Source organism: Delphinapterus leucas, chromosome 4 (assembly GCF_059928025.1).
Source record: "Delphinapterus leucas isolate spDelLeu-1000000601 "Yukka" chromosome 4, BTC_Dleu_Yukka2, whole genome shotgun sequence".
NCBI classification, from domain to species: domain Eukaryota; kingdom Metazoa; phylum Chordata; class Mammalia; order Artiodactyla; family Monodontidae; genus Delphinapterus; species Delphinapterus leucas.
Window position 1 is genome coordinate 93,780,008 of NC_143132.1, and position 109,755 is coordinate 93,889,762.

Below are 109,755 nucleotides of genomic sequence, written 5' to 3' on the forward strand. Positions count from 1 at the left end.
AAGGTTTCGTAGAAGAGGCGGGAAAGAAAACTTGCAGTGCTGTGACATTTTTCACTCGCCCCTCCCTTGGGAGGAAGAAGGATATTTCCTTCAGCTTTACCTCAGCTTGGAGAAAGGGGCTTTAAGGAGAACATTTCAAGAACTTGATATGTGTTTTCTGGAATGTGGAGGGCACAGGAGACTGGTGTCTGGCACCCCCTAAAGGATCCACCACCTGAGGGAGAAGAGCCTGGAAAGAGACCAGGCGGCAGGGGGCTCTGGCTACTCTTGTCCTACTAGTGAGGGTACAGCACAACCTGCGAAGTATTGATAAGATGCTTCCCGATGCTGACTTCCCCACTCTTCCCCAAAGCAGAGGAATCCGGGACAACTTAGTCACAGTGGTAGGAAGGGAGGGCATAGTAAGGAAAGAGAGAGAGAACATTGCAAAACCTAGAAGGAAGTAAGAAGTAAGACCTTGCCCTCCTTTATCACCACAGACTTCCAGCCCAGCCCGGAAGGAGAAGAAAAGTTCAACTTCAAATGAAGTTCAGAGTTTTCATTATTTTCATGGCCTGAACATAATAAAAACAAAACGGAGACTATTCTGGTGACCAGAAGTGAGCGGAAACATTTCATCTTTTGAGAATGCTAAGAAAACCTGAGGGAACTGTCCTAAATTTCACACAAGGAGTGGGGGAAATCAACAGGTATTAAATGATGGTAGTGTGGGAGCGGGAGAATAAAGTTGCTTATAATTGTACCCTATTGAATTCCATTTGTCGTATTTACTAAAGCTCCCATATGTGTCATACTGCTACCGTTACTGTGAAGAAGTTATGGAGAACATCACACTCTACACCAAGCATAACTTCTTAACCACAGCCCACAGGAAGTAATTTGCCCCAGCCCCGTTCCAGCAGTAGCTGTCCTCCACAGCGAAGTGTTTGTATTATGCTCACTGGAAATCAAGGAACTAGTCCTGCTGGCAGTGGAACTGGTTTTTGTTCAGCGGTTTGAGCATCCTGAATAAAACGTGTGGTGCTCTTCTAACAATACACCAGACACTCTGCAGGCACTTTGAGTGCCAACCTCAATCCTAGCTTCCACTTACCATTCCTACTCTCTTCCCCATGGTTTTCTTTTATCTTTTTGTGTAGCATGCTTTTATGCAAACCACCTCAAGTTCTTTCTGTAATCTGGTAGAGCAATAAATATACTTATCACAAATAATAAAAATAATTTGCACTAAAATTAATCTTGAACATAATTTAACTTTGTTCTGGTAATTATGAAGGTGCTTTGGCATCTTACATTGCCTGAAGGCCATCAATATGAACATCAGTTATTATTGTGCTATACATGTGATTGAGCTGTTAAGGAGTCTAATTAATGGTTGATCCAATAACAAAGTTTTCTCTGTATTACTAGCCTGGGGTAGGTGGGAGGTGAAGAATACTATTCTGAAATCATCTTTAATTCTTAGGTATTTCTAAGTAAACGTTCATCTATATCAAAGGCATTTAGTTTTAAAGAAACAATGCTGGGCTTCCCTGGTGGCGCAGTGGTTGAGAGTCCGCCTGCCGATGCAGGGGACACGGGTTCGTGCCCCGGTCCGGGAAGATCCCACATGCCGCGGAGCGGCTGGGCCCGTGAGCCATGGCTGCTGAGCCTGCGCGTCCGGAGCCTGTGCTCCACAACGGGAGAGGCCACAGCAGTGAGAGGCCCATGTACTGCAAAAAAAAAAAAAAAAAAAAGAAAGAAAGAAACAATGCTGTTTTTGTCTAACAGTCCTATTTGTACACGTGCAAGATTTTACATACAGATATAGATATATAGATATAGTCACTTTGACTATTACATTTATAATGTGGGCCAAGTAGGATTTCTAGTTAAAAATGCAGCTTAATCACAAATGATTACCCAATAAAGACTTCAACAAGAAAGAGTGAAGAAATAATGTAATAAAAGTGGACAGACAGAAGGGAAAACATCAATAGAGGAGAGGTTTGAACACATTCCTAAAAGATGGAAAGAGAATAAAAGCCTGTTGAAGGATAAAATCAATGGAGGAAGCAGAGACTTCGAATTCATAGAAGGAAGAAAAGCAGAGAAAAAAAGACTGTTGATCTTGATGCAGAACCCCAGAGAGACAACGAATTCAAGGTCAGAGGTAAGGATGAAGACCAGAAGATAGGGGGCTGAAAAGAGATTAAAATTCCTCTATAAACAACACTCTGGGAGGTGGCAGCGGGTGAGGGGAAGGAACCTTACAAGAAAGTCATGTCCCATCAGAAAGGTCGGGGAGAAAGATCAACAAGAGGGCAACAAGTCTGCAGAGTGAGAGGCAGGACCGGCGGCGTAAGACAGAAAGAGAGAAAAGGGCAAGAAGAGCCAGAGAGTAGAGGGGAACAAAAACGACGGAAAGAGAGAGAGAGAGAGGTATACAGAATGAGAGGTGGAGACACTGAGTACTGAAGGAAGTGGGGGGGATCCAGACAAGTGGTGAGTTGTTTGGATATGGATGATTAAGTTGTGATGTATTGATTTGTGGTTTTATAATCCTGTAAATTCTAAATTTGTTTCTATTAGACAGATGAGAATGAGAACTGCAAAATTGCTGTCTAGAAGGCATGTGCATTTTGTAACTATTTGTATCAGAAGACAACTTCCATTTGCAATCCCTATTGAGCCAGGGGGCAGTGTCTAGACTCAGTCAGCTGTGGGTCACCCTCTTCCCTTTTCTTGGGATAGGGTAGGGGATGGGGGGAGAAGTGGGGCAAGAAATGACTCTGTCACTATATGGTGCTTTTTTAAAGGAACATTAAAAGTGTTTTTGTTTTGTTTTGTTTTTTGTGAGGAAGGAAGGGAGGGAGGGAGAGAGGAAGGAAGGAAAGAAGGTCCTCAGAACAATGTAAACCAAAATGTGACCTGACTTTGAGCATCTGGAAGAGGGCTTGCTGATAAGAAATGGAAATCCATTTGAACTGGATACAAGGATCATTTGGCTTTGATTGGTAACAAAGTTGAAACATCGAGTTTTGAATCCTAACACATGACTTACTTGTCTCTACACTGGATGGTATTCACTTGGTCATAATAATGTGAATGCTGCTTATCAAAGTTTAACCTTTGAATTCATCTATAAACTGAACCTGGAAAACTTTAAAATGTTACATAACAGAGGAAAATGTTATCAATTTTGACAACATAAAATTTAAAACTTTTTTCAGAGCAGACAGCTTAATGCTCTCCACCCACATGGCCATCCCGCACTGGCCTCCATGAGGCCCCCTGCCCCAGGACACCCCTTGCACTGGAGCCTGGACAGTGCACGAGAGAGCACGCCCACCATCAGCACGACCTCTCCCACCCTCAGTGCCCAGGACTCGAAGGGGCTGCCTTTCGCTTCAGGGACCTACAGGCAGACAGAAGAGAGGGTGTGCTCTGAGGGAGAAGAGACAGAGAGCGAAAAGAAGGAAGAATGATACTCCCACTCTAGAAGGTGAACAGGATGTCTGTGGAGAGTGAAAAGGGAAAAAGAGCTGTTAGATGCAAGGGGGTCAGTAGACACATGATTCTAATAGTTTCCTCCAAGGGAAACTGTAGAGCATAATAATTAATAGCACAGTTAATAGAGTCATCCCAGCTTTACCACTTATTAACTGGTAACCTTTCACAAGTTATGCAAGAAACTGCTCTGTGCCTCAGTTTCTATGTCTGAAAAATGGGGATAATACTCTCTATTTCATAGGTCCAATTTAGGATAAATGACTTTATATAAAGTGTTTAGAACAGATCCTGGCATACAGTAAGCACTAAATAAATGTTTAATGTTATCTAACATCATTGGGAGTTATGAGATGCTGTCACGGTAAAATTAAAAATAAAACAAAAATAACAGCTGTTTTAAATTGGAGGTGGAAAGTATAGCTTAAGTAGACACAATACCTTTCAGCTTCTCAGAAGTTCAGCTAATAAATAATGCCTGAAGTTTACAGTTGAAGAAACAGCACCGTTTTGCATTATTTGAAGTTAGAAAGGCAACCATTAGAAACACTAAAACCAGAAATATTTATAAGCATTTTATTATTTTTCTAATCAAGTGAAGAATTATTCATTTAAAAAATAGAGTTATATTTGGCCCAAATTAATTCTACGAAAGCTGAACTACAAAAGCCAAACAAATCAAGCCGAATCTATTCTTTTGCAAATGAATTCAGCCTGGCAGATTTATTGGGAAGTGAAAAATAATCTCTCAGCCTATGATATTTTCCTGAGTCTTTGCCACACTTTCCAGGGTTATAGCAATGCCACACCTCTTGACGGCAAGACTCAGTTCTTGGGGAAGTACAGTATTAGTGCCTTTTGTCACATTTTTGAACTCTACAAAAATTATCCTGGCCCATAGCCCAATTTCATCCAGACTCATGTGACAGCTTTGCCAGATCCAGTGTGTGGGTGCAACGTATCTGCAGGGCTGAACTGCTTCCTCTAGCAAATTGTTACACTGGTTATCAGTTTTCACACTTCTTGCAGGCAGGTGAGCCACGAAGTGGTGTTTCCATGAGTAATAACAAGACTGCTCTTTGGACCATTCCAGCATATCAGAGCTGCCACCTCTCTCATCTCTTCACCTACTACTCCTTCATGCAATGCTTAAAATCTGCATTCTCGCTAAGGCACATCTAACAGACACACGTTAGATTAACACCTTCTGAGAGGAACTAAAACATCAAAGGTATTTAGACATACATGAATGTGGTTATTCTTCATTTCAGTAATGCAGTTGGTTCACTTTCCCTGATATGCAGCTTTCCCATAGATTTTGGAACAATTTTAACAGTTATTTAGCACTTATTATGTGCTAGGAATTGACAATCTAGTTTAACAGATAAATTAGAGCCCCCAAAACGTAACAGAATATAAGTTCTATGATGAAGGAAAACACAGGGTGCTGCTGGAACAGTTAGGAGGGGGACTAATCCAGCCTGGGAAGTATAGTAGAGTGACAAGTAGGGTTTCTTGAAGGAAAGAATAGTTAAGCAAGAAAGGAGAGGAAGGGCATTCTCGGGAGAAGGTACAGGATATTATAGATAAGGAGCTGGAATAAGAGTCAGACATATTCTGGGAAGGGTTTATTTGGGGAAGTGGGAGGTAAGAAGGAGCTAGGTCATAAAGAGAGGGCCTTTACGATATGCCAAGGAACATATATTTTTCTGGAATTCTCTAGGAGAGACATTGAAACATTTTAAGCAGGACAATAAAATAATCATTTTGTTTTAGGAAGGTTACTCTGCTCTAAAGGATGGATTTCAAAAGGAGGACAGGAATATTAGTTAGAAGGTAAATCAGACACTTCCTCTGGGCCACTTCAAACCCTCTCAGACCCACCACTTTTTCTGGAAGCCACTGCTGGAGTATGGAGTATGTGCTGCTTACCTCTCACTTTCTGCACCAGGGATTCCTGAGGCTTTGGGATGTCAAAATCGCTGCTGGGCATTCATGCCAAGTGCAGCCTGGAATTGCTGGGGACTTGATGACCATGAGACCACCCTATGTCCATGGCACCACCCTTGAAAACTGGAATGGAAGCTGAGAAATCAATGCTCAGCTTCCTCCTTTCACATAACAGATGGAAAATTTCTACACGACTGAGCAAGAGTGGTTTGTGGTGGTAGCCAGCTTGGTAAAGCAGACTGTGTTGGCTTTCCCTCCTTCTCTGTTTCTTCATTCCTACCCCCCAGGATGAACTACCCAAGTAAACCTGAGCACAAGCCTTGTTCTCAGATTCTGCTTTTGTGGAACCCAGGCTAAGACTAAAGACTACTACATAAATTCTGGAGAAAGTCATGTGTGCCTGAAATACAGCCTGGCAGTGGGAATGGAGACGAGGAAATGGACTCATTCATAAGACCTTAAGGATGTGGGATCAGCAGCATGGCTGTGAGGAATGAGGAGAAGAGACAAGACTAGGCCTAGGATGATTCCAGGTGTCTGATTCAGGTGGTAGGGTGGCCTTTCACAGAAAGCTGTAGAGAAAAAAGAGAAACAGTACCGGAGGGGTAAAGGAAGAAGAGACTTCAGATGTGAATATACGAAATGTGAGATGGTTTTAAATCATCCAGGGGATGATGTCTTGTGAGCAGTTTCATAAATAGATATAGATATATATATGATATAGAGATATACATAAAATAGTATAGTATGCACCATAAAATACAAAGAAATGAGGAACAAATGGGGAACATCTATACATAAGGGGTGGACGATGATTCTCTATATATTCAAGGAAATATACTGAGATCTAGTTCAATAAGTGAGAAGAAAAAAACTACCAGATGACACAGAAACCAAAGGAGGAAAAAGTTTTTAAAAGGAGGGGATGGTTTACAAGAACAGAACCAGAGGTCCAACTGATAAGAACTGAAATGTATACATTAGATTTGACAAATGGAAAGTCACAGGTGACCTTGGCAAAGTTTCAGCAGCAAAGTAAGTGCAAAAGCCAAATAGCAGTGGGTTACAGGGTGACTGGAACAGCAGTAAGAGAGTCAGAAAAAATAACAACATAGAATTAGCTCCTTCCCCCACCAGAGATATATAGAAAGATGACACATAGTTGCATAGATGGATGATCTGTTCTACCTATGTGATAGATAGATCATCTGTTCATTATTTGAAAATTTAGACAATAGAGAAGAAATAACTTTAAAAAATCACTTTGTTTCATTCATAGATACTAACTACTATTATTTTGGTATGTCTCTTTCTAGACATTTTCCTAATCATATGTAATACTTCTAGCAAAAACATGATCATATTCTATATACCATTTTATAACCTTTTTTCATATAATAGGTAATAAACATCTTTCCATGTCCATAAATCTATATCTAAAACATCATTTTTAATGACTGTGTAGTATTCCATTGCATGAATGTATCACAATTTACATAACCAATGCCCAATTAAAGGGCATAAAACATGTTGTACTGACAATCCTGTAATACAGCTATGCATGCCTATTTACTTATGATCAATTTCTGGAAGGAGTCTGACTCTATCAAAAGATGCGTTTGGTTTGTTTAAAGATTCTGATAGAACTATGCACCAAAAGTTTACATACACCACAAGTGCTCCATAAAAGCACTGTTTCCACATACCTTTGAAAATAGTGCATCATTAGTTTTTTTTTTTTAACATCTTTATTGGAGTATAATTGCTTTACAGTGTTGTCTTAGTTTCTGCTGTATAACAAAGTGAATCAGCTGTATGCAAACGTATATCCCCAAATCCCATTCCTCTAGCGTTTCTCTCCCACCCTCCTTATCCCATCCCTCTAGATGGTCGCAAAGCACCGAGTTGATCTCGCTGTGCCATGCAGCTGCTTCCCACTAGCTATCTATTTTACATTTGGTAGTGTATATATGTCCATGCCACTCTCTCACTTCGTCCCAGCTTCCCCTTCCCCTTCCCTGTGTCCTCAAGTCCATTCTCTACGTCTGCATCCTTATTCCTGTCCTGCCCCTAGGCTCTTCAGAACCATTTTTTTTTTTTTTTTTTTTAGATTTCATATATATGTGTTAGCATACTGTATTTGTTTTTCTCTTTCTGACTTACTTCACTCTGTATGACAGTCTCTAGGTCCATCCCCCTCACTACAAATATCTCAATTTCGTTTCACTTTATGGCTGAGCAATATTCTATTGTATACATGTGCCACATATTCTTTATCCATTCATCCGATGATGGACACATAGGTTGCATCCATGTCCTGGCTATTGTAAACAGAGCTGCAATGAACATTTTGGTACATGACTCTTTTTGAATTATGGTTTTCTCAGCATATATGCCCAGTAGTGGGATTGCTGGATCCTATGGTAGTTCTATTTTTAGTTTTTTAAGGACCTCCATACTGTTCTCCATAGTGGCTGTATCCATTTAAATTCCCACCAACAGTGCAAGAAGCTTCCCTTTTCTCCACACCCTCTCCAGCATTTATTGTTTGTAGATTTTTTGATGATGGCCATTCTGACTGGTGTGAGGTGATACCTCATTGTAGTTTTGATTTGCATTTCTCTAATGATTAGTGAGGTTGAGCATCCTTTCATGTGTTTGTTGGCAATCTGTAGGTTTTCTTTGGAGAAATATCTATTTAGGTCTTCTGCCCGTTTTTGGATTGGGTTGTTTGCTTTTTTGATATTGAGCTGCATGAGCTGCTTGTATATTTTGGAAATTAATCCTTAGTTGCTTCATTTGCAAATATCTTCTCCCATTCTGAGGGTTGTCCTTTCATCTTGTTTATGGTTTCCGTTGCTGTACAAAAGGATTTAAGCTTCATTAGCTCCCATTTGTTTATTTTTGTTTTTATTTCAATTTCTCTAGGAGGTGGGTCAAAAAGGATCTTGCTGTGATTTATGTCATAGAGTGTTCTGCCTATGTTTTCCTCTAATAGTTTTATAGTCTCTGGCCTTACATTTGGTCTTTAATCCATTTTGAGTTTATTTTTGTGTATGGTGTTATGGAGTGTTCTAATTTCATTCTTTTCCATGTAGCTGTACAGTTTTCCCAGCACTATTTATTGAAGAGGCTGTCTTTACTCCATTGTATATTTTTGCTTCCTTTATCAAAGATAAGGTGACCATATATGTTTGGGTTTATCTCTGGGCTTTCTATCCTGTTCCATTCATCTATATTTATGGTTTTGTGCCAGTACCATACTGTCTGGACTACTGTAGCTTTGTAGTATCGTCTGAAGTCAGGAGCCTGATTCCTCCAGCTCCGTTTATCTTTCTCAAGATTGCTTTGGCTATTCGGGGTCTTTTGTGTTTCCATACAAATTGTGAAATTTTTTGTTCTAGTTCTGGGAAAAATGCCACTGGTAGTTTGATAGGGATTGCATTGAATCTGTAGATTTCTTTGCATAGTATAGTCATTTTCACAATGTTGATTCTTCCAATCCAAGAACATGGTATATCTCTCCATCTGTTTGTATCATCTTTAATTTCTTTCATCAGTGTCTTACAGTTTTCTGCATACAGGTCTTTTGTCTCCTTAGGTAGGTTTATTCCTAGGTATTTTATTCTTTTTGTTGCAATGGTAAATGGAGTGTTTCCTTAATTTCTCTTTCAGACATTTCATCATTAGTGTATAGGAATGCAAGAAATTTCTGTGCATTAATTTTGTATCCTGCTGCTCTACCAAATTCACTGATTAGCTCTAGTAGTTTTCTGGTAGCATCTTTAGGATTCTCTATGTATAGTATCATGTCATCTGCAAACAGTGACAATTTTACTTCTTCTTTTCCAATTTGGATTCCTTTCACTTCTTTTTCTTCTCTGATTGCTGTGGCTAAAACTTCCAAAACTATGTTGAATAATAGCAGTGAGAGTGAGCAGCCTTGTCTTGTTCCTGATCTTAGAGGAAATGGTTTCAGTTTTTCACCATTGAGAATGACATTGGCTGTGGGTTTGTCATATATGGCCTTTATTATGTTGTGGTAGGTTCCCTCTACGTCTACTTTCTGGAGGGTTTTTATCATAAATGGGTGTTGAATTTTGTCAAAAGCTTTTTCTGGGGGCTTCCCTGGTGGTGCAGTGGTTGAGAGTCCACCTGCCGATGCAGGGTACACGGGTTCGTGCCCCGGTCTGGGAAGATACCACATGCCGTGGAGCGGCTGGGCCCATGAGCCATGGCCACTGAGCCTGCACGTCCGGAGCCTGTGCTCCATGACAGGAGAGGCCACAACAATGAGAGGCCCACGTACCACAAAAAAAAAAAGCTTTTTCTGCATCTATTATCATATGGTTTTTATCCTTCAATTTGTTAATATGGTGTATCACATTGATTGATTTGCATATATTGAAGGATCCTTGCATTCCTGGGATAAACACCACTTGATCATGGCATATGATCCTTTTAATGTGCTGTTGGATTCTGTTTGCTAGTACTTTGTTGAGGATTTTCGCATCTATATTCATCAGCGATATTGGCCTGTAGTTTTTTTTTGTGACATCCTTGTCTGGTTTTGGTATCAGGGTGACGGTGGCCTCGTAGAGTGAGTTTGGAGTGTTCCTCCCTCTGCTATATTTTGGAAGAGTTTGAGAAGGATAGGTGTTAGCTCTTCTCTAAATATTTGATGGAATTTGCCTGTGAAGCCATCTGGTCCTGGGCTTTTGTTTGTTGGAAGATTTTTAATCACAGTTTCAATTTCAGTGCTTGTGATTAGTCTGTTTATATTTTCTATTTCTTCCTGGTTCAGTCTCAGAAGGTTGTACTTTTTAAGAATTTGTCCATTTCTTCCAGGTTGTCCATTTTATTGGCATATAGTTGCTTGTAGTAATCTCTCATGATCCTTTGTATTTCTGCAGTGTCAGTTGTTACTTCTCCTTTCTCATTTCTAATTCTGTTGATTTGAGTCTTCTCCCTTTTTTTCTTGATGAGTCTGGCTAATGGTTTATCAATTTTGTTTATCTCCTCAAAGAACCAGCTTTTAGTTTTACTGATGTTTGCTATTGTTTCCATTTCTTTTTCATTTACTTCTGATTTGATCTTTATGATTTCTTTCCTTCTGCTCACTTTGGGTATTTTTTGTTCTTCTTTCTCTAATTGCTTTAGCTGTAAGTTTAGGTTGTTTATTTGAGATGCTTCTTGTTTCTTGAGGTAGGATTGTATTGCTATAAAGTTCCCTCTTAGAACTGCTTTTGCTGCATCCCATAGGTTTTGGGTCGCCCTGTTTTCATTGTCATTTGTTTCTAGGTATTTTTTTATTTCTTTAGTGATCTCTTGGTTATTTAGTAGCATATTGTTTAGCCTCCATGTGTTTGTATTTTTTACAGTTTTTTTTCCTGTAATTGATATCTAGTCTTAAGGTGTTTTGGTTGGAAAAGATAATTGATATGATTTCAATTTTCTTAAATTTACCAAGGCTTGATTTGTGACCCAAGGTATGATCTATCCAGGAGAATATTCCATGAGCACTTGAGAAGAAAGTGTATTCTCCTGTTTTTGGATGGAATGTCCTATAAATATCAATTAAGTCCATCTTGTTTAATGTGTCATTTAAAGCTTGTTTTCCGTGCTTCCCCAGTGGCGCAGTGGTTAAGAATCCGCCTGCCAATGTAGGGGACACGTGTTCGAGCCCTGGTCTGGGAAGATCCCACATGCCGTGAAGCAACTAAGCCCGTGCACCACAACTACTGAGCCTGTGCTCTAGAGCCCACGAGCCACAACTACTGAGCCCACGTGCCACAACTACTGAAGCCCACACACCTCGAGCCCATGCTCTGCAACAAGAGAAGCCACTGCAGTGAGAAGCCTGCGCAATGTAACGAAGAGCAGTCGCCACACGTTGCAACTAGAGAAAGCCCGTGTGCAGCAACGAAGACCCAATGCAGCCAAAAATAAATTAATTAAATAAATTAAAAAAGAAAAAAAAATTAAAAAACATAAAGCTTCTGTTTTCTTATTTATTTTCATTTTGGATGATCTGTCCATTGGTGAATGTGGGGCGTTAAAGTCCCCTACTATTATTGTGTTACTGTCAATTTCCCCTTTTATAGCTGTTAGCATTTGCCTTATGTATTGGGGTGCTCCTATGTTGGTGCACATTTACAACTGTTGTATCTTCTTCTTGGATTGATCCCTTGGATCATTATGTAGTGTCCTTCTTTGTCTCTTGTAACAGTCTTTATTTTAAAGTCTATTTTGTCTGCTATGAGAATTGCTACTCCAGCGTTTTTGTTTTTTTTTTAATAAGTTTATTTATTTTTGGCTGCATTGGGTCTACGTTGCTCTGTGCAGGCTTTCCGTAGCTGTGGTGAGCAGGGGCTACTCTTTGTTGTGGTGCGTGGGCTTCTCATTGCGGTAGCTTCTCTTGTTGCGGAGCATGGGCTCTAGGTGCATGGGCTTCAGTTGTTGTGGCTCGCAGGCTCTAGAATGCAGGCTCAGTAGTTGTGGCTTAGTTGCTCTGCGCATGTGGGATCTTCCCAGACCAGGGCTTGAACCCGTGTTCCCTGCATTGGCAGGCGGATTCTTAACCACTGTGCCACCAGGGAAGCCCCTCCAGCTTTCTTTTGATTTCCTTTTGCATGGAATATCTTTTTCCATCCCCTCAGTTTCAGTCTGTATGTGTCCCTAGGTCTGGAGTGCGCCTCTTGTAGACAGCATATGTATGGGTCTTGTTTTTGTATCCATTCAGCCAGTCTATGTCTTTTGGTTGGAGCATTTAATCTATTTACATTTAAGGTAATTATTGATATGTATGTTCCTATTACCATTTTCTTAATCGTTTTGGGTTTATTTTTGTAGGTCTTTTCCTTCTCTTGTTTTTCCTGCCTAGAGAAGTTCCTTTAGCATTTGTTGTAAAGCTGGTTTGGTGGGGATGAATTCTCAACTTTTGCTTGTCTGTAAAGGTTTTAATTTCTCCATCGAATCTGAATGAGATCCTTGCTGGGTAGAGTAATCTTGGTTGTAGGTTTTTCCCTTTCATCACTTTAAATATGTCCTGCCACTCCCTTCTGGCTTGCAGAGTTTCTGCTGAAAGATCAGCTGTTAACCTTATGGGGATTCCCTTGTATGCTATTTGTTGCTTTTCCCTTGCTGCTTTTAATATTTTTTCTTCATATTTAATATTTGATAGTTTGATTAATATGTGTCTCAGAGTGCTTCTCTTTGGGTTTATCCTGTATGGGACTCTCTGTGCTTCCTGGACTTGATTGACTATTTCCTTTCCCCTGTTAGGGAAGTTTTTGACTATAATCTCTTATTTTCTCAGACCCTTTCTTTTCCTCCTCTGTTTCTGGGACCCCTACAATTCGACTGTTGGTGCATTTAATGTTGTCCCAGACATCTCTGAGACTGTCCTCAATTCTTTTCATTGTTTTTCTTTATTGTGCTCCCTGGCAGTTATTTCCACCATTTTATCTTCCAGCTCACTCATCCATTCTTCTGCCTCAGTTGTTCCATTATTGATTCCTTCTAGAGTATTTTTAACTTCAGTAATTGTGTTGTTCATTACTGTTTGTTTCATCTTTAGTTCTTCTAGTCCTTGTTAAATGTTTCTTGTATTTTCTCCATTCTGTTTCTGAGATTTTGGATCATCTTTACTATCATTACTCTGGGTTCTTTTTCAGGTAGGTTGCCTATTGCGTCTTCATTTGTTTGATCTTGTAGGTTTTTACCTTGCTCCTTTGTCTGTAACATTTTTTTTTTTTTTTTTTTTTTGATGGGTGGTGCTGTATTCCAGTCTTACTGGTTGTTTGCCCTGAGACGTCCAGCACTGGAGTTTGCAGGCAGTTGGATAGAGCTGGGTCTTGGTGCTGAGATGAGGACCTCCGGGAGGGCTCACTCTGACTGATATTCCCTGTGGTCTGAGGTTCTCTGTTGGTCCAGCGGTTTGTATTCGGAGCTCACGCCCGGCCTCCAGCCTGGGAACTGAGATCCTGCAAGTTTTGTGGGGCAGTTTAAAAAAAAAAAAAAAAAAGGAAGAAAGAAAGAAAAAAAAGGAGAAGTACAATATCAAAGAATAAAAATCAAAGTAAAATTAGAAAGATAAAAAATAGGAAGGGAAGAGAAATGGGGACATATGTATAACTGATTCACTTTGTTATAAAGCAGAAACTAACACACCATTGTAAAGCAATTATACTCTAATAAAAATGTTAAAAAAAAAGAAAAATATATATTAGGAAAAATAAAAGTATAATTGAAACAAATGAAACAAGGCAAGTTAAAACCGCAACAGAAAAAAGAGAAAAGGGGTGGGGGGGAGCAAGCCAAAAGGAGTGATCACGAACTAAGTATAAAGAATAAAATTAGAAATATAAAAAATTTATTAAGAAAAATAAAAATATAAAAGAATCAACAACAATGAATCAACAAGGTAAAACAGAACCCCATCTAAAAGACGAAAAAAAAAAAAAAAGCCTTGGCTATGGGGGCGGAATTTAGGCCGGGGTGGAACTTAGGCAGGGGCAGGGTTTAGGGTGGGGCGGGACCTAGGTTGGGGGGCTGGTGATGCTTGAGTGTGGGGTTGGGCCTCTGCTTAGGACCTGCCCAGAGCGGAGAGGCAGCACGTGGAAGGGGGGCCTCTGGAGTGTGGGGTTCTGGAGTTTGGAGGTAGGGCCCTGAGTGAGGGTGTGTGGGTGGGGTTTAGGCCCAGAGCGTTGGAGAGGGTCTCCAAGGGTAGAGGTGGGTCCCTGGCTGGGGTGTAGGGACGGGGCTTGTGCTCTGCGTGGCAGGAGGGAGTCTCCGAGGGCAGAGGATTAGCCCAACAGCCTCCCGGGTGCCTAACTGGACAGGGAAGGCACTGGCCCTGTTCTCTTCCATTCCCTCGTGCCCCTCCCCATCTCCCCCAGGGTCTCCCCATTGCTGCTGGACCCCTAACCGTGCGTGGGTTCCACTGGGTGTAGGAACTCCTCCCCTCCCCCAGCCACCCCACAGGGGCACCGGTCCCCTTGTCCAGCCTTTACTTTTGCTCCCCCTTCCCTCCCTCCCACTCCCTCAGGATCCGCGCAGCTGGAGGGGGCCTAGGTGGGCAGAGGATCAGGCCCAGCATCTCAGCAGGTTCCTGGGGGCCCCAGTGGGCAGGGGAAACCTGGCCATGCTCCCTTTTGATCCTCTGCCCTCCCAGTGGTTCCCCAATTTCCCCCTTTAGGTGTGGGATCCCTTCCCCTCCCCAAGCCACCCCTCAGGCGCACCAGTCCCGTCCCACCTCCAGTTCTCCTCCCCCTTCTCTCCCCTCATGCCCCACGTCCTACCCGGTCGCTGAGGGTTCCTCCTGTCCCCTTAGGTGTCTGTGGTCCTCCACCAGTGCCTGGTAGGTGCCCTAGTTGTGAGGAGACGTGAATTCCACGTCCTCCTAGTACGCCATCTTGACTCCATTCCCCTCATTAGTTTTAATACAGACCTACCTTGTTATATTACACTTGGCTTTATTGCGCTTCGCAGACACTGCAGTTTTTACAAATTGAATTGTTGTGACAACCTTGCATCCAGCAAGTCTATTGTCGCCATTTTTCCAATAGCATTTGCTCAGTTTGTGTCTCTGTGTCACATTTTGCTAATTCTTGCAACATTTCAAACATTCTCATTATTATTATTATATTTGTTATGGTGATCTGTGATCAGTGATCTTCGATGTTACTACTGTAATTGTTTTGGGGGCACCACAGTCCATGTTCATAGTGAACTTAGTCTATAAATGTTGTATGAGTTCAGACTGCTGCACTGAACAGCTGTTCCCCCACCTCTCTCCCTCTCCTCAGGCCATTATTCTCTGAAACACAAGAACATTGACATTACGCCAGTTAATAACCCTACAATGGCCTCTAAGTATTCAAAAGATTTTCAATGTAGATAAAACAGCCTTATATTGGAAGATGCCATCTAGGACTTTCATAGCTAGAGAGAAGTCAATGCCTGGCTTCCAAGCATCAAAGGACAGGCTGACTCTCTTGTTAGGGGCTAATACACCTGATGACTTTAAGTTGAAGGCAGTGCTCATTTACCATTCCAAGAATCCTAGGGCCCTTAAGAATTATGCTGAATCAACTCTGCCTGTGCTCTATAAATGGAACAACAAAGCCTTGATGACAGCATATCTGTTTACAACATGGTTTACTGAGACCTGCTCCTCAGAAAAAAAAGATTTCTTTCAAAATATGACTGCTCATTGACAATGCACCTCGTCACCCAAGAGCTCTGATGGAGATGTACAATGAGATGAATGATGTTTTTATGCCTGCTAACACAACATCCATTCTGCAGCCCACGGATCAAGGAGTAATTTTGACTTTCAAGTCTTATTATTTAAGAAATACATTTTGTAAGGCTATAGTTGCCATAGATAGTGATTCCTCTGATGGATCTGGGCAGTCAGTTGAAAACCTCTGGAAAGGATTCACCATTCTACATGCCATTAAGAACATTCATGAGTCACGGGAAGAGGACAAAATAGCAAAGTTAACAGGAGTTTCGAAAAAGCTGACTCCAACCCTCATGGATGACTTTAAGGGGTTTAACACTTCAGTGGAGGAAATAACTGCAGATATAGTAGAAAAAGCAAGAGAAGTAGAATTAGAAGGGGAACCATAAGATGTGACTGAATTGCTGCAATCTCATGATAAAACTTTAACAGATGAAGAGTTGCTTCTCATGGATGAACAAAGAGAAGTGTTTTTTTGTGATGGACTCTACTCCTGGTAAAGATGCTGTGAAGATTGTTGAAATGACAACAGAGGATTTACACTAACTTAGTTGATAAAGCAGCACAGGGTTTGAGAGGACTGACTCCAATTTTGAAACTTCTGAAGTAAAATGCCATCAAACAACATTACATGCTGCAGAGAAATCGCTCCTTAAAGAAAGAGTCGATCAAAGGGGCAAACTTCATTGCTGTCTTATTTTAAGAAACTGCCAGCTACCCCAGCCCTCAGCAAACAACACCCTGGATCAGTCAGCAGCCATCAACTCGAGGCAAGACTCTCCTCCAGCACAAAGATTCGCTGAAGGCTCAGATGATGGTTAGCATTTTTTAGCAATAAAGTATTATTTAACTAAGGTATGTACGTTGTCTTTTTGTTTTAGACATAATGCTATTGCACACTTATTAAGACTACAGTATAGTGTGAACCAACTTTTACACGCACTGAGAAACCAAAAAATTTATGTGACTTGCCTTATTTCAATACTCAGTTTATTGCAGTGGTCTGGAACCAAACTTGCAATATCTCCAAGGTAGACCTGTATATGTAACTTTTCACCATATACAAACAACTTATCTTTACAAAGTAAAACATGTCTCTCTTGACGTTTTTGTCTTGTTTCTTTTCCCCACACACAGGTTATGACGATATTTTCCTATATTTTATTGCTTTTATATTTAAAAATGGAACTTATTTTCAAAACGATATAAGCTGTAAATATAACTTTGTTTTCTTCCAAACGGATAGCCATTATGCCAGTATATTTATAAATAAACCATCCTTTACATCCAAACTGAAATGACACTCTTATCATTTATTAGTTTCTCATATATATTCTGATCTTTTTTTTTTCTGGATCTTCTATAGTATTTATCTAATCTAGTTGTCTATACCATTCCAGTACTAAGTGGGTTCAATTATAGAAACTTTGGGAGGCAAGTCCTCCCTAACTTGCAAAAGAACTTTGGCTAGTCTCAGATGTCTACTCTCCCCTACAGACATTAGTATTAGAATCATTTTGTACTATTCTAAAACAAACAAACAAGCAAAAATAAACAAAAACCTATTTAAAAAAACAAGTGGGACTACATCAAATTTAAAGGCTTCTGCACAGCAGAAGAAACTAACAACAAAATGAAAAGGCAACCTACTGAATGGGAGAAAATATTCGCAATCATATATATGATAAGGGGCTAATATCCAAATATGTAAAGAACTCATTCAACTCAAGAGCCAAAAAAAAAAATCCAATTTAAAACTGGGCAGAAGATCTGAACAGACATTTTTAGACATACAGATGGCCAACAGGCAACATGAAAAGGTGCTCAATATCACTAATCATCAGGGAATTGCAAATCTAAACCACAATGAAATACCACCTCATACCTGTTAGTATGGCTATTATCAGAAAGATAAAAGAAGAGCTGGTGAGGTTGTGGAAAAGAGAATGCTTGTACACTGTTGTTGGAAATGTAAATTGGGGCTGCTGTTGTGGAAAACAGCATGAAGGTTCCTCAAAAAATTAAACATATAGAACTACATATGATCCATTCTGGGTATTTACCCAAAGACAGAGAAAACACTAACTTGAAAATATATATGACCCCCATGCTCATTGTAGCATTATTTACAAAAGCCAAGACATGGAAACAAGTGTCCAGTGATTAGATGGATTAAAAAATGTGACACAAACACACACAAACAAAATGGAATATTATTCAGCCATTTTATTAAAAAAAGGAAATCTTGCCATTCTGACAACATGGAGGGAACTACTTAAGGGCATTATGCTAACTTAAGTAAGTCACACAAAGACAAATACTTTATGATCTCACTTATATGTGGAATCTTAAAAAAAACACAAAAACCACAACACACAAACACCCCCAAAACACGAGTTCATGGACATAGAGAACAAACAGATTGGTGGTTGCCAGAGGTGGGGAGTGTGGGGTGGAGGGTGGGCGAAATGGGTCAAAAGGTACAAACTTCCAGTATTAAATAAGTCATGGGGATGTAATGTACAGCTTGGTGACTGTAATTAGTAATACTGTATTGTATATTTGAAAGTTGCTAAGGGACTAGATCTTAAAAGTTCTCATCGCAAGAAAACAAATGGGTAACAATGTGTGGTGATGAATGTTAACTAGACATATTGTAGTGATCATCTTGCAGTATATACAAATATTGAATCATATTTATAACTGAAACTAATATGTTATATGCCAATCATATCTCAATAAAAAATTTATAAACAAGATTCTAAATGGAAATGCAGTGAATTTAGATATTAATTTAGACCTATTTTAAGTACTAAGTATTCCCATCCAGGAAAAAGAAGTCTCTATGATCATTCAAGATTGCTTTATGCCCTTTATTTAATAAGGGTCTGTATTTACACAGGGTCTGTTCCTTTCTTATTAAATTTATTCCAAGGTATTTTATAAAGTCCGTCATTACTGTAAGGAGAATTTATCTGTTGCTTCAAATGCTAACTGGATATTGCCAACTTGAAGAAAAGCTTTTGATTTCTGTATTACATATCATGTAACCAGCCAAATATTAATTCTAAGATTTTTAGGGAAATCTTTGGAGTATACAGCCACATCATTAATAATTTCCCTATTCTTTTTTATGATGTATACCAATCACTTAATTTTTTTGTATTTTGAATTAGCTAAAGCTTTAAAAACCGAATAAACAATTGTGGGGGAGGGTAAATCTATCTTTTCTAATTTAATGCAATGGTATGTGTATTTCGTGTAACATGATATTTGCTGTCAGTTCTTACAAAGTATTACATTTAGATGATTTCCCTCTATTGCTATTTTATTTTGAGGATTTTTTTCCTCTTTAAAAACTTTTATTGTGAAATATATAATACAACTTAAAATTTAAAATGAATATTATAACAAAATAAACGCCCATGTATACACCATGCCGTATTAAGTTACCTGTTATCCAGAATTTTGTGCTAGTTATTATGCCCTTGCTTTTCTTTAAAATGTTACCAGCTATCTATCCCTAAATAACTGTCCTTGTTTTTGAAGTTTATATTGTTGTTGAACTTTATATAGACAGAATAATGCTGTATCTATTTTTCTGACTTGCTTTTTCACTCAGTATGTTCCTGAAATTGTTATTGGACATAGATAGAATGCATTCATGTCATCACTGTACGTCATTAAATTGTATGACTATCCTATAATTTACATATCCATTCTACTGTTGACATTGGGTTGTTTCCAGTTTGGGAATACTATAAACAATGCTGCTGTAGGCATTCTCACACCTGTACACCAGCAGACACACGTGTGCAACGGCTTCCCTAAGTAAGAATGGATATAGGTTTGGTCATGTACAACTTTACTACATAATGACAAACTGACTTCTCTACAATAAATCAATTCATCAATACGTCAATTTACCTATCCTTGCACCAAATACCATTTCGTTTATAAGTCTTGGTATCTTGTAAATCAAATGCTCTCACCTTGTGCCTCCTCACGAGTATCTTAACTTTATTGGCTATTTGCTCTACCAAGTCTATTTTAGAATAAGCCAGTTTAATAAATTAAAAATTCTTATTGAGGATGGACAATCAATTTGGGGAATTTCTATCTAAGAATATACTCTGTACTGTTAGATTAATGACTTCTAATAAAGTTTTAATTTTCTGCATAAAACTCTTGCAAATTACTTTTTTTTTTATTATAGCTTTTGATTTTTGCTGGTACATAGAAATAAAATTGATTTTTACTTGTTTCCAGAACCTTACTAAACTCTTATTAATTCTACCAATTTATCTGCATATTCTTTGTGGAGGTGGGGAGGAAGATGGGCCTATGCACACAATAACTCCCCTGTGAATAAGAATATATTTTTTCCTCTTGAATTCTTTTTATTATTTTTTTTTAATATTTATTTATTTATTTGGTTGCACCAGGTCTTAGTTGCCCTATGTGGGCTCCTTTTGTTGCAGCAGACGGGTTCCTTAGTTGTGGCTCCAGGGCTACTTAGTTGTGGCATGCGAACTCTTAGTTGCGGCATGCATGTGGGAATCTAGTTCCCTGACGAGGGATTGAACCTGGGCCCCATGCATTGGGAGCGCGGAGTCTTATCCACTGTGCCACCAGAGAAGTCCCTCCTCTTAAATTCTTAGACCTTTCTTTCTTTTTTTTTAAATTGTCAGTGCACTGGCTAGGACCTCCAATATAATGACATCCTTGTATTCTGATCTTGAAGCAAATGCTTTTAAAGTTTCATCATTAAGTAAGATGTGTGCTGTACTCTTTCTTGGTGAAAGTCCTTTACTACCTTAAGGAAGTGCTTTTTTATACATTAAATTTTTCAGGGTTTCCCTGGTGGTGCAGTGGTTGAGAGTCTGCCTGCCGATGCTGGGGACACGGGTTTGTGCCCTGGTCTGGGAAGATCCCACATGCCATGGAGAGGCTGGGCCCGTGAGCCATGGACGCTGAGTCTGCATGTCTGGAGCCTGTGCTCCGCAACGGGAGAGGCCACAACGGTGAGAGGCCCACGTACCAAAAAAAAAAAAAAAATTTTTTTCAGATGTTTTTTATTTATTACTTAGATGATCCTATGATTTTCCCCTTTATCTGTTAATGTGGTGAATTACATTTTGTATTTAAAAACTGATTTTGCATTGTTAAATCAACCTTGCATTCCAGAGATAAACTCAACTTAGTAATGATGCATAATCTTTTTTATGCAATGCTGAATTCACATTGCTAATAGAGTATTAGCAATTTTAGAATTTTTCCATTGATAGTCTTAAATGAGATTAGACTATAATTTTCCTTTCCTTTTCTCTTTGTTCTGATATCAAGGTTATGTTAAAAACTCATTAGAAAATGGAAAATGTTGGGATTTCCCTGGTGGTCCAGGTGGTTAAGAATCCACCTTACAATGCTGGGAACATGGGTTCGATCCCTGGTCAGGGAACCAAGATCCCACATGCCACACGGCAACTAAGCCTGCACTACAACTACTAAGCCCGCGTGCCACAACTAGAGAGCCCGTGTGCCGCAACTAGAGAGCCCGTGTGCCGCAACTACTGAGCCCGTGCACTCTGGTGCCCACACGCTCATCACAACTAGAGAGAAGCCTGCGCGCTGCAATGAAGAGCCTGTGTGCCAGAATGAAAAACCCTGCGTGCCGCAACTAAGACCCAACGCAGCCAAAAACAAATAGGTAAATAAATATTCAAAAATAAATGGAAAATGTTCTCTCTTCAATCTGTTTCTTGAATTTGGGGTGTACTTACCCTGAAACTATCTAGGCCAAGCATTTTCTTTGTAAGAAAGAATTTTAACTTTGGAATCTATTCTTTAATAATTATAGAACCAACCAGGATTTTTTTTTCTTACTGAGTCATTTTTTTTTGTATTTTCTTCAGAATTTATCAATTTCAACTAAGTCTGCAATTTGACTGGCAGAAAGTTGTTCATAATATAATATGCATGTGTCAGTGTATTATATCACGTCTAACATTTTATATTTGCTCTCTCAACCTTGAAAGATGTTTGTCAACATTATTGGTCTTCTTAAAAAGCTAAATAAAACAATAAATTACTATGAAGTGAACCAGTATATAACATAAAGGTTAAGAAATAGAATGCTGCCAGAGTACCTAAATTCCCATGTGCCTCTTCCTCATTTTCCCCCAGGGAGGTTATACTATGTTGGCTTTTAGAGTAACCATTTTCTTGTTTGCCTTTAAACTTTTACCAGATAACTCTACAACCTTACACAATAAAGTATCACTTTGTCAATTTTTAAACTTTATATAAATAGAATTTTAAAAATAGTTATTTTTATATCTGTTTTCTTTCACTCAATACTCTCAAGATTTATCCAGGTCATTGCATGTTTAGGAGTTCGTTCAATGCATGACTATAATACAGTATATTCATCCATTATAATGTTGATATAAATTTCTGGTTTTTCATTTTCAGGCTATTATGTATAATGTAGCTATGAACATTCTTTTGTACATGGATTCTGGTATTTGTGTGCCTATTTTTCCTGAAATAAATATCTGGGATTACAACTGTTTGGTTTTAAGGTATGCATATCTTAAACCTTACTGCTTAATGCCCAAGTGTTTTGTAAAATGATTACACAATTCACACTCCTACAAGCAGTGGAAGAGACTTCTCTGCTTCCCATTTGTGCTAAGCAAATATGGTGCATGTGCAATGGTATCTTACTTGCATTTTCTGCATTATGAATGAGGAACATCTCTTAATAAACTTATTAGCCATTTGGGTTTCTCACTTGTAAAATGCCTTTTTTTCTATAGAGATGTCTGATTTTTCAGATTTTTAAGTTATTTACATATTCTGGATATGAGTCGTTTGTCAATTGCATAAATTGCAAACATCTACTCTGTGACTTTCACTCTCTTAATGATGTCTTTTCATGACTAGAAGTTCTTAATTTTAATGTAGATTTATCAATCTTTCCCACTATAATTAGCTTAAACAAAGTAACAAGTTTAAGTAATCTTTCCCAACCCAACAGATTAAACATACTCTCCTATATTACCTAGTAAAATCTTTATAGTTTTACCTTTCATATTTAGGTCTACAATTCCCTTAAAATTCATTTTTGTATATAGCATGTGAAGAAATTAATTTCCTTCCCTTCTTTTTTTAATAGAGATACCCATTTTTCTCTGCACCATTTATTGAACAGACTGTCTTTTCCCCAATGTTTTAAAGTGCTACTTTTTTCTGTTTATGTATTTTCAATTATAATCCATTAATCTATTTGTGTTCAGTACACCAAAACTTCCAACACCTCAACGTCTTGATTGCTACGACTTTATAATAAACCTTGTTTCTAATAAAGCTTCCTCAACTGAGTGGTTATTCATAACTCTTGTATTTCCATATAAATTTTTAAAACAGTTTGTTATTTTACACACACACAAACACACACACTTTGTATTTTGACTGGCTTTGTTTGAATCTATAATTCAATTTGGGGGAAACATTTTTCAAAAGTAAAGTAACCAATCCATGACTATGGTATAATATCTCTATTAAGGTCTTTAATTAACGTAAATAAAGTCCCATGGTCTTCTCTTGTACATCTTTTATTAGATTTATTCTTAAGTACTTCAGTGGTTTTTATGCTATTGTAACAGGTATCTTTTAAGAAAAAGCATTTTCAACCTGTTTGTGGCTGGTGTTAATATAATTCATACTTGTATACTGATTTTGTATCAGAATTTAATTTAGTAACTTATCTGTAGATTCTTTAGGATCTCCTATCTACACAATCATATCATCTGTGAAATAACAGCAGTATTGGTTTTTCCTTTCTAATTTTTCTACCATTTCTTTTTCTTACAATACTGCACTGGGAGGGACTACATTAAAATGTTGATTAAAGGTGAAGTAGGCACCCCACTCCTTTCTGATCACAAAGAATATGTTGCCAAGGTTTCATCATTAAGTATGATGTTTGTTATAGTTTTTTTGGTAGATAATCTTTTGTAAGTTTAAGGATGTTCCATTCTACTCCTAATCTGCAAAAAGTCTGATCACAAGAGACAAATTTATCGGATGTTTTCCCTGCAACTACAGAGGTAATATAATTTTTCTCCCTTAACCTATTAGGAAAATATACTGATAAATTATCTAAAATTAGAATAACCTTGTGTGCCTGGGATAAACCCAACTTGGTTATGATATACTATTCTTCTTATATATTACAATATTTCATTTGTTAACATTTTGAAATATTGCATGTATTTTCACAAATAGGATTAACATTTCTTAAAATGTCCAAAGTTATCCAGAACTCATAAAATGAGATGGGACGTTTCCTTCCTCTATTCTCTTTAAGTATTTGTGTAAGATTGGTATTAATTCTTCATTAAATATTGAATAGCATTATCCAGTGAAGCCATCTGGGCCTGGTGATTTTTTTCTAGGAATAATTTAAAATGTGGATTCCATTTCTATAGTGTTTATAGGAACATTTATATGTGTTCTATTTCTTCCTGTATCAGTATTAATAAGTTACATTCCTCTAGAAATATGTCTGTGAGAATTGTGGTATTCTGTTGCAGTAACGAGTTCCAATTTGCTCACATCTTCCTGCATCCACACTCCTGGGTAATAGTACCTTCCCACATGGACTTTAAAGCTCCCTTTAAAGTTAAAATTAACTACCTGCTACGCTTTGCCAGTGAACATCCAATACATTTCCAAGTTCATGCCTTTTCTCACATCACTTCCTCTCCCTGGAAAACCCACATCTTTGGAGGCAACCATAGCTCCCTCCATCCCAATACAATGATAAAAGTTGTGTATTTTCTGCCAGAAAAAATGCATACATGCACATAAACTCAAAATTTTATATAAACTATCATAGGATTCACTACCTCCATTCTGCAAAGTAGATTCCAGATTAACGACTCCTAACTTACACATTGCCCAGTATACATAATGCTTACAAATACTAATAGAGGGAGGAATAAGCAATAAATATGCAAGCAAATACACAACAGAGCAAAGGTTGATATAAGCATTCATACTGGCTTATGAAAATTTGTCTGAAAGAACTGTTTAAAACATGAAACATAAAATATACTTGAGTTTTAAGTATTTATTTACAAAGTTCTTCCTAATACAACTGCTTTTAAAATATAGCAATAAAGGATCATTTACTATTTAAAAGTGGTACATATGTGGCATAGAAAAAAATCTATATAGTCAGTTAAACTATTATAACTGATAACTGAAAATTGTTAAGTGACAATTAAACATTTGCAGTACTCCTTAAACAGGTAGGAAATAAAAATGCATTTATTCATAGGAACTTGATTAATTTGTATTACTGACTAAAAAAAAGACTACTGTGAAAGATAACATCAGGGTTTGAAAAGTATTTTACAAAAGCAAATAAATGCATTTCAGTTTTACACTTAATTATGAGGCCATGATAAAAATTTGACCATACACATATCTATGTATTTTACAGCAGGTTAGCCAACTTTAGAATTATTTCATAAAGAATATAAACAATCTTTACCACAATTTCCCCATGGTCTTATCCTTCAAAATGAAATTCCACACACTGTCAAACTAAATCAAGATTTGCTAGTGGCTAAAATCATCATAAGTATATTGTCCCTTAAACAGCTACAAGTATACACCAGTATCATGTTTGTTCAAAATATACATTATTTTCTAATCTTTCTGCCCTTATCTCAATTTGCAAGCGTATTTTGAAACCATCTCCTTTAACTGTTATTCTTGTTAATAGTGGCAAATCTTTAAAATCCACATGCTGTATCTTTATTTATAAAATAAACTGCAAAAGGAGCAGTTAAATAACTACTTTAAACAGCACATGTGGACCAAGAACCCACTATTCAGAGATCTATGCAGGTTTTTATCTAGTAAGTACTGTGGTATCACTTAATTTCTGAACAAATTGAGATACACAGATATTTATTTCCAAAAATTCATTCATGGACACTATACAAAGAGATTCACAGCAGTATTTGGCGTCAGCCAATAAAATTTATTTACTGTATCACGTGGCAAAGTTACTAATATCATGAATAACTTAAATGATTGGTCTTCAATTGCATTCAACAAAGAGAAAAATTACATCAAAATCAATATAATTTTTTACATGAATTAACTCAAAAAATGTAAGAGGTTAATCTTACTCTTTCAAGAAGAAAATAAAATGGCATAGTTTAGTGTTACCTTCTTTCCAGCGTTCACCAAGTGCTAACGACAAGTACCATTTAAGTCAGTTTCTTATTTGAATATGAGGTTGTTTAAAAGTTTCTACAAATTAAGATTTTTTTAAGCTTCATATCAAATGAGTTGTAGATCTACTTAAAGTATGACTTCTCCTTTCAAAGAAGGAAGGAAGGCTGACAAGGGAAGGAGATGGGATGCCCTGTAAAGACAAAATATTGTGTATTTAAAATTTTTTCTTTTAAAAATTGTAATATACAGTTTAGTTATCATACATGTCATTTTTACATTTTACAAATTATCATAACAATTAAGACATCTGAAAAATCTAAACTCTTTAAATAAACTTAAAATTAGGGGGAAGGGTGGGGAGAACACATAATTAAAACTATTTTAGCATTCTGAAAACAAGAAACAAATGGATAGACTAGTTTACTACATATGAACTCAGTTGAAACAGATATATGCTTAGTGTTTCAGATTTTTTTTAAATTATAAATTAGAGTATAAGTTTTGAGGTTAAAAAGACAAACCCTAGTGGTTTCTTCTTAATCATAAAGCAGAATTAAGAGGAGTAAAATTACTTCATGGGAAATAATTTTCTAAATTAAAAGTCATAAACTCCGAAAGAGTTTTTATATTATGTATGCAACCCATATTTTTATGTCTGTATGTGTTTGTGTGTATGTATGATTTTGCTCCATGTAAAAATTGAGCAAAACAGCAGTGCTTCTGATAATAGAGATTATTAATATACTAAGCTGTCTAAACTTATTGTTTCAGAGTGTCAAAGTTAAATATCATCAGATTTTTAATAACAAAGAAACACAGACATGAATACCAAACACTCAAGAGGGGGTGTAAATCAAAACAAATTATAAAGGTACTGTTTTATTTTAGAGATATTAATGGCTAACTGTAACTAAACTTAGAGCCAGCAAGGTAGTAGCTATAAATTCTCATCAATTAGGTAGTAAATAAAATGAAGTGTTTAAAGAGCTAGGTTGGTAAAGTATTACCATTCAAGTGATAGCAAAGAAATGATTTAAGTAGATAGTATAATAGTTTACATTTTCCTCAGGTAAAACCTTTACGATTTGCCATATTAAAAGCATAAATTTTACATAAATGTCATAAATCTAAGATTAAGAATCAGATCTGTAATATAAATCCACTTCACAGGACAATTACTACTATTTTTTAAATAATCATTTTCATAAATAAGAAAATCTCTAATGGGACTGATTTTTTCTGGACTTATGAGTAAATTACCTTGCAAACATATCTTTATGTGCCAATAAGCAAAGAAACTCTATTAAGCCTATGTTGTGAATTCAAAGCAGTTATAAAGTTGTGAATTCAAAAGTCCCCACCCACCTAATAAGTAATTCAGTGGAGAAAAATACTTTCTTTTTTCACAAATGCAAACTTCAAATAGCTAATAAGCTCACATTAAACTTCACGAGGCTTGTTCCCATTACTGGTTGGCATATCTCCTAATTCTTCACAAATGTCAAAGATGACTTGGATAGAACTTTTTTTGAAATTTGAAAACTCAGTATTTCCTTCTAGCATCTCTGAAAAACTAGCTCGTGAGGCAGAATGACGTATAGATCGAAACCAGGAGTTTTGAGAGCGCCCACCAGTAGAGTTTGAGCGCTGAACATAACCATGCTTAGTAAATCCAATTATAGTGCTTGTGGAAACAGAATGGGTAATCTGTTAGAACAGAAATAGGCAATTGAGAAGAGGACATGAACGTCTTAAAGATATTTTAGGTACTTCTTATTTATGTTGTCTACATAAAATTGACAAAACCATAAATAATATATATTAATTTTCCAAAATTCTTCTATTAAATCCAATTATCTTCATTTGAAAAGCAATAATGTTTATAATAGTTACTATAAATGCAGAAAATAAACAAGGGATAGTACTTTGGACTTCAGAAAGCTTACAGTCCGATTTTAGTAAATGAATGCTAAACTTTGTCAATTTCAATATATTTTTCATTAATCAAATTTCTTTGCAAAAATTTATATCATCAACTAAGTACAACTTCTCTCTCACTGGAAGGTTAATCTTGATTAAAAGTTCTGTATAAACATACTCATATTAGCTGTAACCTTTGATGTATATTAACTAACGACTTAACTAGCTTTATAAAAAATAAGTTATTAAGCATTATGTGCCTTTTCTGTATAAACTTTAACAATTAAAGGTAACCATTTATAAAACACCAAAGCACTCCCTTTGTGTATATTAACTTATTTAATCCTTACAACTACTACTTTAGATTCATTTTACAGACAGTGAAATTGAAACAGGAAGATCTCTAATAAGCTGACAAAAGTCACACAGCTAGCAAATAGCAGAACTGGGATTTGAACATGTGAGTTCCAGAGTTCATGCTCTTAACCACTACTCAAACTGCCTTTGAGTACAAAATCACATTATACGTGAGTGTGTGTGTGTATTTACTCTCTACAATAACACCATAGGTAAGTACTATTAACCTCTTTTCTCTCATCTGCAAAAATGGGGATAAGAGAGAATAGGAAACTTGCTGAAGGACATACAGCTAAGAAGTGACAGTCACTTGCTTTTCTTAACCTTAGTAGGTAAGGTTAATAATTTTTACAAAGGACAGATACATCACTATTTAGTGACAGTAATAAATGTTAGAAATGCCCTTAATATTAATTAAATGACTAAAATTCTGACACTGTTGGGAATTTGGATTGCTCAGGAAACATTTAAAAATATATACATGAATTTAGAACCCATATCATCCTTTGATATTCACAGCTTCAGAGATTATATACTCATCACAGAAATAATGAAAGAAATAAAACTCAGTCTCTGCTATATTACTGGAGCCAATCTATAAATAGAACCATGGCTATTTACATCAGTAAAGTGATAGGCCAGATTGAAACATGTTTCTTAGAGACCTACAACTCAATCCCAGTAAAATTTCATATCAAACTACACATTAAGTAAGTCTCTAGTTCATTAAGTGAGGTTTTCTCAGTTACCTAACCCAGTAAAGAGGTCAGATGCTTAGATATATCCAAAAAATTGATGGAGATATTAATATTTCCGTCTTTAAAAAGTTAACAAATTCCACACCAACTTCATAAATTTGGGGTCATTTAGCCCATTAAATCAAAATCACTTACTGCTAACGAAGATGTGCTAGACAGACGACTCATTACATGCTTATCATTGCTAGAAGGACTTCTTCCCTCCACCGAACTTTGGGATGTCATAAGAGCCCTTCGTAAAGCTCTTTTCGGAGTTTTGGAGAAAGAGAATGCTCTTGTAACCTAGAGTTAAATTACAATTAATTAAAAAACCTAGACAAATCTAACTGATTAGAACAATTATATGTAAACAAAGCCAAATTCACACCAAAAGTTTTTCTATAAAAAGTATATAGCAAAATTAGAATCTCTTTGGACAAAGCAGTGAGAAAATGTAGTACATTGTAGATTACTCCATCTTGGTTTCATAGAGCACCTACACTAGTCCAGCAGGAGAAAGTGGGAGGGAAAATTTGGCATGAGAGAAGAAACCTGGGTGTTATCTGATTTTGCTACAATTTAGTTGTGAGATCTTTGATCCAAAGTCACTTAAACCTCAATTTCTTTAATTGAAAAAGTGTAGGAGTTTATTTGAATCATCACTGTTAACATGTTTATCTATTATACATCATACATGTTAAATGCAGAGATAAATGATGATTAAAGTATAAAGCCTCCCCTCAAAGGCAAGGAAAACACCAAGACTAATAAACCTAGCAAGTAGACTACAGTTGCAAAATTTTACCTGTAAAATTAAAAGTCTAGTTCTACTTTTAAAAAGCCCTATTACCAACATACTTGTGTAGTCCTCAACAACTTCAATGCTGTAAGGTAAGTAACAAAGCTATCTTCATCATTAGAAGTCTGAAACACACTTATGGTAAGGAATAGATCCCAGGTTTCCTGACTCTACTGTGTGCCCTTTGCTGAAAAATATCTGATTTTTAACCTGAATGCAATTCATGTTAAATGCAATTTCTAACATGAATGCACACGTATCTATACCTAAAACACCATCAGAAGTATCATAGTAACTAAAATGGGAAGGATAACAATTTGTTATAATTACTGTGCCAAAGAATTCACTGAGCTAAACTATTATCTCTGTAGGCCATTGCCTAGAACCAAAAACAGCTTTATTTTATACACTACCTGATGTCTATGGCAATACTATTTTAATATACTCTGAAAAATACATTTTGGAGATATGCTGAATAATAATTTCACTAAGACTCACCTTTTTTGAAGTCTTTTTTATTGCTCTAGATGCTCTACTCAATGTACTGTCCATATCTTTCGTATTTACTTCAAAGGATTCTGGATCAGCAGTATAAATAAGATTCTCCTGTTGAAAATTAATATTTTTATTTTAAAATAAACAAAATAAAAATACACAACTGTTCCTAAAATCAAACCTTTAAGAACTTATATGCTCACATAGGGAGCATATATAAATGAAGCTACTCAAGATTTCTGATGTGTTTGATATAATTTCTACTCTGAAATTTATTTAAGGCCTCAAAAAGTATACAACAGAAGAACAAGAACTGATTCAAAGAATCAGATTTTTATATTTTTTACAGTGTGTGTGTGTGTGTGTGTGTGTGTGTGTGTGTGTGTGAGTACAGAAATATTTTCTCTTCAACATGGCAAAAGTTCTCAAATGATAAGGCACTGACTCAGGGCTTTTAAAAAATTTACTATGCATAATATTTGAAATGTAGGAAAGAGCTCAACTGCAGTTGCCTAATATCTGAATTTACAAACATTTCTTAGTAACAAAATTTCACAACTGGGAAGAATTCTGTGGTTTAACACAGTATAAATCAGGATATAGTTAAATGTTTGCTGCCATCTTGTGGTTAATTTTACTTTATGAAATATTTTCATTAACTGTTTATATTTCAGTTCTAGAATTATTAGCCATCCTGTGGCTAGTAATTCAATAGATTTTATTTTAAGGAAATTTTTCCATTAACCGTTTACATTTCAGAATCATGGTTATAAATTTAGAAAGGACTGCATAAGCCATGTAGTCAGACATTGTGAAAAATGCAGGAGTAATCTCTATAATAGGCAATCACTATACTGCAGAAATCCATTTTATATATGGATATCTAGAACTATGAGAAAAAATTCTTCCTTATAATGAGCAGTTTTTTGGCTTTACAAAAAGCTGTCTGCATCTCTTTTCTCATCAGCACTCTGTTGTACACACTAGCACTGTATTTCCTTCTATGAACCTTTTTGTGGAACAATCCTTTATTTATAACAACATATTCTTGGCCCACAGAATTTTTTTTTTTTTTTTTTGGCGGTACGCGGGCCTCTCACTGCTGTGGCCTCTCCCGTTGCAGAGCACAGGCTCCGGATGCGCAGGCTCAGCAGCCATGGCTCATGGGCCCAGCCGCTCTGCGGCATGTGGGATCTTCCCGGACTGGGGCACGAACCCGCGTCCCCTGCATTGGCAGGCGGACGCTCAACCACTGTGCCACCAGGGAAGCCCCCCACAGAAATTTTTAAAAAACAAACAAATCAAGGGCCAGAGGAGGTGGTGGAATAGAAGGAAGTGGAACTCACCTCTTCCCACAAATATACCACAAATACATCTACATGTGGAATAATTCTTACAGTATACCTGCTGAATGCCAGCAAAAGATCTCATAAAACCAAAATGCAAGAAAGATGACCACCTAACAGGGTAGGGTGAAAGAAAGAAAACGGGAATTGGGACAGGATCTGTGCCCCTGGGAGGGTGCTGTGAAAGAGGAAAGGTTCCCTCACCATGGGAAGCCGCTTTACCAGCAGGGGAGATCAGTGGGGAGAGAAAGGGAGCTTCAGAAGCTTGGAGGAGAGTGCTGCAGCCAGTGTGCAACAAGAAGAACATAGAGAGACCTGCACAGAAGGCCCTGGCCATCTCACTGCAATCCCTAGCCTAGGACCCACATCTGCTGGTACACACAGGGGCTGAGTGCTAAAACTTGGGCTTCAGAGGACAGACCTGAGAAGACTGGCATTGGCTGCATGGAGACAGCCTGAAGAGGCTGGAGTGTGGTCCACAGGTGCAAACAGGGGCACGCACAAGAAGGAGCCCAGATCTGTCACTGATGTCCCATTGTTAACCTGCAAGCTCGAAGGGAGGGGCGGGGCCTGGAACAGCAGCCTCATTCTCGGTGTGCTCACAGAGGGTGAGGCTCTGCCTCTATGATTTGGGAGCGAGCAAGCTTGGGTGAGCTGCCCACACATGGAGGCAGGGCTGAAACCCTAGCCTATGGCCAGCGGCCGCACAACTTCAGAAGCAGGGTTGAAATCTGAGTGTTCCAGCAGCTGTGATATCTGCAGATTTGTGCATCTGAGACAGCTTTGTAAACTCAGTGCCTGCAGGACATCAGAGTAGATTATTGGCGCTCCTGTGGCTGGGGCAGGTCTGGCGGTAGCAGGCTCTGCTGGCGCTCACACACAGAGGCAGGGTCGGGGTCTGGGCTGACTCAGTAGCTCCTACGGTGGGTCCAGGTGCTTGACCCAGTCCAGGTGCACGACCATGGTATACCAGTGCTTGAACTCAGTGGTTCCATGTCAAAAGATCTATGCTAGTGGCTTTGTGAGCACAGCACCTGAGGGATACCCCAGCTTACTGTCTGAATTCCCATGGTTGAGGTGAGACTGAGGGCAGTGCCAAAGACAGTATACATTGGTGAGCCAACACGACAGGTAACAAGCAAAACCACAGAGCGACTTCCCAGTAGACAGCTTCTGCAGAGGAATAATCAGGGGTTCCTCTCCCAGCAGGGGCATTCAAGCCCAACTACCTCACACCAGTCCAGAAAGAGAGCTGGTGGCATCTACTCCAACAACTGGGGTGCAGACCCTGCCCCTGACAGAGCTGTGACAACCAAAGAGCAAAGAGGAGGCCATGCTCAACATCAGTGCAGGCTCTGATCATCACGGTACAATCATACCCCCTATCAAGGGGATAACAGCTAACACACACTAAAGAAAAATGTGGCAGACATCCATAATAAAAACAGCCCTTGCACAAAAATATTACACTCACGAGGGCTACACAGGGAAACACAAAAAACAGCCCTTCAAGATCACAGCAGATAACTATTTCTCCTTAATTCACACAGTCAGAGAAATAGAAGTAAAATGAAGCAGAGGAAACACTCGCAATTAAAAGACCAAGAGAATTCCCCTGAAAGAACAATGAAACAGACATCTGCAGTCTAGCCGATCCCGAGTCCAAAAAGGAGGTAATGAAAATACTGAAGTAATTAAGCAAGTCTATCAATAGAAATGCACATTACTGTAAAAAGGAACTAAAAACTATAGAAAGGAGGCAATTAAATTAGAAAACTCATTTGCCAAAACAAAAGCTGAACTCGAGGCAATCAACAACAAACTGGATAATGCAAAAGAACTTATAAGTGATCTGGAAGATAGAATAATGGAAATCACCCAATCAGAACAGCAGACAGAAACACAAATGAAAAAAAAAAGGAAAGCAATAAACAAGACCTATGGGATAATATAAAGTATCCAGATCTATGCATAATAGGGATCCCAGAAGGAAAACAAAGAGAAAAGGGGATCAAAAATTTATTTGGAGCTTCCCTGGTGGCGCAGTGGTTGAGAGTCTGCCTGCCGATGCAGCGGACATGGGTTCGTGCCCTGGTCTGGGAAGATCCCACATGCCACGGAGCGGCTAGGCCCATGAGCCATGGCCGCTGATCCTGCGCATCCGGAGCCTGTGCTCCGCAACGGGAGAGGCCACAACAGTGAGAGGCCCGCGTACTGCAAAAAAAAAAAATTTATTTGAAGAAATTATGGCTGATGACTTCCCAAATATAAAGAAGGAAACAGATACCCAGGTACAGGAAACACAGAGGGCCCCAAACAAGAAGAACCCAAACAGACCTACACCAAGACATATTATAATTAAAATGGCAAAAGTTAAAAGATATGAGGGTTCTAAAGGCAGCAAGAGAAAAACAAAGCGTTAATTACAAGGGAAACCACATAAGGCTATCAGCTGATTTCTCTACAGAAACACTGAAGACCAGAAGGGAGTGGCAAGATATATTCAAAGTCTTGAAAGAGAAGAAGCTGCAACCCAGGATACTCTAGCCAGCAAGATTATCACTTAGGATAGAAGGAGAGATAAAGAATTTCTCAGACAAGCAAAAACTAAAAGAATACAGCAATATTAAACCTATCCTAATAGGAGTATTGAAAGGTCTTCTTTAAATAGAAAAGAAGCAAGAATCTAGAGGGAAGAGAAATATCTCAACTGGAAAGTAAATCACTTAAATAAGCCAGTATACAGATTAAAAAAATAAATTTTTGTGAAAACAATGATAACTACAATGAACACCAAAAGAATAAACATGAAGATGTAAAAGAGGACATCAAAATCATAAAATGTGGGGGAAGAGAGTATGAAAAATATACAACAGATTCACAAAAACCAAAAAGAACAGAACAAAAGCGTAATACAAAAGAAAACCATCAAACTACAAAATGAAAAACAAAAAGGAACAAAGAAGAAATACAAAATCAACTAGAAAACAAGATTTAAAATGGCAATAAATACATATCTACCAATAATTACCTAAAATGTCAATGGACTAAATTCTCTAATAAAAAGACATAGAGTGGAAGATTGAATAAAAAAACAGGAGCTTACAATATGCTGCCTACAAGGGACCCACTTTAGGGCGAAGGACACACATAGATTGAAAGTGATGAGATGGAAAAAGATATTTCATGCAAACAGAAATGACAAGAAAGTGGGTCTAGCAATACTCCTATCAGACAAAACAGACTCTAAAACTAATGTAATAAAGATAATAAAGGACACTCTATAATGATAAAAGGGTCAATACAAGAAGAGGCTATTACACTCATTAACATAACACTTGTTAACATATGCAGTATAGGAGCACCTAAATACAAAAAGCAAATGGTAACAGACATAAAGGGAGAAATTGACAGGAATACAATAGTAAGAGACTTTTAACACCTCACTCACACCAATGGACAGATCTTCCAGGTATAAAAATCAGTAAGGCAAGAGAGATCCTAAATGATACAATAGAACAGTTAGGCTTAATTGATATTTTCGGGACATTACATCCAAAAAAACCAGAATACACATTCTTTTTAAGTGCACATGGAATAATCTCTAAGACAAACCACATACTAGGACAAAAAACAAGCCTGAACAAATTTAAGAGGATAGAAATTATTTCAAGCATCTTTTCTGACCACAAAGGCGTGAAACTAGAAATCAACCACAAAAAGAGAAATAAGAAAAAAATGATTACATGGAGACTAAAAAGCATGCTACAAAAACCAATGGGTTGATGATGCAATCAAAGAGGAAATCAGAAGATACCTTGAAACATATGACATAAAAACACAACCATACAAAATCTATGGCATGCAGCAAAAGAAGTTCTTATAAGGAAGGAAATAATAAAGATCAGAGAGAAAATAAATAAAATATAGATTAAAAAACAGAAGAAAAGAGCTGGTTCTTTGAAATGGTAAACAAAATCAACAAACCTCTCTTCAGGCTCATCAAGAACAGAGGACCCAAATAAACAAAATAAGAAATGAAAGAGGAGAAATAACAACCAGTACAACAGAAATTTAAAAAACCATAAGACAATACTATGAACAATTATATGCCAACAAATTCAACAACCTAGAAAAAATGTACAATTTTCTAGAAACATACAACCCACCAAAACTGAATGAAGAGCAAAGAAAATTTGAACAGACCATTCACTAGATGTGAAATACAATATGTAATGAAAAAACTCCCTGCAAACCGAAGTCAGGACCAGATGGCTTCACTGAGGAATTCTGCCAAGCATACAAAGAAGAACTTATAAAAACCCTCCCCAAACTCTTCCACCAAAAGATTGAAAAGGGAACACTCCCAAAGGCATTCTAGAAAGCCACCATCACCCTGATACCAAAACCAAAAACAATACCAAAAAAGAAAATTAAAGGCCAATATCTTTGATGAATAAAAATGAAAAAATTCTCAACAAAATATTAGCAAACCAAATCCAACAACACATAAAAACAAGATCATATACCACAATCAAGTTGGATTCATCCCAGGGTCACAAAGATGGTTCGACATACAAATATCAGTGTGATAACACCACATCAACAAAAGAAAAGACAAAAAACACATGATCATCTCAATAGATGCAGGAAAAGCATCTGATAAAATTCAATGTCCATTCATGATAAAAACTTTTACCAAAGTGGGTATAGAGGGAACATACTGCAACATAATAAAAGCTGTTTTGACAAACCCCCAGCCAAGATAATACTCAATGGTGAAAAGCTGAAAGCCTCCCCGCTAAAATCTGGAACAAGACAAGGGTGCCCACTCTCACCACTTCTATTCAATATAGGATTGGAAGTCTGAGCCACAGCAATGGACAAGAAAAAGGAATAAAATGTATCAAAATTGGAAAAGAGGTAAAACTGTCATTACATGCAGATGACATGACACTAAATATAAAAAACCCTATAGACTCCACACAAAAACTATTAGAACTGATAAATTCAGCAAGGTAATGATACAAGGTTAACATACAGAAATCTGTTGTATTTCTTTACGCTAACAATGAAATATCAGAAAGTTAAAAAAAGAAAAAGAAAAAAATCCCTTTTAAAACCACATCATACACACACAAAATATTTAGGAATAAACCTGACCAAGGAGGTCAAAGATTTATATGCTGAGAACGCTAGAAAATTGTTAAAGGAAACTGAAGATGATTCAAAGAAATGAAATCATGCTCTTGATTGGAAGAATTAATATTGTTAAAACGGCCATACTACCCAAAGCAATCTACAGATTTAATGCAATCCCTATCAAGTTACTCATGACATTTTTCACAGAACTAAAACAAATAGTTCTCATATTTATATGGAACCATAAAAAAAACAGAATTACCAAAGCAATCCTGAGGAAAAATAACAAGGCTGGAGGCATAACCCTCTCAGTCTTCAGAGAATACTACAAAGCTACAGTAATCAAAACAGTGTTGTACTGGCCCCCAAACAGACATATGGATCAATGGAACAGAACAGAGAGCCCAGAAATAAACCAACATACCTACAGTCAATTAATCTTTGATAAAGGAGGCAAGAATATACAATGGAGAAAAGACACTCTCTTCAGCAACTGGTGCTGGGAAAGCTGGACAGCTGTATGTAAATCAATGACGTGAGAAGACACCCTCACGCCATACATAAAAATAAACTCAAAATGGTAAAGAATTAAATATAAGACAAGACACCATAAAACTCCTAGAAGAGAACACAGGCAAAACATTCTGACATAAATTGTACCAATGTTTTCTTAGGTCAGTCTCCCAAGGCAATAGAAATAAAGGCAAAAATAAACAAATTGGACCTAATCAAACTTATAAGCTTTCACATAGGAAGGAAACCATATAAAGAAAAGACAACCTACAGAAGGGGAGAAAATATTTGCAAACGATTCAATCAACAAGGGATTAACTTCCAAAATATACAAATAGTTCATACAACTCTATAACAAGAAAACAACCCAATCAATAACTGGGCAGAAGACCTAAATAAACATTTCTCCAAAGAAGACATACAGATGGCCAAGAGGCACATGGAAAGATGCTCAACATCACTAATTATTAGAGAAATGAAAATCAAACCTACAATGAGGTACCCCTCACACCAGTCAGAATGGCCATCATTAAAAAGTCTACAAATAACAAATCCCAGAAAGGGTGTGGAGAAAAAGGGAACCCTCCTACACTGTTGGTTGGAATGTAAACTGGTGTAGCCACTATGAAAACAGTATGGAGGTTCCTTAAAAAAACTAAAAATAGAGTTATCGTATGACCTAGGAATCCCACTCCTGGGCATATATCCAGAGAAAACTATAATTCAAAGATACATGCACCCCAATGTCCACAGCAGCACAATTTACAATTGCTGAGACATGGAAGCAACCTAAATGTCCATTGACAGATGAATGGATAAAGAAGATGTGGTATATATACAAAATGGAATAGGGACTTCTTTGGTGGCGAGCTACAACTACTGAAGCCCACGTGCCTAGGGCCCATGCTCTGCAACGAGAAGCCACCACAATGAGAAGCCTGTGCACAGCAACGAAGAGTAGCCCCCACTCGCCACAGCTAGGAAAAAAGCCCGTGCGCAGCAGCAAAGACCCAATGCAGCCAAAAATAAATAATTAATTAATTTAAAAAGAAAAAAATTTTTAAAAATGGACTGACTACCCCTCAGCCATGAAAAAGAATGAAAGTATGCCATGCAGCAACATGGATGGACCTAGAAATTATCATACTAAATGAAGTAAATCACAAAGAGAAAAGACAAATACCATATGATATCACTTATATGTGGAATCTAAAATATGACATAAATGAACTTACTTACGAAAAAGAAACAGACTCACAGACATAGAAAATGTAAAAACTTATGGTTACCAAAGGGGAACGGGGGTGGGAGAGGGATAAACTAGGAGTTTGGGATTAGCAGATACAAACTACTATATATAAAATAGATAAACAACAAGGTCCTACTGTATAGCACAGGGAACTATATTCAGTATCCTATAATAAACCATAATGAAAAAGAATATGTGTGTATATGTATAACTGAATCACTTTGCTGTACACCAGAAACTAACACAATGCTGTAAATCAACTATATTTCAATTAAAAAACATAAAATTTGAAAGTCTGTTAATTTTTCTAAACAGTTAGGTAAATACTTTTAATAAAGTATTTACTTTATAAGCAATAATAATTATACCTCAATGTCTTTAAGATCAGATTTAACTATAATAAACTGAATGTTTTATTCCCACAGGAAATGTCCAAGTACTATACTGGAAAAGGTTATCTGTCTATACATTCTCCTCCATCTACGTCATTTGTGCAAAGATGAAGGGATCTATATCTATCACAAGTCTCTCCCATATATAATGAAGAAATCAAATTATTATTATTTTTTTTTTTGCGGTATGTGGGCCTCTCTGACTGTTGTGGCCTCTCCCGTTTGCGGAGCACAGGCTCCGGACGTGCAGGCTCAGCGGCCATAGCTCACAGGCCTAGCTGCTCCACGGCATGTGGGATCTTCCCGGACCGGGGCACGAACCCGTGTCCCCTGCATCGGCAGGCAGACTCCCAACCACTGTGCCACCAGGGAAGCCCCCAAATTATCTTTTAATGGACCTAGATTTCACCCAAGATCTACTACAAGCTACCTGATTTCTGGTGAGTCATTTAACTTCAAGAATTTGATTTTCTCATATATCTTCACTTTAATCTGTACAGGATAAAAATGGTTATATATTCATAATGGCATTTGATTTTAAGAGATTGGACTAAGAAAACTGCATTGGCAACTTGCCTGACAGGAAAAGCAACTTGCTACAATTCACCTATTGCTCTCAATAAGATAAAAGAACAATAGATCAAAATACTCTCTCACAGATAGCCAAGTCACAGAGCACTAATGAAAATACATTATAAGTCCCAAAAGCTTCACTACAGCAGAGCCAAAGGAGCTGTAAGGCTATGAGGCCTTATATATGAGGCCCTGTCTGTAAGCTAGGGACTCAAAGAAATGTTTCATGTGTCTATATTTTTAAAAATTTCCTCCAAAACAACTTTTAAATCAGTTTTCCTCAATAAACACAACACAAACTCTCCTTCATCCATAATTAACAAGTCATTAGAAACGTACACGTTTAGTCTGTGTATTACCATGGAGTTTAAACTTTCATTATAATAGTGGTTTAAGAACTTACAGCATCTGCTTTACAAATGGTGTTGGCTACATGTCGACATAGCATCTTTAGCCAGTTTTCTTTTGGAGGTTCCTCTGATGTCATCTGGAAACTGAGCAGCACATTTGCCTGCTCTGTAGGTGGCCTCACAAGCAAGGCAAAAGCATTATGGCAATCTAGGGTTCCAGAATAATCACAAACATTAAATGTTACTCCTTGGAAAATGACAGACTTAACACAAGTTCCCTCAGAGCAATGAGATTCCAAAAAATTATCTCTTCTCTACCTTTTCTGTCCCCTCTTTTTATTTTTTTGCGTTACACGGGCCTCTCCCTGTTGCGGCCTCTCCCATTGCGGAGCATAGGCTCTGGACGCACAGGCTCAGCGGCCATTGCTCACGGGCCTAGCCGCTCCGCAGCACGTGGGATCTTCCCAGACCGGGGCACAAACCCGTGTCCCCTGCATCGGCTGGCGGACTCTCAACCACTGTGCCACCAGGGAAGCCCTCCCCTCTGTTTTTAACTGGACAAAGAATAGCATCATATTAAGTTGAAACACTGGAAAGAATTATAACAGTATGTACCATGTGAGGAACCAACAATGATATTGTTAAGTAAACAGTATTTTCCATGACATTTCATATTTTCTTTGATGGAGTTTTAAAAAATTAGATTATATCATTTCTTAGAATTCTAGAATTTAAGTTTTAAAATAAAGTGACATTGTAAGAATAATTCAATAATTCAACCTATTTAAATCTAGTTCAAATAAATAAAATACTCAAATATTAAAATTGTTACAAAATGTTTTATGACCAAGATGCTAAAACAGAATGTATTTTAAACAATGAAGTCTTCCATAATTATAATCCAAAAATATAGAGATCATTTAAGTGAATGTTCTAGGTAACCTTTAATAAATCCAGAATTTGACAGCTGAGTAAAGATAGCAATATAAGTTGCCATTCAAGGGTTTTTTTATTGTTTCTCATAAATTAAAAGCTTTCCATCATTTGAGGATAGGATCAGTAATGGAACCAGTTTACACTGTAAAAATATATGCCTAAACAAGCAAAATATTGCCAGGCATGCACATCACTAGGTACTATTTTAAAAACTGATACTGCGCCAGTAGGTATAAACTTTTCCCAATTTCAGGCCTTCAAAGAATCCTCTCTAACACTCCCAAAGTATAGAGTAAAAGCTTTCCTTAATACACATTTGAGCCCATGTTGAGTCTACCATAGTTACTTTGGGTGTACTTGCTCATGCACATCTATTCCTGGTCATATCCTAAGTGTATCCCTAACAATACAGCCATTGGCAACAGGGAAGGTTATAAGCTGTGGGGCACAGGTAATAGACTACAATTGTCTTTGGATTCTGAAGGAATAAAAATAAGTTTTGGTGTGGGAATGGGCACTATTTTGACATGTAACCACTTAAAAGCTCTCTGTCCCTTAAGAGATGAAGATATCCTTCAGACTGAGATAGTATTTTCATTTGAAAAAAACTAAAAATCTCCCAGTTCCTAGAGATGTAGTTGAAGTATAAGAACAATCACTTTGCCAGAACTAACCAACAATATTTAAAGATAATATACCAGCTTAAAAAATATATATAAGGGAATCAAACTTTCAATGAATATAAACTATTTTTATCTAGCCAATAGTTTATCCAATGACCATACCTTCTGTCTCTCGTATGTCTAGCACCTTCTTAATCTGAGAAAGAGGCATTAGATGAATATGCTTAAGAGAAGCTGGGGGTCGGGTCTGGCCATGAGGACTCCTAAAAGTGCCAATAACCTTGTGTCGTTTTCTTGCTATCTGATTATAGAAAAAAAAAAAAGTCATCGTCAGTAACATAAAAACAAACACCAAATGCTTAAAAGTTAAATGGCACTAATCACATAAATCTATATGCAGCTTATTTAACTACCAGTCATTCCAAAATTACTATCTGATAAGAAGCATAGTTACTATGTGACAAATTCATACATGTAACTATGTAGCAGGAATGCTCATGTTTATATGAGAAGAGCTCAAAAGTCAGGAAAACAGGATATATGGAAAAGATCCCAGAGGTGTGAAAGAACTTAGAAGCACTGTGAGAAGTAACAGGATCAAAGGATGAAGGAACCTTCAATAAAAGGCCTTGAATTCGGAAAGGGGAATAGTTGCTCTGGGATTGCTGCCTTGGGTTCAAAAGATAATTGATTTCAGTGTAAGAGCAGAATACACAATTATCTCAGATGCTTTGCAAGGCACTGAGGATAAAGGAGTGAATAATACAGAAATGGTTCTGGCTCTCATGATACCTACATACTATTGAAAAACAGGAAAATTAAAGTAACTAAATAATACATTAAAAATTGATACAAATTATAAAGTCAAGGTGCTATGTTAAGATATAACTTTACCTAAACTGGAAACTCATGCAAAGGAAGACATAGGTAAAGTAATGCTGGAGAAGACAGGAGCAAAATCAGAAAGGACCCTGTGACTCATGATGTATTTGAGTTCTGTGAATTTTATAAGGTCTTTAAATTTATTGTTTTCATTTCCATGAAATCCTAGTATATTATTTTGCCTTTTTAAAAGAACATTTCTTTGGGGGTTATAATCATCAACTGAAAGACATTAACACAAAATGATTTAGATTAAGCTACCTAATGAATTGAGATTGACTGGTCATCATCATGAATATGACAAAGTAAGGCTGAAAAATGTACTGTTGATAGCTTGTGTTGGCTAATGAGACAAGATCAAAAGGCAGTCAGTATCATATTCACATTGATGCAGAAATATGATGCAGATCTATGATACATATCAAATATTAAAGGCCCATTTACATTAATATATGAAAAAAGCTGATTCTTTAAATAATTATTTCCACTGTACTATTTGAATATACTTTTAATTTAGCTAAGCAAAATAAATAATTTTAAGGTTCATTTTTAAAAAGGAAAAACAATGACAAGTGCTAATATTGATGATACAAATGCTAGTCCATCAAGGTAAAAACTCAAAATACAGATACATCACCTGTCATGTTTAAGTGAAGTCAGTTTAGATCTTATCTATTTTAAATACTTCTAACTTTTACCATTCTCTTCATTCCAAATTTGCTCAAAGTTTTGTTTTTTTTTTAAAACAAACAAGCTAAAGAATAAGAGTTTATAAATCTAAAAGTCCAAATTATAAATTTGGAGTTCAAATTTAATGTTAGAAATAGAAATGTTACAGTTAATGTGATTCTGACATGGAGACTAAGAGAGAGTAGAACAAAAAGTCACTGAATTCAGGAAGATGAAGGAAGTAAGAAACCAGGGTATCAGATAACAGACTTGGAGGCTACAAGGAATGACCAATGGCAGGAATTAAAATGGAAGGTAAGTCAATGAGCCAGTTGTAGAAGACTTTACAAAAATTGAAGGGGATGTAAAATTTAAAAATTTAAAGTAAGTCTCAACTATCTAAGGATTAAGAGGATAAAGACCAGAATGGATTAGCAAAGGAAGTACAGATAACCTAACCTATTAGATGAATGGAGCCAGCTGACCTATGAACCTCAACAGGAAAAACTTACAAAAGCTTTAATGAAAACAAACAAACAGAACTACTAAGCAGCTACATGGTGCTCAGTGAGCATGATACTGCAGGTTCAAATAAAATATGATCAAAAATTGACTCTACCTAGTCCCTGTTCTCAAAAGCAGAGCACGCTAAAGCTCTCATTACAGGGGAGACAAGTAGTTCAGAATTATCTGCCTCATGATTTTTTATAACTTTCTCAGTTCAGGGTAAGGTCAATTGTGTACAGTATTTTCACTGCCTTTACTTTTGTGTTTTGTGACAGTACTGACCAAATGAAAATACCATTTTTCACTAACCTCACAACAACAAAACTCTTTAACACAAGTAAATTTTTGGTGAGATTTTATTGCAGCTGTAACTGTACCTGGCTTGTTCTCTAAGATTCCGTTGTATTTATACTTTAAAAACTAATGTGCAGGAGACCTTCAAGATGGTGGAGGAGTAAGACACGGAGATCATCTTCCTCCCCACAAATACATCAGAAATACATCTGCATGTGGAACAACTCCTACAGAACACCTACTGAACGCTGGCAGAAGACCTCAGACCTCCCAAAAGGCAAGAAACTCCCCCACGTACCTGGGTAGGGCAAAAGAAAAAAGAATAAACAGAGACAAAAGGATAGGGATGGGACCTGCACCAGTGGGAGGGAGCTGTGAAGGAGGAAAGGTTTCCACACATTAGGAAGCCCGTTCACTGGTGGAGACAGGAGGGTGGGTGGGGGGGAAGCTTCAGCGCCATGGAGGAGAGCGCAGCAACAGGGGTGCAGAGGGCAAAGTGGAGAGATTCCCACACAGAGGATCGGTGCCGACAAGCACTCACCAGCCCAAGAGGATTGTCTACTCAGCTGCCGGGGTGGGCGGGGGCTGGGAGCTGAGGCTTGGGCTTTGGTCAGATCCCAGGGAGAGGAATGGGGTTGGCAGCGTGAACACACCCTGAAGGGGCTAGTGCACCACAGATAGTCAGGAGGGAGTCCAGGAAAAAGTATGGAGCTGCCGAAAAGGCAAGAGATCATTGTTTTGGGGTGCACGAGGAGAGGGGATTCAGAGCACCGCCTAAATGAGGTCCAGAGACGGGTGCAAGTAGCGGCTATCAGCGCGGACACCAGAGACGGGCATGAGACACCAAGGCTGCTGCTGCTGCCACCAAGAAGCCTGTGTGCAAGCACAGGTCACTACTCACACCTCCCCTCCCGGGAGCCTGTGCAGCCCGCCACTGCCAGGGTCCCGTGATCCAGGGACAACTTCTCCGGGAGAACACATGGCGCACCTCAGGCTGTTGCAACGTCATGTGGGCCTCTGCCGCCGCAGGCTCGGCCCCACATTCCGTGCCCCTCCCTCCCCCCGGCCTGAGTGAGCCAGAGCCCCCTAATCAGCTGCTCCTTTAACCCCGTCCTGTCTGGGTGGGAACAGATGCGCTCAGGCGGCCTACACGCAGAGTCAGGGCCAAATCTAAAGCTGAAGCCCAGGAGCTGTGGGAACAAAGAAGAGAAAGGGAAATCTCTCCCAGCAGCCTCAGGAGCAGCGGATGAAATCTCCACAGTCACCCTGATGTACCCTGCATCTGTGGAATACCTGAATAGACAACGAATCATCCCAAATTGAGGAGGTGGACTTTGGGAGCAACTGTAGACTTGGGGTTTGCTTTCTGCATCTCATTTGTGTCTGGTCTTATGTTTATCTTAGTTTAGTATTTAGAGTTTATTATCATTGGTAGATTTGTTTATTGCTTTGGTTGCTCTCTTCCTATATATTTTTTTAATACATGGATTTTTTCCCCCTTTTTCTCTTTTTGTGAATGTGTATGTGTGTGCTTCTTTGTGTGATTCTGTCTGTATAGTGTTGCTTTTACCATTTGTCCTAAGGTTCTGTCTGTCTGCTTTTTTTTTTTTTTAGTATAGTTTTTGGCGCTTGTTATCATTGGTGGATCTGTTTTTTGCTTTGGTCGTTCTTTCTTTTCTTTTTTTTAATTACTTCTTATTTTTTTTATTTTTAACAACGTTTTTATTTTAATAACTTTATTTTATTTTTCTTTCTCTCTTTATGTCTTTTTTTCTCCCTTTGCCTCTGAGCCATGTGGCTAACAGGGTCTTGGTGCTCCAGCCAGGTGTCAGGCCTGTGCCTCTGATGTGGGAGAGCCAAGTTCAGCATACTGGTCTACCAGAGAACTCCCGACTCCATGTAATATCAAACGGCGAAAGCTCTCCCAGAGATCTGCATCTCAACGCTAAGACCCAGCTCCACTCAACGACCAGCAAACTACAGTGCTGGATACCTTATCCCAAACAACTAACAAGACAGGAACACAACGCTACCCATGAGCAGAGAGGCTGCCTAGAAAGACAAGATCCAGCCTCATCCACCAGAACACAGACACCAGTCCCCTCCAACAGGAAGCCTACACAACCCACTGAACCAACTTTAGCCACTGGGCCAGACACCAAAATCAATGGAACTACGAACCTGCAGCCTGCGAAAAGGAAACCCCAAACACAGTAAGTTAAGAAAAATGAGAAGACAGAGAAACACACAGCAGATGAAGGAGCAAGGTAAAAACCCACCAGACCAAACAAATGAAGAGAAAATAGGCAGTGTACCTGAAAACAAATTCAGAATAATGATAATAAAGATGATCCAAAATCTTGGAAATAGAATGGAGGAAATACAAGAAGTGTTTAACACGGACCTAGAAGAACTAAAGAGCAAACAAACAATGATGAACAGCACAATAAATGAAATTAAAACTTCTCTAGAAGGAATCAATAGCAGAATAACTGAGAAAGAAGAACGGATAAGTGACCTGGAAGATACCATAGTGGAAATAACTACCGCAGAGCAGAATAAAGAAAAAAAGAATGAAAAGAACTGAGGACAGTCTCAGAGACCTCTGGGACAACATTAAACACACCAACATTTGAAATATAGGGGTCCCAGAAGATGAAGAGAAAAAGAAAGGGACTGAGAAAATATTTGAAGAGATTATAGTTGAAAACTTCCCTAATATGCGAAAGGAAATAGTCAATCAAATCCAGGAAGAAAAGAAAGTCCCATACAGGATAAATCCAAGGAGAAACACGCCAAGACACAAATTAATCAAACTACTAAAAATTAAATACAAAGAAAAAATATTAAAAGCAGCAAGGGAAAAACAACAAATAACATACAAGGGAATCCCCATAAGGTTAACAGCTGATCCTTCAGCAGAAACTCTGCAAGCCAGAAGGGAGTAGCAGGACATATTTAAAGTGATGAAAGGGAAAAACCTACCACCAAGATTACTCTACCCAGCAAGGATCTCATTCAGATTTGATGGAGAAATTAAAACCTTTACAGACAAGCAAAAGCTAAGAGAATTCGGCACCACCAAACCAGCTTTACAACAAATGCTAAAGGAACGTCTCTAGGCAGGAAAAACAAAAGAAGGAAAAGACCTACAATAACAAACCCAAAACAATTAAGAAAATGGTAATAGGAACATACATATCGATAACTACCTTAAATGTAAATGGATTAAGTGTTCCAACCAAAAAACACAGACTGGGTGAATGGATACAAAAACAAGACCCGTACATATGCTGTCTACAAGAGACCCACTCCAGACCTAGGGACACATACAGACTGAAAGTGAAGGGATGGAAAAAGATATTCCATGCAAAAGGAAATCAAAAGAAAGCTGGAGGGCTTCCCTGGTGGCGCAGTGGTTGGGAGTCTGCCTGCCGATGCAGGGGATATGGGTTCGTGCCCCAGTCTGGGAGGGTCCCGCGTGCCGCGGAGTGGCTGGGCCCGTGAGCCATGGCCGCTGCACCTGCGCGTCCGGAGCCTGTGCTCCATGACGGAAGAGGCTGCAGCAGTGAGAGGCCCGTGTGCCACACACACACACAAAAAAGAAAGCTGGAGTAGCAATTCTCGTATCAGACAAAACAGACTTTAAAACAAAGACTGTTACAAGAGACAAATATGGACACTACATAATGATCAAGGGATCAATCTAAGAAGATATAACAATTGTAAATATTTATGCATCCAACATAGGAGCACATAAGGCAAATGCTAACAGCCATAAAAGGAGAAATCGACAGTAACAAATTCATATTAGGGGACTTTAATACCCCACTTTCAACAATGGACAGATCATCCAAAATGAAAATAAATAAGGAAACACAAGCTTTAAATGACACATTAAACAAGACGGATTTAACTGATAGTTATAGGACATTCCATCCAAAAACAATAGAATACACTTTCTTCTCAAGTGCTTACAGAACATTCCCCAGGAGAGATCATATCTTGCGTCACAAATCAAGCTTTGGTAAATTTAAGAAAACTGAAATCGTATCAAGTATCTTTTCCAACCACAACGCTATCAGACTAGACATCAATTACAGGAAAAAATACAAACACATGGAGGCTAAACAGTACACTAGTTGAGAACCAAGAGATCATTGAAGAAATCAAAGAGGAAATCAAAAAATACCTAGAAACAAATGACAAGGAAAACACGATGACCCAAAACCCATGGGATGCAGCAGAAGCAGTTCTAAGAGGGAACTTTATAGCAATACAATCCTACCTCAAGAAACAAGAAACATCTCAAATAAACGACCTAACCTTACACCTAAAGCAATTAGAGAAAGAAGAACAAAAAAACCCCAAAGTTAGCAGAAGGAAAGAAGTCATAAAGATCAGATCAGAAATAAATGAAAAAGAAATGAAGGAAACAATAGCAAAGATCAATAAAACTAAAAGCTGGTTCTTTGAGAAAATAAACCATAATGATAAACCATTACTCAGGCTCATCAAGAAAAAAAGGAAGAAGACTCAAATCAATAGACTTAGAAAAGAAATAGGAAAAGTAACAACTGACAATGCAGAAAATACAAAGGATTATGAGAGACTATTGCAAGCAACTATATGCCAATAAAATGGACAACCTGGAAGAAATGGACAAATTCTTAGAAATGCACAACCTTCCAAGACTGAACCAGGAAGAAATAGAAAATATGAACAGATCAATCACAAGCACTGCATTTGAAACTATGATTAAAAATATTCCAACAAACAAAAAAATAAAATAAAATAAAAAATATTCCAACAAACAAAAGCCCAGGATCAGATGGCTTCACAGGTGAATTCTATCAAACATTTAGAGAAGAGCTAACACCTATCCTTCTCAAACTCTTCCAAAATACAGCAGAGGGAGGAACACACCCAAACTCATTCTACGAGGCCACCATCACCATGATACCAAAACTAGACAAAAATGTCACAAAGAAAGAAAACTACAGGCCAATATCACTCATGAACATAGATGCAAAATTCCTCAACAAAATACTAGCAAACAGAATCCAACAGCACATTAAAAGGATCATACACCATGATCAAGTGGGGTTTATCCCAGGAATGCAAGGATTCTTCAATACACACAAATGCCCATTGACAAATGAATGGATGAAGAAGATGTGGTACATATATACAATGGAATGTTACTCAGCCATAAAAAGGAACAAAATTGGGTCATTTGTAGAGATGTGGATGGATCTAGAGACTGTCATACAGAGTGAAGTAAGTCAGAAAGAGAAAAATATTGTATATTAATGTATATATGTGGAGCCTAGAAAAATGGTACAGATGAACCAGTTTGCAGGGCAGAAAGAGAGACACAAATGTAGAGAAGAAATGTTATGGACACCAAGGGGGAGAGTGGTGGTGTGATGAATTGGGAGATTGGGATTGACATATATACACTAATATGTATAAAATAGATAACTAATAAGAACCTGCTGTATAAAAAAATAAATTAAATTGAAAAATTTAAAAAAAAAAAAACCAAAAAACAAAGAGTCATGTGCCACAATGTTCATTTCAGCTCTATTTATAATAGCCAGGACATGGAAGCAACCTAAGTGTCTGTCCATCAACAGATGAATGGATAAAGAAGATGTGGCACATATATACAATGGAATATTACTCAGCCATAAAAAGAACAAAACTGAGTTATGTGTAGTGAGGTGGATAGACCTAGAGTCTGTCATACAGAGTGAAGTTAAGTCAGAAAGAGAAAAACGAACACCATATGGTAACACATATATATGGAATACAAAAAAAAAAAGGTTCTGAAGAACCTAGGGGCAGGACAGGAATAAAGAGGCAGACGTAGAGAATGGACTTGAGGACACGGGAAGGGGGAAGGGTAAGCTGGGACGAAGTGAGAGACTGGCATGGACATATATACACTACCAAATGTAAAACAGATAGCTAGTGGAAAGAAGCCACATAGCATAGGGAGATCAGCTTGGTGCTTTGTGACCACCTAGTGGGGTGGGATAGGGATGGTGGGAGGGAGATGCAAGCGGGAGGAGATATCAGGATATATGTATATGTATAGCTGATTCATTTTGTTATAAAGCAGAAACTAACACACCATTGTAAATCAATTATACTCCAGGGCTTCCCTGGTGGCACAGTGGTTGAGAGTCCGCCTGCCAATGCAGGGGACACGGGTTCGTACCTGGGTCTGAAAGGATCCCACATGCCGCGGAGCGGCTTGGCCCGTGAGCCATGGCCGCTGGGCCTGTGCGTCTGGAGCCTGTGGTCCGCAACGGGAGAGGCCACAACAGTGAGAGGCCCACGTACCGCAAAAAAAAAAAATTAGACTCCAATAAAGATGTTAAAAAAAAAAATACTAATGTGCATGATACAAGAGGGTAGCACTAGATAAGAAATGAAGTAGAAAGGAATAAAAGGAAGAAGTATAAATTTTAAAGAAAAAGGCAACTCATCAAAATCACTTCAATGAATGCAACAAAAAGTTACCCAATAACACAAATGTCAAATGAGTCTCCTGGTTAATGACTTTATCATTAGAAGATAGAATGTGTTCTATTTTCTGAGATGAAGGAAAATACATTCCATTATATCCCCCAATTAGACTGTTTAGTTATTAAAAATACACGAATAAAATAATGGAAGAAAGGGGTTGAAAAAGTACATAAATATAATTCAATCTGCCTGTAGGAGTAATATGGGGAAAAAATTTAACTTGGATAGATAAGAATTTTAGAATTAGAATCATTGCACCGCATCTGATAAACTGACCATTAACTCACTCTAAAACCTGTAGACTTAAGGAAGAAATCAGGGGATTATAAATTCATTGTATTAAATAATCAACGTATCTCCTTCTTCAACAAAATACTGATTTCTTTGCTGGAAAAATCTACTTAAATTTCAAAAAGAACTCATAATTATTTTGTAAATCTTGAAGAAATATACATAGATATAAGAAGTTCCTAAAATTCTTCACCTAAGCATTTATTTGCATGGAAATAAACTAAATTTTCATTGTGACTTGGATCTGAAGTCATAAAAAATCATCACATTTCTTAATATTAGGCCTTCTCCTAAAAGCATTCAATTAATAGTATTAAGTCAACAACCAGTCTCATCAAAAAAATGTGATTAAGTTCACTTTAAGCTATTTACGTTAATCACTTAATTAAATTAATTTAAAGTTATTGTAATTAAATCAAAGTTTGGTTTTAAACATTCAGTGAAGTCACACAAAACAGCAGTGTTATTATACTGTATTAAGGACAACTTTACCTCTAGGCAGTCATTGAAGAGGAAGAGGGTTACTTGTTCTCCTCTGTCACAGGGGTGCTCACCTAGAGAAATTGTTTCAACTCGCTGAACTAAGCTTCGGTGAGAAGATAAAAGATTAGCCTGAATAGATTGAAAATATTAATAAAAAAGATTACTTTATAGCAAATAATTTGTAAAAGTTATAATTTAAAAGAAAGTTGTGTTGAGATTCTGTTTATATTATAACTGCAGAATCTAAATACAGTTGAGCCTTTAACAACACAGGTTTGAACTGTGTTGGTCCACTTATACACAGTTTTTTTTCAGTAAATAAGTACTCCAGTACTACACGATCCATGATTGGTTGAATCCATGAATACAGAACCACAGAAACAAAGGGCCAACTATAAAGTTATATGCAGATTTTCTACTGCACTGGTGGGGCTGATGCCCTTAACACCCAGTTGTTCAAGGGTCAACTGTTAACAAGAAAAAGAAAATAAGTTGACAATCATCAAAAATGAATACCTACTGGACATCCATCTACTTCATAAACAACATCGAAAATTTGCTTTTGAGCTTCTGTCTTTCTCTTATCCTCATTAATATGGCTGAAAAATTAATAGTTACTTTTAGAACAAGATTATAAAAACTGTATATACATACATCTCGTGTCACAAACAAAAATCCTTCCATGTGAGTCTATCTTAATTTTGATACCTGTATCAGTTAAAATATTCCCTAAAAGTATCCCACTACATTAAAAAAAATTTCATACAACCCTTCAGAAGTATATTTTGCTTTAGTCCTTACTATATTGTGTCTTTTTTTTAAACTATACTCACTCACTTCCTAAAATAAGTTACAATGGTATAAACTTCAGGTTCTCATAATCTAAGTGTAAGTTCAGGTAAGGTTTTATGCAAATCATTCCTAAGTCATATGCTAATCATTTCACTGAAATAAAAATTAAGACTAATGGACAAGATGGAATAAGGAGGAAAAAAATATACTCTGCCTGAAACAACTAAAAAAATAAAAACAATCAAAGTATAACGAAACAGGGTTCTCAAGTCACTGGAAGTCAATTCCTGTGAGACAGGAAACAATGCAAGGCCAATTATATCCTGTATACAAAAGATACACTTTACATACAAAGACATAAATAGACTGAAAGTAAAATGATGAAAAAGAGCACAATATATTCTCCTCAAGTGTACATGGAACATTCTCCAGGTTAAGCCATAAAATAGGCCTCAAAAAGTTTGAAAGGACTGAAATAATACAAAGTATATTTTCCATAAACAATGAAGTAAAATCAGAAATTGATAACAAAAGGAAACTTTGAAAATTCACAAATATGTGGGAATTAGCCAAAACACTCCTACACAACCAATGGGTCAAGAAGTAATCACAAGGGAAATTAGAAAATACTTTCAGATAAACAAAAACAAAAACACAAAATTTATGGAATATGACTAAAACAATGCTTAAAGGGAAATTTATAGCTATAAAAGTATACCATTAGGGGCTTCCCTGGTGGCGCAGTGGTTGAGAATCTGCCTGCCAATGCAGGGGACATGGGTTTGAGCCCTGGTCCAGGAAGACCCCACATGCCACGGAGCAACTAAGCCTGTGCACCACAGCTTCTGAGCCTGCGCTCTAGAGCCCACGTGCCACAACTACTGAAGCCTGCACGTCTAGAGCCTGTGCTCCACAACAGGAGAAGCCACCACAATAAGAAGCCCGCACACCGCAATGAAGAGTAGCCCCTGCTCACCGCAACTAGAGAAAGCCTCCGCACAGCAAAGAAGACAAAATGAAGACCCAGTGCAGCCAAAAATAAATAAATAAATAAATTTAAAGAAGTGGGAAAAAAAAAGTGTACAATTAAAAAAATGATCTCAGGCTTCCCTGGTGGCGCAGTGGTTGAGAGTCCGCCTGCCGATGCAGGGGACACAGGTTCGTGCCCCGGTCCGGGAAGATCCCACATGCCGCGGAGCGGCTAGGCCTGTGAGCCATGGCCGCTGAGCCTGTGCGTCCGGAGCCTGTGCTCCGCAACAGGAGAGGCCACAACAGTGAGAGGCCCGCGTACAGCAAAAAAAAAAAAAAAAAAAAGATCTCAAATCAGTTTCCTAACCTTCTACTGTAAGACACTGGGGAGAAAAAAAAAAGAGCAAGCTAAATCTAAAGCAAGCAGGAAGAAAGGAAATCATAAAGATCAGAGTGAAAATGAATGAAATAGAGAATAGAAAAAAAATCAACAAAACTAAAAGCTTTTTTCTTTTATGAAAATTTAACACTCACTGCTTAATTCGTAGTTTGTAGAAAGGATCAAGTTAAATAACGTGTGAGTACGTTAAACCACAAAGTGTTGAAAAACACTATTATCCTGATCCCAAAATAACAAAGCAAAAGCATGAAGGCTGGCTGATTAACATATAATATATAAACATAAGCAAAAGCCAAAATATGCATAATGCTTTCAGCAGCAACAGAAGCTGGTATTCATTAATTTGAGCATTATACTACTGCTGGATCCTTTCACTAGAGATAGTAATCTTTCGCTCTAGGAGCTCCTTTGCAAGTATTTTTAACAAACGCTATTTCACATAGAAGCACCTCACGGAATCTCAGAAATCATTTAAATCTATTGAATATGCTTATTATGTAAAGCTCAAAGAAGTGAAATGCCCTCGCCCTTCATGAAGCAAAACAATTAACAGCAACAGAGTTTTCAATTTTGATCATATTAGTCAGGAAAAAATCATTTCTGATCAATGCTATGTCTTCAAGTTAAACCTACAGTAAACAGCTTAAGTTTAACAATCAAGTTCCCTAGTAAATTTCTTTAAGTTTATACTTCTAATACATCTCCAACAAACCGTATCAATTTAATTCCATAGAATTCAAAGTAAGAAACAAAAAGTCAAAGCTAATGTGAAAAAAGTATTATAAACTTCTTCTTTACATCATGGTCAAATTCCCAATTTCCATTTGGGTAGTTTATAAGAATATGAAGACAAAAACAAGCTAAGACTGGAGGTATATGAAGAAAATGTCTACTAGTGTATTTTTTACAATTTTCAAATTTCTAAACCATTGTTACTCTCTGCATAATAGTTCAATACCTTCAGAAATATGTTTTAAATTAATTATTGTATGCTTAACAATACTTCTAACATTTTAATGTGTGACTACACTACTATAAAATAATTTAGATACTATTACAGAATTATGCTACTGATATTTTTCTCACCATTTATGATTCTAGTTGTTCTACCAATTCCATTCTAAATCTAAATCTAAGGAGCAATAAAAAATTGAAATAATGTACTTACGTCATTACTTCCTTTAGTGATCCAATAGCTTTTTCTAGAGTGCTTTTGTCAGGATTTTCTTCAGCTGTATGCTTCTTAAGATCTGTAATGATAAAATGTTTTCTCTATAATTAAAAAAAATTCATTGGTTCTCCAACTATGACTTAAAAATGCTGTCCACTTTGATAGATACAGGTTGATTAATTTTTTAAAAATAATATCTTTTACTTGTTTTATGCAGGCTTCCCTGGTGGTGCAGTGGTTGAGAGTCCGCCTGCCGATGCAGGGGACACGGGTTCGTGCCCCGGTCCAGGAAGATACCACATGCTGCGGAGCGGCTGAGCCCTGTGAGCCATGGCCACTGAGCCTGCATGTCCGGAGCCTGTGCTCCGCAACGGGAGAGGCCACAACAGTGAGAGGCCCGCGTATCGCAAAAAAAAAAAAAAAAATGTTTTATGCAATGTTCCCTTTTAAGAGCTCTCTTCTTAAATGTATTAAAGTTTCCATGTTTTTTCATTGACTAAATTTCCAGAATATGTAACAGATTTTCTTACACTATTTCAATTCCCTTCTAGTAAAGCTTGAGGACTCCTAGATTCTTCAAACTCTCTCCATAGTGCTGAAGGAAAACACATGATTCTCAATTAGCTAAGAAATCATTATATATGCCATATTTCATAGCGGGGTCCATGGCTCCATCACAGAAAGCAGTTGGTGTCCTCAAGAGATGGTTTTGTTTAGTTTGTAGGTTCATGAGATGCTTACACTTTGACTCTTCTTATCCAAGTTGCTTATAATGTTCCATCTAACTGTTTGTTCCCCAATACCAGGCCCACCTAATCTTTTAAGTGGAATGATAGAAGAAAGGCTTAGAAATCAAGTTCATTTTAGTCATGACAACATTTGATGGGATTCCTATAAGTACTTAAGGAAACAATAATGAAGATAAATTAAAAAAATACCCTGCTTTGTAAAGTTAAAAGTTCATGTGTTCATATATTCTTCTTATAATCTGTAAAACAGGATAGCTTTTAAAGACTGGGGAAATCATCTCATATGTTAGTAATTCTAAACTACATTAGATAACCTCAAAGAGAATAAAAATGCTCAATTTTTGTAGTTACAACCATAACTCATAGTTTAATCAATATACTTTAAAGACAATAGATTAAACAGTCACAAACTTAGCCTCCTTATCTGCTACACACACTATTGTAGTTAAGGTTTGGGGACCAAAATGCTTTATTATACTTATTCCTATTTGTAATTTAATTTTCATACTTAAATTTAAAAAATATAAAAATTGGGCTTCCCTGGTGGCGCAGTGGTTGAGAGTCCGCCTGCCAATGCAGGGGACATGGGTTCGTGCCCCGGTCCGGGAGGATTCCACATGCCGCGGAGCAGCTGGGCCCGTGAGCCATGGCCGCTGAGCCTGTGCGTCTGGAGCCTGTGCTCCGCAACTGGAGAGGCCACAACAGTGAGAGGCCCGCGTACCGCAAAAAAAATAGTAATAATTAAAAAAAATAAAAATAATAAAAAAAAAATTGACTGTCCTAAAACTATTCACTACTTTAGTCAGGTAATATAAAAGCATATAAATATGCCTTTCTTTTCATGCAGGCATAATTTATTCATATTTATTCATAAAAATTAACTCTGCTATAAAAATCCCTTTCATTTATATCTGTAGTTTAAGTTTTAGAATAAACGGATGTATGTTTCAGGAGTGTTCTGCACAATGTAAGAAAAAAAAGCATAAAATGAAGCATAAAGAGTTTTTACTAAGATTCAGAAAAAGACTAAATCACTTGAGACATATTAATCATCTCTGATCTTGTAATTTTGTGGGTGAATTTCGTGTGGATGTAAACTGATCGTGAAATTAGTGATGCACCATGAAATATAAGAAGACTTTTAGTAGACAGACAAAAAGTACAATACTAGTCAATATAATTGACATCACAACAAATAAAGCATTTTAGGCCAGAGTGAATTTTTGTAGCACCAGTGATTATTCAGATTATCCATAAAGACATTTCCTATGTAAAAGATATAAGCTTTAAAGCTGAAACCTAAGAGGATTTTGAAAATGAGAAATTTTTCAAATTTTTTAGAACAAAACAATTCCATAGAAACATCCAAAATTGTCTGGAAACAGATCAGACAAGTACCATTTAAAAGTAATGCAACACTGGGTAACCTCTGTACTGGTCGGATGAGAAGTTCAACAAGGCTTTGCCGCCCACATTCTGGTTTAGCTTGGTTTATCTGAAAGGAATTAATTTATTCATTAATTATTTAAAAGGTTTTCTGCAAAGATTAGACATTACATTTACTAGATTACACTTTTATCATTTGTGCCCTGATAAGAACTAACAGAAGTAGGGTGGCAGTTGTTCTCTGGCAGATTACTGTGGCTAAATAATCTCCCAAGGCCTGAAATGGCCTCCTGGCAAGCCAAGGATTAACACCTTAAACAGAGAGTGAGTTCTCTAAGCACTCTTATACATTTCATTTGAGTTTCTCTTACACTACACCATTCAAAAGAAAAAAAACAAATTTAAAATATTAATTATGCTGATACCATTTGGATAAACAAAGTAAGGCACTGGTAAGAAAAAAAAATCATTAAAAGCAAAACAAAACTCATTGGAAAATTTTTAGAGGTGTTTGAGAACTAAAACATGAATAAATTAGAAAAATAAACAAAACCACAGACAACATTCATATTCATTCAGCTGTCTCTTGGATCCTGCTTGTAGCATGTCAAAACTTGTGAAGCCAAACATCACTGCCACTCTCAGGTAAAGCTAAAGTTAACAGATAACATTAAGGTGTTCTTACATGGATACATTTTTACTAAAAGTATAATTTTAATGAACTCATTAGATTTTTATTTGAAAGAAATGCACATTACCTTCAGAAAAGCATGAAATCTTGGTTTCTGTTTTTCACATTTAATAATTGTTTCCTTGCTCATTTCAAAGAAGTTCACAAAGGGAGGGTACGTTTTTACCAAATCTTTTGACTAGCAACAATTAAAAAAAACAACACATTAATTGGTAATGGATGTTACCCTTAGTCAATGAAACTTAAAGTTGAATAATCAGTAGTCAAAATCTGACATACTGGACCCAAAATAAAAGTTTAAAATAAGTTTCTTCTCAAGTTAAATACAGGAATTTATTTTATAAACTTTTCACTAACTACTGTGTTAACTGCTAAACAAAATGCATCAATTGGTACCCAGAGCCTAAAGCCTGAAAAGCAAATAAAGACTCAAAAAGAAAAAGAAGTATATTAAAGCTTATAGTATTGATATAAACATGACAAAGTTTTAAAACTTCTGTAAGTTCAGAATATAGTAATTATAGTTGATCTATACAGAATCCAAGAACATGCTATTATCTACTGAAGGATCCAAACCACCATTAAAAGACCAACTGTACTGGGTAATTTTTAGGTAAAATGAAAACAAAAAAAAGGAAAATGTCTTGACTAATTGAGACTAACAGGTATCAAAAAGATATGGGACAATAATTTGCATATTTGGAATTCTCAACCAACCAGAAAAAAAACATCTAAGGGATATAGGGTAAAGATTAAAGTTAGGAGACCTCGGAAAACAAAAGTAAATGGGCAAGAATCCAAGGCAGTGAAACTTACAAATCATATCCAAAGAGACTGAAAGAAATTTATAAATCCTATTCACAGCATCTCATCCAAAATTAATATACTTTATTTGATAAACTATGTTGTTCTTATCTTAGAGAAGAAACAGTTCATTAGAAACTTTTGTGCAGACACAAAGACAGTAAAAACTGCTATCAACTAAGGAAAGAAATGACTAAAACTCGATTACTGAAAATTCCAAAAAAATCATTAATCTGTGGCTATTTATAAGAGGCAAATAACATATATATAGTAAAATGTTTGTAGCACAATACAACAATTAGTGTTCCTAATGATGACCTTGAGCTATCAAGAAAGTGTTAGACTGTATAGAGAAGGCATGTTTCAGAAGAGAAGAACACTTGCAATATATTTTACAAACACAACTATGTCAAAGTGTTTAAAAAGCTCTCACATTTAAACAGGTAACTTTTATTCCCTGTCAGTCCTTGTTGAGATGATACTTTAATCTGAAAACTTAAAAAGGAAATAAAATACTTACATATTTAAGAAAGATATCACCAATACTTTTGCTCTCATCCCAATTAACAATAAGGTCTTCAAGATCATCCTGAAAAAAACACAAAATGGGACAAGGAGATTGACTTTGACAATCCCTTTAACATCTTTTTATATTTAAGATATTCATTTGAAAGATGCACTTTACAATGTATCTTACTTAATTTGATGTGTATAACAATTAATAACATTCTTTCTCCTCAACAAGAAATTAACTTTTTGACTATGAGGAAAATATCCTTTGAAAAATAATTAAGAAAATATAAAGAATGTCAAGTCAATAAGATTTAAGTCTAGGGACTTCCCTGGGTGGCGCAGTGGTTAAAAATCCACCTGCCAATGCAGGGGACAAGGGTTCGAGCCCTGGTCCGGTAAGATCCCACATGCTGTGGAGCAACTAAGCCCGTGAGTCACAACTACTGAGCCCACGCACCACAACTACTGAAGCCCATGCACCACAACTACTGAAGCCCACGCACCTAGGGCCCATGCTCCGCAACAAGAGAAGCCACTGCAACGAGAAGCCCGCACACTGCAACGAAGAGTAGCCCCCACTAAAAAAGCCCCCACTAAAAAAAGCCCGTGCACGGCAGCAAAGACCCAACGCAGGCAAAAACAAATAAATAAAAATAAATAAATTTATTTTTTAAAAAAAAGAAGACTAAGTCTAACTTCCCAGTATGATGTGGTAGTTCAGTATCTTTTCTAATTATTAACTATAAAGCTGATGGTGTGATTAATTATAGAATTAATTAATTATAGAAAACTACTTTCGATCTTGCTGCTGAAACATCAGCCATTAGAAACTGTAATCTATAAAGGGGTCAGCAAACTTTACTTAAAGGGCCAGAAGGTAAGTATTTTAAGGCTTGCAGGCCACATGGTTTCTGTCACACGTCCTCAACCCTGTCCTTGTAGAGTGTAAGGAGCCATAGATAATACATAAATGATTGTGTGTGGCTGTGTATCAATAAAACTTCCCTTACCAAAACAAGCAAAACTTTACCAAAATCCTAAATTGGCTGGATTTGGTCCACTGACTACAGTTTGCTAATCCCTGGCCTATAAAATTTCTCAATCATCATCCTAAAATACTATATATTTTCAAAAATTTAGAAGACACCCTAAAAGCTTTCTAGGATAATAAAATAAAACACAAATCAGATGATAAAATGAGATACCAAGAAATGACATGCCCTAATTGAAATCCTAAAAGTGACTTTAAAGTAGAAATTAATCAGTAAACTTATACAAGAGCTTTTTAAAGTGTTATATGCAGACCCCCCCAAAACACACTTTTTTAGTGGGATCCACGAGATTAAACTATTTTTACTACACTACTAAGGCATTATTTGACTTTTTTATTCTAATCCTCTCATAAGGATACAACAGAGTTTTCTAGAGGCTATATATATGATGTGTGATACTGCAACAGAATGAATTAAGAAGTAGGCAGGAGAAATAGTCTCCTATTAAGCCAGACAGAAAAAAAAACATAAATCAACATCACTCCTCACTATTTGTTTTGGAAATTAGTTATTTTTTTAAAAGAACACGTTATTTATCTATCATATAATGAGTCATTATTACTTTAAATTTATTAATGTATGTTTTAAAAATTGGATATCCACACAAAAAAAGATGAACTTAAACCCTCACCTCAGCCAAAAATGAACTCAAGAGAGGTTCTAGACCTAATTGTAAGAGCTAAAACAATACAACCTCTAGAAGAAAATATAGGAGAAAATCTTCAAAACCTTGGGTTAGGAAAAAATTTCTTAGATATGACACCAAAAGCACATTACATTTTCAAAAATGGATAAATAGGACTTCATCAAAATTAAAAATTTTGGTACTTCAAAAGACACCACTAAATAAATGAAATGACAAGCAATGACAGGGTGGGAGGAAATATCTGCAAAACACGTAGCTGATAAAGGACTTGTAACTATAGTTTACAGAGAACTCTTACAACTCAGTAAGACAACAAACAACCCAACCAAAAAATGGGCACCAGATCTAAGCACACATTTCACAAAGGTAATATATGAATGGTTAACAAGCACATGAAAAGATGCTCAACATCATTAATCATTAGGGAAATGTAAATCAAAATCACTTCACATCCCAGAATGGCTATAAAAGAAAAAGGATTAGTATTGGCAAGAATGCGTAGAAATCTGAACTCTTAGAGATTACTGGTGAGAATATAAAATGATGTAAAAACCTGGCAGTTTCTCAAAAATTTTAAATATAAGACTACCAATATGACCTAACAATTCTACTACTCCTAAGTATCTACGGAAGAGAATGAAAGCATGCCCAAACGAAGATTTGCACATAATGTTCGTATCAGCATTATTCATAACAGCCAAAAACTGAAAACAAGCTAAATTTCCATCAGTTGGTGAATGGATAAAGAAATGTAGGATAGCCGTATAATAGACTATTATCTGGCCACACAAAGGAACAAACTACTAACGTACTAAATCATAGATGAAATTCAAAAATATGCTAAGTGAAAGAAGCCAGACATAAGACACCTCATATTATATATTGACATTTATATGAAGTTTCTAGAAAAGGCAAATTCATAAGAAAGTAGATTAGTGGTTGCCTGGACCAGGGCCTAGGAATGGGGTTTACTACAAATGGGTATGAAGGATCTTAATGGGGAAGGTGAAATGCTCTAAAATGGATTTATGGTGGTGGTTGCATGATGTGGTAAAGTTATTAAAATCATTGAATCATATATTTTAAAAAGGTTGAATTTAAAGATGTAAAATGTACCTCAATAAAGCTGTTAAAAAAACTGAGGCATCTTTAAAAATACTATTAGATTTTTGTTTTAATTTCAAAAACAGTTACCAATAGATAAAACCCATATAGGGCTTCCCTGGTGGCGCAGTGGATGAGAGTCCACCTGCCGATGCAGAGGACACGGGTTCGTGCCCCGGTCCAGGAAGATCCCACATGCTGCAGAGCGGCTGGGCCCGTAAGCCATGGCCGCTGAGCCTGTGCGTCCAGAGCTTGTGCTCCGCAATGGGAGAGGCCACAACAGTGAGAGGCCTGCGTACCGCCAAAAAAACCCAAAAATAACAAAACCATATAAACATAAGTTCCTCAGTCATTTTTAAGAATGAAAAGGGACCCTGAGACCAAATAATTTAAGAACCACTACCCTATATTCTGCAGATTCAGAAAAGCCAAAAGGGAAAAAATTTACTTCCAATAGCAAAAAGGTGAACTCAAGCAAGAATAATTTAACAGCTCACAGTGTCAAGAACAAAGATTTAACTGTTTAAAACTGCACTTGAAAGAAACAAAAGAAAAAGATTATAAATAAGACTAATCTTAGAACAATATAATGTAGTGAATTCTGGCACTGACCAGTTAGTTTTAAATACTGGTTCTAGAGCCTGTTAGTTTTGTGCTGTTAGGCAAGTTACTTAACCTTAAAGTGCCTCAATTTTCTATTACGAAAAATGAGGATAGTAATGACTCCTATCTCATAAAGGATTAAATTAGTTAATACTTGATTAGCACTTAGAAGAAAGCCTAACCCTAACCCTATAGTAGTGCTCAATAAGCTATTATTAACTATATTTTCCTATGTATTTAATATAAATAAGGGAGATATTTGGAAAACTGTGATGCAAAAAAAAACCCAAAACAACCTTATAGCACTGCCAATATAATCTAGTGGTACATTTTTAAAGTGTAAAAAATTACAGGATGGCTGCATATACTTATATAAGAATATTGTTACCAGAGAGCAAAATAATCTCTAGGGGATCCGAAAAATAGTCTACTGTTTCTGGTTAACCTTTAAATCCTCATGCTTGTTGATTAAATAAAGATCTCTGCCCTAATCAACTGTTAGCTCAGGGACTAAGTAAAGAAACTGAGGCTTAGAGACATTAATTTGTCCCAAATCACACAGTTGTGAACGAGTATTCATACTCAGGCTTGTCTGACTCCTGATTCTACGTCATTCTACTTGATCTATACCACAGTTCTCCCCATCAGAAACGGGGAGTCAGGTGGGCAGGTGAGCCCCAAACAGCATTATTCATAGTGCCACCATTTCTTACAATGTTTCTGTAGGAATATGCTTGACTCAGTTTCGGACAGACCCTGGGACATGTCTCCTCCTTGTCCATTACACAATTCTCCATCGGATGCTCCCAAAGTTACCTCCTGGCCATAAGAAAGGAGAACTCTATAGTTCTAAGACATAGAGCATAGCTCCCAAAGCATATTGCAAAAGTAGAGGAAGTTGTAAGCAGATGGGATTAAGAAAGCTAAGCTCCTTCCTTCTCTTCTTCCTCGCTAAGATTTCTTCTGTCCTGTTACCATCTATTTTTATACAAGATAGGTTTCTCTTTTGCTTAGCTCACAATATACCAAATTAGCAGATTTCCCAGTATACACCTGTTCCTGAAACAAGTACAAGGTACCTTAGGACTTACACTAAATTAACAAATAACAAAGCACAAACACAGAAAGAAAACATTCTCCCTCCAACCCTTTCCTTTCTCTTTTGTTTCATCATAGTTCCTTACAAAAGCAGGCATTTGCACATCAAGGACCAATGGTGATTAGCCCTGAAAAGGAAAAATTCACACATAGGAAAAGAGGTGTTCATAACAATCTCAAAAATTCTCAACTTAATCTAAATATTAGCATGCTAAAAGTTGGAGGCAAATTAAGAATAAGGCTAAAGGTATCCACATGATATCTAGGATGACAAAATACCCTAAGTTCCAGTCCTAATTTGGACATTTAAAAGTAGCATGACCAATGTTCAGCAAATATTTACTGATAGAAATCTAAGTGCCAGAGAGTGCTTGTAAACACAGTGGGTAAAAAATGATTTTAGTCCTTCACAAAACATCTAAACATTAGTTTACTTGCCTTCTAAATTTAGTTTATTGGTAATATGAATTGCTATTGTTATTTACTGAATGCTCAGTGTTAGGCACTATGCTTAGTGACTTATAAAAATGTAAAAACTGAGAATAAAAATTTCACAACCACCCATGATTCAGATACTACTATCCCCATTTTACAGATAAGAAAACTGAAGCAATTAAAGTTACCTTACTTCAAACCCAAATCTACTTTATTCCACAGTCCATATCTGAAACCACTATGCAATGCTATAAAATAGATACCAGTGCTTCTCAGGAATACCATACCAATAAGATGATATGAAAAACTGTACAAACTTAAGCCACATTTACACAGTTTATTTATTTACATATTAAAAGAATAAATCTACAGCATGATAATCAAGAAGCAATACAGCATTAGTAACAGTCAGGACATGGAAAGAAACTAAGTGTCCATAAATGAATTAATGGATAAAGAAAATGTGGTATATACAATGAAATATTATTCAGCCATGAAAAGAAGGTTATCCTGCAATCTGTGACAACATGGATGGACCTTGAGGGCATTATGCTACGTGAGATAAGTCAGAGAAAACAAATACTATATGATCTCACTTACATGTGGAATCTTTAAAAAAAAAAACTCATAGATACAGAGAACAGATTGGTAGCTGCCAGAGGCAGGGAGAGGAGTGGGTGAAATGCGTAAAGGTGGTCAAAAGGTGCAAACTTCCAGTTATAAGAAAAATAAGTCCTTAGGCTATAATGTAGAGCATGGTGACTATAGTTAACAATACTGTTTTGTATATCTGAAAGTTGCTAAGGGAGTAGATCTTAAAAGTTCTCATCACAAAGGAAAAAAAACCCAACTATGTGTGGTGGCAGATGTTAACTAAACTTATTGTGCTGACCATTTTGCAATACATATATCAATCCATTATGTTGTACACCTAAAACTAATACAATGCTATATGTCAATTTTATCTCATTAGAAGGGGGGACAAGACAACATTAGGGTTTAGGAGAACAGACTGAGACAAAAAAGGGTTCAAATTCAGTGTCCAGCATTTATTATATGACTGACTTTAGAAAAATTATTTAATCTCTGTATGTAGCAGTTTCACATCTGTAAAATGTGGACAATTATAATATCAACTTCTTGGTAATGTTCAATAGATGTGACAATACTTGATAAATGGTGGGCTACATTCAAAAGAAGAAAAAAATGTTATGCATAAAAAAACAGAAAGAAAATACAACAAAATTTTAGGAGTATTTGGGTTATGGGATTATAGGTTTTTTCTACTCCTTTTTCCTTTTCTCCTTTATTTTACAAATAAATGTTTGACAGCACACATTGCCGTCACTGTAGAAAATAACATAGGCTTTAAAATTTTAAACGTATGACAAACCTGAAATCAGCTAAAAAACAACTATTAGTTGAAATACTGGTAATCCAAGTTTATAAAAGCTTAAAAAATTATGTTACACAATAGAAAACTAAAGGGTGACCATCGTTTTCAAAGCTCCAGTGACTCACTAGTGAATGAAACAAAAAAGCAGACTCACAGATATAGAGAACAAACTAGTGGTTACTGGTGGGAAGATGGAAGCGAGGAGGGCAATTTAAGGGTAGTGTGGAAAAAGAGGGTTATTATGGGATTAGATGAAATTATGTATATGAAACTTTTGAAAACTGTAAAGCACTACAGAATTTAAAGACTCTTTCATCTAGTAAAAAAGAAATTTTTTTTAAAAAAAGATCCAGTCAATCAGAGAACATGATTTTCTGAATTGAGATTATGATCCTATACACATAAAAGTATGTAACATTTTATATTGAATGGGAACTTGCACACCCAGACTGGCTAAATGACTAACACAAAGTGATCCACAAATTAGTAGTAAAACACCAAGATGAAAACCTGCTTGCCTTTCCACTCTACCTTTATGCCTCTCAGTGTTTCTTATGGAAAAAAAAAAAAAAAAACCATTCCAAGAAAATTTTCCTCTTCAAATATTCAGAATCCTAACTGGAAATAAGGAGAAACTAGCCTGAGATTCTATAGTTTTGTTTTTTTTTGCGGTACGCGGGCCTCTCACTGCTGTGGCCTCTCCCGTTGCGGAGCACAGGCTCCGGACGTGCAGGCTCAGTGGCCATGGCTCACGGGCCCAGCTGCTCCGCGGCATGTGGGATCCTCCCGGACCAGGGCACAAACCCGTGTACCCTGCATTGGCAGGCGGACTCTCAACCACTGCGCCACCAGGGAAGCCCGATTCTATAGCTTTTTAAGAAAAGACAGACTCTCCTTCAAAATTACTTGTAAATCTAGAAATAAGTGAAATATGGTCAAGAATATTGATAAAATATACAATACAAGCATTTGATAAATTGCATTTTTATAACTTATAAGTCTTTTATATTTTTGTCCACAACGTGCAGTAAAATCAAAAGTAAGTTAATGTATTTGTTTGAAAACATTCTGTAATTCAGATTGATCTTTTTATTGTAATATAGAATAAACATTTAGGGAAAAGTTTTCAATTAGCAATAATAGCACGCCTCAGATAAACCTCATTGGGTATGATACTGCCACTGCACAAAGCTGGAAGAGACATTAATATGGGTTGTTTTGAGAGGAAAACTGATAAATTTTGCTCAGGCATCACATAGGTAAACTAAGAGGAAATAATGCTAAACTACTTTTAAGGGTTCAGCTAAACCTGCCCCAAAATTACTTTACTATGAGAGATTGATACCTGGAATTCATGGACCCTTCATCAAGGGAAAATCATTAAAAAGAGGATAGCATTGTCTTACACGGTTTGGGCATTTATCTGACCATACAGATAGAGAGAAATGAAAGAAATGATCTCGAGTCCCTTCCAACTTCACAGTTTTTCAAATAAACCAAAGCAAAACAAAAACATACAACTTAAGATGAACAACAGCAGGAAAATAAGAAAAATAGTACTAGCAAACACATGTCTCTATAGAAAAGACTTCATAAGGTCTAAATTCCTTATTTTCAAATTAATCAAAATCAAAACACAGGCAAACAGCAAATATTAATAAGGCACTGGAGCAAAGGGACAAATGATTCAAAGGAATAAATGAGGGATTAAGCAATTTTAAATACAAAACTTATTTAGCTAGTCAGAAGCACCTGAAAAATCGTACTAAATATACACAATGAAAAAAGAATTACTACCACACTAACACATACAAATTTACCTTTATCTTAGTGTGCACATCAAAGATATCTGGAATACTACCAAAAATAGTCTTAATCTCTTCTGGTGCAAGGATAGGCCCACCTCGTTGTCCTTCCTCTTCCAAAGGCACTTGAAATAGCTAAAAGGTAAAAAAAAGATTAGTTTAGGTCGATTGTGGAAAAAGAAAAAAAAATTAAAAATCTAACATACAGACAGTGATAAAGGAGAGCTATGATGTTAATGGAAAAGAAAAAAAAGTTGAAAAAAAAATACTTCTCCCTAAATTTGAGACCTTTTCTCATAACATTTTCTAGTCTGTTTAATCCTATTTATTTATTCATTTCTGTGTGTATATACAATCTTGTAATAAAATGTTACATTAGGGCTTCCCTGGTGGCGCAGTGGTTGAGAATCTGCCTGCCAATGCAGGGGACACGGGTTCGAACCCTGCTCTGGGAAGATCCCACATGCCACGGAGCAACTAGGCCAGTGAGCCACAACTACTGAGCCTCTGAGTGTCTGGAGCCTGTGCTCCGCAACAAGAGAGACCGCGATAGTGAGAGGCCCGCGCACCGCGATGAAGAGTGGCCCCTGCTTGCCGCAACTAGAGAAAGCCCTCGCACAGAAACGAAGACCCAACACAGCCAAAAATAAATAAATAAATAAATTTTAAAAAATAAAATAAAATGTTACATTAGAATCTAATAAAAGTTTATCACAGTTCTATAAATCATTAAAATTGTTAGTAGGATTCACAGTAACTTCTACTTTTTTATTCAAGTAAGTAAGGAACAAAGCAATAAGCAGTCATACACTTAATGTAAGTACTAAATGTTTTTAAATGATAGCAAAAAAACTTGGTTTAGGGGGAAAAGACTGGATGTGAAGCTAGAAGACCTGTTTATAACCATGTTGATCTAAGGTGGAGCTGAGGCAGTGATGCTAGCACAGGGGAGTGGCTGCAAATATAGATCATCATTAGCAGAGAGGTGTGACTGCACAGAGACCATAATAAATCAATTGCTTGCAGACTCATATCAAAACCCTGTCAGAAGTGGCAAGTGAAAACAAGCTCAGGAAAAAAAAAAAAACAAGCTCAGGGCTCCCACTAATTCTGCATTATGGTGAGTTGTATAATTTTTTCATTATATATTACAATATAATAATAATAGAAATAAAGTGCACAATAATGTAATGCCCTTGAATCATCCCGAAACCATCCCCCGCACCCCCACCATACGTGGAATAATTGTCTTCCAGAAAACCGGCCCCTGGTGCCAAAAAGGTTGGGGGCTACTGTATTATATGATTCCATTTTATGACATTTTCAAAAACCACAGAATTATAAAAATGGGGAATAGATCAGTGGTTACCAGGAGGTGGAAGGAGAAAAGGGTGTGACATAAAGGAATAGTACCAGGAGTTTTTTGGGGGATGGAAATATTCTGTATCCTGATTGTAGTGGTGGTTAAACAAATTTTCACATGTGTTAAAATTCATGGAAATGTACATCAAAGAAAGAGTCAATTTTACTATATAATTAATAAAATTTGACTTAAATTTTAAAATGTTCATTGACTATTCAAAGTAAAAATAATAATGTATTATTGTGTTCTTAACATATGTGGAAGTAAAATGAATGACAACAGCACAAAGGGCAGGAGGGGATTGAAGGAAGGGGGGAAGAAAGTACATTCTAAATAGTAAGAAACTTCATTAAGATTATGAATTGTTCCTATTTTTAAGAACGACTACAATTCTACAACAGTTTATCCCCCCTTAAAAACATATGTGTGTGTGTATATATATATATATTCAGGCTTTCCATTTCTGTAAGTATGGTGAAAGCTACCTGCTGAAAACAAAATACTGAAGAAAAACCTCTTTCTAAATACAGCAATAAGCTGACAAGAAAGTGAGGTACCTTCGGAGGCCAAAATCTAAGTGAAAGTAGAAAGTTGAGTACTAAATCACCTTTTGCCCCAAAGACATTTGCCTAAACTGATGAAAGTTAAGCTTCACCTATAAAAGCCTCAGTGGGAACAGGAGACCAACACAAAACCTGGTTTCCAACATACTAACAACTTCCAGTAAAATTAAGTGTGTTTAACCAATGATCCAGAAATTCCAGGTTTTTGCCCAGAATATGTTCTCAAGGAGCCATGAATAAGAATATTCACAGCAGCACTACTAGTAATAGTAAAAACAAACAGCAACGAAACACTAAAACAAATTTCAATGTCAGCAATGAAACACTAAAACAAATCTCAATGTCTATTAAAAATAAAAGTTAAAGTTGAAATATTCATACAGGAAAATGAATTACTACTACATGCAGTGACACAGATGTGTTTCAAGAACATTTCTATCAAGTGAAAAAAGCAATTCACTAAAAAATATATACTGTTACATTTGATGTTCTACACATATGTGATAGATCTATAAGGAAAATGATAAGCACAAAATTCCAGATTACAGTTATCGCTGAGAGAGGGGAAAGAAATGGAATTGGGAAAACACACAATAGAGGATGCAAAGATATCTGTAACCATTTATAAGCATTCCTTTATCTAGTCAACATTTAATTAAAATTCCTAAACAAAAATATTAAGACACCAAAATACATCAAGATTCATTAAAACTTCTCAGTATTCTTAAGACACAATACCTTAAAACAGTTCTACTGTGTTTGTTTTAATCCCTCATATAAAATTAGTTAGCCAAAAAACTATTGATTCTACCTTTCCAATATTTCTCAAATCTATCCTCTTTTCATTCTCACTGATACTATCCTAAGAAGTTCAGGTTCTCAAAATCTCTAACCAAGACTGCCAAAATAACCTCCAAGTAGATCTCCTTGCCTCCACAATTTCCCCTTCTTCAATACCTCCTTCAAAGTGAACCAAGTTCCCTTCTAAAATACAAGTCAAGTGATATCATCCCCCCTCCCATCAAAAATTCTTCTATAATTACACGTGACACACTGTACAAAGGCTGTCTCCAGTCTGGCATAAGCAGTCTTAACTCTCACTGTATCCATACTCCAACCCCTATCCCAGTCCACTTAACCCACCCTCAACTCTAATCCCCCTAGACTACTCTGTAATACTTTGAATGATACGTCTCTTCAGTTTGTACTGTTGGAATAATCTCAAATACACTTCCTACCATACTCTTTCCATGCACCAATCATAATTATGCTTTAAAACTCACTTCAATTTGTATCTTCTTTATGATACTTTTCCCAGTGTTCAACCATTGAAAATTCCAGACCAAACCTTCCCTAAGCTGGAAGAGGAGCAAAATTCTCACCATACAATCTCCAAATGCCTTAACTAAACCTCCCTCATGAAGTTCATAACCTTCCACTTGGTATTATAATAGGTGTGTATGTTTTAACTCCTCTTCCAGTCTAAGTTCCTTTAAAACAGGAACCCTCTTTAACACTTGTCACAAAACTTTGTATTAATAGGTACCTAAGTATTATTTGGAATACATCAAGCTTCTCGATAGTCACTTAATTTGGGAGCTAAGCTAAAATTAAGCTATTCCAAATCCAAACTACAAAAAAAAAAAAAAGACACATTAGTCCTAAAAAAAAAAAGCTTAAAAAGAACACTATCATGAATTTAGACCACAATCTTTTAAATAAACTTAGGTGAGTTTATACTAAGCACAGTGGTATGAAAGTCTGTCTACAGTGTAATAATTACAAGTGCTTTTGAAAAAGAAGTTTTAGTGAATTTAATTGATATGCAAATTAAAATTCTGAAACTCCAGTGCCTTTACCACAGCCTGAAAGGATTTACATTTCTAGGTAATAAATGCTACCAAAGTACATGAACAGTATATGCCAAGGGGATTTTCTGCTACTCAACCACATTTTGGCTGACTATAAAAACTTCAACAAGAAACTCATCTAGGATGATTTCCCTTGAGGAAGAAGAGCAGAGCTGACTTAAAACAAGTGAAGTTTAATATAGCAGAGGGCCTCATAAAACCCTGACTACTGCTAAACAAATTAACTGTGAAGAATAACCTCTCTGTGAATACCAAGAAAGAAGTCTTTTCATTTCTTATTCATGCATTTTATCAATGGTACAAGCAACTAAAGGCCATTATATTGGACCTTAATGAGATATATTAAGATTTCAAATAGAGATCAGTTAAAAATTAAACCCAAATCAGAAACTCCCTATTATTTTTCTATTCAAAGTCAAGCTTGGTGGTATCAACCTTATTTTCCTGACAAATTATTTCCTTCATTACCACAAAGTTATTCCTTCTTTCTACAGATTCCAAAATAATGTCCTATTATTGTGTCTTTCAGAACCTTGAATTTTGATTTATTCCTTAATATCTTCTTCAATCTCAACCTACAAGGATTCATTAGAATTGTTTTTCTTCAGAAATAACTTCATAGTACATTTAATATTAGTAAGCAATGAGTCAACATTTGACTACTGCGTAATTTAAGAAAACTCGACACAGTGAAGGATTACTAAAAAAAATGACTGACAACCATATTGTTATGCTTCATTGCTAATTGCTTTTCCATATATATACAGTACTAAATAAAGCAGTGACTCTAGAATACACATTATCAGAAAAAGCTACCGCTTCCAAATATAAATGCAGTATCTTGACATGGAAGCTGCTAAATTCTGAATTAAACTCAGTCGCCTCTAAGATTGTCTATTGAGGATCCTTCTCTCTTTAAAGTCACTATTAAAAAAAGATGCTATTTCTGCATGAATAAAACGCTACTCTTACAGTTATGCCATTTCCCTAAGAGCAGTTTTTGTCATACATTTTCATTTTTAATATCTGTTCAAATTCTATGCTTATATAATTTTCTTATAAAAAATAATACCACTTAGATTTTTTTACTTATAAACACTGGAACAGAGAACATTTTTCCAAACTCTTACCTGAATAATTGTGGCCAATATATTTACGTAATTACTTTCAGTCTGATAGAGCTCTCTTGCAACTTGCCACCTGGCTGACTGCTTTGAAGGAACTGGAGTAGAATTTTTAGATGACTTAGTACAAGACTTTGGTGTTTCTAAAAGGTAAAAAGGAGGAAAGATTTAAAATGGAAGTCAGATGTAAGTACCAAACACTACAAATTTAATAGAAAAAAAGGGAAAGATATCTACTCTTATAAATATACCACCATACACATTTTCATTAAAGTAGAATTTCCTCCTAGAATAAGGCCAGAAAAAAATAATGGTCATGTACTCTTCAAAAATATCGAGGTCATTAAAAACAAAGATTGATTAAAAAAAAAGAACTGTTCCAGATAAGAAGAGACTAGAGAAAGGTAACACAACAACCTGTGATCATGGATTGGATCCTAAGCCAGAAAAAACTTTTTTCTTTTGCTTAAAAGCACATTAGGACATTAGTGAAATAACTGGTAAAATTTGAAGGTCTATAGAATAGATCATAGTATTAAATGTTAATTTCCTAATTATAATACTTATACTGTACTTATGTAAGAAATGTTCCTGTATTTTGGGAAATACACAATTAAGTATTTAGAGGTAGAGGCACATCATATCTCCAACTTACTCTCAGAACAGCACAGATATAAAAAATACACGTGTATGTAAAAAAAGAGAGAGAGAGAGAATGAATGAATGTATACTAAAGCAAATATGGCAGAATATTTCCATTTAGGAAATCTGAGAGTACAGGAATCTTTACAGCAATATATAAAGATATTTAAGTTAAAAAAGAAGGAAAAGGTTGTTACGATTACACAGTCAAAATAATGGAAAACTTTTCATATATATATGGAGAAAGACTCCCTTAAAAAAAAACAACAACAAAAAAACCCAACAACATTAACTAAATTCTGTTAAAGTATCTTAACATAAGATATTCAGTCTAACCCAAATTGGAGGGAGGATGCATTAGTATATTTTATATGTATCTCAAGAAAAAAATTTTAATGAAATTTCATGAAAGCTTAAGATACATTTTCTTACTATCAATATGGTTAGAATACTTAAACATTATATACAGAATCTCCTAATAGCAAGTTTCTCAATAGGAAAAGGAATGTATAACACATAATAGAATGACATGAAAGAAGACAATATATAGTCCCAGCATATCAAATTTACTCAATGATAAATAATCTTAAGCATTAATTTAAACAATCATGCATACTGTGGAGTTCTGAATGTTTAAAAAAAAACAAAAAAACAGACTTCAAAGAATTTCCCACTTGCCATGTATTATTTTGGGCTACACTCACCAGACCCAGGAGCCTCTGCCATTATGGTATACTTTAGGGGGAAAAAAACCGACATACACTGATCTAATTTAATTATTGTGTCTAAGCAGTGATCTACAAACTGGGTATTCTATTATTCAGAATACCTAATATATAACAGTTGTCATGTCTGTTTTCTTTAGTGGTTCATTTTCTTCTGTCCCCTCAACTTCATATTCAAGCTTCAGTCCTTTATGTTCATCTCTTACCATCTCATGCCCATTAGGTCCACCATGATCACAGAACCAGTAAATTCTTAGATCTACATATCTAATCATAATCCCCCGCCCAAGCGCCTGGTTCAGCTCTTCCAAATGCCTACTGGACATTTCTACCTCAATTTAACCTGGATTTTCTCTCAAACTACACTCTTTCCTCCAAAATATAAACTTTCTATTTTTGCTAAGGAAGAATTTCTTCCATTTAATACTTTGCCATCTTCTCCTCTTCCTCCCCATCACTCCATTCTATCAATATTTCCCCAGTGCTTCTTACTTTTCTTTCCAAACATCAACTCTGGTTTAGGGCCTTATTACCTTGTGGCCCAAGTCTCTAGAGGTTACTTCATGGTCAGGCTATCTCTAAACTGCTTTACTTCTAATCATGCTTCAGAATAATCCACTACAAATTACTTACTCAATGAATCACTCTGCTGCTCAAGTTTCTAAAGTTCCTTGCTGATGACAATATACAGATCAGACATGCCAGTCTGATCTCAAAGTTCTCTAATATTAGACCCCAATTAACCTTTCTAATTTGCCTCTTACTCCTCCATCCTCCAATCAAACTGACCTATTCACTTTTCCCTAAAAACTCATTTTGTAGGCTGTTACCTGTATTCTTGCTCCTCTTATAATCTCAAATCCACCTCAGTTTTCTGGGCCTACCTTAAATTGACTTTCAGTTCCTTCCATGAATATTTAGTGAGTACCTACTCTATACTAGGCACTGGGAATAAAGCAGAGAAGCTAGACAAAGTTCTTGTTCTCTTCCAGCTTACATTCTGGTGAAGCAAGTAAAATAAAGCAGTAAACAAACAATTCTAACAGTGATAACTACTACTGAAGGCAACAACCAGGTAACGGGTTGGTAGGAAGGAGTAGTGGGACAGGGACTTAACTTTAAAGAGAACCCCGATAAGATTTAAGACAGGGAGAGCAAATATAAAGTTCCTGAGGTATGGTTGTAGTAGAAAAATCTGAAGAATAATGAAGATATTATGACTGACACCCAGAAAGGATTAGTGGAGGACAAAAGCACATGAGGTTAGAAGTAGGTGAAGAAAGATTACATAGGAACCTGAAAGCTACGGTAATACAAAGCCATTGAATGACTTCATGCAGAGGAGCGGCATGAACTAATTTATACGTTTTTAGAGACTGGTTAGTCTGCATGTAGAAAGGCAAAAATGAGTACAGGGAGACCACCTTGGGGACCACTGCAATTGTCTAAGAGAGACCATTTTTACAGAAAAGGTTGATAAAGGAAGCGTAACAAAGGAACAGAGTTGGAGTGGCAGAGAGAATCAAGAGTTCTAATTTGATGATGTTAAGTTTAGGATGTGTATTAGACATGAACAAGGAGGTGTCAAGTATATTGTTGGACAGGGAAAACCTCAAATTTGGGAGTCAACAGCACATAGAAAAGCCATGGAATTAAATGAGATAATTTAGGAAGAATTCAATGGAGAAGAAACGACTCAGGAATAATATTCCACATTTAGAGTTAGAGAGAGAAGTTAGGTCAAGGAGAATGTGAAACAAGTGATATGCAAAAGCCAAAATTAAAAAATGTGTCCAGGAAGGAGCAGCTGCTCGTGTGTTGAATACTGCTGATTACACAAACACTGTCAGCACCCCCAGCAAGAGCGACTGGAATGAGTGAAACTCAACTGGAATGAACTGAAAGGAAAATGAAAAGCAAGGAAATGAGACAATGGATCAAGGTGATTCCTTCAAGAGTACCTATATGAAAGGGAAGAGGGAAATGGGACAGTAAGTGGAAAGTATTACAGAGTCCAGGGAAGGTTTTGATTGTTTCATAAATTAGAAAACACAACAAATTTGTGTGCAGACTAAAAAAAACAGAGGGGAAAAACTGAAGATCAAGAGAGAAGAGCTAATTATAGGTGGCTTCCTGTATCAGCTGAGAACAAAGTAAATTCACCTTCCTCTGTACCTATTTTCTCTATAATCTATGTGACATCTTCTATGATTCCTGTGTATTAAGAACCTGCTCTTTGAACAGTTCTATCACTTTCTAGCTGTGTGACCCCAGACAAGTTTTACTTCTCTAACCTCAATCTAGTCATCTGTAAAACAGGGACAATAAAACCTATCTTATAAATATACAAAACACATAAACAATTAGTATATAGCAAGCAACTATTAAATGTAAGCATTTTCATGTGCCTTTTCTCCTCAGACAGAACAAAGGTCATTAAAAACAGAGCCTTTCTGGGACTTCCCTGGTGGCTCAGTGGTTAAGAATCCACCTGCCAATGCAGGGGAGACAGGTTCGAGCCCTGGTCCAGGAAGATCCCACATGCCGCGGAGCAACTAAGCCTGTGTGCCACAACTACTGACCCTGCGCTCTACAGCCCGAGAGCCACAACTACTGAGCCCACGTGCCACAAGTACTGAAGCCTGCGTGCCTAGAGCCTGTGCTCCGCAACAAGAGAAGCCACCGCAAGGAGAAGCCCGCACACCGAAACGAAGAGTAGCCCCCGCTCGCCGCAACTAAAGAAAGCCCGCGTGCAGCAACGAAGACCCAATGCAGCCAAAAATAAATTAATTAATTAATGTAAAACAAAGAGCCTTTCATATTCACTGTAGTAGGGATTTATCTATCTATATTCTAATAATTATTCTATTCCACTAAATTTAAACATCAATTTTTTAAAATGTGAATTACCTCCGTAGTTAATGCTAGATTCTGGTGTGTTGGAGATATCTAGGAGTGACCCTATAGAAAGGGAATGTTCAGCTGACGGGCGCTTACGGGGAGGGAAAGGTGACATGTCTGTCTCTCTTGAAAGCTGAGCAAGTGTCTCTTTTAAACGACGTCTTTTGCGATTGCTGTTTGGGGTATTTAGAGAAAGCAGTGATACTGATTTCTTGAGCTCAGGTGTATTAGCCTGCAATCAAAAGCACAAAAGCTCAATTTTACTTCAGTGGTTCTTTACTGAGACAGGAACAAAAGAAAAATATATTTACGAGTCTGACAAAATCGGGATTTTGCACAAGAACTGTACATCTATATACTCTTCCATGTAATTCAGAAGCTTCATGAAACATAATAATCAAAGGAGCATTGTAATTATCTAACCCTTAACACCTAATGCTTTTTCTCCATAGCACTATTACTATTACATATTCATCTGTAAGCTTCTTTATTGTCTACTCCCCATTAGGCCATAAACTCCAGGAAGACAAAGACCATTCATATTTCATTCACCATATCTCTGGCATTTAGCACAATGCTTGGACATAGTGCTCTCCAATATTTGTCGAATACCACTTGATTTTAGGAGTTCTCTTCTGAAATCTAAGGCATATTTTTTAAACTTTATGTCAGGAACCTTACATTGAGAATAAAAGAGTCCAAAGAGAGCACAACAGAGTACATATTTAGATTTTATAGAAACACAATAAATCCACACCTTCGCTTTCAAATATTCCATTCAAAATTATTAAATCTCGAACTGAAGTAAATTTTCCTTAAAGCCTGCTTCTATACCTTTATGTCACATTTTGGTGAATGATACTACTTTTCACCAAGATCCAGCATCAAGGCTGGATTTTTCCTTGCCTATATTCCTTCTACTACAGTCATTTTTAAAATGCCATCTCTCCCCTTAATATTCTTCAGTGGTTCCAATACTTACAGGACAAATCCAAACCCTTTAACATATTAAAAACTTGATTCTGCCTATCTAGTCAGCTGTATCTGTTGGCCTTCCTTCCCACACTCTTTTCCAAAGCCATACTAAACTACTTGCTATTTTAATGTACTTTCAAGTTTTCATTCCCTCTCCCACCTGCTATCTAACATGAATGTCCTAACCAGGTTAGCCTAGGAAGCTGGCTCATATTTATTTGCTCTTTCAATCGCGCCTGAGTCTCTCAGTGTGAATCTAGTTAGAATACATACATTACTCAATTATAGCACATTTCTGCACGTCTCTCTTTCCTATAAGGTTCTAAGTTTTTGAAGATAGGGATGTTACTGTTCATGATGGTATTACCAAGAATTTGCACAGAATGAAAATCTACATAGACTATTACTCAATATCCAACTGTTTAATTATTCTGAAACCTCTAAATATGACAAAAAAGATGACCTGTGTGCTAATTATACTACGCTCTTTTGGGATAAAAAGGTGTCATCTTTATACAATCAAATTCACAGAATAAATGACAAAAGGGACAAAAAGCATACCTTTTCATATAAATACATAGTTTCTCCAGCTCGGGCATCCATCTGAATGCTTCCCCAGAACCACTAGGGGAAAGAACATTTTAATTAAGAATTTATCTCATCAGGTAAGCTATCAATATTACCAATGTTTTTTAAAAACCAATCTCATTCTAGAATTACTTGCCTCTTGCTTGACAACATAAAGTTTCTTTGAAGGTTCAAATGGAAGTTCTTTTACTATATTTTCTTCAACTATAAGGTGAGTGCATCTTTCATCTCCAACAGGTAAATAGTTTCCTCCTAAAGAGGAAAGCATACAAGCATACATAAGCCCAACTATTTAGCCCCAGGCCCAAATTTTTAAAGAGGCATATTCATCTCCTGATCAGCAGGAGTAAGGAATAAAATACATATAACTTCTAAATTATGCTAAATTCTACCTTGCATTTCAGTCATTTCTTCCATATTGGTTTTCTCTTCATCTGAAAATCCCAGGAAACTTAAAATGCAATCTTGAAATGGAGGAACTTTAAATTCATTTCTAAATTCATCAAATGATGCACAGAAATCCCTAAAAACAAAACACACTCTTCTAAAACCAGCTTAACTGAAATTCAATAAGTTAGGCAGATTAATTTATAAATCTACGGTAATTCTCAAGGTTTTAGCATAACCTGTTTACTGAAAATATTTTACATTTGGTCCTGAAATGTTCATAAAAACCTCAGTTAAAAAAAAAATTGACGTGTCCTCAGTCATCCCAGAAGTAACATCTCACAAAGTTTAATCACGGGTAATCTTTACAAGATGCAAATCTCTGCTCTGTACATGAAATTTTATATGCATTCCAGTTCTATAGTTTCATAAAATCTTAAGTAATAATGAAGTACAATAGCAAGGAATTATGTGATTGTAAAGCTTAACAAGGTTACGAAATGCAATCACCACTTAAAATGTAACCAGACAAACAGAAAATAAGAAAAAATACGGCACAACCCAAACATCCAGATGCATTAAGCTATTACCTGATAATTTTAGAATGTTCTTAATGGTTATTAAATTATTTCACAAAGTGAAGTTCAAAGATATCATAGATGTCTTGCCATTTTCAATTTTTTATAAACAAAACTTTGCTCCTCCTAGACTTTATTCCCTAAGCTTCACAAAGACTGAATTAATTTTTTATATACTAATCTATGAATTTTGGGCATGTGGGTTTATCTTCATGACACAACGTGACTGATTCACATAATTAACTACTGAATTTCTAAACACTTACTGTTCATTCCGCCTTTCCCAAGCTTTATATATCCATTCTGGTTTCATAATTGGAGTACCCAGGCTCACAGCTATCTAAAAACATAAACATGTTTATCATTAATTATATGGTGAATTTTTATCTTAAATAACTGCATTCATGCAAGTTATAAGCAATTATATACATACATTTTGCACAGTCTTAGATCATTGTTCATCTGCTTTGTAACAAAATATAAAGAAAAATTAACAGAAAAAACTATCTTTCCATCATACAATTTAGGTTAAAATAACTTTGAAACAAGTTCCATGATGTCCAAACTGTTTCACTGTATTTTAAATAAATACATCTGTGAAGTTAATTAAGTTCATCTTTATTACATTTCTATTTCTCTTTGTGTTTACCTCCTTGGAAGTACTAACCCCCAAGACAGCAGTAAGAGTAAGAGAAAATTTCTGATTAAGTCACTAAAACCTTAGATATGAATTGTAAATATACCTCCCAGGAATTCAACAATACCCTAAAATTACCATTTGCTACATAAATACACTGATGGAGGGTGGGAACAAAGTGATAAACTCTTCTTAACATATTCAGGTGCAATCTTAAACTAAGACTTTAATCCCAATGAAAGTATTTTCTCCCATTCTTTTATAATTTTCACAAGTTAAATCTTGGAACCATTTTATAAGAACAAAGTTCTGCTCTTAGATAAGAGAGAAATATCTGCCCTCATGACCTTCTGACTTCCTTATTCACCACTGCTCATAGTAATTTTTGCTAATATTATTCATCTGCCTAAACTGTTATCCACCTACCAACCTCCACAATCCCCATCATCTTTTAAGACCTAACTCAAGTTCCACTGCCTCCTTCAAACCTCAGGGGCCACACTCCTATGATTTAAAATTTTTACTAAATGTTCATATAGCAAAAATTGAATTTCTGATCCTCAATAAATTATGGGGTAAATAGACAGGATAAGAGCACTACTGTTAAATCCATCCTCAAACAGTGCTATATTGAAATATACAAAAATACCGAAGTTTACATACCCTGAATTTTTCTCCTTGTGTACAATTTGCCACCAAATGTGTAACTTTTGAATTAAAGTCTTTTCGAATAACTCCACCCATGTGATGAACCAATGTCACCAATCTGACCTCAAAAGAAAATGTAAACATTGACTTTATCATTAATTTGAACAAAATTTTAAACTATGTTTATAATTCATTTAGCATTTACTGAATACTTTCTATTTATAAGGTACATATGTGAATTTTATAAAGATAAATTATATGTCAAAAAATTAAAGGTTCATTTGCCTTATTGGCACAGGCAAAATTATACAGAGATAAGCTAGTAAAGATGATCACACAAAACTAAGTTAATTAACAACTGGCTTTCACACAAGTAAGAAAGTAAATATATTACTTTTTGGAGGGGGGTGAAGTAGAAAAGAATAGCATTATTGCTTTGCCAAGCAAAGGGGGACATATCGGGCTCATGCCTGGAAAAACTGTGTGTCCCAGTACATTATTTTTTTAAAACCAGGTTGCCATCACACCAAGATTCTTCCCAAAAAATTAGAGTAATACCCCATTAGCTCCAACATAAAAAATTTTATGGATCAAAGAAAGAAGTTTCTATGAATTCTCTAGAGCAATGAGAATGCTTTAAGGCTGGACCTGCATAACAAAAAATCACAATGCGTAAACAAAAACTTCAAATAATGTGGCTGATGTGATACTTAACAAAAAGACAGTTTAAACAGATTATACAGTCATGAAATTTTTCTAATTCACATACCAGCTATCCTAATATCCAGATATTATCCATCCTAAATGAAATATCTGTTTCTTTACAAGGCTCTTCAGAGTATTTCTTCACAAAGTTTAAGACCTAGTATATTCATAGTAATTTCTCCTTCAATATTTTAAAAATAAAACCATGATATAACTACCAAAAAAAAGCTAATTTAAATTTATTTTGCTAGAAAAAATATTCTTTGAATAGAATGTTTTAAAATACTTACTAGTTCTTCTTTCTTCCTGAATCCAGTAAAACATAGTACTAGATTCATCATGCTTGTACAATAGAGTGGGCGACATGAAAATGGCAAAGGCTGAAGGATACAACAATTTTAAATCTGTGAGCTTCTTTACAGTAAAAATAGAACACATCTTTCTCAAGCTAAACGTATTTCCCTCTCTTGCCAATTAACTTTCCCAATCCAAAGATATACTTCCACCTTTCAATATGCAACAAATAGCAAAAACCCAGTTTCACAATAAAAATTTCCCATGATTCCCATATCATATTTGATACATATCTAGACACACTTTACTACTGGCAAATAAAACATAAATATTCATACCCAAACCTTTATTTCCAAAATGTACTTTGACACAGATGAAGTATTATAAGGAAAGATTTCCATACGTTACTGTAAATGCTTCAAATTAAAGTTAAAAGAGGTCAAAAATAGTTTCTAATAAATACTAATAATACATACACTTGAACCAAATATGATTCCAATTTTTGAGCTAAAAAATGGAGATAATAAATAATTTAACAAATGGTTTTATCTATCTGTCTATACATGAAAGAGAATGGATAAAAAAATATATTTAATTTCCACTATTATACAGGAATGTTCTTTTCCATAATTGTGGCCTTTAAAAAGTTTATGTGGTTTCTGAAAGCAACACTTCTGAATCAAAACAGAGAATTAAAGATTATCATGTGCTCATTACTAGTATCTATAACAAAAGAAGCACAAAGACCCAAGCAATTTAAAGTTAAGGCAAGCTTAAGAATGCCAAAACAGAGCAATAAAAACCAAAGAATAGGTATTAACTCTACTACTACTCTTACACTGAAATGCTATTTAAAAACAAAAAGCTAAAGTAGGACTTCCCTGGTGGTGCAGTGGTTAAGAATCTGCCTGCCAATGCAGGGGACATGGGTTCAAGCCCTGGTCTGGGAAGAGCCCACATGCCGCAGAGCAACTAAGCCCGTGCGCCACAACTACTGAGCCTGCGCTCTAGAGCCAGCGAGCCACAACTACTGAGCCTACGTGCCTCAACTACTGAAGCCTGCGCGCCTAGAGCCTGTGCTCCACAACAAGAGGAGCCACCACAATGAGAAGCCCGCGCGCCGCAACGAAGAGTAGCCCCCTCTCGCCGCAAATAGAGAAAGCCTGTACGCAGCAACGAAGACCCAACACAGTCATAAATGAATGAATGAATGAATACATAAATAAATAAATAAATAGCTAAAGTAATTTCCCTAATTTTAAATCATGCAGAAACTGATAAAAATGGAATTGTGGTACCAGTTCTGTGCGAAGGAAAATTAAAGTTTATGTATATGTACACATCTTTAGAACTCAAGTTTAAGCAAACTACTACTTCCCAAGATACTGCAGGTATTGAGACTAAATATATGTAAATAATATTGTTTAGAATTAAAGGACTATATTAGAGTAGCCACTACTATTCCTATCCTAAATATTCACATTCTCAACAATTAATGAAATTTTTCTGCATAAAAATTCTTTAATAAAAATTTAACCTTGAGAAGTTATAATAAGCATATATTCTTTCTTACCTCTCCTTTTTGTGCACAGTTTAATACAACTGGTGGTCCAATAACTCTACAGTCAGTCTTATATAACTCATTAAAGACAGAATCCTGGAAGTCCATGACTATGAATACATTTTCAAATTCTGGAGAATCCAAACTTTTAAATTCTTCAACTGATTCCATCTTCACAAATGGCACTTTAATTTCCTTGATTTTTTTCACGGAGTTATTAGAAATAAAATATTATAAAATTAATTCATGTGTCTCTCTAAATAAGACCTAAAAATCAATTCAATATCAACATTTTTATATTTGTAGAAGTTTAAAATCATACAATAAGCATTATACTTAATAGTGAACAGTCATATTTCTTTACTTATGTTTTTATATAAACATATCTCCATCCATATTAAGATCTTAAATTTTGAAGATTATTATAAAGGCATAAGTTTCTGACATGACTTGGTAGTCATTATAAAGCATCTAGGATGCATACAAAATAAAGATGATGAATTTTTTAAGTACACGTATTTATAGTAAAATGCATTATAAAGATATCCACTACTGCTCTTTATTCTGATCAAGAAAATGATGCCACGCATATAGTTCTTCCTGCACAAACTGTTTTCAGAAAAATAGAAAAAATACTATGACATGCAACATCTACAAAAAGGATGGAGTTAACTTAATGATTTCAGTATATACAAGGGAAGTAAGAGAAATATATGAAATACGTAGGCAGTTGCAGCATGGCAAACACAGGATATAAAAAGGCAAGTGAGTGTTTAACACTTTATACTGTAGATCTATGAAAAAGAATGAAGATATTTTGGTATCTATATGCCTCCCGTTTTTAAAGAACAGAACCATTTAAAAGAAAATTCAAATGGGTCAGTAAATTATTTGGGACTTATTTGCTAGGCTGACGTGTAGGGCTGAATTGTGTATATCCAAAACTCATGCTGAAGTCTATAGGGATACCTTAGAATGTGACCATCTGGAGATACGGCCTTTCAACATGTTAATTAAGGTTAAATGAAGTCACAAGGGTGGATCCTAGTCAGATTGGATTAGTGGTGGATTGGTGTCCTTATAAGAGGGGGAAATTTGGACACACTAAAGAGCAGAGATGTGCATGTACAGAAGGCTGTGTGAAGATATATGAAGAAGGTGGCAGCCATCTACAAACCAAGGAGAGAGGCCTCAAGAGAAATCAAACCTGCTGACACCTTGATCTTGGACTTTTAGTCTCCAGGAAAGTGAGAAAATAAATTTCTGTTGTTTAAGTTGCCCAGTCTGTGGTATTTTGACATGGAGGCCCTCACAATCTAGTATAGCTGGTATAGAGAGTTAGATATATTACATGCTGAGGTAAATTCCCTGATGACTGTCAATTATTGTGATTTGTAATTCTGGAAATAAAGCAAGAATTTAGAATAAATATAAAATTATTGAGAAAAAAGAAGCTAAAGAGTTTCAAGTGTCATCTTCATAAATACATAAATGGAATGTCATTTAAATCTAACAATGCCAAATTACTTTATAAGGATTTCATTATTTATGAAACATTATATTTTTGGGTTTCAGAAACACCCAAATTTTAAAATAAATGTAATAGTTTCTAGTAATCTAGCTTCAGAGTGCTCAGAGTATAACTTGTGCCTAATTTAGGTCCAATCACCATAAGTGGACTCTACAAATACAATCAAAGGAAGTGCAGCATGCCACATGCAATGAAATGCTTGACCTACCATATTAACAATACTTTTTATTAATTTTTCATCCGATTTTCCAGGACAACTTTCTTTTATCTTTATAACAGGGACTTCCATTATTTTAATAGTCTGTGGAAAAGAGACTTAAGTATGAGGTTAAGAAAACTATAAATTTATTTATACACAGATGGAAGAAAAATATTTTAAAAAACCCAAAAATCTAAAAACTAAATTCCCATACCTTTAAGGCTTTTATAAGTTCTTCTTGTTTTCCAGCTTCTTGAACCAATATTATTCTTGTTTCAATCTGGGGCATTTCTTCTATTAAAATTAAAAATGTTTAAGTAAAACATTTTTATTCACTAACATCAAAATCAACAGCACATGCAACTTTAGGAAAGATCCATTTATACAGTGAAAAAGGAAGAAGTGGCTCTTCTCCTGACCAGTCATAACTGACTACATTCTAGCTAACAATGTTGCAGCTAGACTGCCCTCACATATGGGAAAAGCAATATCCAACAAGATGCTTTCACCTTCAAATTTGGGAAGCATTTATCCAAACAATAATAAAAAATCTAGTGTAAAGAGTTTCTGTTAACAAATTTTTACTGAATACCTGTAGCCTAGCTTAACAGTATTACAGTTAAATCATAAGAAAGTTACTAGTCAGTAAGTTTAGGATTAAAATAGTGATTTGATATTTTAAAGCAGATAACATGTTTACCTTCAACATATGAACTAGATCCAATAAATAAGTTTTCCTTAGAAGTTTCAGTAACTTTAGAATCAAAAATGGAAGAGTCTGCCAAGCTTGTACTCCCAGTAGTGGATGTTAATGCACTATTTTCAGCCATTATTTGTACTCTTCTGCAATGGCTAAAAAAAAAAAATTTGAATAAAATTACATGAAACAAACAATTACTGGGCAAAAACAAGCATTATATCTAGAACTTATAAAAAGTATCACTACCCTTTTTTTTTTTTTAATACTGAACCAAACAAAGTCACTCAACTTCTCTGAGCCTCAGTTTGCTCTTCTGTAAAATAAAGATACTAAAAACTGACTCACAGGGATACAGTAAAAATAACAATGTACCAAAAGTACTCAGATATTACCTGACAGTCAAAAAGTGCTCACAAAGGTACTCATAAATACTATGCTACCTCTCCACTCCATACCTTTGCCCTCAACCAAACTATTTCTCTTCCTGTATTCATTTATAATACCATCATCCCCCAAATAATCCCAGTCAAAAACACGATCCAGCCATACTCTTTCACCTGCCTCATTCGCCCTGCCCCAAAGCATCTCTGGGACCCAGCCCCCCTTTCTGTGGCCAATGCCACAGTGGCCACTTGGTCAAATACAACAGTTCCAAACAACTTTATCACCAGTTTCTTCAGAGGTCACTTTCCACACGGTTTTCAGGGTATGCTCCTAAAAACAAATGTGACCATATTATTTCGCTACTTAGAACTTCCATGAGCACTGCTCCCTATCCGATCAAGTTCAAATTCACCATCCACTTTACACTTTAGTCCTAGCCTCCCTATTTAGCCTCATCTCCTGTATTTCCCCCAGTCCACATCGACTGTATGCTCCAGCCACAAAGCATTTCCCAGCATTTTTCAAATACAGATCATAATTTACTCCACACCTACTTGTATTTAATAGTGCTCAATTCTCCACCTATCATGTCTTTCAACCCCTGACCCACCACTCTTGACTTATCCTCTGTAGATTCCTCCAAACCTCTCATGTATAACTGGACTGCTCCCTTACTTGTATTTTTATATTACTTTACAAATGTCTAAAAGATTTCACGAGACAATTAACACATGTCAATAAGACTCTGGACTATGAAAGAAAATCTTTGTTTTTAAATTTCCAGGACTTAAAGAGTTGAAAAGTTAAGCAAGCAGGGAATAAAGAAAAAGTTGAATAGATCTTCATCAATTTAAATTGGGGTTTTTACATAAGTTTATTATCTTGAAGTAAATTTCCAGAATATTGGGCAAATATAAAGAGGAAGCCCAATCTTATCTGGAGGTCTATGCCTGATCTCTTTCCTACTTTTTCAGAATAATAAAATATACAAATAACTTCCACCAGATTTTTAGCAAAGTAATAGTTTCAGGTATCATTAGCAGCATCTCGGCATGGTGATGTCAAATAGTGTGAATATGTACATACTAATAACAACAGACCTAAGCGCAATTATTAGGTGCACACTTCAAAGACAAGCTACTCAGCTTCCTGTCTCAGCTCTGCACTTAGTAGGTTAAGCCTCAGCTTCCACATCAGGAAAAGAAATAATAGCACAACTCAAATCCAATTGTGATAAAAACTGAATAGATGATGTCTCTAAATGAGTGACGATTATTCATTCTCATATATAGTCACAATGTAGACATTTCTCATTGCCTTACCAAACATCCACGGCAATCATTATTCTAAGGCTCTCCAAAGGAGTGCTCCAATAGTTGTTAATAAGAGCCTTTACTTAGAATCAATGATAAATTCTATCCAGCCCTTATTTTTTTGTTAAGTCTCACACTTAAATGTTTCCAGTGAGAAAGAAAGGCTCTATCTAAACAGGCTTTCATTTAAAGTCCCCTTAAAAGAATGTTAAAAAGAAAAACCGGGGCTTCCCTGGTGGCGCAGTGGTTGAGAGTCTGCCTGTTAATGCAGGGGACACGGGGTTCAGGCCCTGGTCTGGGAGGATCCCGCGAGCCGCGGAGCGACTGGGCCCATGAGCCACAACTACTGAGCCTGCGCGTCTGGAGCCTGTGCTCCGCAAGGGGAGAGACCGCGAGAGTGAGAGGCCCGCGCACCGCGATGAAGAGTGGCCCCCGCTTGCCAAAACTAGAGAAAGCCCTCACGCAGAAACGAAGACCCAACACAGCAAAAATAAATTAATTAATATCCTTCTTAAAAAAAAAAAAAGAAAAACCAAGAGATGAATTAACCTGCCTTAAGGAATGTAGGAGGAGGGAGACTTTAATAAATCAAAAACACCATGAGTTTACATTTTTCACCTATGCCTCTCTGTTTAAAGACCATCAAAACAGGTAGGTGATTGGGACTTCCCTGGTGGTCCAGGGGCTAAGACTCTGCGCTCCCAATGCAGGGGGCCCAGGTTCGATCCCTGGTCAGGGAACTAGATCCCATATGTTGCAGCTAAGAGTTCGCATGCCGCAACTAAAGATCCCATGTAACCCCAACGAAGATCCTGTGTAACGAATATCCTGCATGCCACAACTAAGATCCCACGCAGCCAAAAAAAAAAAAAGGTAGGTGATTAAAAATTAAAATTGACTGATGACACTGTATGTGATCAATTTACTGCCAAAACAGTTTTAAAATTTAGAAAAAAGCTGCATGCTAAACTCATCACATATCAACAGTCTGATTACAAACTGAAATACACTAATCACTTTTTCACATTTATGTATTCTGTAAGTTTTTTATAACAAACACAAAAGGATCAGTGTTCATAAACCCATACAGATTACTTCTCATCTGAGAACATACTCAAGGAGCTTCTAACTAAATACAACTCATGCCTTTTTTCATCACAAAGATAAAATGTGTCATTTAAACAAGTTTTCTTTTACTTATTTTTTTAGGCAATCATCTTTCAGGGTGGAGGAGCTAAACGCCTTCCTGGGTATGTTGGTGGTGTTACAATAACATTGCTAACATTACATAACACTGTGACTAACAATATTTATTTAACACTTAATATGTGGCATTATTCTAAACCTTTAGACATTGTTCTAAACCTTTTACTTGTATTCATTTAATCTTTGCAACAATCCTAAGAGGCAGGTACTATTATCATATTCCTCTTACAGGTAAAGAAACCTAGAGCAGAGAGATTAATTCCCCCCACGTCAGAGTGTTGTTAGTGGCAAAACAAGGGTTCAAATCCGGTCTGATTCCAGAGGCTGCGCTTTTAACCATTAAGCCATACCCGTCTGTACGCGGGGTGGGGCGCTGGAACGAGCTGGCGTTTTATCTTAAATACTAATAACTAAAGAGAAGACGCCAAGAAGAATCCAAGGGTGAAACCACTAAGTAATCTGAGATAAGCCCCCAAAGGGCGCAGCTGCCGGCCCCCAGAGCCGCAGAGCCCACTGCGGTTTGCCAAGACCCCTTTCCCGACAACTCCCCACTTTGCCCAGAAACTCTTTCGGAAGAAATATTCAACCAGGTGAGCGGTGACGACGCACAGCAGCCAGGTGGACCTCGGGCTCCCACTCCGCATCCCGGCCCCGATGTTGGGAACGCGGCGGTGTGGTTCCCAGAGCCGGGAAGCCAAGGCTGGGAGCTCCGGAATTCGCGGTCACCGGGGCGGGGCCGTGGGACACAAGCAGAGCGGCCCACTGCTCCAGGGACGCCGGCCCTCTCCCACCTCCGCCACCCGCACCCACAGAGCCCTCACCACTCTCAAAAGACGCCCTGGAAGTTCCACCTTTTCAAGAACCGACCCTTCTCACTTTTACCGCCATTCCTCGCCGCCGGCGGCCGCAGCCAATTCAAAAAGTGACCCGCAGAGGGGCGGTGATTGGCCGCCGCTCCCCGCCCACCTCCCCGCAGGTGCCAACCGATTGGTTGTGCGTGTGTTTCAAATAAACCCAACGGCTCCGACGTCAGAACGTCCCGAATTTGTAGAGAAGTGCCCGGATGTTACCAGGAGGTGGTAGTAATGGCTCCTGGGCTTCTGTGGGAGTAGCAGGTGTGTCTGTGACTACCGCTTGTTTACTCAGTAAACATCCCGTTTCCTAAGGAAAGTTTGAGTGGATTCTTCGTCCCCTCGGCTTTTTTTTTTTTCTTCCCCCGCCACCAAATCCTTTAAACGTAATCAGTGCCTTGGCAGATGAATTTTTCTCTAGTGATTCCTGTGAGCTGTAAGATTTTTCTGCCTGAGCTTTAGGAATTTAAAGTTGGGTTAAGGGGTTTGGGGTTTGGTGGTTGTGTTGGCGCGGCGGGGCCCAGGACACGGGAACTCGGAGTCTCTCCAGATGGACTTCAAATCGGCAGCCTCTTATTTAAATCCTGACGTATATAAAGCACTGTGCTCTGGTCTAGGGAATTTCACGGATGATTAGAATAAATTCTTAGTGTTTCTAAGCCTTTTAAAAAATATATATAAGCTTGCATTTGAACAAATGTAAAAATATGTCACGAGATTCTAGACTCTTCTGGAGCCAAAGTAAATTGTTAGCTGCTGCGCCCGCCCCTCCCCCCCTCCCCGAGGTCTTTTGCTGCTTTCCTCTGAAGTCTAGCCAAGAATTTATCGGTTTTCCTATAATTACGATTGCTATCATGAAAATCTTTTATTTTCTTCGTTTTCTAAATATAATATCCTGTCACACAACCTCTTAAAAAGACACCTCCCGAAGGTGAGTTTTGCATAGTTCCCACCTGATCGCTGGTTTAAATAAAGGAAGAAAGGAGAATCCGCTGCTGCAACCTTAAATTTCAACAAGAGGAGGAGAACTTGTACTTTGGAATGGAACACTTCTGAACGTCTCAAACAGGTCGTCAGGATTTGGAATTTTTCCTAACTTTGTCAGGCCACCTTAGAATGCCTGAAAAGTTTGTAATGCATTCCACAAAATGAGTGAACCAGTCTGGTAATTATTGGTTTCCCTGTTGATAATTGAAGAATATTTACAGTCTGCCCTTCATTTAATGCCATGATAACCGTTAGGGAGAAAGCAAAGAAAAACAGTAATTGAAATTTCACTTTGGAATGTGCTTGCATACTTAAACTAGGGTGTGCCCAGCATTCCAAAAGGTCTCCTCACTGAAAATACATTAAGCTAGTGAAGAAAGCAACCTGTTTCCTCTGTGCATTGCTCCCTGTTAGGCTTTGCACCCAAATTTATTGATTGCCTACACGGTATCACCACACAAATTGTATGCTAGCCTAACGAAAGCTATACTTGATTCCTTTTAAGGGTTGTATGGCAGTCTGACTAGCAAATAAATGGGCAATACAGTCTTCTAACATTTCCTAACCATGTGACATCCTTTTCCATTTCCTAGGCAAGTAACCTCAAGCAAATAATTTAACCTCTCTATGCCTCAGTTTGAGTCTTTATAAAAGGGCATGATAATACCTCAGAGTATTGTTGTGAGGATTAAAAGTTAATATATGTAATTAAAACATATTCTAGCATATAATAAGCATTCAGTAGATGTTAGCTGTTAATATTACTACTACTTTGCTGCTGTGGCTGCTGCTACTATTACCACTACTGTTACCTCAGCTGAGGCCCTATACTTGCCTGATGGGACTGATGGTCCTCTACACCGCCTTCTCACCCCTGACCACAGGAGCAATGGCAGCAGTGTTTCTGTTCCCTTTGCCCCACCCATTCCCAGCCACAAATCCCGCCACCCACCAGACCAAGCTTGGTGCAGTGAAGACCTCCATTGCATTCTTTTCCTACCAGAGAGAGGACAGTCCTTCTACACCAAACCTAATCTCTCTTCTCTTTTAAGGGAAAGCCTGCAATGCTCAAGACGTCTCCTCTTGTCTAGAAGATACGGCCTTCTGGCTGCTGACCTTGGCCAGGCTTCTGTCCCCTTCCAAGGCAAGTCCAGCCAAGATTCTTTATGCTAAATGCAAGCCTCTTCCTTCAGGTGCCTTCACTGGAAATGTAGTTATTGAGTTCATATGTCAAGGGGACAAAACTGTTTACAGTACAGGATAAATAGATAGATAGATAGATAGATAAATCAATATGAGAAGTTCCTTGAAAGAATAAACCATTTAAAAAATTCTTACATGTCATTCACACCTCCTAAGATGCTGAATGAACAGTTTTCAACAAAAAATACTAAAGGAATTGAACTAAAGTACTTAGTATATTAAAGTACGTGACATATTTTCATCAAACAATATGATAATTTCTGAGGTGGGGAAATGAAACGTGGAAGATAGAACTACTGAGATTCTTCCTTTGGAGGATCAACTTCCCCACCTCCATCTCTGAATTGAGTGACACGCTGGACCATCTTTCCTGACTCTCATCTTAACACTTGTTCCTCTTCCAGTTTATTCCCTCCTCTTTATTTATAGTTCCTTTCTTTCCTTACGCCCTCCCCTTTCCATCTCCATCTTCCTTTTCCATATGTACTCCTTCAGGGCAGCAGAGAATGGGGAGTTAGGAAAGTTAGTTTGGGGTTATGGAATATCTTTTTCCACCCTATATCCACCCGCATTCACAAGTATGCACACTGCCCACGCCATCACTCTTCAAATCAGAATGAAGAAGATTTCTCACACTTTTGTAGTTTGTTCTAATCTGCTAATAAGAATTAGTATATCTGAAAAGACTATTAAATTTTTGCAATAAATGGGCAATATTTGTTGTGGTGGATTTTGTTTTTATTACCTAAAGTTGTAAAGATGAAATATAGTTTCTAGGTTTTACTTTTTATTTTTTAAAGGAACATTTCTTTCTCTTTTTTTAAATAAATTTATTTACTTATTTTTGTCTGCATTGGGTCTTCATTGCTGCACACAGGTTTCCTCTGGTTGCGGTGGGTGAGGGCTACTTTTCTTTGCAGTGCATGGGCTTCCCATTGTGGTGGCTTCTCTTGTTGCAGAGCACAGGCTCTACGTGCATGGGCTTCAGTATTTGTGGCACATGGGCTCAGTAGTTGTGGCTCGCTGGCTCTAGAGCAGAGGCTCAGTAGTTGTGGTGCACAGTCTTAGTTGCTTCGTGGCATGTGGGACCCTCCTGGACCAGGGCTTGAACCCATGTCCCCTGCATTGGCAGGTGGATTCTTAACCACTGCACCACCAGGGAGGGAAGTCCTAGGTTTTATTTTTAAGTATGAAATGTCATCGACCAATAATACCATCTACTTTATAGTAAAATTAACTATTTCATCATAGAATTAAATGTTTTACTGTAACTAAATATTAACATTGTAATGGCACATAGAACTCATGTAATTGTTTTTCTCCTTTGTCACCATCCTTACCGCCTCAAAGCATTTGTGAAATACATAGCTATGTATAAAGCCACACTAGGTACAGTTACAAAGATTCAGTCCCTCTAAGAATTTATCACTTAAGATTTTTGTTTCAAAATCTTTAATGAGTAGCCATGGAATTCTGTACTTTCTTGGAATTATTAACATTTTCCAATTAAAATGTTGTATTTCCAAGTTGGTTATAATATAGCATCTTCTAACCTGTCATCTCTGCCTGTGAAATAAGCTTTAGAAATTATAATCACTGTGAGCCAGAAGAAGCTATTTTACATACCTCAACAGTCAGTAATTAGGATACGACATTGGCAGTTTTATTCATATGAATCATTAGGCTGTAAATCACTTGACATAGATTTGCAATACTATACAAATTTACCACTTAAAGTTTCACTTGGACAAATAGAATTACCGTTCCTTGATGGAGCAAGAGGTTTCCAAATATGGTGAGGCCATTTTTCAAATTATGTAATTTGATTAGCAAAATTTTAGATGTAGAAAAAAAAATCTCAGTTCACTAGTGTCATTCTTTATTTTACAAATGAATTTTACCGAGGCCCGCAACATAGAGCTTATATTCCTTTACCAAGGTCAGGTAACTGGTTAATGGAAAAACCAAGATCAAAAATTTTATTTCTATTAAATCTACTTTGTCTTTATTAAATTAAAGATACTAATATTTATATTTTACATTAAACTTATAAAAGTACCAGTATCTTTATTCATACTGCTTATATATTTTACTTTTGAGGACATTAAGATGCTTTCAGGGACTTCCCTGGCAGTCCACGCAGGGTGCGTGGGTTCCATCCCTGGTTGGGGAACTAAGATCCTGCATGCCACCCGGCATGGCCAAAAATAAAAAAATTTTTAAATTAAAAAGAAAAAGATGCTTTCAGTCCCATAAGAGCCTTGTTGGTCTTGTTCACCAATGTATCTATCTCCAGCACCTAGCAACAGTTCCTGGCATATAAGATGTTCTCAAAAGTTGTTGCATGAATAACATTGTAATTGATCTTCAGAATCCATATTGCCTTCTTCTAATTAATTCTCAAGTTTGCATTTAGAGTGACATTATGCAAATCCAAACTCATCATATCACTACCTCCTTAAAACGCTTCAATACTACTAGGCCTCCATGGCCTGACCTCTACTCATTTCCAGCTTCATCTTACACCATGTTCACTTTCTTTCTCCTGAGTTCTATACCTGCCTTCCTTCTCAAGGATTTTTGCATCTGCTCTTCTCTCTACCAATTCCTTTGATCCCCATTCTTTTAACCTAAGAGACAACTTCTAATCCTTTTAGCATTTGCTCACTTACTACTCCTCAGAAGATCTTTGCTAACTACCCATATCATCAGAATCCCCATTATATAGCCCCCAGCACCATGAGTATCTCTTTTGTGGTCCTTATCAAAGATGTGATTATTGGATTAATGTCTCTCTCCTCCACTATCTAAGCTACTTGAAAGGGAAAATGTCTTTTTGTTTACCATTTTGTCCACAGTGAAGGCACTCAATGAAATATTTGTTGAAATAACAAGTAAATGAATTAATGATTAAATGAACTTATTTTTATTATAATATCAGTGATGTCCTTTCTAAAGTTATTTTAAAAGTTTTCTTTTTTTTTTTTCTGATTTTGTTTTTCTTTGGCTGTTCTGTGCAGCTTGTGGGATCTCAGCTCCCCAACCAGGGATTGAATCCAGGCCACAGCAGTGAAAGTCCAGAGTCCTAACCACTAGGCCACCAGGGAACTCCCCTAAAAAAGGTTTCTATTATTTTTACTTTTATCTAACCCATTATTTATGACAATTTTTCAGGAAAGATTAAGTGGCATATTTCCAAAATTAATAAATTTACAAAAGGATAAAATAATTTACATCTTTTATTGACAGTTGAGTAAATTACCCAAGGATTGAATGCTTTTTATACCACGCCTATTCCAGCTATGAATGGAAGAGAGTTAACGCTAATAGTACTAAACTGATTGGATAAAACTTGCCAGTGCTTATGAACATAGGCAATTATCCATATCAAAAATTCAGTTTTTATACAACCTACACTTTCATACATTATAAACTGATACTTATAAATTGCCTCTTCCACACTGTCAACTGACTTGTAGACATCAAAGTTATCCCAAAGTGATTTTGTCTTCAGTTTAGTTTTGACAGTAACTCCGTCTTTGTAGAGTAGTACTGATATTTACTATGACAACAATTTGAATACTTTGATTGTACTTAGCAATATTTTGCTGCTGCTATTCAAATGAATGGAAAAATGGAATTGCTAATGCAATTGAAATAAAAATGGAACCCAGGTCCTCAAAAAATGGTGGATATTTGACCTCAGTTGGCATGAGGATTTAGCACAAGCAGATTAACTGTGGGTTTAATAATGAAGGAAGAGTTACATGTAAATAGAAATGCATTGGGGAAGGTATTTTAAAGGTGAGATATACTGTTGTAAGTGATATTCAAGTGTATAGTGCAACTATAAATCCTATGCCTAGAAAAAAATTAACATTAATGAAATACACAAAATGTTCTTAGTGTCTCTATCTTGGCCATTGCATTTACATTATTTCCCCTTCTTTCCTTTTTTTTTTTGGTACTTTTCAAATTTTCTATCATAAGCATTTTAGTGGACAGTTGTTGCTTTCCTGGCTGTTGAACATTTAACCATTCCTTCCTAATAATAGTCTGATTTCCCTTTTGAGAAATCCCTCATTGAATATGGTTTTAGTGCAAGGTAATGTTCATCTGTTGCCATAGGTCTGAGTGGAGCCACATTCCCTTCCCATGCTTAAAGCTCAGCCATCATCTGCTCTTTCAAAGGATTTTGAATTTTTAGCATGTGCTAAAGATGTGGGAAGGGTTAAGGATCATGTATTGATACATTCTAATAGCATCAACAGTGTGCAGACCAGCTTCTTTGAGTCCAGTAATCTTTGATGGTATTTCCACTGACTACACCTCTGGAGCTCTCTAGCTCCTCCCAATTCCCAAGGCTGACCCTCATACTGATTCTGTGAATTTGCAGAATAAATTAAATCCTTTTTTCCTTCAAGATAGTTAGAATTGGTTTCTATTGCTTGTGACCAAGAATGCCCAGATGTGTTGCTCTTACAAATCCAAATCTTGTTGGCTCTACCTTCAAAATATGTCCATAATTAAACTAGTTCTTATCCCTCCATTACCCTTTTCTACACTACCATCATCTCTCACCTGAATTATTGCAATGGCCTCCTAACTCATGCCCCCAATTTTACCCATAAATCTTCACCATCTATCCTCAAAGAAGCAACTGGAATATTCCTGTTAAAATATAAGTCAGATCATGTCACTCTGCTCAAAACCTTTATTGGCTTCCAATTTCTTTCATACTAAAGCCAAAGTTCCCACAATAATCTTCATGGCCCTACATAATCCTCATTGACATCCTCACCCTCTCCCTTTCACACCTTTACTTACCTCTAGCCACACTGGCTTCTTTGCTGCTCCTCAAAGACACGAGGCACACTCCTAATTCAGGCTGATTTCTCTGCTTTTATGTTCTTCCTTCATATGTGCCTGACTTACCCCCTCTTCTCTGTCAATTCTTGCTCAAATTCACCATATCAGCTAGGTGGCTACCCCTCCAAAAATTGCAGCTCCTCCTCAAGCTCTCCTGGTCCCCTTTGCCTTGCCCTTTTAATTTTATAGCCATTATCAACTACAAGTATATATTTATTTGTTATGTTATTATTTATTGTCTGTCTCTCCATACTAGAATGTGAGTTCCATGAAGGCAGCAGGGGGGTTTTGTCTGTTTTTTCCCTAGTATATTTCCAGTGACTAAGTCAGTACCTGCCACATGATAGGTACTCAGAAATTTTTTGAAGAAAAGAATAAATGAAAGAAGAAAGGAAGGAATGAAAATAAGGAAGAAAGGAAATAAATATTTCTAAATATTACTTACATAATATAATGAAAATTTAGTTAATAGTTTATCCACTGTTTTCAAGCTTTTTGCATATTTCTTCAAATGAAATGTCACAGTGAACTCCAATATATAAAACAGATAAATGCCAAGCTGAACTGACATAGAAGAAGAGAGGTCATGATTTATCTTCATAGAGACTGCAGGAATTTTAATTCTTCTAGAACATAGAATTTGAAAACCACTGACTACTGACAGAATTTGAAAATGATTGACCATGGTATCTGAAGGGCCAAACCCTTTATTTACAAAACAAGAAGATGAGATTTACTCCTAATAGATATTCACACCCATCTATGAAGTTATCTAGCAAAAAAAAAAATTCTTTTTGAATTTGAATCTAGTTAATCTCTAGATCTGATTTTTTAGGAAATACAGAGAACAGAGAAACGTGAAAAATTATAGCACAGGGATACAGTCAGTAAGATCTAGCCTTGTAGAAACTCTACAAGAAACCCTGATTTCTTCAACAAATAATTGAAAGGGGAAAATGATTAGTAAAGGGATAATCAATAGATGAGACTTAAAAGACATAAAACCAAATACAACATGTAGATTTTATTTGGATCATGATTCAAACTTTTTAAAAAATTATGACAACGGGATTTCTGCTTCTCCTATAGCTGAGTAAACTGCTAAACAACCAACTCTTTCACAAATAACTATAGATATAGGGGAAAAGTACAAAAAACAATTATCCAAAAGATTTGAACAGTGAACAAAAGCAGGTAGACTCTGCAGAGGAGTAAAAACTTGGATTGACATGGGGTGTTTAAAAATGTTATGACTTTTAGAATAAGAAAACTCTGCAGTTATTGTTATGCAGAGGCCAAAACTAAGAGAAAAGACAGTCTTTCTGTCATAAGGAGCAGAGGACAGAATTTGGGGCAACCACAGCTGCTGGAAAGTAAGGGGGTACAGAGGGTCCTCTAGAGAGCCTAAGAGAAGCATGCTAAATTCTGCATATAAAATGAAACGATCTCTAGCTGAATCCTTAACCATGCAAATACAAGGAGGACTGCAAGTAATCCTGTCAAGGAAAAAAGAACAGAACTGAGATTTGAGCTGCTGCTCAAAAGACAGAGTTTTCTGTTTCAGTTCAAACAAGTAATTGCCTGACAATACAAAAATATCAGCATTTTTTTGAAGAATAAAACAGAATTCAGAATCTCCAAGATATAACCATCACATCTATGTTCTGTGCCATATCAAAAAAAACCCAAAAAAACAGGCATGACACATTCTAAGAAAAATAAACCAATAGAGGCTAATTCTGAGGTAGCCCAGATTTGAAGATTAGGATACAAGGACTTTAAAGCAGTTATTATAACTATGCTGAACGAGATAAAGGAAAGTATTCTTGTAATTAGTGAAAACACAGAAAAATCTCAGCAGAGAAATAGTATTAAAAAGAATCAAATGGAGCACAAAAAGCAAGAATCATAATATAAATTAAGAAAAATTTTATAAATTATATTTCGTAAAATTAAAAACTTCTACCCTCCAAAAGTCACTGTTAAGAAATGTCAACAGTTAAGAAAGTGAAAAGACAAGCCACAGACTGGAAAAAAATTACTTTCAAAATACCTATATGACTAAACATTGATATTCAGAATATTTAAAGAACTCTCATGACTTAATAAAACAAGCAACCCACTTTTTTCAAATGGGCAAAGAAAGATTTGACAGATACCCCACCAAAGAAGAGATACTAATGGCAAATATGCACGTTATAAGATGCTTAGCATCACATAATTGCCAAATGACCCAATAATCCCATTCCTATGTATGAGAATCATTGAGGAAATTTTATTCATAATTGCTAAAAACTGGAAAGAACCCAACTGTATATCATTAGTGAATGCATAAACAAGTACATCCAAAACATGGGAAACTACTCAGCAGTTTACATGCAACAAAATGGATGACTCTCATAAGCATCATTTTAAGTGAAAGAAAACAAAAACAAAATACATGTTGTATGATTCCACTGATGTGGTATTCTGAACAAGACAATGATAAAGGGACAAAATACAGATAATGGTTGACGGAGGCTAAAGGGTAGGAGTGGAGGCTTACTGCAAAATGGCACAAGAGAACTTTGGAGGATGACGGAAGTATGCATGTCTTGATTGTGGTAGTGGTTACACAAATGTATATCTCTGCCAAAAGTCATGAAGTTACTGTATCGAATAATGTCTTAATAAGCATAACTTAAAAAAAAGAACAAAATGGGAATTCTAGGGTGGAAAATAAAATAGCTAAAACAAAAAATTGACTGGATGAACTTAATAGTAGATTATGAGCCTGGCACACTGCCTACTGTGCTAAGGAGACAGATGGATGGACCTAACAGAAGAATGAAGAGTCAGTCAGTTGGAACATAGACCAATAAAAATTATCCAATCATAAGGACAGAGAGAAAACTTTTGGATAAAAAATGAGAGCTTTAGGAACCTGTGGGAAAACATCACATATAATTGGAATCCCAGGAGGAGAGAGAGAAAGAGGAAAAAATAATTTTAAGAAATAATGGCCGAAATTTTCTCAAATATGGGAAAAGACATAGCATTTGCCAGAAGAAAAGTTTTCTATTTCCAGAAGCTCAGAAACCCAAATTAGGATAAATACAAAGAATGTCTTTCATATCATAGTCAAATTGCTGAAATCCAAAGATAAAGGCAAAATCTTAAAAGTGGCCATGGGGAAAAAAAAAAGACACATTACAAATAGGAGAACAAGAGTTTGCAAATACACTAACTTCTTATTAGAAACTATGGAGACCAGGAGACAGTGGTACAACATCAAACAAATACTGAAAGAAAAAACTATTAACCCCAAATTCTATATCTAGTGAAAATATCCTTCCAGAATGAAGGCAAAATAAAGACATTTTCAAATAAAAGAAAACTAAGAATTAACTCCTAGCACACTAGTATTACAAGAAATGCTAAAGAAAGTTTTTCAGGCTGATGTGAGATGATTCCAGCTAGAAACTTTAATACTCATGAAGAAATGAAGAACTTTAAGAAATGGTAAATAACTGAGTAAATATGAAAGACTATTTTTCTATTGATTTCTTTAAAACACATGTAACTGCTTAAAACAAAAATTATAGGCTTTTTATGGGATTTATAATGTAAGTAGATGTAATACATATGACAACTACTGCATAAAGAAAGGCAGGAGCTCTAAACGAACCCACATGGTTGCAGAGTTTGCACATGTTGTCTTAATCTGTTTAGGCTGCTTTAACAAAAACAACATAGACTGGTTGGTTTATAAACAGCAGTAATTTATTTATTTTTATTTTATTTTTATTATTTATGTTTTGACTGTATTGGGTCTTCATTGCTGCATGCGGGCTTTAGTTGCGGCGCCGGGCTACTCTTCATTGCGGTGCGCAGGCTTCTCATTGCGTTGGCTTCTCTTGTTGTGGAGCACGGGCTCTAGGTGTGCAGGCTTCAGTATTTGCAGCACGTGGGCTCAATAGTTGTGGCTTGCAGGCTCTAGAGTGCAGGCTAGAGCTAGAGCAGGCTAGCTAGTGCAGGCTCAGTAGTTGTGCCGCACAGGCTTAGTTGCTCCGTGGCATGTGGGATCTTCCTGGACCAGGGCTCGAACCCGTGTCCCCTGCATTGGCAGGCGGTTTCTTAATCACTGCGCCACCAGAGAAGCCCCAACAGCAGTAATTTATTGCTCACAGTTCTATAGGCTGAAAGTCCAAAATCAGGGTAACAGGTGGTAAGGTTCTGGTGAAGACCTTCTTCCAGGTTGCAGACTTCTGACTTCTCACTGTGTCCTCACGTGGTGGAAGGGGTGAGGGATCTCTGTGCAGTCTCTTTTAAAACAATAGTAATCCCATTCACGAGGGCTTCAGCCTCATGACACAAGCACCTCCTAGAGGCCCCACCTCCTAATATTATCACATTGGGCATTGAGATTTCACCATATGAATTTTGGGGGAATGCAAATATTGAGACCACAGCACATGTTATACGAGGTAGAATATGAAAAGTTGACTGTATACTGTAATCCCTAGAGAAAACACTAAATTAATAATTCAAAGAGGCATAAATAAAAATGCAAAGAGGCAGAGAAAAAAATTAAGTAAAATTCTAAAAACATTTAAATAAACCAGAAGAAGGCAGAAAAAGGGAAAGGAGAGAATAAAAAACTGAGAATCCAAAAAACAAATAATAAATGATAGATCTAAATCCAGGTTTAAACAGACACTTTACAAAAGAATACAAACTAATGGTAATGACCAAGAAGCACATAAAAAGGTGCTCAATGTCATTAGTCATCAGAGATAAGCAAATTAACAGCAAAATGAGATAGCACTATACACTCATTAGAATGTAAAAAGACTGATAATTAAAAATACTGATAATACCAAATGTTGGCGAGAATGTGAAAAAATCAGAACCTTCATTGTTGGTCCATGTAAAAAGCTACAACCTCTTTGAAAAAAGATAGGAACCATTTCCTGTAAAATAAGTATGCACCTACCCTATGACATTAATGCTTACTCAAGAAAAATCAATACATCTGACCACAGAAAGACTTGTATAAGAACTTTCATAGCAGCTTTACTCATAATACCCCAAAACTGGAAACAGCTCAGGTATCCATCAGAGACTATATAAACAAACTGTGGTATATTCATACAAGGGAATATTATTCAGCAGGAAAAAAAGGAATGAATCACTGATTTCCACAACAATGTGGATGACTGACTCTCAAAAACATTATGCTGAGTGGAAAAAAGCCTCACACAAAAGAGTAAGGCTATTTATATAAGGTTCAAGAACAGTAAAATCTAATCTATTATGGAAAATAATCAGAACAGTGGTTTTCTCTTAGGTAATGGAGATAGGGAGTAAATGGGGAGGGTCATGATGGCAATGGCAATATTCTGTATCTTGACAGCAGTTTGAGTTACAGATATATGCATTTGTCAAAACTCAATATATACTTAAGATTTGTGCATTTTATTGTTTGGAAATTTTATGATAAAAGAAAAAGTAAACAAATATTTTACTGTAGTTAATAATGTGCATATTGAAGTAAATATTTAAGGGAAATTGTACTGATATCTGTAATTTACTTTGAAATGTGTAAAAAAAAAATAGATGAACTAATGGATACACAGAGGGATAGATATATGATAAAACCAGAAATAGAAAAACATTAATGGTATCATCTAGGTGGTCTGAAAATAGGTGTTCACTGTAAAATTATTTCGACTTTGCTGTATGAAAATTTCACAATAAAATGTTGGGGGAAATATTCAGTAAAAATTTATTTAAAATAAGAGGATATCAAAGAAATGTGAATGCAGACTGGATATTTGATGGTATTAAGGAATTATGTTTATTTTTGTGTGTGTGATAATGGTATTGTGGTTATAGTCTTTAAAGGTATCTTTTAGAGATGCATTACAAAAAAAAATCACATTTTTGAGACCCTTGCATGTTTTTCTTTGTTTGTTCCCCAAATTTATACTTTTTTATTCATGTAAATTGACCTTATGGGCTTCCCAGTTCTGTTTTCCTATGATTGTGATATATTGACCCTGAATATGATACCTTTACTAAATTCTGGAGCAGAAATAGAACAAAAGAGTGACTGTTAGCAGGATTCACAATTTATGGGATATGAGTTCAAAGGCACTGGGACTTGAGAAGTTTTAGACCCACGATGACTGAGCTACTAAAATTCTAGCAAGCGTTAGGGATCAAGTAGTATGTAAGATGCTATAGACCAGAGCCACACACAGGAAAAGAAATTCCATACTTTGGACAACAAAGGTGAATCAGAGGAAACCTAAAATTCAGGCAATTGTGTGATTCCAGAAGTTCTTAACCTTTGCCCTATAGCAAATAAGCTAATAGGTACCCCATGAAGTGGTCTGTGAGTTTTTGTGCAAGTTGTATAAAATGATGTTAGTGCTTAGAATAATGACACATAGAAAGCACTCAATCAATGCTAGATATTATTATTATTATGTATTTGACAAATATTTTAGGTACTTACTATACATCAGGCACTGTGCTAGGCACTGGGGATAAAATTATGAAACAAATTGGTGCAGCCTTTGCCACCATAGAGCTCAGAGTTTAGTGAGCTCTATGTAGAAAATCCTCACTCCATCATAGTGCTTTCCTCTTTTTACAACTGGAGTTCACAAGGCCATATAGCATGCTAACCATCCATAACAGGTAATTTTATGTTAATATGTATAAAATAGAAAAATGTTTCCCTAATGCCTACTAACATGAAAGTTGTGATGCTTGGTAGAGTCGCAGATGTGGAAAAAAAAAAACAACTAATGCTTTATGTCTCATTATTTTTACCTTCTCTTTCACACACAGTTGAACTTATAGAGGCTATTAAAATATTAGGCTATTTTCTCCTTCATTAAGCATAATTTCCTTTAATTTTTTATTAACATTTTGCATGCTTCTCTTTTTGAAGATTAAATGGAGCTATTATGTATAGTATCATAGAATTGAGATGTTTATCAATATTTTCAAATTATATTGTTTCATTTTCCTAATTAAAATCCTTTCTTTGTTTTCTTTTTTGCATGAATGTGACTGACCAAGGAATTGGTATATATTAAATCACTGCTCTTGAAAACACCAATGTGAAATTAAAAGCCAATATCTTATCATATAGTAGATACCTTTAGACAGCACTTGTATGTTGATTTTTTTTAAATTGTAAACATGGATTACTTATATAATTTAAAACTTGGGAAAATGAAGCAGTCCTAATTATGCCATTTTCTTTATCAAACCTTTGACTTCCTGTTACCAGTAGCATATGTCCAAGCACTTTCCCATGAACATCCAAGGCCTTTTACCAACTCTCTCCCAAGCAGAAAGTACAAATATGTTTCCATGCTTTGAAAATAAGGAACATAAGTTAAAAGACCCATTTCCTGGAAACTCTTGGAATACTTTAAGGTAGAAACCACAATTCATATATTTATCTGAAGTTTTAATAATATCTAATTAGATATTAAATCATCTACCCATAAACTTTACAAGTATAGTGTAAATCTCAAAACAAAACAAAGCTTGAGTTTCTAGTCTATTCATCTATTACATTATCTTGTTAAAATTGTAGTGAATATATTTAGTATTTTACTATCTTAGGTTCCTAAAGAAAAACCAAATATGTGTTTGATTATCACAAGATTATCATAGGGAAAAGAAGTTTTAGTAAAACAGACTTTGTACTGTCTTAAGCAAGGTCTGGCTTGATTTCTTGAGGGTACTTTAGAATTCCTCAAGACAGAAAAAAGTTTTATTATTGTGGCACAATTACTTTTCTTGAACCAGGAGAAGGGAGTTTAAGCATAGGCTTTGTTTCCTAGGCCATAGAAATGAAGGGCTGGGCTCTAGTTCACCATCTTTGGCTTATACCACATTGCTGGGCTTTGCCTCCACCTGCTTCACTTGGTGGTCCTTTTTTATATCTCCTGTCAAATGTGGACGCACTCACCAGGAGCCAGGGATCCCACAGTGGTCTCCCTTTTCTATGGGTCCTAAATAGCTTAGGCTGAGTCTGAGTACACTGGGCTCCACTATATTTGTAAAGGATGTGAATCTGCTCCACAATCGTGGATCCAAAAAAACATCATTTTCTTTATTGTTCTAAATTAGATACGCATGCCTAAGCTTTCTACTCGACAGGATTTGTGGGATATTTAATCCATCTTGTTTAGCTGATTATACAGGAGAATGCATATAAGGCGGACGGGCTGCACCCCTCTCTAGTATCATAAACAATCTGGGTCATTGTATACAATCCAGAAAATTTGGGGGAAAGGATTCTGGTCTTCAGTCCATTTTGATCAGCGCTGAGATGTTGATTATTGCTGCCTGCATAAATTATTTACAGGCAGCCACCTCTACTCTTGTCATACCATGCTTGAAGAAGAGTACCATCTGTTCCCCAAATGATGACACTTTGCTTCAGTCCCCAGGCATCCCCAAGCTGCCCCTACTCAGCAGCTGCCCCGTTTCTTACTTTTCCTGGGGAGCCACGTGGGAGTGGGTCTGAGATCTTCATCACTCTCAGGACTGCCTCCACCATGTTTCAGGAAAAATGCCCCGAAAGTCAGACCAGAATCCATCTTCACCTCAGGGAACTGGTCTCTATCTTCTCCCGCTCCTTCTTTCCAATCTTCTGAAACACAAAATGGCCTTCTTCCTTGAGGGCAACGGTGGGAGTGCAGATGGGATCTTCAATGTTATGGAGCTTTTCACAGAAAGGAATGCTCACTGCTATATGTATTTTGTTTAATGCTAACTTACTGCACTAACTAAACATGAGTTATTATGAGACACTAAATCAAAACAAATTTAAACATTATTTATTTAATGAAACAAGTGTATAATAAAATTTCATATTTATTAATTAAAAATCGTATCTGATATATCAGGTCTTCTTAAATAATATATACACATTTATCAAACTAAAAAACAGATTATATTGATTAAAAAACTTATTACTACTTTTATACTTCAAGCGATTAAAAAGTATTAATACTATGGATTTAAATTTGTTTTTCGTTATTTCTATACTATTCTCATTCTTATTTCTCATTACTCTTAGTGGTTGCGTTCCTAGGGTTACAGAAATATTAATTACCTGGAGGGGTATAGTGCCAAATTAAAAAGCAGAAAACATCAGTGCAGGGTAGCCAAGGTTACAGTTTCTGGATTGTTGGTATGTTGGGTCTGGCTGTATCTTTCAAATCTCAGCTGCTGATCTCCAGGCTGTACTTCCTTTTCATAATTATTTTTGTAGCAAAGACTCTAATGTGAAATTTATGATAAGGTATTGTGGGCAAAGCAGAGCCAGAATCAATAAGAACAGCAGGGGATAAACCATGGAATATTAAAGCTAGAGAACACCTTAAAGTCAGTCTCTGCTCATTTCATTTTTCAAATGAGGAAAAAGAAAAAGAAAAGGCGCTGGTGGTAAGGAGACAATTAAGATGGCCTTTTTTTTCCCCCAGAAAATTGTTTATGTGATACTCTTCTTTTTTTTAAATAAATTTATTTATTTATTTGTTTGTTTTTGGCTGCGTTGGGTCTTCGTTGCTGCGTGTTGGGTCTTCGTTGCTGCATGCAGGCTTTCTCTAGCTGCGGTGAGAGGGGGCTACTCTTCGTTGCAGTGTATGGCCTTCTCATCGCGGTGGCTTCTCTTGTTGTGGAGCATGGGCTCTAGGCGTGCGGGCTTCAGTAGTTGTGGCATCGGGGCTCAGTAGTTGTGGCTTGCAGGCTCAGTTGCTCCACAGCATCTGGGATCTTCCCAGACCAGGGTGCAAACCCATGTCCCCTGCATTAGCAGGAGGATTCCTAAGCACTGCGCCACTAGGGAAGTCCAAGATGACCTTTTTAATAGCCCAGGAATTGTGATTCTATGGTCTTGAACAAGGATGGCAGCAGTAAAAAAGAAGGCAGATGTCAGAGGCAGGGTAAACAAAACTGAAGACTTGCTGCTGACTAAGTTGAAATGCAAGTTTCTGTAATTGGTAACATGCTATGGGGAGTTGATTTGATAACAAAAGTGTAGTATATTTACAGCAGAGCTTGCCTTGTTTCTCAAAGCAGTAAAATTAGTAGAGCCAGCCAGTGAATGAGTGATTGCCATTGAACAGTGTTATATCCCCAAAAGGATTGGTTATCAAATTGGTTTTTCTTCATACTATGCAGTAATTTTAGGTGTTCTAAAACAATGTTACCTAAGGTATGATCTGTAGATCAGAACCAGTCTATAAACAGTTATCAATTCACTGTGAGATAAATACAGAAATTGTGAGTAAGCATTTAGAAACTTTAATACCAATTTAACATTGCTGTGACATTCAACTGCATGATCAGAGTAACTTAACGAAATATTGGTCTGAAAGGATTGGAAAAATCCCTGGTCCTTCACAGTTTGAGAAACTCTGTTTTCAAAGGCAAGGGAAGACTGATGGCACAGTGGTTAAGAATCCTCCTGCCAATGCAGGGGACACGGGTTCGATCCCTGGTCCGGGAAGATCCCACATGCCACAGAGCAACTAAGCCCATGCGCCACAACTACTGAAGCCCGCACGCCTAGAGCCCGTGCTCTGCAACAAGAGAAGCCACCGCAATGAGAAGCCCGCACACCTCAACAATGAGTAGACCCTGCTCGCCGCAACTAGAGAAAGCCCGCGTGCAGCAATGAAGACCCAGTGCAGCCAAAAATAAATTAATTAATTAATAATTTTTTTAAAAGACAAGGGAAGATACTCACAATATATGAAATTACAAAAGCAGGTGACAAAAACTTAATATTGTATGAAACTATTTTTATAAATATATACACTTATCTATAGTAAAAATAGAAATATATTAGCCAAAAAAGAGATTAAATAAAATAATGTATATAAAATACTTAGAACACTGCCGGGTACAGAGAAAGAAATACTCCATGGGTGTTCCTCATTATGATGATGACAATGCTGGGACCGATCTGCGGTTGCCAGTCCTATTCTGGCTGTTCTATAACCATCAAGGATTTTAATTCTATTGCATAGCTGCTGCTACTGCCACCATTGTGCTTGCTGGTCCCTCACTATTGGTACAGACCCCACCCCAGGGTGTCTGCCTTATCACTGTGCCATTCCAAACACACATTCATCATTAATCATGGATTGTTCCCTCGGCAGCAAAGTCTCATGGCTCTTTCTCTTTCTGAGTCAGTTTCAACAGGAGTTAACAGGATGTTAAGCCTACCAAGAAACGTAACAATACTTTAGGCTGCTTAAAAATCAAAATGCATAGAGTTGCTTGTGAAAGTCAGCTTACATCTTCCTTGTGGTTCTTATCTAGACTTACAAAAGAATACATTTATTTAGAGGAGTATAGCTGAAAGAAACACAAGAGATCACCTAATGAAGGTTAAAGAGTAAAGCTTTGGTAACAATGTGTCAAAGTCCATAGTCCAGCTCTGCCATTGCCTAACTGTGTGACTTTGGGCAAGTTACTTAACCTCGCATAGCTCCTCTCTTAGCCTGAGAGAGTAATATTACTTATCACTCCTTCAGCAGTGACTAGCAAAGTATGTGCTCAATAAATAATAGCTGTTGTTATTAACACAACCCTACCACTTACAGAGGAGGGAACTAGGTCAAAGAGGCCCAAGATCACATGATTGGTGCATTATTGAACTAGGACTAGATGCCAATGCTTTTTCTCATACCCCTCGCTGCCTTTCACAACTCTGTTCTGAAATTCTATAAATTCTCAGAGATGCCTCAGCATTGTGTTTCTTTGTGTCTTGGAAAACATGGGCAAAAACATAGATATCAGGTTCAGCATATGTTTTTATTTTGTGCATTCATTAATTCTGGAAATGTGGTGGTATAGACCTATAGATGGATGTATACAGAGGAGGAAAGGAGAGGAGGAGAAAGAACAAATGCAACTAAGTTGTAATTCCTCTGTATCCTACGGATGTGCCACCACTGGCTAGCCTCTACGTTCAGGAATTCTCATATATTAATGATCTGGGTTTATAAAATATTAAAAATCATCATAATTGTGAATTTATTCTGTAAACGATTGTATCTGGGTTTCTGTTATAAACAACAGAACCAACTCAGTCTAGCTAGTTTTAACAGAAAAGGACCAATCATTCTCAGAGGCTAAAGCTTCTTGGAGCAGTACCCAAAGCCATGAGACTGTCCACTGTGTCTCTGGGAACAATGAGGACAGACATTACCACCAACCTTCACCTCTGACACCGCTGAGAGCTCTGTGCCTCTCAGCCAGACTCTTCATGATGCTCTTTTGAGTCAAAGGCATTCCATGAGTGCTGCTAATGGCAGAACCTAGGGCACATACTGGGTGTCTGAGATGTGAAAGAGACTGGAGAGGTGACATTTATAGCTTCTAGCTTGCAGACCTGGGATTTACAATGTGGGAAATTACCAACACTTAGAGTGTTCAAAAGATTCTGAGAGGCCACAGATTTACAAAATGCCCACTATGATCCTCATGCAAGTTTTTTTTGGAATAGTGTCCCATTCACATGCCCCCAAACGTATTTACTGTAAGGTGTATGAAGAGTCAGATGATTCACCTTTTAACATGGAATAAACTGAATATTTCTGAGGAGTTAAATAGTTAAAATTTTTTCTTTTTGTTCTCTTTCCCTCCAACACTCCCACTTTATCCCCTACTTTCCTTCCTATTCTCCCTCCTTTTTCTCTTGTCTTTTTTCTGTATCTGTGATTTCTCTAAATACTTATCAATAAGCTGTATAAGTGACAATTGTCATTAAATTTTAAGAAAATATTGAGTGAATTTAGCAAGTTTTTTCATACTCTTAATGTTTTAAGTATTCAAATCTACATTTCAGTAAGATCTCTCTCCTGAGATCCACACCTATACATTGAACTGCCTCCCAGAATCCCCCTTTGGAAGTCTCACAATTACCCAATCTTCAGTTAAGCCCCAAACTGAACTCAATATTATCTTACACAGACCTTCTTCTGCTGTATTTTCTAAGTGAATTGTGCCACCTACCCAATTGTCCATGACTTTAGAAACTTTGGAATCATCTTCCACTCCTCCCTTTTTCCAAGCTGTAATAGCCCAGCAATCCTGTGTACTACGCTCCTCTAAAATCCATCCAGTTATTTCCACCCCTTCTGCTGCTGTCTTATTCAGGGTCTCAGCTCTTTTCACACAGACCTTGAAGTGATGCTTCCAGGCTAACATCCTGACTTTCACCTTGCCCTACCCACTACAGCAAGCATATGTTATCAGAATTATCTTTTTAAAAATGTTGATCTGATTATATTATTTACCTTCCATTAGACTATCTCAAACAACTTCCTTAGCCTTCAGGTCAGTACAAAGCTTAAGCTACACCTTGACAATCAAAGTCCTTCATGATGTATTTACTGTCCCCTTCTCTTGCCAAGGGGTAGGGCTTAACCTGAGTTGTATATTGGAGTCCAAGGGTCCAACTGGGGCAGGGCACTCTACCTACCTAAGGATGGCATATATGCACACTTTGGACCAAGGACAGCTTTGCAGCATTCCAGGTTACCTTCCTCAAGTTTTTGAAGGGTTGCATTTAGCAAGTGAGTGATATATATTTGTTTAGTATCTGAGACCATACAAGATTGAACACTTGTACTTACGAGATTAAGCTTAATCAGCAGGGATTTTGGTTAGTCTTAAGAGAGATAAGTGTTTTCCTGTTAGTTTGATTAATCCTGAAAGCAAGTTGTCAAATCTCTAGAAGTGTTCAAAAACATAATCTATTTTTGTTTTTGCGGTTCCCGGGCCTCTCACTGTTGTGGCCTCTCCCGTTGCGGAGCACAGGCTCCAGACGCGCAGGCTCAGCGGCCATGGCTCACGGGCCCAGCCGCTCCACGGCATGTGGGATCTTCCCGGACCGGGACACGAACCCGTGTCCCCTGCATCGGCATCAGCAGGCGGACTCTCAACCACTGCGCCACCAGGGAAGCCCCCCAAAAACATAATCTTATTTTAAGTAATTAGACATTAATCTAATACCAGGAGACATGGAGTTGTAGGAAAGAATTTTTTTTAAAACAAAACATTTTATTAACAAAGTAATGGATTTAATATACACAAAAATATTATATCTTATCACAAGAAACCATGGTCCACTCTACATACTAAGGGGATAAGACACAAGCTTAAAGTTTTATGGGGAACGTCATCCCCCCAGTCCTCCTGGCATAGCTCTGTATTCATCCATTTGACCTCATTTGGAAATAATTCAAGGTTCATCTTTGAG

The 109,755-nt window shown here is 36.7% G+C and overlaps 1 protein-coding gene and 1 non-coding gene across 12 annotated transcripts; both read right to left on the reverse strand.

Moving 5' to 3' along the window:
- Positions 1 to 24,807: 24,807 nt before the first annotated feature.
- On the reverse strand, positions 24,808 to 88,489 carry ECT2 (epithelial cell transforming 2). Of its 11 annotated transcripts, none has more exons than XM_089910838.1 (27): positions 88,429 to 88,489; positions 84,650 to 84,801; positions 84,164 to 84,243; positions 83,959 to 84,051; positions 82,232 to 82,414; positions 80,655 to 80,744; positions 79,675 to 79,782; positions 78,641 to 78,714; positions 77,802 to 77,932; positions 77,546 to 77,661; positions 77,383 to 77,445; positions 75,856 to 76,078; positions 71,585 to 71,721; positions 66,673 to 66,792; positions 58,526 to 58,594; positions 57,269 to 57,379; positions 56,523 to 56,619; positions 54,373 to 54,454; positions 51,564 to 51,642; positions 51,053 to 51,172; positions 49,959 to 50,036; positions 41,543 to 41,681; positions 39,875 to 40,029; positions 30,260 to 30,367; positions 29,119 to 29,265; positions 27,388 to 27,655; positions 24,808 to 26,138 (listed from the first exon to the last, which is right to left on the reverse strand). In XM_089910838.1, exons 2-26 carry the CDS (start codon positions 84,777 to 84,779, stop codon positions 27,389 to 27,391), a joined length of 3,000 nt encoding a protein of 999 aa, XP_089766964.1. In that variant the 5' UTR covers positions 84,780 to 84,801; positions 88,429 to 88,489; the 3' UTR covers positions 24,808 to 26,138; position 27,388. The 11 variants fall into 11 exon arrangements, 10 of the variants coding, with proteins under 10 accessions (XP_089766964.1, XP_089766961.1, XP_089766963.1 ...); XM_089910835.1 differs by having other exon boundaries at positions 88,374 to 88,483; XM_089910837.1 differs by having other exon boundaries at positions 88,420 to 88,479.
- LOC115802385 (U4 spliceosomal RNA) lies at positions 65,905 to 66,045 on the reverse strand. The gene has a single exon (XR_004022855.1). It is a non-coding gene; the product is annotated as a U4 spliceosomal RNA (small nuclear RNA).
- Positions 88,490 to 109,755: the final 21,266 nt, after the last annotated feature.

Excerpts from the sequence above, each read along its gene's own strand:
- ECT2 (XM_089910838.1), bottom strand. The coding sequence starts at position 84,779 with ATGGCTGAAAATAGTGCATTAACATCCACTACTGGGAGTACAAGCTTG. Across the intron at positions 84,244-84,649 it reads ATCTAGTTCATATGTTGAAG|AAGAAATGCCCCAGATTGAA; the intron begins GTAAACATGTTA and ends TAATTTTAATAG. Across the intron at positions 77,662-77,801 it reads AGAAATGACTGAAATGCAAG|GAGGAAACTATTTACCTGTT; the intron begins GTAGAATTTAGC and ends TTTCCTCTTTAG.